The sequence below is a fragment of the Lolium perenne genome, chromosome 1 (assembly GCF_019359855.2).
Source record: "Lolium perenne isolate Kyuss_39 chromosome 1, Kyuss_2.0, whole genome shotgun sequence".
Lineage (NCBI taxonomy): Eukaryota > Viridiplantae > Streptophyta > Magnoliopsida > Poales > Poaceae > Lolium > Lolium perenne.
In genome coordinates, this window is record NC_067244.2 from 37,316,104 (window position 1) to 37,460,282 (window position 144,179).

At 43.2% G+C, this 144,179-nt stretch overlaps 5 protein-coding genes and 1 long non-coding RNA gene across 8 annotated transcripts; 3 read left to right on the forward strand and 3 right to left on the reverse strand.

Moving 5' to 3' along the window:
- Positions 1–28,035: 28,035 nt before the first annotated feature.
- Positions 28,036–36,435, reverse strand: LOC127346919 (uncharacterized). Of its 2 annotated transcripts, none has more exons than XR_007879591.2 (8): positions 35,943–36,435; positions 35,295–35,388; positions 31,708–31,797; positions 31,545–31,579; positions 31,118–31,401; positions 30,468–30,513; positions 30,327–30,382; positions 28,036–30,236 (listed from the first exon to the last, which is right to left on the reverse strand). It is a non-coding gene; the product is annotated as an uncharacterized lncRNA (long non-coding RNA). The 2 variants fall into 2 exon arrangements; XR_007879589.2 differs by having other exon boundaries at positions 31,545–31,609.
- Positions 32,038–34,405, forward strand: LOC127346908 (transcription factor MYB61). Its single transcript, XM_051373154.1, has 3 exons — positions 32,038–32,485; positions 32,620–32,749; positions 32,848–34,405. The coding sequence occupies exons 1-3, from the start codon at positions 32,353–32,355 to the stop codon at positions 33,869–33,871; spliced, it is 1,287 nt and encodes a 428-aa protein (XP_051229114.1). The 5' UTR covers positions 32,038–32,352; the 3' UTR covers positions 33,872–34,405.
- Positions 36,436–42,975: 6,540 nt separating the features above from the next.
- Positions 42,976–43,829, reverse strand: LOC127346929 (uncharacterized). Its single transcript, XM_071826879.1, has 2 exons — positions 43,648–43,829; positions 42,976–43,549 (listed from the first exon to the last, which is right to left on the reverse strand). The coding sequence occupies exons 1-2, from the start codon at positions 43,687–43,689 to the stop codon at positions 43,022–43,024; spliced, it is 570 nt and encodes a 189-aa protein (XP_071682980.1). The 5' UTR covers positions 43,690–43,829; the 3' UTR covers positions 42,976–43,021.
- Positions 43,830–59,834: 16,005 nt separating this feature from the next.
- Positions 59,835–61,783, forward strand: LOC127346937 (uncharacterized). The gene is made up of 2 exons (XM_051373178.2): positions 59,835–60,885; positions 61,385–61,783. Exons 1-2 carry the CDS (start codon positions 60,048–60,050, stop codon positions 61,468–61,470), a joined length of 924 nt encoding a protein of 307 aa, XP_051229138.1. The 5' UTR covers positions 59,835–60,047; the 3' UTR covers positions 61,471–61,783.
- Positions 61,784–121,566: 59,783 nt separating this feature from the next.
- On the forward strand, positions 121,567–125,309 carry LOC127346944 (RNA-binding protein Y14A). Its single transcript, XM_051373185.2, has 4 exons — positions 121,567–121,948; positions 122,970–123,106; positions 123,334–123,479; positions 124,947–125,309. Exons 1-4 carry the CDS (start codon positions 121,663–121,665, stop codon positions 124,993–124,995), a joined length of 618 nt encoding a protein of 205 aa, XP_051229145.1. The 5' UTR covers positions 121,567–121,662; the 3' UTR covers positions 124,996–125,309.
- A 3,418-nt stretch (positions 125,310–128,727) lies between these two features.
- Positions 128,728–137,527, reverse strand: LOC127346955 (uncharacterized). Of its 2 annotated transcripts, XM_071826880.1 has the most exons (8): positions 137,274–137,527; positions 134,555–134,686; positions 132,351–132,451; positions 131,613–131,685; positions 130,831–131,093; positions 130,365–130,481; positions 130,120–130,168; positions 128,728–129,585 (listed from the first exon to the last, which is right to left on the reverse strand). In XM_071826880.1, the coding sequence occupies exons 3-8, from the start codon at positions 132,438–132,440 to the stop codon at positions 129,236–129,238; spliced, it is 942 nt and encodes a 313-aa protein (XP_071682981.1). In that variant the 5' UTR covers positions 132,441–132,451; positions 134,555–134,686; positions 137,274–137,527; the 3' UTR covers positions 128,728–129,235. The 2 variants fall into 2 exon arrangements, with proteins under 2 accessions (XP_071682981.1, XP_051229154.1); XM_051373194.2 differs by lacking the exon at positions 134,555–134,686.
- Positions 137,528–144,179: the final 6,652 nt, after the last annotated feature.

The following is a 144,179-nucleotide window of genomic DNA, read 5'->3' on the forward strand; positions in this document are numbered from 1 at the left end:
GTGGATGATATCGGAGGGAAGTACGGCTTCGGATCCGTATACCAGGAAAAATGGGGTAAACCCTGTTGACCTGTTAGGGGTAGTTTGCAAACTCCACAAGACAGCTTCCAACTCGTCAGCCCAAGCTCCAGCTGCTCGTCGCAGCGGTTCTTCAAGGCGTGGCTTAATTCCTGATAATATTAGACCGTTAGCCCTTTCAACTTGACCATTAGATTGTGGGTGAGCCACAGATGCAAGGTCCAGTCGAATCCCTACTGTCTCACAATAATCCTTCAATTCTCCTTGTGCGAAGTTTGTGCCGTTATCTATGATTATGCTGTGTGGGATGCCGAATCTCATCACGAGGCTGCAGACAAATTTTAGTGCCGTAGCACCGTCGGCTTTTCTCACTGGCTTTGCCTCGATCCATTTGCTGAACTTGTCAACAGCGACCAAGAGGTATTCAAAACCGCCAGGAGATGATCTTTTTAACTTACCAACCATATCGAGCCCCCAGACCACAAACGGCCAGGTGATAGGTATGGTCTTCAGCTCTTGGGCTGGAGCGTTTGGTTGAGTAGCGTAGTACTGACAACCTCGGCAGGTCTTGACTATCTTGTCAGCATCTTCTTTAGCTGTGAGCCAATAGAATCCTAACCAAAAAGCTTTGGCAACGAGTGATCGGGGGCGGCATGATGCCCGCAGTCCCCTGCGTGGATCTCTCTGAGGATCTCAATGCCGTCTTGATTTGAGACGCATCTAAGAAACACTCCTGTTGTGCTTCGTTTATAGAGCTGTCCATCAACAATTGTGTAGGATCTTGCTCGTCTGATGATCTGTCGTGCGAGGACCTCGTCCTCTGGCAACTTTTGATCGATGAGGTAGTCCAGGAAAGGCTGTGTCCAAGCCGGAGTGATAACCATCACCTCTCTAGCCGGAGAAACTGCCACCTCTGGGTTTTCCGGGTTAGCGCCCTTCACCGAGGGTATCCGTAGGTGCTCCAGGAAAATGCCAGGCGGAATTGGTTTTCTGCCGGATCCGAGCTTGGATAGCATGTCTGCCGCTGCGTTATCGTCTCTCCGGACGTACTTGACTTCGTATCCTAGAAAGCAGTTGGCGATCTCGTCAACTTCGTCTCTATAAGCTTCCATGACGGAATTCCTGGCGTTCCTGGTTCCAGCTACCTGCTGTGCCACCAAGTCGGAATCGCAGCAAACGATGTGCTTGATTCCTATCTCCTTAGCGATGCGCAGTCCGTGTAGTAGAGCCTCGTATTCCGCCATATTGTTTGTAGCTTGGAAGTGGATCTGCAAAACGTATTGCAATTCTTCTCCGGTAGGGGATTTCAAGGTGACTCCGGCTCCTGAGCCTTGATGCTGCTTGGATCCATCGAAGTGCATAACCCATGTCTCTGGTTCCGGCTCCAAGCTTATGTCCGGAGCTTCTGTCCAATCTGCGACAAAATCTGCCAAGACCTGGGATTTGACCGCGGTCCTAGCTTTGTAGTTGATGTCGAAGGCGGATAATTCAATGCCTCATTTTGCTGTGCGTCCTGTTGCGTCAGCGTTGTTGAGAATCGTTGACAGCGGAGCCTTGCTCACGACTGTTACTGGATGCTCTTGGAAGTAGTGTCGCAGCTTCCTGCTGCCTAGGAATACTCCGTAGGCTAACTTCTGAAAGTGAGGGTAGCGCTGTTTGGACTCCGTAAGGACTTCGCTAATATAGTAGACTGGCCTTTGGACTCCATATTCGTGACCTTCTTCCTGTCGTTCCACCACGATGACGAGGCTGATGACCCTGTTGGTAGCTGCCAGGTAAAGGAGCATAGGCTCTGACTCTCCTGGAGCTGCTAGGATAGGTGGGGAGGTGAGTATGTCCTTCAACCCTTGAAGAGCTGCATCCGCTGCCTCGTCCCAGACGAACTTGTCTGTTTTCTTCAATAGCTTGTACAGGGGAAGTGCCTTCTCGCCAAGACGGCTAACAAACCTGCTGATTGCTGCGACACAACCGGTGAGCCGTTGCACATCTTTGAGACAAGTTGGCCTTTTATGCACAAAATTGACTTGATTTTTTCCGGGTTTACTTCAATGCCCCTGTTAGAGACAATGAAGCCAAGGAGTTTTCCAGCTGGTACGCCAAAGACGCACTTTAGCGGATTCAACATCATCTTGTACCGACGGAGATTCTCAAAGGTTTCTGTGAGATCGCTGATCAAGTCGGATCCTTTCCGAGTCATGACCGCGATATCGTCGACGTAGGCGTGTACGTTCCGGCCAATCTGGTCCTTTAAGCACCGCTGCATCGTACGTTGGTAGGTGGCACCTGCGTTTTTCAAGCCAAAGGGCATAGTAACATAGCAGTAAGTGCCAAATGGGGTGATGAATGAGGTCGCCTCTTGGTCAGACTCCTTCATCCGGATCTGGTGATACCCGGAATACGCATCAATAAAACATAGAAGTTCCGCCCCTACCGTCGAATCAATGACTTGGTCAATGCGCGGCAGGGGAAACGGATCTTTCGGGCAATGTTTGTTCATGCCAGAGAAATCGATGCACATTCTTAGTATTTGATGACCCACAAGTATAGGGGATCGCAACAGTCTTCGAGGGAAGTAAAACCCAATTTATTGATTCGACACAAGGGGAGACAAAGAACACTTGGAAGCCTTAACAACGGAGTTGTCAATTCAGTTGCACCTGGAAACAGACTTGCTCGCAAGAGTTTATCAGTAGTAACAGTTTTATAGCAGTAGCAATAGTGAAATAACAGCAGCAGAGTAACAGAGACAGCAGTAGTGATTTTAGTAAACAGCAGGATTAAAATACTGTAGGCACGGGGACGGATGACGGGCGTTGCATGGATGAGAGAAACTCATGTAACGATCATAGCAGGGCATTTGCAGATAATAATAAAACGGTGTCCAAGTACAAAGCAATCAATAGGCATGTGTTCCATATATAGTCGTGCGTGCTCGCAATGAGAAACTTGCACAACATCTTTTGTCCTACCAGCCGGTGGCAGCCGGGCCTCAAGGGAAACTACTGGATATTAAGGTACTCCTTTTAATAAAGTACCGGAGCAAAGCATTAACACTCCGTGAACACATGTGATCCTCACATCACTACCATTCCCTCCGGTTGTCCCGATTGGCCACTGGGGCCATCGGTTCCGGACAGCGACATGTGTATACAACTTATAGATAAGACCATAAACAATGATTATCTTCATGAAACAATAACATGTTCAGATCTGAGATCATGGCACTCGGGCCCTAGTGACAAGCATTAAGCATAACAAGTTGCAACAATATCATCAAAGTACCAACTACGGACACTAGGCACTATGCCCTAACAATCTTATGCTATTACATGACCAATCTCATCCAATCCCTACCATCCCCTTCGGCCTACGGGGGAATTACTCACACATGGATGGGGGAAACATGGCTGGTTGATGTAGAGGCGTTGGCGGTGATGGCGGCGATGATCTCCTCCAATTCCCCGTCCCGGCGGAGTGCCGGAACGGAGACTTCGCCCCCGCGACGGAGTTTCGCGATGTGGCGGCGTTACGGAGGGTTTCGGCGACTTCGACTTCTCCCCGGTGTTTTTAGGTCGAGGCGAATAAGTAGTCCGAAGGAGGGCGTCGGAGGCCGGCCGAGGGGGCCACACCACCGGGCCGCGCGGGCCCCCCCCTGGGCCGCGCCGCCCTATGGTGTGGGGCCCTCGGGCCTCCACTTCAATTGCCCTTCTGGCTCCGTTAGTTTCCTGGGAAAATAGGGCCTTCTGCATAAATTCCGAGGTTTTTCCCGAAAGTTGGATTTCTGCACAAAAACGAGACACCAGAGCAGCTCTGCTGAAAACAGCGTTAGTCCGTGTTAGTTGCATCCAAAATACACAAATTAGAGGCAAAACAATAGCAAAAGTGTTCGGGAAAGTAGATACGTTTGGACGTATCAACTCCCCCAAGCTTAGCTTATTTCTTGTCCTCAAGCAATTCAGTTAACAACTGAGCGATAAAAGAACTTTCACGAACACATTTGCTCATATGATGTATATATTCTCATGCAATAGCTAATACTTAAGCAGTTCATAATGAGATACATGCAAATAAGATCATCTAACAGCTATGTCAATCATGGAGAGGTACCAACAATTAATAATAAGCATCATGAATCATGTATATAAGCAGGATTGCAATGTTCATAAGAGAGTATGATAAAGTGGTATCTCGCTTTTTCGTATTTGATTGGCAAAACATAAATGCCCGGCACCTCTCGAGTTCATAGAAAGACTAGAAGTAGTGATTGTCAAAAGATAAATGCATCAAAGTTATACCACAATCAATCATATTTTGAGACAAGCATATTATACTAAGAATGACAGTTGTGCTCTCAAGATAGTGCTCAAAGAAATAATGGAGACACAACATAAAAGTAAAAGATTGACCCTTCGCAGAGGAAGACGAGGGATTAACATGCGCTAGAGCTTTTTATTTTTATAAAGACATGAGTAAAATTATTTTGAGAGGTGTTTGTTGTTGTCAACGAATGGTAATGGGTACACTAACTACCTCGCCAACCGGACTTCCAAGAGCGGCTCCCATGAATTATTGCATATTTATTTGGCACTCCTTCCAACCTTTCTTGCACAAACCATGGCTAACCGAATCCTCGGGTGCCTGCCAACAATCTCATACCATGAAGGAGTGCCTTTTTATTTTAGTTTTATTATGATGATGACACTCCCCCCAACCTTTGCTTACACAAGCCATGGCTAACCGAATCCTTCGGGTGCCGTCCAACAATCACAAACCATGGAGGAGTGTCTATTTAAGTTAATTAATTCGGGACTGGGAATCCCATTGCCAGCTCTTTTTGCAAAATTATTGGATAAGCGGATGTGCCACTAGTCCATATGAGAGTCCGTCAAAAGTAAATGACAAGGTTGAAAGCTAAACACCACATACTTCCTCATGAGCTATGAAACATAAACACAAATTGAGAAACATTTTGAAGGTTTTAAAGGTAGCGCATGAGAATTTACTTGGAATGGTTTGAAATGCCATGCATAGGTATTTATGGTGGACACTTTGGAATAACTTGGTTTTCATGTGTTTGGAAGCATGAGCAGCGTTCCCGCTCAGTACAAGTGAAGGCTAGCAATAGACTAGGGAGCGACAAATCAAGAGAGCAAAGAATCGTCATAATCATGCTTGTGGCAAAATAAATTAACGGAGGCATAAAAGTGATACAAGAACTACGAAGCAATATAGATCATCGAGGCTTAATTGACTTTTGTTCAGTCATATGCATGCGTGAGCATGTGCCAAGTCGATATAAATGAATTATTCAGAGGAGGATACCACAATGCCATACTTACTTATGAATAAAACAATGCAAACAAACATACATGACATGCTACTCATATTAATAAATTGGAGCTAAACATGAGAGATCATGAACTACTAGACTTTCTCAAATAACATATACCTCACATGAACCAACTAAGCATGCTCACATGGATGAGTATATGTACAAAAATGAAAACAAATAGAGTTCATACCAGCCTCTCACCACAATCAGATTGTCGTAGATCGTCATTATTGCCTTTTCACTTGTGCAGCTTGGATAATATGAAATGAAAACCACGCTCCAGCCACCGAAGACCATTGAACTCATAAAGAACTTTACAAACCAGAGAAGAACAGCAAATATTTTTGGTGTTTTCAAATTGCAAATAAGAACAAGAGGAAACAAACAAACAAAGCAAAATCTTTTTGGGTTTTCTTATAGCAAACTAGCAATAGCAAATAAAGTGAAACAAATGCAAGAAACCAAAGCAAACAAATGGTGAAGAGAAACAACAGAAATATTTTTGGTCTTTTTGTGTTTTGGGAAGGAAACAAAGCGAAAACAAGAAATAGCAAACTAAAAGAAACACAGAAAAGCGAGATGGCAGAAATCTGCCAAAACCTGACAGCAGTACAGAAATCGATTTTTACAAAAATCTTACGTTGCTCAGATCGAAAAGTGTTCAACTAATGAAAGTTAGATAACAACCTGGGGAACCTGCACAAAAATTTGCAGCTCAAAATGACGCTCTGGCTATTTTTGACGATTTTTACAGTAACGTTCCAGAATCTGTTTTCAGGCAGCATTTCCCCAAATATCATCCTCCTCTCATTAGAAAACCACTCAAACGAACAAAACAAGTATGTACAAGTATCCAGCAACCATAATATGCAAAGAATGAGTGATGCTGGTATACCTCCCCCCAAGCTTAGGCTTTTGACTCTTCTTGATCATATATCATCCTCCTCTCTTGACCCTTGAAAACTTCCTTCACAATAAACTTCTCATAAACTTCATTAGAGGGGTTAGTACTCAAAAAATTTGAATCCACCTTGGTCCTGTAGTGGCACATTGCAAAAACTCAATAAAACATTAGCTACAGCTCTCTATGTCTAGAAAAGCTCGCTTAAAGTCCACAAGAGACAATGCAAAAAATAGAGGCAGAATCTGCCAAAACAGAACAGCCAGTAAAGACGAATTTTAAATAAATACTTCCGTTGCTCAAATCAGAAAACTCAAAACTAATGAAAGTTGCGTACATATCTGAGGAACACACACGTAAATTGGCATAGTTTTCTGAATTACCTACAGAGAAAACAGCCCAGATTCGTGACAGATAGAAATCTGTTTCTGCGCAGAAATCCAAATCTAGTATCAACCTTCGATTAGAGACTTCACTTGGCACAACATTGCAATAAAATAAAGATAAGGAGAGGTTGCTACAGTAATTAAAACAAGTGGAGGAAGAAAGAGATGTTGTTTACCTCCTCTATGCATATAAAAAGTATTCGTTAACAAGGTTGATCAAGTCTTGCCACCAAATAAATTTTACATAGCATAAGAAGAAATAAACCTCAAATCAATCATGTTACCTTGAATTGTATTGATATGGATCCAATCACGAGAGTTTGATATTCTTCTTTAGGCTCATATATAGGACAATCAATAGTTCCCACTTTGATAGTTCTCACATTAGAAATAGTATTAACTCCACATGCTTTCTCAATCCTCTTGGGAAAATAAACGGTATGCTCCCTATCATCAACATTGAAAGTAACCTTTCCTTTGTTGCAATCAATAACAGCCCCTGCGGTGTTAAGAAAAGGTCTCCCAAGAATAATAGACATATTATCATCTTCAGGCATTTCCAACACAACAAAATCAGTTAATATCAAGCAGTTAGTAGTAACTTGAACAGGAACATTCTCACATATACCAACAGGAATAGCAGTAGATTTATCAGCCATTTGCAAAGATATATCAGTAGGTATCAACTTATCTAAGTAAAGTCTCTTATAAAGAGAAAAAGGCATAACACTAACACCGGCTCCCAAGTCACATAGAGCAGTTTTAACATAATTATTCTTGATAGAACAAGGAATAGTAGGTATACCTGGGTCGCCCAACTTCTTTGGAACTTTGCCATTGAAAGAGTAATTAGCAAGCATAGTGGAAATTTCCTCATTGGGGATTTTCCTTTTGTTAGTAACAATATCTTTCATATACTTTGAATAAGGTGGCAATTTAATAGCATCAGTCAAAGGGATTTGCAAGAATAGAGGTTTCATCCAATCACAGAATTTATTATAGTGTTCTTCTTCCTTTGATTTTAGTTTCTTAGCAGGAAAAGGCATTTGCTTTTGCACCCAAGGTTCTCTTTCATTACCATGTTTCTCAGCAATAAAGTCTTCTTTAGTGTACTTTTTATTTTTAGCATGCTTTTCAGGTTCTTCTTCAACCTCTTCTTTATCGGGAGTATCATTCTTATCATTATCATTATCATTATCATGTTCATTACCACTTTCAGTTTCAGCATCGAAATAGAAATACTATTAGGATCATTAACGAGGTTCGAGAGGATTCTACAACATTTTTATGTTTCTTCTTCTTTTTCTTCCTAGAATGAGCACTAGGTTCAATGCGTTGAGAATCTTGTTCAATTCTTTTGGGATGCCCTTCAGGATATAGAGGATCCTGGGTAGAGACACCACCTCTAGTTGTTACTTCATAAGCATGTTTCTCTTTAGAATTATTCCCTAACAAGTCATTTTGCACTTTAGTGAGTTGATCAATTTGAGTTTGAATCATTTGAAAATGTTTAACAAGCATCTTAACATCATTGGAGGTTCTCTCCACAATATCATGCAATTCACTAATAGCTTGAGAATTTTCCATTAAATGATTCTCTACTCTCATATTAAAATTTTCTTGCTTAACAATATAATTATCAAACTCATCTAAGCATTGTGCAGGAGGCTTTGAATACGGAATATCTTCCCTAGTAAAGCGTTGAAGGGAGTTTACCTCAATCATAGACGAAGGGGGAATTATCTCACATATATCTTCAATAGGAGGTAGATTCTTCACATCTTCAGATTTAATACCTTTCTCCTTAAGAGACTTCTTGGCTTCCCTCATATCTTCATCATTCAATTTAATTAAACCCCTCTTCTTCAATATTGGAGTTGGAGTCGGTTCAGGCGTAGTCCAATCATCATGATTCCGGCTTATTTTAGCCAATAATTCTTCAGCGTCATCCGGAGTTCTTTTCCTGAAAACACAACCAGCACAACTATCCAGGTATGCCCTAGACTCAATGGTTAGTCCACTATAAAATATATCAAGTAAATCATGCTTTTCCAGATCATGCTCAGGCCGAGCTCTAATAAGAGAGCAGAATCTCGACCAAGCCTCAGGCAATTTCTCTTCATCTTCCTGATTAAAATTATAAATTCTCTCGCAAAGCAATATGTTGAGCACTAGCAGGAAAGTATTTGCGGAAGAAAACATCAAGCAATTCTTTCGGACTTTTAATAGAATTTGGTGGCAAATTATTATACCAAGTTTTAGCGTCATCCTTTAATGAGAATGGAAATATTTTAGCAACAAAGTAAGTACGCATCTTGACATCATCAGAAAACAAGCTACGAAGAGTAGATAACTCAGTCATGTGTTCAACAGCACTTTCTTTTTCAGTACCACAAAAGGGTGTTTTCTCAACAATAGCTATATGAGATAGATCAAGAAAAATCATAATCTTTATCCCTAATGTTTATAGGAGATGTGGCAAACTTAGGATCAGGAGACAGTTTATATCTAACGGCATGTTCTGCAAGCAACTTTTTAATTTTTCTTGCATCTGTAGTAGCATTGCATTTTTCAATAAAATCATCATTAAGCTCCACATAATCTTCCTCAGGATCATCACTAAAATAACCAAGTTCAGGGTGAACTAACAGGTGTAGTAGCATTAGGAGTTTCAGTATTTTCAATTTGTCTAGACCTAGCAATTGTAGCATCTAGAAAAGATCCCAATGAACCACTATCATCAAGCACGGCAGAAGCATTATCAATATTATGAGAGTGTTCAGATTCAGCGAGATGTACCCACATGCGAAGCATGTGGCGGTGAAACTAAGTTTATCAATCACAGATGGTGAATCAAGTGCGGCGGAGGTATTCGTAATTGTACCTTTTCTTGTAGTGGATGGTAATATGGCGATCTTAGTATCGCGAGGTTTACCCATGATGGAGAATTTGCAGCGAACAATATTAATCCAAGTGAACTTCCAAATAAAACTATGCTCCCAAGCAACGGCGCTTTAGAAAATAGTCTTGATGACCCACAAGTATAGGGGATCGCAATGCCTTCGAGGGAAGTAAAACCCAATTTATTGATTCGACACAAGGGGAGACAAAGAACACTTGGAAGCCTTAACAACGGAGTTGTCAATTCAGTTGCACCTGGAAACAGACTTGCTCTCAAGTGTTTATCAGTAGTAACAGTTTTATAGCAGTAGAAATAGTGAAATAACAAAGCAGAGTAATGGAGACAGTAGTGATTTTAGTAAACAGCAGGATTAAAATACTGTAGGCACGGGGACGGATGACGGGCGTTGCATGGATGAGAGAAACTCATGTAACGATCATAGCAGGGCATTTGCGAGATAATAATAAAACGGTGTCCAAGTACAAAGCAATCAATAGGCATGTGTTCCATATATAGTCGTGCGTGCTCGCAATGAGAAACTTGCACAACATCTTTTGTCCTACCAGCCGGTGGCAGCCGGGCCTCAAGGGAAACTACTGGATATTAAGGTACTCCTTTTAATAAAGTACCGGAGCAAAGCATTAACACTCCGTGAACACATGTGATCCTCACATCACTACCATTCCCTCCGGTTGTCCCGATTTACTGTCCACTGGGGCCATCGGTTCCAGACGACATGTGTATACAACTTATAGATAAGACCATAAACAATGATTATCTTCATGAAACAATAACATGTTCAGATCTGAGATCATGGCACTCGGGCCCTAGTGACAAGCATTAAGCATAACAAGTTGCAACAATATCATCAAAGTACCAACTACGGACACTAGGCACTATGCCCTAACAATCTTATGCTATTACATGACCAATCTCATCCAATCCCTACCATCCCCTTCGGCCTACAGCGGGGGAATTACTCACACATGGATGGGGGAAACATGGCTGGTTGATGTAGAGGCGTTGGCGGTGATGGCGGCGATGATCTCCTCCAATTCCCCGTCCGGCGGAGTGCCGTAACGGAGACCCGGCTCCCGCGACGGAGTTTCGCGATGTGGCGGCGTTACGGAGGGTTTACGGCGACTTCGACTTCTCCCCCGGTGTTTTTAGGTCGAGGCGAATAAGTAGTCCGAAGGAGGGCGTCGGAGGCCGGCCGAGGGGGCCACACCACAGGGCCGCGCGGGCCCCCCCTGGGCCGCGCCGCCCTATGGTGTGGGGCCCTCGGGCCTCCACTTCAATTGCCCTTCTGGCTCCGTTAGTTTCCTGGGAAAATAGGGCCTTCTGCATAAATTCCGAGGTTTTTCCCGAAAGTTGGATTTCTGCACAAAAACGAGACACCAGAGCAGTTCTGCTGAAAACAGCGTTAGTCCGTGTTAGTTGTATCCAAAATACACAAATTAGAGGCAAAACAATAGCAAAAGTGTTCGGGAAAGTAGATACGTTTTGGACGTATCAGTATTTCAGAATTCTTTTTGGGTACAAGGACGGGGTTTGCGACCCAATCAGTGTGGATTACTTCTCTTACAAAACCTGCCTCTAGTAACTTTGCTAATTCCATTCCTATGGCGCGGCGCTTCTTATCTCCAAAGCGTCGCATAGCTTGCTTCACCGGTTTAGCCCCCGGGTTTATGTTGAGGTAGTGCTCGGCGAGTTCCCTTGGTACTCCGGACATGTCAGAAGGTTGCCATGCGAAGATATCCATGTTAGCGCGGAGAAACTCGACGAGCGCGTCTTCCTATTTGGGGTCCATATTGGCTCCGACTGAGACCTGCTTGGTAGCGTCATCTTCCTTGAAGTTGACTTTCTTGGTCTCTATCGCGGCCTTGAAGGAGTTTTTCTGTTCGGAGATCTGCTTCTTGGTGGTCTGCATTTCTGTCGGATCCACCGCTGCTCTGTAGCTTTTCAGCTCTTCTCCAGATATCACAGACTCTACGAAGGCGGCTTCGCCCAACTCGCACTCATGAGCCTTTTTGTAGTCTCCGGATACGGTAATCATACCCTTAGGACCCGGAATCTTGAGCTTGTTGTAGATGTAGCACGCTCTCGCGTGGAACTTGTGGTAGGTGGGCCTGCCGAAGATGACGTGGTAGGAGCTCTTGAAGGGCACAACTTCAAACGTGATTCTTTCTTCGCGGAAATTATGAACATCGCCGAAGGCCACGGGAAGTGTGATGCTGCCGAGGGAATTCGCCTTCTTACCCGGAACCACGCCATGAAACTCAGTGTTGCTGTGTTTGAGCTGTTCCTTGGTGAGGTTCATCCGCTCTAGAGTCTCCAGGTACATGATGTTCAAGCTGGCTCCACCATCCATGAGGCACTTGGAGAAGTCATACCCGTCTATGCGGGGACTTACAACCAAGGCGTAGCATTCTTTTGGCACAACGGCAGGGTGATCCTCCCTGTCAAATGTGCACGGGACTTCCGACCACCTGACATACTGCGGCACAGCCGGAACTGTGGCGTTCAGGATCCGGGTAGCTGACTTGGTAGCGCGGACTGTTGGGGTTCCGAGGAAAGTGTGGTAAGCCCCCACGCTCTTTTTCTCGAATGGGTTGGATTTACCTGCTGACCCTGCCTTGGGATCCGGCGAGTTATCATCCTCATCCATCGCCTCGGAACTGTCTTCCTCTTTGTCCTTGTTCTTGCCCTTGCCTCCTTTGCCACGTGGGCGGTGCTTCCGGGCTCGCTTGTAACCTGCTTCCGGGTCAGATTTTAGATCGTTGACCCACTTGCAGTTGCGATTGGTGTGAGTGGACTTCCCTCTAGCCGGATCCAGGTGGGCCAGGCAGGGCATGTCTCTGTACTCTTCATAGGTTTGGGGGGCGCGGGTTCCGGCTGCGGTGACTTCGTCACGCTGCTGGCCCCTGCCGGCTCCGCCTCCGCGGCCGCGTCCTCTTCCGCCTCCTTGACCTCCGCGTTGGAACGCCATGGCGACCATCTCGGATCCGCCGCTCTTCTGGTCATCAGGGGGATTTTTTTGCTTGCCGCCGCTACTGTTACCGTTGTCACGGTTCTTCTTCTGCTGGTGTAGGGGGATTGCTGTGGCTGCTAGATCTCCACCAGCGTCGTCATCGGCGGCAGTATGATCACTAGCAATGGATATCATATCATCCAGAGTCAGTTTATTTGCGTTAGCTAAGCATGTGAGCTTGTGCCGCAGCAACCCTCCTCGCTGCAATCCTCCTATAAAGGCGTGCATAGCCGTGGTGTGATCGACGTTCTCACACTCGTTCCTGCATGCCAGCCATCGGGTGAGGAAGTTTCTTGATGTTTCTCCCTTCTTCTGGATACATGCCTGTAAGTCACTTATCGTGGCTGGTCTTTTGTAGGTGCCCCTGAAGTGCTTTTCGAAGGCATTCTTCAGGTTGAACCAGCAAAAGATGGAGTTCCTCTCGAGGTCGCTGAGCCAGATCCGGGCTGGACCTACAAGGTACAACTGAAGCATGCGGCATGCGATATTAGGGGTTCCTCCGGCGAAGGTTACAGCATTGTAGTAATCCTCAACCCAGGTGTCCGGCCTTTCGGTGCCATCATATGTCTTCAGGTTTCCGGGTAGCTTGAGGTTCATCCTTGGCATTGGTTCCTCTCGGATCATCCTGCCGAAGCACTTTGGGCCGATGTAGTCAGATCTGTATTCGTTAAGACGTTCCCGTGCGTCACGCGGGCCGTTGCGGGGGGACTTTGAGCGAGAGCGAGATTTCCGACCGCCGCCTCCGCCTCCACCTCCGCCTCTGCCGCTAGGTGGTGGGGAGGGAGACCTGCGAGGGGGTCGGTTTGACCTTTTGCTTCCGCCTACAGATTCTCCGCACTCCTCGCGGTGCTGGCTCCGGCTTCGGTGGCTGCCATCACCGTGGTGCTGGCTGCCGCCGTCGTTCCGGCTCCGGCGGGGCTCCGGCTCGCGGTCGTCATTCCGGCTCCTCCTTGGCTCGGGTTCACGATCATTGTTCCGGCTGCGACGGGGTTCCGGCGTGCGCTCCCTGCTCCTGTTCCTCTCGGGTGCCACGTTGTCGCGGATATTGATTCCACCTGGCCCATGGGGTCTGGTGTTTCCGGCTGGACTACGACGACGAGGTGGCGGAGGACGCGGGTATCCCCTAGGTGGAGGTGACGGATTCCGGTACTTGTTGTTACCAAAGTACATCGCATCTTTTCCCTTGTTTGGATCTGACGGAGGTGTCTTTGATGGTACAGGGATCGGATTTGGATGCTCTCTGGTTCTCCTCCTGCGCTCCGAAGATCCGGTGCGCGACTCGTCATCAAGATGGCGATTGTCGTAGGCGTCCTTCTGTGCAGTAGAGACGCAATGCTCTGGGTTGGACTCCAACCTGCGCGAAGTATCTGCCTTGCTCTGCTGCTTCATTGCTGAGGCAACCAGCGTTCGGACGTAGTCGATATCAATCTCCTCGTCCTTCTTCTTTAAGATCTGCGCAGCTTTCTTCATGTTATCCTTTGGAGTTGCGAGTGGCTGTTGCTCAGTGGGGGTTGCGAAGGTAATCTTGCGAGGAGGTATAGCCTCCCGCCTGATTTTATCGGCCTCCTGCTGAAGCTCGGTGACCTTGTCTTTCCAGTGTTGCTGGAGCTCTTTGACCTTTACCAGTTGTTCATCAACCTCAAGCTCTCGCTGGTGGAAATTTTCCACGAAGTGCGCGGCTTCTTTCCTTTCTTCCAGCACTGCGGCTGCGGTGTCGGCTAACTTTTTGGCTGTGGCCAACATCTCCAGTCTCTTAGCTTCTAGCCTTTCTGCACTTAATGCGTCCTCGGGAGTGATAGGTTTGTTGAGGATATCAGAGCGTGCAACTGCATCCATGCCAGCTTGCTCAACCAGTTCTTCTGGGGACAAGACTTCCCTACGCGGTCGTTCCCGCGAAAGCGGAGATCCTGCGTGGGATGGCTGTGGATCAGAGTGGGTGTTATCATCAGAGTGTCGCTGGTCCAGCGCCGCCAAAGTTGCAAGAACCTGTTTAGGCTGGGCGGATTCAACTTCAGACTGTTCACCATATCCGAGCTCCGATACCTTGCGATCGAACTCTTCGGTGTTCATGGAGGGGGCATCCCCGGAAATTGGGCTTAGGTTACCCAGAATTGACTCTTCGCCCGGAGCATCGCTTTCTCCGACAGCCTCCTGCTGATCCGGAGCGATGCTATTTTCCGGTGCCTCGACCTGCTCGGGACCAGCTCCGGCTTCTTGAGGGGCGGTTCCGGCGGTATGGGCCAAGAAGTGTACAAAGTGACACCTTTGCTTCTCTAACACCTGGGAGACCCAGGCGGATCTGCATTGGTCTTCCACCTTTGTTTCCTGCTCAGGGGCGGATTGGGTGGGTTTTGATTTTTCCAGATCTAAGGCGGAATTTTCCTTGGGAAGTTCCTGCGTCTCAGATCGGGTCTTCGCGACTGCGTTCCGCTCAGCTGCGGTCGCGTCAGCGTTACTTACCACGGCGTTTCCGTCAGAATCGATGGTTTCACCGATGATGATGTGTATGCCGCCGACTGGTACGATGGAGAGCTTGACGGGGTTTGTCTTGGCCGGAATCCAGCACTCATCCGGAGGGACGATCGGAAGGTTTCCGGCGTAAAGGACGCGCCCCACAGCGATGGTGTCGTCGTAGCTTCCCATGGCGGAACCCTCTCGGTTCCGGCCTCCAGACGCCGCAGGCCCCACGGTGGGCGCCAACTGTCGTTGCCTATTCGACGGTACCTCGGAGGAGGGATCCTCACGAGGGGGAGAAGAAGTAGGGGCCATAGGGCGGAGAGCACTCGGGACGGTGGTGCGCGATTTACCCAGCTTCGGAACACCTGCTCGATGACAGGGCCTACTGCTGCTTATCTGGAATTATCTGGGCGCTTTCGCGATGTTACAATGAGTTGTTGTCCTGCCCCTAGGGCTCCCAGGATCCGGCTTATAAAGGCGCACGGATCTAGGGTTTACATGGAGAGTCCTACCCGGATACAGGTTTCCTAACTACGGTACAATGTCTTGCCGTGTACATCAAGGATCCGCCCTCCTCTCTTCATCGTACCGGATCCGGGTTCCTTAATGGGCTGTCATAGATCCGGGTTCCTCCTCAAGGTCGGTCGGATCCGGCTCCCTGTTCCTGGGCCGGACATCATCCGTCAATATCAACAGCAACTGGGCCGCCCGATGGGCCACATGCCACATCACCATCTGTGGGCCACCCGGGCTTGCCGGATCTAGGCACTGTCGATGGTACACCCATGAAGTATACCCACAACAGGTTGATGCCAGAATTGATTCTAGCATGCATTAGTAGGCTCTAGCAAGCTTCTGATGTTCTTGTGATCATCAGTTGCTTGTAAAAGCTGTTGTGCTCCATCTTGTGCCTTACTAGTGCTCAATTTGAGATGTGTGTGGGTCACAGACAAGTGCTGGTGTGTGTTGATGTTGACTCAAGCAGTTGTTGTTGCTTGCAATGATCCATTGGATCAACTGCAAGGCTCTGGGGTATCAATTATCTGTGTACATCATTTATCTGTGTAGCTTGGCAAGATTTATTTGATAAATGAGATGAACTGTTTTTGCAGTTATAATTCTTTAATTCAATTGGCTTGAGCTAGAGGGATGCCAACACTTGTTGGGGACCCTAGCTCACTATGAACCCTCTGGTTGATGATGGGTGGCTTGGTTGGTCAGTTTTGTGGTTGAGGTGGCCTCAACAGCAACTCTTTGCTGTTCAGGAAGCTCCCACCCCTTTGTTGGCTTTCTGTGGCTTAGTGAACACCTCACTGGATAATTCCTTGTTGGTTTTCCAGTGACCTTTGCTGTTGACAAACACAAATAGACACCATTTGTCTATCTGTCTGATGGTTAGTGAACCATTTAGTGCTAGGTGAGTTGGGCTGGCTACTTAGGTTCCTATCCATGCTGGATTTCTTTGGTTAAACCACCAGTTTGGTATAACCAGTGTTCCCTTGGGTTGGTTTCCTCCTGGCTTTCCCTATGTTTGCTTGCACCAAATGGCTAGACAGCCAGATGATGACACAAACAGGGTTTCTACCCTTCTGTGCTCTTGTGATGCAAAGCATGCTTATTTATGAGCAAGACATGATCTTGCTCAGGCTGTTGGGTGTATACCTCACTCCAGCTCCTAGAAAAGTTGTTGGTGTAGAGGTTTTGCTTCTGGTTGATTTCTGTGCTTGCCCTGCTCCTCCTAGTGGCTTGTGCTTGATCTACTTCATGGTTTGATGCTGTGATGATTTGAGCAGGTTGGACAGCAGTGCTGTTCTTCCTGTTCTTTGTGTTCTTGATTTGCTGGTGACTTACCCAGTGAAGCCTATCGATGGATGAGGCTAGGGTTTACTGTGGAGGCTTTTATACACTCCCTTCCTTGATCTCCAGGTCGACAGCTTGGCCTGGCAACACTTGGTGACTCACTGCTGGTGTGTGTGTGTTGTGCTGCATGCACACTGCCTTGTGAGCAGTCTTGCTGTGTGTGTGTGCAAGTGCTTGGTATCTGGCTTGGTTCTTGGTTGAGAGTGGATCAGCTCGGCAGAGCTTGATCATATCTGCTCAATTCCATTTTATTTCTGACCTGCCAAGTGGCTATGCCATTTGGCATAACTTGTGTTTGTTGTGTTTGTGTGCAGGGAATAAAATGATGATCAAATGGACATGAAGATCATCAAGCTCAAGACTAAATGAAGATTAGCTTGTAGTTTTAAGATAGATCTATATATTGTACTTTCCTTTTCTTTTCTTTTTCTATTTTTCCAATTCTTGTAATGTGTAGTATAATTCCTTTATTTCAATTGTGAATAATGTAAAGACAATGTACATTGTGTGATAATCAATAAAGCTCAAGGTTTTCTCTAATGAGCTTTACTTATTGTTTGCATTATTCATAATGTGTATTATTTATTATTTACTTAATGAATTTCCTCACAATTGAAATATAGGGTATTTATTTAATGTTTGAATTTGAAATTCAAATTCAACTTTGGTTTGAATTCAATCATGCAACTTAAATTTGAATTCAATCATGCAACTTAAGATTGTGATGCAATATCTCTTCTCTCTTCTCAAAACCCTGGTTTAGTTGAATAAGGAACAAGTTTGTCGCACTCTCGAAACCCTAACCCTGTAAGATGTCGAGAGAGAAACTTGTCCCCCTTCGATGCAGTTTTGTTTTAAAAGCGCGAAATTTCCCCAGAAATTATGATGCAGTGCACATCCCTTTCTAAAATCTACCCCTCGATCGTCTCTAAACCTGGGACATTACAGTCAAGAATTTAAAGAATGCATAATAGCTCATTGATCATGTGCCCTTGCACAAAAGATATGAGCTAAGTAATGATGTCCAATGGATCAATAGTGGAGCACTCCAACTATAGGGAGGAAACTAGGCAAGCAGGATCGACCAAGCTGAAGCTAGAATCTTGGCTTGAGTAACAGAAACATTATTAAGAACCAATGTCTTCGAACCCCTTTTCACCCACAAGATTCACCACGGTGGATGAGTAAAAAACTTGGATTAAACCGAAAGGCGTAGTCAGTGAAATACAAGATAATATTCCGATACTACCCACATTGGTATGGGATGGAGGGACTATTGGATAATTTTTTTTAATATGTCCATAATAATATTTTCTTAATATGTCATAAATATATTTTTCTAAATATTTAGTTAAAGTTAGTAAAGTTTTACTTTTGACCAGTCCTTAGACCCCTTACATTTTTGGATGGAGGGAGTACTGCATAGTAGTCCAATAGCTATGTCAACTGGTATGTGCTTGAATATGGCTAGGAGAATGAGTAGTTCACAACTATGGTAGAGTGTACCCACCAATGCTCCTGAAAGCTTCTCTATAAATTTTGTTTTGGCACGAGGCAAAAGATTTTCCTTTTCACTGATATAGAAGAAATTGGCCAATTATAAGGAAAAATGGCTAAACCTGATACAAGACAGAACACAACACGCCTACCTGAAGTCGTGCTCTACACAAGTCGACGACCAAACGCCCAAGCGATTGAAGTAGACACCCGACACACACCTCAACTCTACAAGGCGGAGGAGCCGCCGCTCCGATGTCCACACCGGCCCCAGGGCCGCGCTCCACCTAGCCGGAGTCGAGACCAAGGTCAACAATAACCACGCGAATAGGCCAAACTGACATGGCAGGTGAAGGGGCTCCACTGCCGGCAACAACTGAGTTCGATGTAAGGTTTTCACCCGGAGATCACCAAACCCAAAGCCGCGCCCACCGGTCAAACATAACCAAGGTTCAAGAAAGCGTTATGCGTAATCGGTGCGGTGGCCTTCCGGTTAGCGCTTCAGCGTGCATAAGCGGCGATTTTCCCCTCTTTTTTCTGCTTTTTTCTGCTTAAGCGCTTATGTAATCGATGCGGAAGGCCTCCGCATTGCGCTTTAGCGCGCATAAGCAACGTTTTTTTCCGCTTTCCCGAACCTTGAACATAACCAAGGTTGCCCTCCAGCTCGTCGCAGCCAACCACCAACTGACACCTTCTCTATACATGGCTTTCCGCTCATATTCTGGAAAAGGGGGTAGGGGATTATTCACAGGTTATGTGGAATCCTCTCATCTAATGAAACTCTATTCTGGAAAAGGGGGTAGGGGATTACTCTACAAGGGGATGGATAAGTGTCAACCAGACATTACCCCACAACTACATAAGACGATGGAAGCCCCAAGTGGGGATGATTCGCATCACAAAGCCACTAGTCATATTGATTTTATTTAAGTACACAATATCTACATTAGGCTGATTTATATTACTCTCCCGTCCATAAAAGGATGTCGCTGATTTGTCTAAATTTAGATGTATCTATACACTATAGAGAGTCCAGATACATCAAAATTTAGACAAACTTACGACATCATTTTATAGACAAAGGTAGTATTTATTATATATGACCCTGACTATGCTTTTCGTTGCCACGTTCATGCGTTTGTGACAATGCGTTGAACCTGCAATTTTTTTGTTGGAGAGTTCACCAAATTGAAGAGGGAAATAATAGAGCCGGTAATCTCTTCTGATTTAGGTTTAATGTGATACTCTATTACAGTACGTGGTCCACGTTGAAATATCCAGGAGGCTTCCTAAATAGCTAGTGCGCACCACTTTATTATCTTATCTACCTAGCTTCCAGTATATGACGGCTCTATAGAATCCTCACGCGGCCAGCCACATATGAAGCTACGATTCTGGACCATTCTTGTCCATGCACTCCCGTCAATTTTCTTCGTAGCTAGAATAGTTTAGTTCCTTAGACAACTTTTCAGTCAACTAAAAAATGAAAAATTTACTAAGTTGGTTAATCACTAGTAATGATCGATGAAAAGATCTCGTCCATATCGCGGGATCTGGTCTTTCTTGCAAATGATGGAGTCACGAGAATCTTGGAAGAGACTTTTTGCGTTGATTGGAGGGGGGGATATAAAAATGGAGAAGCCTTTCTTTTCTTACTTTTGGCGATTGTTTCTTGAGGAGCTTTATTAGCTTTGCCGGTTCTTCCTGTCGGTGCGCATGCATGCACACGAGCGATACATTTACATCACATTCAAATGGCTGACATACACATCTCTCTGTCGTTGGGACACCTCTCAGTGTCATTAGTCGTCCCATTATGTGTTTTATGCTCTTTCTTACATTTTGAATTGTAGGTAGTTCGCTTTTTTTTTTAATGTTCGGTTGTTGATATTCACAAGTAAGTAATCCCTCAAGATGTTGATCATATGCGGAGCGGTTTGAGTCAAAGAGGCTCCTGCAATATATATTGTGTTCAAGTGGTGTTTTGGAACATGGGAGCATATGCTCCCTTTAGTTTAAAAAGCATCTTACACATATTTTGAATTTCAAAAAAATTGAAACGAAAAATTCGCACGTACATCTTGACGTGCTACACGCTTACAAACTTGTTTCATAAAAAATCGACTTTTCATGTGAGGTGTGTAAAAAAGACAAAACTCAGTGCTAGAAATAATGCTTTTTACAAGATAAAATTTCTCTTTTTTACATAGTCCACAAAAAATGTTGGTTTTTCTTGAAACTTGACGAACACACATATATTATGAAGATGTACATGTAGAATTTTTTGTCAAATTTTTTTGACACCTCGAAATAAGATTTTTTGGTAGAGGGAGCATACGCACCCGGGAGCCGAATTGAATTTCCCACAAAACCTCTCCTAGAAAGATGCTAGTAATAAGAAACCAACGGTACAGTCTGTGTAGCCTATGTATGGTTAGACTAATTTCTGGCCATAAGGAAGTTGCTATTGTTATACTCATGAGTAGCTTGGCGGTGCAGCTATTTTAAGTAGCCTTAGCCATCGGACCGACACTAGTGGCCGAAACAATAAGCGGAGAAGATATACTATATGGTTCCATACCCAAATCTAATCATCAATTGTATATATGTGCCGGCACGTAGATCAAATCGAGAAGAAGATATGATATGGTTTTATAACGTCAACTCACCCAGCCAGTTCAGCGCCGGTGATTAGCTCCATCATTGATCGACGTTTCTCCTCCGGCCGGAGCCCCCTTTTTTCCATGACCCAAACCGCGCGCCGTGCTAATGTACTACTGGCCTTTCCCTGGCGATAAACTAACTGATCTCTATACAGATGACCCACCCCATACACAATCCTTCAAATTAGCTATGTACTGCAAGATTTTCGTTCATCGTTTCGGAAAAGTTAGAGATTTTCGTCCAAGATTCGCCACTGCACCCGAGTGATGTGTATGCCGGACACATACCGAACTAACCGTACGGCTACGTCGTCATTACTCACCTAATCCCGCAACAGTACACACACAAATATTCGATGCGTCTCAGATGCTGTACTAACCAAAAGCAACAGATTAACAAAGTTTTACAGGTGTGTCTGTTCTTGGCAGTGCGACATTCCCCACTTGCACAGAGGCTAATCGTCGGCCGTCCGTTCCATGCGTCCCTGTCCCTTAACAACAAAACAAGCTAGTGTAATCGATGGATTTGGCTAATGAAACGAATCAATCGGCAAATTAGCTACAGTGGTAGTACACATCGGACGACGATGGTGTACGACCCATTCCGGTCGTATTTGACATCATAGTACCTAGTACGAGAAAACATGCAAAAGGAGAGCATCAAAGGAAGGAGCAAAAGCAACAGGCGTTTCTGGAGGCACCTAAAATATGTTTCTACGTACTCACGTATAGTCGTACGTATACATGCATGGCGAGGATCTGTTTACTTAGATGTATTGGTGTAAACGGATCGGATCGGATCGAATTTTGCTCATACCATATTCTTTACCATATATTTTTATCGAATTCAGATCGGAGCGAATATTGATCAGTCTCGGATTTGAATGCGGATATACCGGACTACGGATTTGAATCGAAAATGGGGCGGACTCGGACCGAAACAAAATATAGTCGGATATATGCTCTCATCGGTAGATAGTTATAGTTTTTGCAAATCTTGAGAGAGATTTAAACTTTACATCTTCTGTAGTTAAGAAAAAAGAGACATATACGCCAAAATTCAAGCATTGATAGAAATCTAGAGCTAAATATGCCCCCCGAAATGAATTTGGTAACTCAATATCTACTAATCTTGCAATATTTGCCTTGGCTTTTGACTCAAAATCAGATTATCTGGTTTAAAACCTTTCAGATTATCATAATTAAATTTTAGATAATTCATATCCGCATGCTATTTTCTATAACATATCCTATACCATATCCGGGGCACCATTTCAAAATTGGATATCCTTATCCGCCGGATTCTTTAAAATCAGACATGGAGACCTTTAAACGGATTCGGCGCCGGTTTCGGTGCGAAAATTATCCTATCCATTTACACCCCTACTGAGATAACATCTACTTCAATATACAGATTTAGAGTTGTATAACATATCACTTTCAAAATGCAGTGCGCAGAATAGAGTTATACAACTGTTTTTCATGTTTCAAACAAATACATATACAAATCCAATATTGTCCGAGTTGATGTCACTCCAATACGGATATGGATTGGTATAAATATCTTACAATTTTAGAATCAAATTAGGTAAAATAAATTAGTACTGTAACTACGTGAGACGAATAAGCCAGGTATGATTAACAAATCCAATCACCTGAAATCCTATCAATACTGATCTATCTCCTTTAATTTGTGTTTTCACCCACATCCAGGTAATGATTGTTTCCACACAAAAAATGGAAGCACATGCTCATTCTGATATCTACACACCAGGTTTGTTTTGGATTTTATTTTTGTGGTTTTTAACTTAGTTTTCATTTTTTTTCTACAATAATGTGAGCATTTGAGAACACAAAATCCACTCTGCTACTTTTCTTTTTTGCTAGTAGTATTGTTATTACCTCCCAGATTTGTATCGACCTCTTTGGTCTTTCTCGTATTACTACAATGTGTTCCATAGCGTATTCTAGAAAAAAAATACTACATTCTATTTGTCATTTAGAAAGAGCATAACTAAACGGGTAATATTTGGTGGTCTTACCAAAAATTTAGTAACCAACTCCAAATGGAGTAACTGCGTATTGTCGCATGCCTATGCAATCTTAAGATAAACTGGTGGTATAAATAGCTAATGGTTCTCGATCTGTGTGTACTGCATGTCTGCATCCACTCAAGTGAGACTAGGTGATCAGTACCAAAATTAAATCTTGTTCATAATCACCACACTGTAGACTACTCCCTCCGTCCTAGAGTGTAAGTCATATTCCCAAAAACAATTTGTCCCATAACCTCCACCTCTAAGGTATAATTTTATTTAATGAGAGAGAGAAAGGGGTTGCATGCACCAATGAGGGAGAGAAAGAGAATGCATGCACCAATGAGTGAGAGAAAGGGGCTGCATGCACCAATGAGGGAGAGAAAATGAGACTCAATCAGCTAGTACATTGGGCCAAGATATTCAAAAATGAGACTCAATCAGCTAGTAGGACGGAGGGAGTAGTTGTGTTATGCATATGAACAAAGCATGCAAGACAAGAGACGGACTATACCGGATATTTGGATACTCTACCAAATTACAACCAGGTTCTCTTGGTTCAAGCAGCTACAGTGGATTGTACAAATAATTGTGTTCCCCACCTTACCAGAAATACATGAGATATATTCCCTGATCTCTGTTGCACCTCAACAGTTTCTAGCATATAAACTCTTCTGACTACTGTACATGCCACTTGGCGTATGCTCGTGCCATGTTGTGTAAAGCATATAATTTAAATCTGTTTCTGAGTATGTACTACTGGTTGTCAATCTTTTCTCACATGAGAAAAAACACTAATAGGTTAGCTTTCATGCCACAATCCCGCTGATTATAAGACCAGTTTTCAAATGAAAATTCATACTATGTACTATATGTCCTTGGTGTTATAATCAGGGTTAAACTAATTGCATGTCCCATTACTCTTGTGAATGTGCCATATTTGGTACCGCTGAATATATATGTCCATACGCATGCATGCATCCGCATGAAGGTGCCTGATGGACCCAACGTCCATACGCGTCCAAAAGCTGGCATCATTTATTTGGAAGAACTCGTCCTAGGACCCCGATGTAGATACACTTGGACAGGAAAAACGACGTCTGAACAAGACGCTGGCGTGCGTGCATGGCAGGATGATACTAAGCACATATTGATCTAACACTACGTGTACACTAGATATTAGAGGCCACACGTATACTATCTTCTTAATTCGTACTACACCAACGGACAGTTATGAGCTTAGCCAGCTTTGACGGTATATACACGAAAACGGGTGGACCATGCAAATTTGAAACGGAAATGAAGAGAATGGACCATGCATGTAGATATCATGCATGTGATCTTGATAATGAATCACGTGGACATGCGCAATACAAGTACAACAATACAGGAGCATATAAATTTGCAAAAAGTATATGCATTTAATTTTTATGGCCGGGCAGACAGCTAAGTATACATCAGTAGACGACTTTACAGTATTTGCATAAGGTTTACATATATGAAAATGAAATGTTTGGCACGACAGGCGTACGATCGAGGCAAAGAGTACACTGTTGTGATGTATATATTTTTAAAGACATTGGGTGATGTATACATGCATGACGAGATTGCAAGGATGGGTACATGGACAGACGGGCACATATGGTGTTGAAAAGAGACTAAGAAGAAAACTGTGCACTGGTACACTAGCGGCAGCTAGCTGCTAAAGTGCTACACTGCTAGCGAGTGACGCTCATGCATGGGACGGCGGGGACCATATGGAAGGTGCGGTTTCACATCTCGTAAGGACAGGATTAATTATTATGATTATTATGGATTGGACCCTCTTAATTAATCGATGGCTTGTCAACTAGGGTGGGTTAACCACAACCATAATTAATCAAGGATTGTAGCATAATTAAGATGGATACTAGAGATATTTGACAATTGTAATTTGTGTGGACAAGATGTGCATCAGATTAGACCATGAAAAACTTGGTATCATAAATGATGAAACAAGATGCTTTCAGTATATCTGAAGTTCTAAACCATATGAAGTAATATGTAATATAAGGAAGTATTGTACATATATGATGTATATGTGACTCAATTTCTTAGGCATGTCGGTTTTCGGTCGATTTGTATCGGACGGCAGGGGAAAACATGGTGATGTGGCTTTCTCGTGTACCATAGTTTGCGCTTAGCTTGATTATAGAGATAAGATAGGAGCGCTAGGAGTACAAGCTGTAGCCACGCATGCACCCGGCACAGCACTAATTAGCTTTTGTTTGCAAATTAAAAGGGGGTCATGGAAAGTGATGTTATCGTGGAAATGGAGCCCAGCCATGCTGCCTGCTGTCATGTCCTTGCTAAAAGTAGTAGGGTAATTTGAACCCCCCCCCCCCCCCCCCAACACAGATAACTAACTGAATAATAATCATGGATTTGCAGCCTTTTGCTACTCTATAATTGTTTACATGTTGACCAGAAAAGATAAGAGGAGACGAGAGAGAGAGAGAGAGAGAGAGAGAATCTGTCGGTTGGTACATATATTACGCAAAGAGAAGTTATGTATTCTCCACTCTCGAGTTACCATGCATAGCTTCATTACCTTACATCTCAATAGTTATCGTTTTCTTACTCCCTCCGTTTTAAATAACCTCGTGTTATGGGTTTGTTTGACTTTGACTAAATCAATATCATGGTGTAATTAAGAACGGAGGGAGTAAGTAGCTAAATTCCCCATATGTGCTTCTAATTTATAAGAATAACTACATTTGATGTTTAAATTTATTTTTATGATTGAAGAGTTGTATTTCTCTTAGGTTAAGATGTATCTGATCAAGAAACATATGTTCCTATGGTTTGCTCTGGTCATTACCAAGGAAATGCAAAATATGGTCACTAAAGTTGGTACAGAGGTTTAATATGGTCACTCGCTCACTTCGTTCACGAATTTGTAGCTAACTTCATGTACGTATTTGAATACCAACATTTGAAGGGTCCCACATGTCAGCTTCATCTGCCCTCCTTCATCCCCATATCTCTCTACCTTCTCTCTGCATGCTCTCGTCCCATATATGAGAGAGCCATGAAGCCATGGAGCTCATGTGGAGGCCTAACGAACGTGGCCAGCTTCACAAAGGGTGATCTATGCTACCTTGGCCAGGGCGCCACCTTAGCTATCTTCCCTATCTCCAATTCTACATCCACACTAGGCTAGCACAGTGATCCCTTCATCCGTCCATGAGCTAATCCTATCTATAAGGAGCACTTGTGTAGAAGCCTTTCTTAATGGAAATAATTGCCCCGTGGCTTGGGAAATAAGCAATGAGTACAATTTCGACTGAGTGAGCACAAACTTGTTTAAGTGCAGGAAGAAATTCAAAGGACTTGCCACGGTCCTCTTCAGACTTCAGTATTGTTAGATAATTTTATTTGACCTAGCACTTACAAATGTGCACTTGTAAAACCAAAACAAAACTAACAATATGAAATTGAAATTAATCTTTTCCTTCAAAAAAGGAAACTATCTTTTTGAGAATTCGGCAGGTGAGCTACTCGATATATTAATAGAAGAAGATTTGGCTCAGTTAATCAGGGAAACCGGGCCCAAAAACCATACGTAGTGGCCGAGTTTATGAGGGAAACCGGCCGGAAAAACCGCACAATAGTCGGGGCCTCATCGCCCACACGAAACCAGACCGCCGACGACCAAACACACACCACCAAACCCGGAGCCGCTGCTCCGACGTCCCCAACTCGGAAGCGAGCCGCAACGCCGCACGGCATGGATGTCCTGTAGCCCAAGCTACCAAGGCGACCACCCGCAGACCACGAACGCCGCGCCAAAAGATCCGGGGCCGCCGCCCCGACTTGCCAACCACACCGACCACCCCGTCGCGTAGGCCGGGCCGACGAGCTCGCTACCCACGTAGCACGAACACGCCACCCATGCCTTGCTAGACGATGACCACACCCCATGGAGTCATCGCTGCAAGACCATCCGAGGCCGCCGCCTTGGCGCACGTCAGCCGTCCGGGGCCGCCGCCCCGGCATCCACCACCCTCGACGACAAGGCAACCAAGCGCAACTACCACACATCTAACACACCACGAGGAACACGGACTCCAAAAGCGGCGCCTTCAGGAAGGTAACGGCACAGTGTGTCGCCGCCGCCCGCTCCAAGGAGCAGAGGTTTTCACCCGGAGAACGCAAGAACTCGCGACAGCAGGAGACCAAGCTCCCCGATGAAGCCCTCAACAGGGAACAACGGTACCCAAGGGCACCGCCAACATCGGCACCAATGGTGCGAGGCTTTCGCCTGGAGTGCCAACGCTGTCGTCAGGCCCAACGTAGGCCCTGGCGGAAGAAGGTGGCCCGCCGAGCAGGGTACCTTGTTTCCGTCCACCAAACAGAAAACGGAGCAGGCAGGCGCCCATCGGATCCCGCAGAGGCCCATCTAAGCCCGCAGGAGCCCATCTGAGCCCGCAGGAGCCCGCCCAACAGAGCCCCCGCGCGCAAGCGCCGGTGGCGCACTAGGCAGTCGAGCAGCGCCATGCCAGGCGGAAAAACCGCGCCCACCCCAACAGCAGGGGGCCGCGCCATGGCCGGACGACGAGCTGCAGAGCAGCGAAGGCCGAAGCCGACCAGCATCCCGCCGCCAGGCCGCGCCACGGCCGGACGGGTGAGCCGCAGAGAGAGCGGCGAAGGCCGGGTCCGGCCCCGCAAGCCCGCCGCCAGGGCCGGCGCGCGTAAGCACCATCGCGAGGACGCACGGGCGCGACGAGGGGAGGCGCGGAAGCAGCGACGAGTAGGCCGGCGGCGGGCCACAGCGCGGGCGGCGGCGACCTCCGGGACCGGCATGGACGCCTCCCTCCTAAGCAGCCATGCGGGGGGCCCGAGAGGCATAGATCCTCGCCGCCCCCGTCCTTGGCGGCGCGTGGCTTCGCCGGCGGCGGCCTCGGGAGGCGACGAGGAGGCGGGCAGGGGGCGGGGGAGGTGGCGGCGGGGATCTAGGGTTCGCTCCCCCGTCGCGTGGAGGAGACGACAGAGGAGCGGGACGAGAATAAGCGCGGAAGGAAACTATCTTGTGGCCCTAGAAATGAGTAATGTAGCTCATCCTCGTCCGAGTGCTAAGAGAGAAGATGGAAAGGGACGAATAAAATTAAGACGCGGACAACTTTCGAGCTACATGGATATACTAGGGTGGAGAAAGTGATGTCGATCGCATGAAAGCAAATTCATAGAGTCCATTTCTTTGCCAAGAAAAGGACGACGAGAGAGAGAGCATGCATGGAGCTCGTCCTTAATTACCTTCTTAATCTGCCTTCTTAATCTGAGAGAAAGGATTCCTTTGTGCCAGTTGGACTACACTAGGAAGGTAGTAATAGATATCTATGAATGCTAGATAATACTATCGATCTTTGCAATCTTGATGAGCAATTTAGCTGATCAAAAAGGCGATTCTACGTGGCCACTGGTTCGGTGGAAAAGTGTGTATGCACGTAGAAAATGGACATGTGTTGTATATCCAAAACGCATCCACTTCATACGAAAGTAGATACTGGTCCAACGCATTAGCTATGTCTTTTTCTTTCTGAGATCAAATTAGCTAGCTAACTAGCTGCTCCTTCATTTATCTTAGAGAGAAAACAAATGCAGGTAATTTGGTTGGCAGAATAGTTTAGTATTAGAGCGCTTCCTCTGGAGTGCGTGAGAGGGAAAAGTGCTACCATGCGCATTGGATCGAGCATGATCACAAACATCTAGAATTTTCACATAAACAAGGCAAAGCAGAGACAAACCACCAAGATTACCACATGATGTGTTTAAGCAGAGTCGTGTGCGTTCTGGGCCGGGTAAAGAGCGTGCCGAGACGCTCTCCGTAATATTCCCAGCATGTGTGTAGTAGACAGGCGTGCATAGTGTAGACTGTATCACTGTATGTCCCTTTGTACTTGAAAAGCAACACATAGTCTCCGCAAAACCTACGCGCACCAAGCAGGCCATGTTACCTTAGATTCTTGCCGCGCACATGCATGCTCTCCACAGAGCCATGCGTTTGGGATTTTATTGGATACACACGGAACACAAAACGGGCCACTGCAGCAATGTATACCACACACGCGCAGGGGTGCCAGCTAGCCGTGGACAGGGACGAAACACGGCTAAAGTGCCTCGGACACAGCACGTAAAATAAAGTGCGCATCCAGGCAGGTATACAGACGACAGACATGAAAATGCCTCGGACAACATCGATCGTTGAAGCTTCAGAAGTGTTTGACAAAGTTTCTCCCGTGTCATCCATGGCCCCTCGAAATTCAACCAGAAAAATCAAACGGCGGAGAGGAACTGGCGGGGGTAGCTACCCCAGGGCAGGGCAGCTGCCAACTATTTGTGATATGATCATGCTCGTTCATAGGAAGTTTGTAGCAGCTAGGTAGCTAGGTAGTATCCTAGCGCAAGTGCGCGTCGAGTTGGTTGTCACACACACACGCGCGCGGCGTGGTCCTAGGCTTGCTGAATCGTTGGCTCCATCCATGGCCACTGAGCGTCTACATGGAGGTAATGGATGGATTGGGTTGGGTCGTGGGATTGGACGCTACCCCTACCCACGACGGCCCATTGTCCTACTACGCCTCTCTCCTCTCCTCTCCTCTCCTCTCTAGAAACGAAACGAAAGGTATAGAGGCAGCACTGTAGTCTTCCAACGGGCCCGCCCTGCGTACTATGGATGCCGTCCTGTTCTGATCTCCTTCTTTTTATCCCTCTCAAATCCCGGCTGTACCCATCATCGCCAGGACGGCAGGGACCCATGCATAGCTAAATTTAACGCCTCTATTCTTCTCTCTTCTCTCTCATGCATAATGCTGATCGTAACAATATCGTCCATAAACTAAGTGTGAATGAACGGATGAATTGAATAGTGCGCGAGGAAGTAAGTTGCTCACCGTGGATTGTTGGGGTAGGGAGGGGGTGGACCTATGTTCCTTGCCCTGCTGGGGACCCCGGGAAGAAAGATGCCTCTCGCTCATTCGTCAAACTTGCCTTCCCCCTTACCCGTGATCTTCTAATGCCAGCCTTGCTAATCGCCATGCTGCTGCTGCCGTCCATTATCTCCAACCTCTTCTAGATAACACTTCTTTTTGTGGGTAATTCTACATAATACCACCTGTACAAGATACGGACAAAATTACGCGGTAATTTGCCGCTTTGAACCGCAGATTGTTGTGCGAGAGAGGTCGCAGAGTTGCATCCGTACCTAGTCAGGGTCATCTGGAGTGAGCTCCATAGCATATATTCTCCTAGCTCACAATTCTAGTAAGAGAAAAGAAAATAGTGAAGCAAACAGATTAACACGTGTAAACAGAGCAGTGCCAAGCAAAAGGCAGGTTGTTGTTACCTACAATTCCTCCTATCTTGGCCGGCTCAACTGCAAGTCCTGCATCCTGCATGGAGAAAGAACAGATGGTGACATTGATCATCCCAAGAGCGTACCGGTTACAATTGCTGCATAATACAAACAACGGAGATGTGCTAATTGCTCCAAAAACCTCCATTAAATATATGTACAAGAGTCTATCGGAGCAGACAATGCAAGCCTCCAGAACGGGTGAGATCCGTTGCATGGGGAATCAAAGGACAAAACGAGCAGCTGGAAACCGGACTATACAAAAACGTTCAATCATCAATTCTTTTAGTTTTAGTTTGATTCGTCCCGCCCCGCCCCGCGTTTTATTTAATGGAGGCCAGTATCTGCCGTCACATGGGCACACAGGAGGATGCCATTACGATCCTAATCATGGAATCATGGATTAAACTTTTTTTTCTCTGTACTATACTATCAGACATGCAAGGATGGGAACAATAATACTTGCATTGACTCGCTCATTGGGGGGGAGAATACTACTGTGCCGCGAATATTTGTCTCCCCTCCTCCTATGGACCTATTTTGTATTGGCCATTTTATAGAAAATATAAAAGATTTTTTTCCGTTCTACAATGATCGGCGTATCCATTGACGCTAGCGACAGTCAGCAGGGAAATCATTACCTCCTGTACCTGCGCAATTATCTCTGCAATTATCGGAAGCAATGCTTCTTCACGGATGACGGGCATGTTCAGCGGCAGCAACGTGCCGCTTCTTGGATTGGAGAAGCAAAGATTTCTGATTGGAATTGCTGGGTAGGAGCTGCCGGCCGGGGTAAACAAAAGGGAGATGCCCTCTGTCCTGGAATACGAACATCTGCTGCCACCTCTTTTTTCTCCCAGGACCCCAACTGTGATGATTGATTGACGATGGCTTTCCCCCACAGAGAAGTGATCGAGTGACTTACCTGAAAAGCTACGGAAATAAAGGACGATACTTGGGTCTGACACACAAAATCTTGCAGGTGCGAGAGAAAACGAGGTGCACATGCACGCAAGCACAGCTGCAAGCAGCAGCAGCTAACAAGATGAGTTTTAAGTAGCAACGTACAGAATAAAAGGCCTTCCCTAGCTGTCTGCTTTACCCTGCATGGAACACTCGTGACTTAGAAGTAGCTGCAGAAAAGAAGGACAAATGAGAAGATTTCTACTACTAGTAGTAGTAGTAAGACTGATACACTGGCTGTTACTTGCTCTGGGTCGCCGTCACTCACCATGGGAGCAAGAGAATCAGTCTCTTTCCTGATAATGCAAAGACAACTGGACCCGTTTCACTTTCACTGGCTTGTGCTCAAAGAAACACACTGGACACAGAAACTGGGTTAGAAGTTAAAGGAAGATGAGAAGAATCAGCAGTTTCTTGCACAGCGCCAGGACAATTAAAATATCGGTGGAGGCGGCTACCCCACCGGTTTTGGCACCAGACATAGATTCTTAGGAGAGATGACGAGACGTACTCCCACGCGTAGCCGGAAGCAACCAAGTGAAGAAGGGTTAAACCTCCCCTCCCCTCTCACAACCACCTCCACCACCACCACCACCTTTAAAAGAAGGTGCTAAAGGGGTGTCCTGCAAAGAAAAGGAGAGGAGTGCCCCCTAACCTTTCCCTGCTTCCCACTGAATTCTCCTATCTGCAACTATACAGTTGCTCTTGCGCGGCTCTGGCCTCAGTTGCAGCTCAATCATTTGCAGATATATAAGCCACTACTATACCCTCTGCATTTCCCACCCCTTCAGCCATGGATTCCTGAAGAAACTGCTGCGCTACCAGAGGAGGCTTTTGGCTGTGCACGATTGCAAGCTGTTCAAGTTCCACAAACCTGCGAATTTCGAGCTCTCAGCTTCTGCATTGCGCTGAAATGGGGAGGCATTCTTGCTGCTACAAGCAAAAGCTGAGAAAGGGGCTCTGGTCCCCTGAGGAGGATGAGAAGCTCATGAATCACATAACCAAGCATGGCCATGGCTGCTGGAGCTCCGTCCCTAAACTTGCAGGTGAGTAAAAACAAATCCTTTTATGCATTTCACTCTTGTCAATACAAGCTTCCAATCTTTGCTTTCTCCTCCTCCCAAGAATTCTCCCTCTTGGCCAGTCCAATTCTCTAAATTGTGCCTATAAATTTCTCAAGGGCTCCAAAGGTGTGGCAAGAGCTGCAGGCTTAGGTGGATAAACTACCTGAGGCCAGACCTTAAGAGAGGTGCATTCGCTCAGGACGAGGAAGACCTCATCATTGAACTCCATGCTGTACTCGGGAACAGGTAATTTTTAAGGCTCCTAGCAGAATTCAAGAATTAGTAACTGCAGTGCAAACTTTGATAATTCAACTAATACGACCCTTTTTCTTTTCCATGAGAAGATGGTCTCAGATTGCAGCACAGATGCCTGGGAGGACTGACAATGAGATCAAGAACCTCTGGAACTCGTCCCTCAAGAAGAAGCTGCGGCAGAAAGGCATTGATCCCAACACCCACAAGCCCCTCGCTGAGACTGATCGTAGTGGAGCAGCTCCCACCATCAGCACCGAGAGGACCTCTGGTTCCAGTGACGTCAACCCGTCAAGTGCTGGTGGTGGTCTAGGGAACTTCAGTCACCTCCTCAGCGAGACAGCCCAATCATCAATGCTGCTGCCAGTGTATGACAAGAAGCGTCCTGAAACTCCAAGCTTGGCACGGCCTAAGGTGCAAGCAAAGGAGTTATTTCTGGACCAGCTTGCTGCTGGTCACGAGAGCCCATCAAGCTGCCGTTCATCAGGTCCAACACTCTACTTCCCTTTCCAGCAGCAATTAGGCTACAACGAGTGTGGCAGTGGTGATGCTGCAAACATGAATTCGCTCTGGTTCAACCAGAATGATTTCAACTGCAGTACAATTTCCACCGTGATGCCAACAGTTTCACCATCAGCCCTCTCCACCTCAATGGGCCTGAATCTCCCACCAGACAACCACCGCCACGGTGGCACCGGCATTGGCAGTGCCCCTTTCTACTGGGATGGTGTTAACCCCAGCAGCAGCGGCAGTACAGGGAGCAGTGGAAGCAACAGCATGGGATTTGAGCCACAAAGCACAAACTCAATTCTGGAGAACAGTGTATTCTCATGGACAGATATCGGAGTTGGCCAAGAAAAAGATACCAGAGTTCAGTTAGTGGAGGAACTCAAGTGGCCGGACTTGCTTCATGGAACCTTTGGAGAGGCAACCGCGATGCAGAACCAGAGCCAATCCTTATACGATGATGTGATCAAGGCAGAGAGCCAATTCAACATGGAAGGGATATGTGCTTCTTGGTTCCAGAATCAGCAGCCACAGCAACAGCTGCAAGCAGCATCAGACATGTATGACAAAGACTTGCAAAGAATGCCCTTGTCTTTTGAGCATATCTAGGTACTATGTTCCTCCATTCATGGAACAGAGTAAATCAGCTGAAGCTGAAACCTGTCTCACAGATTCGTGAGAAGGTTATGCTGAGGTGCTTGCATAGATACATCTGTTGGTTGATACAGAAATCAACCTTCACAACTTTCATCAGCTAAAGATTATGCAGTGCCCAAGGAAAAGACAGTTCTATCCTCGGTAGTGGCATCAAAATGCATAGAAAAGTACATTCTGGAGTCCCCCTTTCTTTCTCTTGAAAATTGTTGTTTTCTTCTGTACACGACAACTCAACTTTTGGATACTTGAGTCATGGTTCACTCTCTGTTTATCAAATAAATAGACAGGCATGGGTAAAACTGCATGTGTCGGTAGCTATCACAAACCACATAAGTAGTCCCAAACTTTTCAACTGCTGCCATGCACGTAGATGGGAATTAATAATTGCAGGTTGTATTTTTATTTCTTTTCAAGAAGTTGCCGACAAACTGCAGTTGTATATTTGTAAAGGCAGAAAATGGGAATATTGACCTGGAGCTATTTTTATTTGGCTTTCCCTTTCCTGTTTCCTTCTTCCCCTTTTTGCTGTGGAGAATCTGAAGCCACTTGATCGCTATCTACTTCAATACCAGCATGGAAAAGGATTGGTTGATTTGATATGGTTGAACGAGGTAACCATCCTCAGGAGAGAGCAAGCACGTCTGAGAGAAAAAGAGGCATGTATTTATGAATATCTACCTACCGTGCTATCGCTCTGCACACTATTGTGGTGAGCACTCAGCATATGTCCAGCTATGGCTCTGAATGCTGTTTATCCGTGATTACATTCTAGCCTTGCAAAATGTACCTTAAACTTGGCAAGGAGCTCAACCTTCAGAAGTAATGGAATTGAATACATTTTGATGCTTGTTTGGTTTATCCCGAACTAATCGAGAAACGACCTAGGTAAACGTCTAAGTACTCCCTCCCCAGAAGAGATAGTCTCTACTTCAGAAGACCCAGTAGAGTATCAGAGCTTGGTCTCAACTTTCAATATCGTCACACTGAGTATGGCATGGGCTGAGCTAGATTGTTTACTAATTTGGGTCGGCCTTGGTGGGATCCTTTTCTTTATGACTCCTCCAGTTCAAACCCTCAAATATGGGTTTATTTTTTTGGATTGCAGTAGTGCTAAATAATGAAATAATCAGGCCACTAAACAATATATTATCTTTACAAGTTACATCTTATATCTTGCATCGCACAACTAATAGGGTTCGGTCATGTGCATACAAAGGCTGGCATAAAGTGATTGATACTGTCATTTTTCAAAAGTACAATGAGACCGACAATGCTCATAAGGTGACACTGTGATAAAAAAAATGCTACATGTCTACTCTAGATTCTAGTAAAGAACTCACAATGAATTGCACTGAATAAGAGCTTGGTTGCGTACCCTGCTGTTTCAACTTGTGTGGCATATACACTTCAATTTCGTTTGTGTATATCCTCTGTCTGCTTGGACGTATGAGCTGTATTGTTGGATGTATCTGCATGTTTTGATAATGACACATCAATTGAAAGAAAATCACAAAAGGTTGAAAAGGAAGTAGGGGTAACAAGAAAGAAAACTAGCAACTGTTGAAAAGGAGGATGCTAGTGCTCTTCGAGATGAAGAAGACATTTAATTTAATAGTTTCATATTCTGTATCAAGATTGCCAACGGTGCGGACTGGAATAATGACCACCTAACATCATCATTAACGATAGAAGATAACAGATGAGAAGGAATAAGATCACAAATTACTCAACAAACAGTAACTTGGCTATATTAGATACTGGATATTGCAATATGTGTGTGTTATCAGGAGGTCCAACTGGACCAAAGAATATTCAACGGCCAGTTCACCAATTCAATTTGACATGACACATAGTGCAATATTTCTATTGATTGCGATCAAGGTGCTAATTTACATAATATAGTTTTGCTTTATCAGAAACATAAATTAAGGTAAAGTAAACAGGTCACTTTTTACCAGGAAATGAACCAAAGTAAGACAGAATCTACTGCTGCATGATAATTGTGCTTGCAAGTAGTTGCTACCTCACAGCCTCTCTTTGACATCAGCATGACGATGGAAATAGGAAAACATATTGGTGCAGCTTTAAGTTCGGAATTCTGTAAAATGGAAGCTTATCCAATCTTGAGGGTGCAACTGTCAAATTTCCCCGACTTCAACACTTTCTATCTCTGCAGAATCAAGCTATATGCTCAAGATATGACTGACTACAAATAGTTCCATCCATTATCAAGCTGCAAATGAACAGACATGTGAGACAAATTTGAAACCCTGTTCTTCTTTATACTTAACTTAGCAATCTCTTCATAGTCCATAGAGCTCAAAGAACTAAAGATGAGATTATAGTTCTATAAATCACGCCAGGATCAGGTAAAAGGGGGAACATGAGCATTTCTGAAGTTAAATTTCAGCGGTATATGGCCAGCCACTACCAATAGGTCCACTCAATCAAAATGAATAGCCCAAGGCCATAAGGTAGGAGAGGCAGCAAATATGAGCAGATCAAGTAGTTGGTACAATCTTTTTGAGTTAACTGCCTAGTGATGAAGGTGTGAAGGCGGATAGAAACATCAAGCTGGAGAATAAATTAGCAACTAGATATAGCCTAATCCAGTAGCAGACTTGGGTGTTAAGGTTGGGGCTTGTGGCCAACCCAAGTGTTCGCACATTCAACAATTTAATTTGAAATCAAATGTCAAGCCACCGGGGTTCGTTTTTTATTTTGGTGCTCCTTTTCCCTCTTTGCCACACAATTTGCTGGTAAGGTTGTGTCAAGCATTGCAAGTATTGCTGCCACAACTTCTCGGCGTCACAGGCTGGCTACTATGTTCGGGATCATGAGGCCCAGCAGATCAAGGCCATATTTACATTAGCGTACCATCAGTTGAAGGATCTACTTGTGGGTCTCAGAAGTGCATCCAGGACACAGTATTCATCTTCCTCGACGAGAGAGTCTCTTCTACAGCTGAGCGAAGATCTAGAATATACCCAACAGTGTCCTATGGACTAGCATCACATCCAGCACCTATGGTGGATCTTCCGTCGAATTTTCCAACTAAAGTTAGACGTCAGTAGAAATTGAAGTGCAAGTAACGATTGCACTTTAGTTGATAAAAGGAAGAAAGATCAATGCGGTTAGTACCATAAAAGCACCTCAACAGTAAATGCCGAAGCTGAGACCATTCTAGGGTAACTTATTTGTCTAGGAATTTTCCACTCAGAGAACCTGAATTGGACTGTCCATAAATACCTAACTACAAGTCTACTACACTGCAAATTTTTATTTTGGATTATCCAAATATTTAAGAATCTTGACAACCCATCCTATGTTTCTACCTTTCTGGTAACATCAGTCTGGAGGAAACCACAGTAGCAATAACAAAAAATATGATGTTAATTCGCAGAATATGAACTTCAAAATACATGAGAAGTCCTCGTATATTGAAAGGTACTCCCAACATACGAAAAAATGCGCTTAGCCTTTCATAACTTTCCAAACACTGAACCACCACGATCTATACCAACTGCCATTGATTATATAAGAAACAGCAAAACTGTGGTTAGTGTGCAAATTTGGAAATTGTATCAATGGTTGAAACAAACTGTTACAACGATCCACAAAAAATTATCTAACACTCATTGTCAACTTAAACACACTTCATTCGAGCAGATTGCTAATTGAACAATAGTGCAAACCACAAGCTACTAGCAAAACAGTTCTACAAAAGGTAATGTTCAATATAGACATATGTCCACATATTTAGTGTTGAAGTGTGTAAGTGGATTGCAGTAGCCCTTTCAATCAGTTCGGACTTTTGGTTGTGTTGGCTAGTGCATGAAGATTGACATGGTATCAAAGCCTAAGGTCTCGAATTCGAGTCCTGAATTTCGCAATTTATCCTAAAATTGGTGTTGCCCCTTGGTGTCCACATATAGCGGTATAGGCCTCTTGAGCCATAACTCTCAGTCACCACGTACAAGGCCTCTAGACGCGTTGACTTATCTTCCCCGTCACACGTGAGTGGAGGTGTTGAAGTATATAAGTGCATTGCACTACCCCTTTCCATCAGTTCGGACTTTTGGTTGCGTTGCCTAGTGCATGAAGCTTGACATTTAGGTCATACTGTAAAAATGGGACATGATTATTTATGGATACATTAGGTTTAGCATGTACTTAATTAAACAGTCCAACAATATCATTGCGCAAACTTAACATGCTTTAAGGTTTAAAATAGCGTGCTAAAAGAAATAGCGGCAGAATCCTCTAAACGCTATGTACGCTATATCGTGCTAATGGCGTGCTATATTCCAAATAGCGTTTTGAAAAAAAAACACCAGATAAAGTTTAAAAATAAAGGATTTCAGTCCAAAAGTACCAGATTCATACATACATAATCACATACAAAAAGAGTTACTCCAATTTTTTAGAAGCCTAACATAAATATTTCACGAGGTAACAACATTGTATGAATTATTTATTAAGAACTGTCAGTATTACCGATATTATCTTCAGATTCAGAAGAGGAATCAACAGATTGACGTTCATCACCACAACAAACAAAAGGAAATTATTCTTTTCTTAATGAGGAAAACTCAAACCCTTGTATCAATAGCCTGTAAAAAATAGCAAGCTAACGCTATGATGTTTTAGCGTGACATAACATGCTATTTCGCAAATAGCGTCATAGAGAGCAAAATTATTAGAATTTAGCGTGGAGTGTCAAAATATGCTATAGCGCGCTATTAGCGAAGAAATGGCGTGCTATTTTAAACTTGGCTTTAACATAAATCCACTGAATCTGCAATATGATGTCCTCCATAACTGATTGAACAACATCACAAAATAAAGTACCCTAACGATAGTAGACCTAGTTCAATGCTTTTTTGTTGCAGAATGTTCTAGAACTGGAAAGAGCTGCATAATGCAGCTAACATGGTTTTACAGCATGGATATTAACTTCTTCTCTCGAAACCACGCCTAAGTGCACGTCACTTTCATTAGAAGAAACCACCAAGATGGCGAAAAGGTCTTAGAAGCAACAAAACTAAAACCAAAATGAACTGAAGAAAATCTAGTACTAAAAGCTACGAACAAAGAAGAAACTAAAACAAAGGAAAAAAAAACTGTACAACTATCCTACTGCACTAGTACAGCAGTAGCCATAGAAGAATCTTAGCGCCTGTACCCGTCCATCGCTTTGCTTCAGTGAGGATCATCGATCAAGGCCTGGGCGTCAGGTCTAGCGTCATAAAAAAATGCACTCATTCGCCGAAGCCTCCAGATACGCCATATTGTGAGAATGGTGAGGTACTAACTTCTGTTCTCCAGGAAAACCATACTAACAAATGCATTCAACAGAACATGGAAACTCGCTGTTTTGTATTATTTCCAAATGGTGATGCAAGAAGAATTACTGACATGTACTGCTTCACAGGAAGAGTACAAGAGAGACATTCAAAACTGAATCAGCTAGATTTATCATCGCACAATGAATTGGACCAAAGATCACTAGTAGTGGGGTATCAGCAGAAACATAGACTGATGATTTTACTGGTATACACCACCAAATTATGCTGCCATTATTGGCAAACAGGATTATACACACAATATACTGTTTAATTAAGTAAGCAATCACCGTGACTGTGCAGGGAAGCCACCATGTCCAATAGGTTTTGGGAGAAAATGTAGGTAACGCGGATTATGTTGTTTCAAACAACTAGTTGTTCACTGCAGAAATTATATTGTTTCGAAAGAAATCAACAGCAGACTAAATGCTCCATAAATTTCTATTTTTATCCAGACACAAAAGGCGAAGAGCTCTGCTTTGCTGATAGCTATAGATCAGACAACAGTACAGATGACTTGCTGCAGTCACCACCTAACAGAAGTAGGAGTACAGAACATGATTGAACGGTTGTGAACACTGATCAAGGACTTGACCGGCAATGGTTGGCACAGGCGTGCGTGAGAGCCCACGTCCACAAGTAACAATGAAGTCAGTCCAGGGCTCGAGACTGCAGGGCATCTAAGGCTGAGGAGACCGCTGAATGAGTCACAGGACGTTTATTGAACCTTACAAGTACTGAAACAAAGCCCTCCCTAGGAGGGCGATGCGGCGTGCCCCTCCTACGCTAATTGTTTCAAAATGGCTGGCTAATCAATTCCACCGGGGAAGGGCCGGGAACCAACGAGACGGATCGCGATTGAGAATGCTTACAACCACCGTAACCGGCGTCTAGAACTCGTCGACGCGAGGCGTTCAGTGCGAAGCCAATCAATTCAAAATTAACACAGCCGGTGGAGAGAGAGGCAAAGGGTGGGGAGGGGAGGGAAACCCGTACCACGATAACGCGCCTGGTTCGAGCAGGGCGGCGGCGGCGGCCCGTGGCGGAAAACTGCGGGCGACCGTGACGGCGAGGTTGTTTGGCTGCCGCGCCTCTCGTCCTCTGCGCTGCCGGTGGTACTACCTACGCCTAGGCCTGTCTCCCCGGTGAGGAGCAGGATTGCACGAGGATGCGCCGTCGCCTTCGACAGGGAGGTGCTCGTGGCAGATCATGGGCCTAACGGGCGAAAGAATTCGATGTATTGTTGGGTTGTACTGTATTGATGCAAGGATTTTATATTTGGGCCGTAGACAGAGTCGGGCCATGGAATAGGCTAGAGGGAGCGGTTGGCGTTTCATAGTTTCCTTACCGCGCAGGGAACCGAGTGGATATTTGCTGATAGAGAACGAATTAAGCACTGTAAAAATTACCCGTGCGTCGCAACGGGAAAAACACAAAGGTGCAACGACTGAGAACTCGCACCTCTAATGATGTCAATCTTTCTAATATCACATGTGCGTAATTACCGTAGCTTGACCATAACCACCCACTACATCTATTACCAGCAATATTGTAGGCAAGCTCTCCGCAGTATGACACTCAGAAAGAGGTAACTGCATTCATGTTTTGCATGATGTTGTAATATTGGTCTTTCAATTTAAGCTTAAATAACATTTATAAGTATGATTGTACTGGGTATTTTGACATAGATTTGCAAGAATTCAGAAGCATTTCAAATGTGGTAAAGTATTGTTTGTCCTCTAAGAGTTTGTCTTGTAAGTTGTGTGTTCCTTTGCAGGAGCAGGAACAGTCTAGTTAATCGCAAACCTCTATCGCTACAGCTATAGCTGCAGGAATGTCCACAATATTTTTCCATATGGTAGCAAGTGTGATCACTTAAAGAAAATATACTTAATTTTTACAGCTGCACTCACCATGCTCCAAAGGATGTGCCGGAGGCCATATAAACCATGCTGACACTGGACATCACAAGAAGAGACGATCTCGAAATATTTTAGGAAATGTTCAACTTACAAAACTGAAACCTACAAGGAAAACAAATGATTTAATAATCATTATAAAACAATTGGGATTCATTAGGAGTTGAAACAAATTTTCTGAGATAAACAATGGTTGCATGTATTTATCTACATCAATGAACGATCACAGTAGACATATATATAATTTACTAAAGAAAAAATTATGCAGCTCACATCTCTCTCTAGTGAGGTAACACACTCCTTTAGCTGACAAAAATGAGTAGGAAATACAGAGTAGCTGTCAACAGTACTGCGCGATAATAGCAGAATGAATCTTCCTGTATAATCCGGGAGAGAATTTCCTGATGTTCAGGTGCCGCGGATTCTCTTAAATTCACGAAATTGATCTCATGCTGATATCAAGCATGGTGTTTACAATGCTAAATTTTTGTCTTAAACTTAATCACGATACTCCAAGCACGAAATCGGCTGACGTGTGTGCCATCAGAATTCGCATGAAATTGCAGCTGAAATCGTTTCTGTTCCACATTCAGAAGGCTCTGCCTTGCACTGCACGCGGTGGGTGAGTTTTTCATAGATCCGATGACCGCTAGTCTCTCCTCCTCCAGCAAGAATTCAAGGAGACCGAACGGGCACATGCGACCGCCCGTGCATGTGAATACCTGTTGCCAAACGAAGCACAATTGTCGACCTCCCGATGAAAAGTAAACAGCCAAATCTGATTTGACTTCTCCATTATTTATTGCTTTGCTGCTCACACGGACATAGTAAACCTGAATTGAGGGCCCTGAACTCGCCGAGTTGGATCGACCACCTGTGTCGCAGTTGTAGTCGAGCACAAGCAGATGGCGGTCGGCAGCATATCTTCTCGTAGACTCCGTTGCCGCGTGAAAAACCGCTGCAGGACGCACCGATCAGCTGTAGAACTCAGAAGATCGAAAGTCTAGCCTTCTTCCTCAATCTTGAAATTTTAGCATCGATCTGGCCGTGAGCACCTAAAAACCTTGGCCGTGCAAAATTTCCGCCTGAGTAAGCTTCTCCGATCAACGAAGACCTGGAGTTCATATCCGCGACTTTTCGCTCTATGAGCCCATGACCTAGCTGAGCGCGTCCTTCCGTCCTGTCCTCCCGCGAAACCCGACTACAGCGAGCTCCTGCGATTTCTACCTATCTTGTTGAATCGCTGACTTGCGTATCTAATAGCTTGGAACTCTGAATTTTGATTGGATCGGTCGATTTGATTTGATGTAGGGTAACGATCGCTCTGATATTTATAATAAAGACTCAAAGAAGGAAAAAAAAAGAGAGGATAACTCTAGTCCGGCCGGGATACCCAACTTTGGGTAGGATCAGTTTCCCCACGAGCACGATCACGGGACCGATCGGTTTCCTTCATAAACACGAACAACAACCGCGAGCGAACTTGAACGGGTGGGACGACGTACAAACACGCCTTCAGCGACGGACCAAAGCGTATTTTGACGGACGAAACCACGGAAACGTTAGCTCCTTTATTATTAGGTATAGATTGACCAATTAATTATGAAAGACACAATCACACAACTAACAAAATTCTCGGCTCACCTAGATATAGTACGGATTGATTCATTAGGCAAATGACTAACATGACAAAAGGTCACAAAAGATATAGAGTTGGCCAGGGATTTGATGTTCTGTTCTGAGAGGGAATAGATGGAACCCGGCGGCATATGAACCCGCGTCAACTCGGGTGTTGATTGGTCCAACAATCATGTACAAGGTCCACTGCCGCATGTGGGTTAGTAGTATTTCGTATACGAATACATGTTTATGGACCTGCCGAAATGAATGAGCTTGCTGTCGCTACCGTTGCAGGCGCAGCGTAGCAGAGCATAAAGTTGCAGCACACCATGGCAGAGCATGTGTGTGGACCTGCGCGAAGTAAATGAACATGCTGGCCTGCACCGGCGTGAACCCGGCAGACGCGAACACGGCTCGCCACGGCCGGCAGCTTCTGCGCCATATCGACAGACGCGCGGTGGCGCCCGACGACGCACTGCTCGACGGCCGGCTGGACCAGGAACTGGCTGGAAGACGGTGGACTTGAACGCCTGGAATAGGTGCGCAACGAAGGGGAGCTCCGTGTGGTCGCAGCCGCGGTCGACGACAACGATGACCTTGGCACCGAGTCGCTTGATGAGGCGGAGGATGGCTGGCATTGCAGCCGCGTGTGCTACGCCGACGGGGATGTGGACGGCGAGGGTGTCGCCACCGGCGATGGCCACGAGGTCCGCGGGGTCAAGGGTGTCGATGTTGAAGACGGTGAACTGGAAGAAGACACTGAGGTCAGCGGCGAAGCTGGAGAGGTTCTCGTGGATGAGCTGCAGAGCGGGTGGTACGACGCCGGCGAGACGAATGCGGTGACCTTGAGTGCCGTGGCCGGGCGGAGCTGCGCGAGCTCCTGCATGAACGACGCCTACTGCTCGCCCATGGCGATGTACAAGTCGAGGATGTCGATGCAGCCGGCGCCGCGGAGGTGGTCGAGCACCGCCTGGACGCAAGTGATGTGCACGAACTGGAGCACCGGGGACATCTCCGAGAAGGCCTTGTAGGCGCCGAGCTTGAGGATGACGTCGTACGGCGTGGACGCCGGTGTCGCGGGGCATCTCTGGTGGGGGGAGCACAAGGCGCCTCTGCCCGCAGCTGCTCCTCTCCCGCGCCGCCGCCCTAGCTCGCCCGACCGCATCCTGCTGCAGCGGCGGGAGACGTCCTGACACATCGCAACGACACAGCGATGGTAAGCACCTGGCACATCACAGCCGCGCAACACTACATACGACGAACTGAACATAATCAGCGGCATGGGCGCTGAGCCACTGGGCGAGAGGAGAACTTGGGAGACAACGGTGCGAATGGCCACCGGCGGTGCCGCAGAGGCACCATGAGAGCGGACGGGGAGCAGGCGAATAGCATGTACTCCCGACCTTGCGGAAATTTCAATCCTGCACCGTGAAGGCACCTTGGGAGAGAACGAGGAGTAGACGACGAGGAGCGTGAGCATACTCTAGCACCTCCGGCGAGCCCGCGGTGGACCTTACATGCAGCAGCGGCCTGGTTCACAGTCTCGCCTGGTTCATGTCGGCAGCTGCACGAAGCACCGCATACGCCATGAACCTGTCCGGGATCTCGCTGCACACCGCACGATCGCTGGGGTTGGAAGAGGGATAGAGGAAGGCGGCGCCGACCGCAGACGAGAGGGGCGCTGTGGCGGGGCAATTCTTTCCCAACGAGTTCGCTCTCCAGTCCCCACGTGATTGTATTGATTACGGGTCCACCCTGTGGTATTCTCGTTCGTATTTGAGCTGTATGAAAAAAGATCTGTTTCTCTTGTAGGCCCCACAATCTACCTGGACCAATAGAAGAGCGATTTCCGCCGGGTGCAGATGCCGCCCGGTTCAACCATGTGTTTTCCTCTTCTGCACAACCATGTTGAGCATAAACAAGTCCTTGTGGACCGAATATACTGGCTAAGACTCGATCGGATCTAGCATACAAAGACATTTTTGACAAAAGCCTTAGCTAGATGGCTAGTATCCATGGATGATGGAATATTCATTCAATGGGAGGCGACGTTTCGGTCGACAGTGAGGCGTCTGTGGTGACTTCGTTAATTTCAAGATCCGATCCATCGGCTCAGTCTTTCGAATGTGCTCATAGGGGTAGGATGTGCGTGTGTACGTTTATAGGGGTGAGTGTATACACGTATATGTGAGCGTCTGCGTTTGTACCGTGTTTCTCAAAAAAAAAAAACAGAAGAGCCACTTTGCTTGCAGCTCCGGTGCACATAGGCGTGTGTTAGAGAGAAAGGCCAAGGCTAACTTACAGAAAGTTTATTTGAGACGTGGGTGACCGGGCCTTGGTTCGCCTTCGGGCTTCGGTTGATGGATGAAACATGGCATGCAAGTGGGAGCCAGACATTTGAGCATAGGTGTTTCTCCGAAAACAAAACTGGGCAGATGGGTGGCAATACAGATGTGTGGCACTAGTCATTGCCTGAGGTGGCTAGCAAGTAGGTTAGTAGCATGTTATTTTGGTTTGCAAAAGGAACATATTATTTTGGAATCATCGGAAATTTGTCACACACAAAATTGTATATATCCTTAAACAAAATACAATATATTCTCTATGCAATATGTTGACTTTGGCATACTAATATGTTTGTTAGTTTCTCATATATTTGCTTCATGGTTGATGGTTCTTATGGGCGTGGAGTTTTGGCTATTGGGAGCACATGCTCTCGATATGAACAGTAAATTCAAAACAAATAGAAATTAAGTCTTCTTTTTGAAAATGTGTGTAGTTGTTTAAGTCTTCTTCCTAACAGGCCGCGGGAATCGCCTGTCGGTTTTAGTTTACTGAAAAAATGAGTGACACATTGTTTTAGAGGATCTGACTAGTTCAGTTCTTTGGCCAAAACCATGAAACAACGGTTTATTTACAGCTTTGAGCCTTTCGTGGGATCTGCTAAAGATGCTCTTATACATAGATCCAGCGAGAGCTCTCAATAATGACAAGTGAGTATGATGATAATGAAGGAAGCTATGAGTACATGCTGCAAGCTTCATATGGTGTTAATTTAGCCACTATGTTATCGATGGAAGGAGTGCTAGTACATTGGGAGACGTGTTTCATCACAAGGAGGGGCGCGTCACCTATGTAGATAGTGATGACGACCTCCGTGATTTACCGGCTTATGACAATGGAACTAGATCCCTGGTTCTTGCAAGCGGTGCACAAGTTGCAGAGAGGCTTCCTCTAGGCAGGGAAATAGGATGTGTGTGGCAGTAGTTGCAGTGACGGAACTAGAGCAAAACTAATCATGGTACACTACTCATGCCTAACCTAGAATTATAGAGAAATTTGAGCCGCACTGGTGCACATATGAGTGTCTAGAGGGTTGCACACACAGATTTTGAGACTAATGTAGGGTTAATATTTTCTCTACCCGGGTGCATGTGCACCCTTGTAGCTTCAAGTAGCTCCACCACTGGGTAGCTGCCTCGTCGTGTGGCACCACGTGTGGCAGCCAAGGACCCTTGGTGGCTGGGACTGCACAACCTAAAAGATCATCAATGCTACCTTACGCTCCAAATGGATTTGGCTCTCCGAGACCGATTTTGAGCGCCCCTGGCACAGCATGAGTTTGAAGGTTTTGCCTGACGCTATTTCTCTCTTCAACTGTCAATCAAGATTTATGTGGGTGATGGATCCAACCTTCTTTTCTGGGAAGATCCCTGGATCATTGGTCTCTCCTCAACGTCGTTACAATAGCCCAAGCTATCCTCGCCCTAACCTCACTTCCGATGTCATATGGCGGCTCAGGGAAGACTGCTCGGGAACACATGTGTTTTGGTCATCGTCAGCGAACTATCGGCCGATGTCATCGTAACGTACCTCAAAATTTGGGAAGCCGTAGCTTCCTACCCGGTTAGCGATGGGCACGACGAATTCAAGTGGGAGTAGGCCAGCGATGGCATCTTCTCAGCTCGATAGGCCTACCCCCGCCTTCTTCGAGTGTTCAACCGCATTACCCGTAGGTACCCATGTTTGGAATTCTTTTACCCCCATGGCGTATAGGTTCCATGCTTGGTTAGCCGACCATTGACGCTGCTGACGGACCGAAGGTTGCGTGTGGCGTGGCCTACCGAACCATGTCACGTGCCTGTTATGCTCGGCGGCTGACGAAACCATTGATCACCTATCTATGGATTGCCCTTTTGCTCTGCGATTGTGGGATGGTGTCAACACGCGCCTTGGTGCTGGCAGTCCAACCCCAACAGCGACTCTTGTTGAATGGTGGTTGTAACAGTTTTCCAAGTGACTGTCACAATTTCGGGATCTTCATTGTCATGTCACTCCCTTTGGCTCGAAAGAAACGCTCGTGTTTTCGACACATGCGCGGCAACGCCAAACCATGTAGTTAACGATGTGGTGGACATTTGGCGCAAGGTAGAGTGACTAGTGTAAGATATGTGTGAGTCTATGACCCGCACCCCTTGTGATGGGCCGGGTCACGGTGGTTTCCCCTCCATAATGATGTTCTCCTTTCACCTTCGAGTTTAATACAAAACACTTTCCGGGGTACTCAGGAAGAAATGGTACTTGTACGTTCCGTAACCGCGGAACATGTTGGCAGTGATGCTACTACGGAGCCTGGTGTCGAGCATAACGCTGCGGACGCGCATTCCTCTCCCTTTCGGCACCTTATTTTTTCAGTCTTTCCTTCCAGGTGTCACTCAAACCATTTCCTACTTTCACCGATGACATACAGACATCATGTGATCATGCATGCCCTTTTCCCGTTTTCAGTCCATGGTACTGGTAGCTCACCATACGTGCTACAAATCGTAATGATGCACTCATGCACAACGCGCAGCAGACACGGTCAGTTCGGCGCAAAGAATCGCTGATTACGCACACGGAACTGTCGGGTTTCCAACACACAATGCAGAGGATACATCAGCTGACCTTCGAAACCAAGAGGAGTGGGCGCGATCTACCACGAACACACGGCTACTTTGGAAGCTTGCGCCTTGTCCATGCAGCGCCAAGACATGAGCAGCCGCAGATATACACCAGAAAACTGTTCAAACGACTCCCGGTGTTCCCGCGTAGACGTGTACGCCCCGGAGATCAAGCAGGAGTTGACACCTGACGGGATGCACGAAACATGACATGTCTGTCCTGTAGCACGTATTTTTTTTTCGAAATGGGGATACCCAGCCTCTGCATCAATTGATGCATACGGCCTCATTTATTTCATTATTTGGTATCGTGTCTGTTACAATTCAAGGATCACATAAGGTCGCTACATGAATCAACCATCGAAATAAAACTAAGAGATACGTGATATGTGTAATCAACATGTAACTCTAAAAACAGGTCGCCAGCTGTACTGGTTGAACAAATCCCGAGCAACCGTCTCCAAACGGCTGCACCCAATAGCCATATCGTGTCGCCGCTCCTCCGGCTGTAGCAAGGACCACGTACGGATCCAGTGTGTAGTGAGAGGAATAACCTGCAAAAAAGATATTTTGTTTGTTTTGTTAAACACATAGTCATTCCTAGTGTTCCATATAGCCCATAGTAGTTGATACGTCTCCAACGTATCGATAATTTCTTATGTTCCATGCCACATTGTTGATGTTATCTACATGTTTTATGCACACTTTATGTCATATTCGTGCATTTTCTGGAACTAACCTATTAACAAGATGCCGAAGTGCCAGTTCCTGTTTTCTGCTGTTTTTGGTTTCAGAAATCCTAGTAACGAAATATTCTCGGAATCGGACGAAATCAACGCCAAAGATCTTAGAATCCCCGGAAGCATCCAGAACACACGAGAGGGACCAGAGGGGGGCACAGGCCCACCACACCATACCCTGGCGCGGCCTAGGGGGGGCCCGCGCCCCCCTATGGTTTGGCCAGCCCTTCGACCTTCCTGCGCCGCCTCTTCGCCTATATAAAGCCCCTGGATCGAAAACCCTGATGCGTTCGACGAAAACCACAGAAACCTTCCAGAGCCGCCGCCATCGCGAGGCCAAGATCTGGGGGACAGGAGTCTCTGTTCCGGCACCCTGCCGGAGCGGGGAAGTGCCCCCGGAAGGCTTCTCCATCGACACCGCTGCCATCTCCATCGCCATCTTCATCACCGCTGCTGCTCCCATGAGGAGGGAGTAGTTCTCCATCGAGGCTCGGGGCTGTACCGGTAGCTATGTGGTTCATCTCTCTCCCATGTACCTCAATACAATAATCTCATGAGCTGCTTTACATGATTGAGATTCATATGAGTTTTGTATCACTACTATCTATGTGCTACTCTAGCAAAGTTATTAAAGTAGTTCTATTCCTCCTGCACGTGTGTACAGGTGACAGTGTGTGCACCGTGTTAGTACTTGGTTTATGCTATGATCATGATCTCTTGTAGATTGCGAAGTTAACTATTGCTATGATAATATTGATGTGATCTATTCCTCCTACATATGCATGAAGGTGACAGTGTGCATGCTATGTTAGTACTTGGTTTAGTCTGTTGATCTATCTTACACTATAAGGTTACTTAAATATGAGCATTATTGTGGAGCTTGTTAACTCCGGCATTGAGGGTTCGTGTAATCCTACGCAATGTGTTCATCATCCAACAAAAGTGTAGAGTATGCATTTATCTATTCTGTTATGTGATCAATGTTGAGAGTGTCCACTAGTGAAAGTGTAATCCCTAGGCCTTGTTCCTAAATACCGCTGCGTTACTACGCTTGTTTACCGTTTTACCGTTACTACTGCTGCAATACTACCACCATCAACTACACGCCACAAGCTATTTTTACGCACCGTTGCTACTGCTCATATATATTCATACCACCTGTATTTCACTATCTCTTCGCCGAACTAGTGCACCTATTAGGTGTGTTGGGGACACAAGAGACTTCTTGCTTTGTGGTTGCAGGGTTGCATGAGAGGGATATCTTTGACCTCTTCCTCCCTGAGTTCGATAAACCTTGGGTGATCCACTTAAGGGAAAACTTGCTGCTGTTCTACAAACCTCTGCTCTTGGAGGCCCAACACTGTCTACAGGAAAGGAGGGGGAACGTAGACATCAAGCACTTTTCTGGCGCCGTTGCCGGGGAGGAAAGGTAAAAGGCACTCATACTTCGGTTCCAGGTAAAGTACTTTTCTGGCGCCATTGTGTTTGTGCTCGAAGCTATTTCCTTTAGATCCTGCAATTGCAACTTTTTGTTTCTTGTTTACACTAGTAAGGCATAATGGAAAACATCTGTGAGCTTTTTATTCTATTTCCTGAGTCAAGACATGAATGGTTTAATGCGAAAATTAAAAAACCTATGGAATCTTATTTGCATGCTAGTAGCAATGATATTAGTATGAACGCTTTGAACACCATTGTTGCTAATGATATGGAAAATTCTAAGCTTGGGGAAGCTGGATTTGATGAGCTTGATCTTTTTAGTCCCCCAAGAATTGAGGAGAAAATTTACTTTGATGATACTTTGCCTCCCATATATGATGATTATAATGATAGTGGTCTTTTGGTGCCACCTACTATGGAGAGTAAATTTTGTTGTGATTATACTATGCCTCCAACACTTGATGAGAATAATAATGATAGCTACTTTGTTAAATTTGCTCCCACTACAACTAATAAAATTGATTATGCTCATGTGGAGAGTAATAATTTTATGCATGAGACTCATGATAAGAATGCTTTATGTGATAGTTATATTGTTGAGTTTGCTCATGATGCTACTGAAAGTTATTATGAGAGAGGAAAATATGGTTGTAGAAATTTTCATGTTACTAAAACACCTCTCTATGTGCTGAAATTTTTGAAGCTAAACTTGTTTTATCTTCCTATGCTTGTTAATTTGCTCTTCATGAACTTGTTTATTTACAAGATTCCTATGCATAGGAAGCATGTTAGACTTAAATGTGTTTTGAATTTGCCTCTTGATGCTCTCTTTCGCTTCAACTACTATTTCTTATGAGTGCATCATTAAAACTGCTGAGCCCATCTTAACGGCTATAAAGAAAGAACTTCTTGGGAGATAACCCATGTGTTATTTTGCTACAGTACTTTGTTTTATATTTGTGTCTTGGAAGTTGTTTACTACTGTAGCAACCTCTCCTTATCTTAGTTTTGTGTTTTGTTGTGCCAAGTAAAGTCTTTGATAGTAAAGTAAGTACTAGATTTGGATTACTGCGCAGTTCCAGATTTCTTTGCTGTCACGAATCTGAGTCTACCTCCCTGTAGGTAGCTCAGAAAATTAAGCCAATTTACGTGCATGATCCTCAGATATGTACGCAACTTTCATTCAATTTGAGCATTTTCATTTGAGCAAGTCTGGTGCCATTTTAAAATTCGTCAATACGAACTGTTCTGTTTTGACAGATTCTGCCTTTTATTTCGCATTGCCTCTTTCGCTATGTTGGATTAATTTCTTTGATCCATTAATGTCCAGTAGCATTATGCAATGTCCAGAAGTGTTAAGAATGATTGTGTCACCTCTGAATATGTTAATTTTTATTGTGCACTAACCCTCTAATGAGTTGTTTCGAGTTTGGTGTGGAGGAAGTTTTCAAGGGTCAAGAGAGGAGGATGATATACTATGATCAAGAAGAGTGAAGAGTTTAAGCTTGGGGATGCCCCGGTGGTTCATACCTGCATATTTCAAGAAGACTCAAGCATCTAAGCTTGGGGATGCCCAAGGCATCCCCTTCTTCATCGACAGCATTATCAGGTTCCTCCCCTGAAACTATATTTTTATTCCATCACATCTTATGTACTTTACTTGGAGCGTCTGTTTGTTTTTGTTTTTGTTTGTGTTTGAATAAATTGGATTACATCATGCTTGTGTGGGAGAGAGACACGCTCCGCTGTAGCATATGGACAAGTATGTCCTTGGTTTCTACTCATAGTATTCATGGCGAAGTTTCTCCTTCGTTAAATTGTTATATGGTTGGAATTGGAAAATGATACATGTAGTAATTGCTATAAATGTTTTGGGTAATGTGATACTTGGCAATTGTTGTGCTCATGATTAAGCTCTTGCATCATATGCTTTGCACCCATTAATGAAGAAATACATAGAGCATGCTAAAATTTGGTTTGCATATTTGGTTTCTCTAAGGTCTAGATAATTTCTAGTATTGAGTTTGAACAACAAGGAAGACGGTGTAGAGTCTTATAATGTTTTCAATATGTCTTTTATGTGAGTTTTGCTGCACCGGTTCATCCTTGTGTTTGTTTCAAATAAGCCTTGCTAGCCTAAACCTTGTATCGAGAGGGAATACTTCTCATGCATCCAAAATACTTGAGCCAACCACTATGCCATTTGTGTCCACCATACCTACCTACTACATGGTATTTCTCCGCCATTCCGAAGTAAATTGCTTGAGTGCTACCTTTAAAATTCCATCATTCACCTTTGCAATATATAGCTCATGGGACAAATAGCTTAAAAACTATTGTGGTATTGAATATGTAATTATGCACTTTATCTCTTATTAAGTTGCTTGTTGTGCGATAACCATGTTCACTGGGGACGCCATCAACTATTCATTGTTGAATTTCATGTGAGTTGCTATGCATGTCCGTCTTGTCTGAAGTAAGAGAGATCTACCACCCTATGGTTAAGCATGCATATTGTTAGAGAAGAACATTGGGCCGCTAACTAAAGCCATGATCCATGGTGGAAGTTTCAGTTTTGGACATATATCCTCAATCTCAAATGAGAAAATTATTAATTGTTGTTACATGCTTATGCATAAAAGAGGAGTCCATTATCTGTTGTCTATGTTGTCCCGGTATGGATGTCTAAGTTGAGAATAATCAATAGCGAGAAATCCAATGCGAGCTTTCTCCTTAGACCTTTGTACAAAGCATAGAGGTACCCCTTTGTGACACTTGGTAAAAACAGTGCATTGTGATGATCCGGTAGTCCAAGCTAATTAGGACAAGGTGTGGGCACTATTAGTACACTATGCATGAGGCTTGCAACTTATAAGATATAATTTACATGATGCATATGCTTTATTACTACCGTTGACAAAATTGTTTCATGTTTTCAAAATCAAAGCTCTAGCATAAATATAGCAATCGATGTTTTTCCTCTTTGAAGGACCATTATTTTACTTTCAATGTTGAGTCAGTTCACCTATTTCTCTCCACCTCAAGAAGCAAACACTTGTGTGAACTGTGCATTGATTCCTACATACTTGCTTATTGCACTTATTATAATACTCTATGTTGACAATATCCATGAGATATACATGTTACAAGTTGAAAGCAACCGCTGAAACTTAATCTTCTTTTGTGTTGCTTCAATACCTTTACTTTGAATTTATTGCTTTATGAGTTAACTCTTATGCAAGACTTATTGATGCTTGTCTTGAAGTGCTATTCATGAAAAGTCTTTGCTTTATGATTCAGTTGTTTACTCATGTCATTACCATTGTCTTGGATTGCTGCATTCACTACATATGCTTTACAAATAGTATGATCAAGATTATGATGGCATGTCACTCCAGAAATTATCTTTGTTATCGTTTTACCTGCTCGGGATGAGCAGAACTAAGCTTGGGGATGCTGATACGTCTCCAACGTATCGATAATTTCTTATGTTCCATGCCACATTGTTGATGTTATCTACATGTTTTATGCACACTTTATGTCATATTCGTGCATTTTCTGGAACTAACCTATTAACAAGATGCCGAAGTGCCAGTTCCTGTTTTCTGCTGTTTTTGGTTTCAGAAATCCTAGTAACGAAATATTCTCGGAATCGGACGAAATCAACGCCAAAGATCTTAGAATCCCCGGAAGCATCCAGAACACACGAGAGGGACCAGAGGGGGGCACAGGCCCACCACACCATACCCTGGCGCGGCCTAGGGGGGGCCCGCGCCCCCCTATGGTTTGGCCAGCCCTTCGACCTTCCTGCGCCGCCTCTTCGCCTATATAAAGCCCCTGGATCGAAAACCCTGATGCGTTCGACGAAAACCACAGAAACCTTCCAGAGCCGCCGCCATCGCGAGGCCAAGATCTGGGGGACAGGAGTCTCTGTTCCGGCACCCTGCCGGAGCGGGGAAGTGCCCCCGGAAGGCTTCTCCATCGACACCGCTGCCATCTCCATCGCCATCTTCATCACCGCTGCTGCTCCCATGAGGAGGGAGTAGTTCTCCATCGAGGCTCGGGGCTGTACCGGTAGCTATGTGGTTCATCTCTCTCCCATGTACCTCAATACAATAATCTCATGAGCTGCTTTACATGATTGAGATTCATATGAGTTTTGTATCACTACTATCTATGTGCTACTCTAGCAAAGTTATTAAAGTAGTTCTATTCCTCCTGCACGTGTGTAAAGGTGACAGTGTGTGCACCGTGTTAGTACTTGGTTTATGCTATGATCATGATCTCTTGTAGATTGCGAAGTTAACTATTGCTATGATAATATTGATGTGATCTATTCCTCCTACATATGCATGAAGGTGACAGTGTGCATGCTATGTTAGTACTTGGTTTAGTCTGTTGATCTATCTTACACTATAAGGTTACTTAAATATGAGCATTATTGTGGAGCTTGTTAACTCCGGCATTGAGGGTTCGTGTAATCCTACGCAATGTGTTCATCATCCAACAAAAGTGTAGAGTATGCATTTATCTATTCTGTTATGTGATCAATGTTGAGAGTGTCCACTAGTGAAAGTGTAATCCCTAGGCCTTGTTCCTAAATACTGCCAAGCGTTACTCTTTGCTTGTTTCTTGTTTTATCACGTTACTATCGTCGCAATACTACCACCATCAACTACACGCCAGCAAGCTATTTTCTGGCACCGTTGCTACTGCTCATATATATTCATACCACCTGTATTTCACTATCTCTTCGCCGAACTAGTGCACCTATTAGGTGTGTTGGGGACACAAGAGACTTCTTGCTTTGTGGTTGCAGGGTTGCATGAGAGGGATATCTTTGACCTCTTCCTCCCTGAGTTCGATAAACCTTGGGTGATCCACTTAAGGGAAAACTTGCTGCTGTTCTACAAACCTCTGCTCTTGGAGGCCCAACACTGTCTACAGGAAAGGAGGGGGAACGTAGACATCAGTAGTGCACAAGCTCCAACTTGGATTTGCATTTTCTCATGTTTATCAATACCCAACAGCCAGTCACCGAAGAGATGTGTAATATTGTTGGGAGGTGTGATATTCAAAGCTATGTGTATTATGCGCCACATAATTTTAACCAGCGGGCAAGATATAAAGAGATGTTCTATTGTTTCGTCTTGATTACAAAAGCAACATTTCAAACTACCGTGCCAATTACGCCTCGCTAGATTATCTTTTGTTAGAATAACTTTGCGGTGAAGAAACCACATAAAAATTCTGATTTTTAGTGGTACTTTCAACTTCCAAATATCCTTATGCAAATATTGAGTGTTGTCATTCATGAGATCTAAATATAGTGATTTTACTGTAAAAACACCATTGCTTGTCAACTTCCAAGTAAAATTATCTTCTTGATCATTTAACTGGATATGCATGAGCCGCTCAACAAGGTGTAGCCACCGTCCCCATTTATTTCCTGTAAGGCTTCTCCTAAACAGAATATTAAGGGGAGGGGTATTAGTTAGGACAGAGGCTACCGTGACATATTTGTTTTGCACTATGTTGTAAAGCGAGGGATATTGAATGGACAGAGGTTCATTACCCAACCAAGAATCTTCCCAAAATCGAGTTTCCAACCCATTTCCTACCTGAAATTGACCTCTACTGAAGAAATCATCTTTCACTTTCATTAAACCCTTCCAAAAAGGTGAGTCCGAATCTTTTGTTTGAACCTGAGATAGTGTTTTTGAATGCAAGTATTTGTTCATGATTAACTCATGCCATACCCCGTCTCCATGAAGTATTTTATATAGCCATTTAGTAAGGAGGCATTTATTCTTAATTTCTAATACCTCAATGCCTAGACCACCTTGGTCCTTGGGCCGACAAATGATATTCCACTTTGTAAGTCTGTACTTCTTCTTCAGACCATCACTATCCCAAAAAAATCTGCTACGAAAAAAGTCTAATCTCTTTCGTACTCCCTTAGGAATTTCAAAGAAAGATAACATGAACATGGGTAGGCTTGTGAGAACTGAGTTAATAAGAATCAATCTATCCCCATAAGATAAAAGTTTACCCAACCAATTCGCAAGCTTCCTTTCGAAGCGATCCTCAATCGGTTTCCATTCACTATTCTTGAGCTTAAGGTAATGAATAGGTATGCCTAGATATTTTAGTGGAAATGAGCCTGCCTCACATCCAAAAAGATTTTTATATTCATTTTCTCCTTCTTTGGCCTGACCAAAGCAATAAATTTCACTCTTGTGATAATTTATTTTCAGTCCCGATAGTTGCTCAAAAAAGCTAAGTATCAATTTCATATGCATAGCCTTATCAAAATCGTGTTCCATGAAAATAATCGTATCGTCCGCATATTGAAGAATTGAGACTCCTCCTTCAACTAAGTCTGGAATTAGGCCACCTATCTGTCCATCCTCTTTTGCTCTTGCAATTAGGATGGCCAAAATGTCCGCTACGATATTAAAAAGAATTGGTGATAAGGGATCACCCTGTCTTAATCCCTTTCTAGTTTGAAAGTAGTGGCCTAATTGATCATTAACTTTAATTCCAACACTTCCTTTACTCACATACTGGTTGATCCATTGACACCATTGTCCTGTAGCACGTATAGATGATAGGTTAACTGAACCTATAAAGATACAGCTGAAACGATCCTGAACAGAAAGATTCATCAAAAAACCCTAAACAAAAAGGATACCACTTCGCGCTAAAAATAGAAAATAGAATAGTAGATAATTTGGTATAAAAGAAAGAAAACATTCTATGAAGAATCAAGATTCATAATAATTCTTGTCTTGTTTATTGGATTATTAGGTCTAACTTTCTTGAACAAACTGCGAGCGTGAAACTTTATGAGATGAAATAGGGAAAGACAGAAGATAGAACTTAAAGGATAACTAAAGTGACTCGTCTTTGAATCCACTTTGGTTGAAGTTCGAAAAAGGAATAATTCAAAATATAAATAATTCTTTTTTCAAATTCAATTGTTTATTCATCTCTTATATTATTCTAAAATTCACCTTAAATCGAATTTTATTTTTTCAACGGGATTCTTACTCAAATTAAAAAAATTCTATAACAATCTCTTGCTTCGGAATTAACACATCCACACTAGAGCACCGCATCGCGGATGTGACAAGAGAAATGCATATGCCCCGTGCAGAGGCCATCCGGTACATGTTTGTGCCCGATATTTACTTTGTTTCATGCTTTAATGTACGTGCTGCCAGGATTCATTAAGTTTTGGAAATCCAAAACATATTTTTTTTTCGAGAGCACGCGCAAAGCGTGCCTTATCTTTATAGAAGAGAAAGCATAACAAATTACAAGATCAGCACCAAGGTACTGAGAACCCACGCACACACCACCTCATGTGTACCGGATGGGAACGTGGAAATGCAAGGGAACGTGGTGATTTCATGCACGGGAGGTCCTGTGCACGGAACAAACACCACTCTCCTCATATTATTCAGCAAAATTACTCATGTTCGCTCCGTGAAAATGTTTCTAACTACTAAGATCATGTGCATTCGTATTTTTTCGGGGCCGTACAAACTTAATCGTAAATGTGTGGAACATAATGGCTACGACGGTTCCACAGTTTACAGGACCTTCAGTTTTGGACAAGAGTTGATGTGTTGCATCCATATGGCTGCATCTTCAGGGCTTCTTTGATTCAAAGGATTTCTAAAAAAATTGTAGGATTTTTATCCATGGAAAATTTTCCTATAGATGTCATTTGATTTAAATGATTGAACCCTCCAAATTTTCTATAAATTGCTTTCTTACACTGCAATCTCATCGGATTTCTAGCAAGAGGTTAGACCTCTTAGGAAAAAAATTACGTGTCTACAACAACTATGACATGCACTATCTATATATAATTTTTCTTTGTTTTTTCTGCGGTGGAATCATACTATTCCTACGACTAATTCCGGTGTTTTTTATTATGTAGAATTTCAGATGTTATAGCACATTATTCATTCATTTTTTTCTTCTATTTCTATGCTTTTAAAATCCTTTAAATTAGCAGGCCCTCAATGGTGACCTTAGTGAGGTGTAGGATAAGTTCCAGATTTATCTCAGCATGCATGCTCAGAAGTGTGTAGCAGTAGGACGTTCGCATCTAAAGAACACTGAAACTCTTTGCAAAAAAATATGACCTTTCAATACATTGACCTAGCTTTTTCTAGTAGTACCGAATATCTTTCATATCATAACACAAATTCATTTTGGAATATGAATCTAACAACATTCATTTGATCAAAAGCCTGTCCAAACAAACCTAAATTCAAGGTATTTTAAAATGGAAATATAATACTACACTCATCTTAATTACTGATATTGTAGCACTTTGTGACTCATTCGGTATTTGTATTTCTACTTCAAGGTCATTTACTAAGGCTTGGTATGTGGTTGTTGAATTGTGATGTCTAGACTTATGGTATAGTTTTACGTGAAGAAATAGCCCCGAACAAAATAATTGTTAGCCAAGAGGCAAAATAAAGAAAGCCTTGTTGAGCAAACCAAAAAAAATTAGCCGAGTTTTTTTGTGCTAAATTGTGTTTTCTTCAGCTTGTTTGATGGAAGACGAAAATAGACATAAAATTAGGTGGAAAAGCTAACTTAACATAATGCATACCAATACCAATTGACAACAAGTCAACCTCCTTTGCACATTCCTCACTCCAATAAAAGGATGAAATAAAAGGTTATATCGACAAGTTCTAAATTTTCACAAGTATACTAAGAAGCAATATGGATCAAAGAAACCTAGAAGAATGAGAGGCACAATGCAAGAAGAACTAACCTAAAGTTGTTGAGTAGAGACTCAAATTGTTGAGTAGAGGCTGACTCGCCATAAGAGATGTCACTGGCCTTTCACCTAGATAAAATGTTGCAATAAAAGGTTGTATTCATCAATTGACGCAGAGGCCCAGAACTGTCCCCTTTTCGAAAAAATAACAAGTGACAACAAGTGAACCTCCTTTGCACACTCCTCGTGCCACGCTATGCACCAACCTCGTCATGTCACCTTCACATTGGGATTAACAAATCCACACCTAATCTAATCCCACCCATCCCTAATCAAAGTGATCTAATCCTACGTCGTTGTCTCAGGGTTGTGTTAATTAACCCATTAAACCCTCCCCTCTCTTTGCCGCAGCTTAACCGCGTCGACACCGACCCTTGTCTAGCCTTCTCCTCCAACTCCAGCACACTTGGCACGTCCCTAGTGGCGCCACCAGTCATCCTCCAGGCCCCACGCCAGCCCTGGTCTACCGGGCGCCTCTCCCTCAACATGCCACGTGCTCCCATGGAACCGGCTCTGCTCCTTCCTTCCCTCGGTCGCCTCGGTCCGTCGTGGCACTTGTGCTCATGGTTGCTTCAAGCTTTTGCTTTTTTATGACGTGGAGATCAGCTGGCTTGAGAGCTAAAGTTTTGTTCTCTCTGATCTATCTTATCTAGATATGCCACCGGTCCTTTTCAGCGTTATCGTCGATGTAGTCTGTAGAATTGCTTCTGCAGTAGCATGGCAAACAAACAGGAGTATAACTCTTGAGTGAAGAGATGATTTCGAAGACAGTGACCACGTGATATATATGCCCTAATAAATCCATTTGGAGTGCGTGATCGTCTATGGTTGATCACTGGTAAAGAATTGGTTTGTTAAGCTCAATCGACTAGCAGTAGTAGTTCATAAATTTGACGAGAAAATTGCGCAATACTGCATTGAATCCAAGCTTATCAACAGTATTTTCGTATTCATACCGACCAAGCTGCCTGATTGAACAGGTTATTGCTGATATATACTTGCCATACCCACCCGGCAACCATGCCATTACTTGTAGGCTTGTAGCTCGAGTGCTCGACAGGGTCCAACGTCACAGGCATATGATCCCGTAGCTGTTGACATATTGTGTGCACCATTGCGGCAGCTCCCCCGCGACACACGTCGCCATTGCGGCCAGCAGCTTCGCTCCGCCCGGCCTATATATACACCGGACCGTTCAACAACCCATGCTTCCCACCCAACCCCTGGTCTCCAGGTATTGTCACTCACCTGCCCTACTAGCAAGCTTGCTAAGCTAGAAGCGGAGTGATCGTTGGATTGCCGATTAGTCATGGCGTCCAGGAGGAGGGAGCCGGCGATTGGCCGCGTTTTTGGCGACGATGGGAAGGAGGATGACCTTGTCGGCGACGACGATAGCGGCGACGACGGGGAGGAGGTGATGGAGGTGAGGAGGCGCGTGTCCCGCTTCGCCGTCGACGGGGACAGCGGTGCCGGCGGGGCGAGCGAGGTGGCCAGGAGGCGGGTGTCCCGCTTCGCCGTTGAGGAAGTGGGTGGCGTGGTGCCGGACCGGCGACGCGGCACCGTCGAGGGTGTCCGGGCTCTGCCGCCGCCGCACGCGTGGCTGGCGGTGGAGGAGACGAAGCATTCGAAGGGCGGCGGGTTCGGGAGCGAGAACGAGGAGCAGTGGGCGCGGCTACTGCAGCGCGGCGGGTCGGCGCAGGCCGAGGCGGCGGAGGCGCAGCGGCAGCACCAGCCGCGGCGGAGCAGCTTCAGCGTGGTCCGGCGGGAGCGCGGGGCGCGGGAGGCGTGGCTGGACCGCGCGTGGGAGATGAAGCGGAACTGGCACGAGCGCAACGGCGGCGCCCCCGACGCCGACACCCCCGTCGTGGTCGTCGTGGGTACGAAGCAGCAGCAGCAGCACGGCGGAAGCGGGACCTCCTCGCCGTCCTGCTCGTCCCCACACCGCCACGGCCACGCGGCGGCCGGCGTGGCCATGGACATGGAGGAGGTGCGCGCATGCAGGGACCTCGGCCTCGACCTCCCCTCCGACTGCGCCGTGGAGATACAGTGCTACGGCATCTCGGCCGGCAGCAGCCCCACCCACAGCAACGCCGGCAGCAGCTCCCCTTCCACGCCCGGCAGCTGCTCCATCTCCAGCCCCAGCGCCGGTACGTCGTCACCATCAGACCTATTTCTTCTACCTTCCACGTGGTTTAATTAACTCCATGCGTCACTAGCTCCAGATATATCTGCATGCTAATTAAGTCGCCATGCATATATGCACATCACCATCCCTGCCTTGCCGGGCATGGCATCGACGACGACGAGCGACGAGCTCAGCTCACCCTGGGTCGTCTCCGACGGGTCAAAAGCAGGGCACCTCGACTGCATCAATGAGAATTAATTAGTGTTGCTATCATGCACCCCACAAGTATATTAAGCACTCGCAGGCGGTGACGCTTCCATGTCGATCTGGCTACTCACCCTTGGCCACGTACCATCTATCGCGATCCGTCTTCCTTCTGTGCTCATCATGCGAATCGTTCCACTAAGATTTTAGCCATAGTTAACTACAAGTACTGCTACTACGTCTTTGCCTACTGCCGTTTTATCCTTAATCACGAGAGGAACTGACGCGTGTTTGTTGTGATTAACGACGATTGGCAGGGGAGGATCCGGTGGACGTGAAGGCGAGGCTCAAGGTGTGGGCGCAGGCGGTGGCGCTCGCATCCACAACACAGCTCGGATCTTGAAGGCAGCTGCGACGTCGATCTACATGGCATGGATCGTGGATCGATCCGTCGTGTAAGAAGCAACGCTACGCGAGAGTTCTACCTCCTTTTTAGCGATAGTATACTGCGTGTATGTGTATGCATGTGTCATCAAAAAAATTCTCCTGATTGCGGTTATTGGAGAATGTATGTGTGCGTTACATTACCAACTAAACCCTACTTAAACTTCTCTAGTCCTGTTGATTTCCTTGTGGATCGCTGGATGTGAATGAAGGTCGATTAACTTGTAAGAAAAATAGGTAATTAATCAGTGTGAATCGCTGTTTCTTCTTTCCTTGGCAAACTTGTTTTTTAGTTCTGAACTTTTGTTCTTATATAGTCTCGGCTTTTAGTACATTCTAAGAACCAATCTTGAGTATATGAGCATTTTTTTCATTATATTTAATCTGGAAATGGACATGGTAAATACTTTATCTAGATTAAACATGTCAACTTATGACAAGGGTAAGACTAAGGATAATCTCTATCGATGGGGTAAGAAAACATGGTTGTCGACAAGCGGAATGGAGAGACGTCGCGAAGCTAAGCCTCGGAGTCTTTGTTTGCGCTTTCTTCTTGAACTCTGCATGGGTATGAGACCGGCTTGCCTCGTTCACAAAAAACGCAGAGTGTGTGTAGTCGTGTGTCAGACGATTGAGGAGGATCCCACTCCTCTTCTCAAGCTCCTAGTGGATGGTACAACACCAAACCTTATAAAAAGGTCTTAACTCTCTCCGCTAACAATGTGTGATCATACTTAGTCCCACCTCTTGCTCTCATGAACTAGCATTTGAGATTTTTCAAGATTTATTTTGTTTATGGGCCTAAGGCCCATAGTACAATCGACCAAGACATACACGATGACCATGCAAAAACTAAATATCATTTTTGTTCATATAGAGAGAGCAATGAACATACAACAAGGTGGATCAACCAATCAGATGACTCACTAGAGGCCTGGAACCAATTAACCCCTAATAATCTAAGGCTCGACAAAAATAGTGTTCAATCAAGAAATAAGCCAACACAACGAATGTAGGCGAGCGATGCCCTCAAAGTTCTAGGGTTATAGGTAGCCTAGGTTCAGCATCGGTTGAGAGAATATCCCATAATACACGAAGCTGGCCGGCATTCCCACAGTGGTGAGGAGGGCACTGCCTTTGTTGGTGACATCGAAGAAGGTGTCTAGCGTCTCAAATATTTAGGTACAATGGCGTTGCTCATTGATGAGCGCAAAAAGCAACATGTTTTACATCACATAAATGTCTAAGTAGTGTTAGGAATTTTGTATTTTACTGTGTTGGCGCGTACCAATTCTATTTGATTCACACAATCTTGGAATAATGAGGAGACTTTGCAACCAATGCATAAGGAACGATATCTGGGCGAACAAATTATGATTTGGAGCATTAAATACCTTCTAACAATAACTCACATGAAGCCAAGGCAAAAATATGCGAAGTGATAGTCACAGAAGCTTTTAGTGAGTTATGGTATTGTCAGGCCCACCCATACCACCTGACCGTATCACCTGTCGTTCATATTGCCTCATCAAATATATTCACCCCGTGAAGATGGATCTGAGAAGCGAGACACATAGCCACCAGAAAACACTGAAACCTGACCTCCGAAAGGGATTCAGAGGGGGACCTCGTTGAAGGGGATCCATCATCACCACTGGTTGGATCATTGGAGGCCAAGGCATCGATGTTCATCATCATCATCAACAACATCATTATCACTGTTGGTCATCTCGTTGTAATCCTTAACCTTGAGTGGTATCCACATGTGTATTTATTAGATCTTCCATTTTCTATCCAAATATTCATGATGATGCTATTTGCCTCCATGTGTGAGTAGATCCATTTATTATTGGGGATATGGAGAAACCCAAGCCAAATTATGAAATGAAATAAAGTTTGTTGATTGTCTAATAATTATAAAGTGTGTTGGTTCCTATCAACGATGTTATGCGTTGTTGTCCACATAATATTTTCCTAGGGGACGTTGGTAAGAATCATCGTTGCATATGATTGGTTATACGTGGGCGTACATGTGACAATTCAAATAAATATCCGATTATTATTAGTATTGAACTTTCAGAGGAAGATATAATCAAACTTATGGCAGTTCAGGAATAGCGGCAAGGAATTTAGGTATTCATTAGCCGATCTTAAGGGGATAAACCCCACTATCGCCATTCATCGAATATTCCTAGAAGATGGTGATTCATGTAAGATACTGCAACACATCTCTCTTATACTCCTCCATAAAGGAAAAAAAACTCAAAACAATCCAGTATTTAAGAATTAACAGAGTATAGCTTTAAGAACTTTGACATAATGTTTGGATCTCAAATATACTACCTTGATTTAATAAGACTACCTAGAAACTCACTAGATGAAACTATATCACATGTATCCACTTTATCCCTAGTGAGGCAACAAAAGAAAGGTGAAAACCAAAGCAGATCTTGAATCTTGTGTTACTATTCAATCACTACCCCCATGTTACTCCATCTAACACACACATTCCCCGCAAATCTTCTCTCATACACGTTGGATAAAAAAATTACTTAAGAAGGGGTACATAATGTGCATCTACTTATACATCTCATACAAAAGAGGATTCCAATATCAAATATCAACTAATAGAAAAGAGATCCACCACAAAGGGGTTACATAGATGACCATAATTATGTTGTGCAGCTCATATGGTGCTAATACAATGATAGAACAAAACAGAGATAGAGCAAGCTACTGCCACAAACCCATAGTTCAGAGGTGGACTACTCCCTTCTCATCATGGTGGTGTTGATGTAGATCTTAGAGGGGTAGGAGATCTATTCGGTGGCGGCTCCGACAGAGGTTCCCCATCCAATATTTGCTGGTGTTGACTCTATTATGGTGTTTCTGATCTACGCTCCACTTCCTTTCCGATACATGGCTGAGGTCCTTTATATATAAGTTTTTGGTTTAGAACCATCATATGGTGCTCTTGATGGATGGCTAAAGATGCTCGAGGAGGCGGAATACCTAGATGGCGCGACCAGGGGTGTGGGCCGCTCCATCCATAGGCTTTCTTCCTTCTGGGTTGCATTTGCGTGATTTCAAAGTTTCATATCATCAGTCTTTGTAAAATAACGATCCTCGAAAAATCTCAGATCCATTTGACTCTGTATAGGTCCCTGAAAGTAAAAAAAATACACAAAACACGAGATTCATGTTCTGCGGAGTTATAACCGAAATAAAGGAGACAATTGGAAAATCCCTAAAAACAATATAAAACATGTATATAGCCTTATATGATATGAAATTATGAAGGAACATGTGGCAATAAACTACAATATGAATTTTAGATGCATCAACATCCCCAAGCTTAACCCATGCTTGTCCTCGAGTATCAAGTGACAAAAACTCTGCATGGACTTTGAAGTTTGTTGCTTAGTTGAATGTAAAGTATTAATACACAAGGTTAATGATTCAAACTTCAATGAATAGAAATAAGAAAATGAGATAGTAAGGGACATTTTTTGTTCACTACAAAAATATTCAACAATAAATCACAATTTGTAAAAACAAATGAAAGCACTATGGACATTAAACATGTAAGTAATTTCAAGTGGTCAAGGAATCTTCGTTTCTTCTTATTTTTGTTTCTTTTATTTTTCATCGGAAAAGGTGGATATTGAAAGTAATCAGGGAGTATAAATGCCAAAACTTTGATAATAATATAGAGTAAAAGGAATTTTTATGGATGCAACTCATGTCAAAGCTAGTGAAAATAAGTATGGTTTTATGTGTTTGACCTCTTACAAGTTGGATGTCTCATGCCCCTTGGCGCCTCATGCTACTCAACTTTAGATTACCATATACCTTCTTCATAAGGGTACCTCCTTGCCTCTTGTACAAAGTGCCCATGGATATTTGGGGGATCTCTTATTGGGGGCCCTATATACCGAGAAGACAGGACAACCGACAAATGGATTCCTCTTGCGATACTAATTGAATAGCATTTTTTGATGAAAGGTGGTTGAGGATGTCCATGTTGAAACTTACACCATGATTATTTTGCATGGCTTCCATTAGCGTACCAATGTTCTTCTCTAACATATATGCATACTCTAGTCTTTTAGCATGATAACCTATTTATTTCGCACAAGATGGTTACCATAACCAAAAATTTAAACATGAAAACAACTTAAATAAGTGCAATGTTAAAAGTGTTCCCCATATTAGTATGGTTCCTACTTAATAACCTACTCATAATTTGTCAAATACATAATTTACATGATGAAAATCATAATAGCTTTTAGTACTACTTTCCCATGAGATTTAAGTTACGTAAAAAGAGAAGTATAATTTTGAATTCAAAATCATGGAACATATACTATACTTGGAATAGCATTTTGCTACACAGGTAGGTATGGTGGAGATTTGCTGGAGAAATTTTGGCTAAGGCATTTTGGATGCACAAGACTTTGCTTACACATTTTATTTTATTTTGAGGCTCTAAGGAGGAAGTTTTATAATCTCAGGCATGTATAAGTGTCCATAGTGCTGCACATTTCTTAATAACCAAAGTAACATATAGTTAACCATTTATGTAGGTGAATAAAAGATGTCACTAAATATGGCACTAGCAAATTAAAATTCATCAAAGCACATGAAAAATGAATTCTATGCATGACTTGTTTTACAATTTTATTTCCCTTCCTTTTGTTTTTTATTTAAGCAAATTGTAAGGTGGTGGTATCATTATTATTAATGCAAAAACAAATGAAAAACTACACGACAAGTTTAAATGATAATCTTATGTTGCTCAAAAAAATAATTTAGAGGTTTGCAAACCAACAGTTTAATAGGTCCAGTGGGGGGTGGTCATCCCCAAGCTTATGGTTTTCACCATTCTTAGATAGCTCATAGTGTGGTTCTCTGTCAAAAAAAACTTCAACACAAAACTTTCTCCCATTCCTTTTTCTATATGGTGACATTAGTGGTACAAATATAAGATGCAAGATGCCATGAAATACTTAAACAAAATTTTATATGAGATGTCCAACAAGTATATTTCGTGATCTTCATATATTCCCGAAATCTCAACCAACTCAAAAACAATTAATTTGAACTTAAAGGTATGCACAATACAAAAAGTGGTTGTCAAGAAAAACAGCAACAACTAAACGTAATTTATTCGACCACTTAGATACGTCAGGAATTTTAGCCATTTTATGCTTATAGAGGATAAAAAAGTGGAAAATGTAGGATAAAAATGAGTGCAACCGGAGCTACATAAGGAAAACTAGGATTTTTATGGTGAAAAGTGTTCCACAGAAAACTGCATCTCCATATGTTGCTATAACTTTTTTCTATATCCAAAATGTGTTAAACTTGGTACTTTAGTAAGACTTCAGGAAAAACTAAAACTAATACTAAAACTTTATTATTGTAAAAAACACTAAAAGCAAAACAAACATAAAACAACCGGGTTACCTCTGCAAAGCATTTTCTTTATAGCCATATAGCTAGACTTTTCTTATTTGACTTTTAATATGGGTGGAAATCATGTGGAAAATTGTATTTTGGTATCATTTCCTTTTTCCTAAGAAAGTGTTCATACATTTTTTTATGTGGCAATTGAAACTTAACATTCCCTTCATTTTTTTGCGAGGGAAGATGGTATATTAGATCCACGAACTTACAGATAGACCCAGAATAAATTAAAAATTACAACGAAGCCCTCTGGATCCCGATGATGATGATGAAACTGAAGATGTCCCTGACGCGCCGATGCTGAAGCTCCCCAAACGTTGGATCGTCGGAGCCCACCACGTAGCAGACGGGAAGTCACCATGCACCGCCTCCGAAGAGAATACTGCCGAAGCAGTCGGCGCCGCCGCGAAGACCTGCTGCACCATCCTCCATAGCAACCTTACCCAGATCCTCCGCACACCCGGACTTGGCCGTGCTGAGAAGAACCCAAGCAATTCAAAGATTCCTGAATTCCAGGAAGCTGCACGCATGACGGCAGAGCTCCATGGAGCAGCGCCGCCGAAGGGGATCCACACCAGCTTCAAAACCTGCACCCGCAGTACCACCACCTTTTTTTGACCAAGAACTGTAGGGCAAAACCCCCACAGCATTTTATCAAAGCTTTTGAATTGTACAAAAAAGATATTTACAACAAGAGGGGAAGAAAGAAAGACAAAATTACAACAGAGAGTCAATCCATAGCTTGAAAGAATCAGAGTGTTCATCCTTGACTCTATGCACATGCAAAGAGGCTTCATGCACAAACTGTGCTTTCCATGCTCCAAAAGAAGGCCTAATATGCTCAAATTTTTTGTTATTCCTTTGCTTCCAAATATGCCAGCAGGCCAGAATAACCACTTCAGCAAAGAAAGGCTTGGCAAACTCTTTTCTAGCTTGAAAGAACATGCCCTCAATTGTATCTCCTTGTGACTAGTACACTTGCAGATAGGACCATATTCGTCTGCTGAAATTACAATCAAAAAACAGATGGATCCAATCTTCTATTTGATTAGCATGGCACAAAACACATGTATAGTCATTAGTGACATGCCAGTTTCTTCTCCTCAGCATATCCCTTGTATTCAATCTATCACTTATCAGCAACCAAGCAAAAACCTTTATCCTTAGAACCACCTTACTCTTCCATATCTAGCAATGCAATTTACTGTTTGGTACATGTGAAAAGCAGTACTGATAATATAAATATGAAGTGAAAGCTCCCTCTTTCCAGATAGTTTTCCAGACATCTTTCCCATCATCAGAAATCTGTACTGTATCTAAAAAACCTTGCATAGCCATATATTCTCCATAAGCTTGCTGTGATAAAGGAAGATAAAATAGAGATGACCTATCTTCACATTGCTTCACTTCTTTTACCGACAACAATGGATTCAAAGCAAAAGAATGCAATCTTGGGAATTGCTTTGAGGGAACAATGCCATTCCAATTATCATTCCAGAAAAGAACAGAGTCACCACATCCAACAGTAGCAGTACAGACTTCTCTATATTTATCCACAAATTTCATAATATCCCTCCACCAAAATGATCCACATAAATTTTTTGCCTGTGGGACACCATTTGGGTAATAATTCCAGACTAAATTCACCCATGGAATTTCCTCTTTATTATAAAACTTGTGTAAGTGCTTCATAAAAAGAGCTTCATTCTGTTTCTTAAAATCCATAATCCCCAAACCACCTTTCTCCTTTGGCTTACAGATCATATCCCAGGCAGCAAGTGATTTCCCTTTTGAATCAGATTTCCTATCACTCCACAGACAATGTCTAATAATCCTGTTCAACTGCTTTATAATTCTAGGAGGTATATCCAGGGAGCACAGGAAGAAAATGGACATAGAGCTCAGGCAAGATCTTATCAACTGCAATCGCCCTCCATATGCTAGAAAAGTGGATGTGGCTACCAATCTTCTCTCTAATCTGTCAACCAAAGGCATTAAATCCTGAATCTTTGGCCTAGTTGTTCCCAAAGGGAGCCCAAGATATGTAAAAGGCATTCCCTGTACAGTGCATCCAAAAACCTCAGCCAAATTATTTGCCTGATAATCTGAGATGTTTATAGGCAGCAAGCAAGATTTATGATAATTAACATACAATCATGTTGATTTACTGAAATCATTCAAAGCCTCTTTAAGAACCAGCAACTACTCCTCATCCGCTTGCATAATTAAGAAAGTGTCATCAGCATACTGCAGAATGGGAAAATCAGGATCCCCAGTAATTATAGGAAGCTGTATCAAATTATTATGCAAGATATCATTAACCATTGATTGCAAGACATCTCCTCCCAAGACATAGAGAAGAGGAGAAAGAGGATCCCCCTGCCTCACACCCCTTTTACATTTAAACTGCTTCCTAGGCACACCATTAAGCAAAACAGAGGAAGAACCAGAGCTAAGGAAATCCTTGACCCATCTTAACCATTGTTCATTAAACCCCTTATGCCTCAGAATCTGTAATAAAGCCATATCTATAATTTTTGATGATCAATGCTTATTTTACACCAATTGCTATATGTTTTTTTTACACTTTGTGGAACTTTTATGCATTTTCCGGAACTAACCTATTGACAAGATGCCACAGTGCCAGTTCCATGTTTTCTGCAGTTTTTGTATTTCAGAAAAGTTGTACAGGAAATATTCTCGGAATTGGACGAAACAAAAACCAAAGTTCCTATTTTTCCCGGAGCAAAGACGGAGTCCAGAGGAGAGACGAAGGAGGGCCACAGGGTGTCCACACCTGCCCTAGGCGCGGCCTGGCCCGCGCCTAGGCATGGTGTGGGGCCACCAGGCTGATGACCCACAAGTATAGGGGGTGTATCGTAGTATCTTTGATAAGTAAGAATGTCGATCCCAACGAGGAGCAGAAGGTGTTGACAAGCAGTTTCGATGAAGGATTCACTGTAAATGCTCACAGACAAGTATTCAGGGGGTTTTGATATAACAGATGAATAAAGTACGAGTAAGTAAAGTGCGAGAGTAACAATTGCAGCGAGTGGCCCAATCCTTTTTAGCACAAAGGACAAGCCGGTTTGTTTACTTATAATGACCAAACGTTCTCGAGGACACACGGGATTTTAGTCTAGTGCTTTCGCTACATACGGCTAATTAATCTTCATTGTTTTGATAAGTGTTGTGTGGGTGAACCTATGCTAATGTACCGCCCTTCCTAGGACTAATACATACTTGTGATTATACCCCTTGCAAGCATCCGCAACTACAAGAAAGTAATTAAGAATAAATCTAACCATAGCCTTAAACTCTGAGATCCTGCTATCCCTCCTGCATCGATATACCAACGGGGGCTTAGGTTTCTGTCACTCCGGCAATCCCGCAATTGGCAAACGAGTACAAGATGCATTCCCCTAGGCCCATAAAGGTGAAGTGTCGTGTAGTCGACGTTCACACGGCACCACTAGAAGAATAGCACCACAACTTAAATATCATAACATTGAATATTACTCAACCATACTTCACTACTAACATTTAGACTTCACCCATGTCCTCAAGAACTAAACGAACTACTCACGAGACATCATATGGAACATGATCAGAGGTGATATGATGACAAATAACAATCTGAACATAAACCTTGGTTCAACGGTTTCACTCAATAGCATCAATAACAAGTAGAAATCAATACCGGGAGAGTTTCCCCTATCAAACAATCAAGATCAAACCCAAATTGCTACGGCGGTGACGATGTCCAGCGGTGGAGACGGCGGTGATGATGGTGGAGATGATGATGATGGTGATGGAGATGATGTTCAGCTCGATGACGGTGACGATGGCGTCGATTTCCCCCTCCCGGAGGGAATTTCCCCGGCGGATCTCAGCCCGCCGGAGAGTTCTTTTCTCTCTGGTGTTCTCCGCCCCGCAGAGGCGGCTGTAACTCTTCGTGAGGTACCCTCTGGAGCTTAGGTCTTCGGGACGAAGGATTTCGCAAAGAAAAGGAGGCGAGAGGGGCTGTGGGCCCCCCTCCTCACTGGGCGGCGCGGCCAGGCCCTGGGCCGCGCCGGCCTATGGGGTGGGCCCACCTCGGGTCCCCTCAGCTCCCCCTTCTGGCTCACTTCGTCATCTGGAAAAATAGGATTTTTGGTATAATTTCCGTCAACTGTTGATCTTCCAAAATATTGCATTCTGACGGTGCTTTTTCCAGCAGAATCCTGGCTCCGGTGCTCGATCCTCCAATAATCATGAAACATGCAAAATAGATGAAATAACATAAGTATTATGTCCAAATATGAAATATATCAATGAATAACAGCAAATTATGATATAAAATAGTGATGCAAATTGGACGTATCAACTCCCCCCAAGCTTAGACTTCGCTTGTCCCCAAGCGAAACTGAACTCGGTAAACAGGACCACATGTTTATGGAGTGAAGAGTCGATAAATAAAATATGGACAAGAAGCATCATATTCATTCGCACAAGACATTCTAGTAAACAACTTCCTCATATGACTCAACTTGAAACAAGTATAAGGTAATCACAAATAAAGGTGCATAAGAAATCATAGTTGGTGATGGCAAACTTCGTTCTTGGTCAGAGAACAATTAACAGGTTATATTTATCTATCGAGCAGCGCTCTCATGTTAAAGTTTATATTGCACAACTTGCATACTCAATCATAATAGTCTCCTCATGATCATTGATAACTTGCAGAGCTATATTCATTCAGATAAAACTTGTACTAAACAAGGAAGAATAAAAGACATGATGAAGCAAATCACAATATAATGGTTCGATCACAACTACTCAAATGCCTGCTTGAGATGGAGGGAAATAGCTTTACTGACTCAACATAAAGTAAAAGACAGGCCCTTCGCAGAGGGAAGCAGGGATTAAATCATGTGCTAGAGCTTTTTCAGTTTTGAAATCATATAAAGAGAATAAAAGTAATATTTTGAGAGGTGTTTGTTGTTGTCAACGACTGGTAGCGGGTACTCTAACCCCCTTGCCAGACAAACCTTCAAAGAGCGGCTCCCATTTTATTTTTATTTTGTGTGGCACTCCTTCCAACCTTTCTTTCACAAACCATGGCTAACCGAATCCTCGGGTGCCTGCCAACAATCTCATACCATGAAGGAGTGCCTTTTTATTTTAGTTTTATTATGATGACACTCCCCCCAACCTTTGCTTACACAAGCCATGGCTAACCGAATCCTTTGGGTGCCGTCCATCAATCACATACCATGGAGGAGTGTCTATTTAGTTTAATTAATTCGGGACTGGGAATCCCATTGCTAGCTCTTTTCGCAAAATTATTGGATAAGCGGATGAAGCCACTAGTCCATTGGTGAAAGTTGCCCAACAAGATTGAAAGATAAAACACCACATACTTCCTCATGAGCTATAAAACATTGACACAAATAAGAGATAGTAAATTTTGAATTGTTTAAAAGGTAGCACACGAAGTATTTACTTGGAATGGCAGGAAATACCATGTAGTAGGTAGATATGGTGGACACAAATGGCGTAGGTTTGGGTTAAGGTTCGGATGCACGAGAAGTATTCCCTCTCAGTACAGGTCTTTGGTTAGCAAGGTTAATTAGCAAGCATAAGAGTTGAAGGAAACAAACAAATATACATGTGATAGAAACAATCATGCATCTTCCTTGCAAGCACAAACAATTTTAACTTTAGAATAATAAGCTATGAGCTAACAAGAAAGAAAGACAATGAAACAACTACATGTATTTCTCTTTTCTACTTAAACCTCAAATTGTTGTTGCTATTGACCAATGCTAAGTTTGCCAAAACCAAATAGATTTATTCAATGCTCCCAAAGTGATACCAATACTAATGACAAGATAAATCATATAATAGAGATTGCAAACTAAAATAAGATGTGCAATATGTAAATGGTGAGACTTCTCATTAATATTCCATAACGATAACTCACACCAAGGGATACATAGACAACCAACTAAAGGAGAGATACTTCCAAACTGCAACCCATCTTATATGATAACTTCCCTACTCATGATATGACACTACTTGATAGTAAAAAGTAAACGGTAGTGATAATGTGATACCGCGGCACTCCCCAAGCTTGGAACAAACCAAGGGGATGCCAATACCGATGATGAATTACTCCTTTGGCGATGGTGGTGATGAACTCCTCCCGCGCTTCTTACAGATCTCCTTCAGCTTCAGTTTCTCAGCTTGGCAATTCTGCACTAAAACTCGAAGGGATTCATTGTTATCTGAAGTTGGCGATGATGACCTTGTGATGGGAATCGAGTAGTATTCCAGCATTCTACGGAGACGGTAATTCTCCTCCTGGAGTATCTCCACTTCTCTTCTTAGAGCCCGATATTGATCACAAAACTCATCGGTAGTCCGTAGAGCTTCTTCCAACACAGGGAAAGAGTCGAGGCTAAGAGCGGGTGGTAAGGATCCCTGCAAGTTATGAGAGAAAGAACGTCGAGTGTCAACAGATCCCACCAAGATTTGCTTACTCCCAACGGCTTGTTGCTCTTGTTTTGACAACATCCTCTTCACTTCTTCTTCCGAAAACCCCTTGCCCTTGTTGTTGGAGGCCATGGCGCTCCTAGATTGAAATCAAATCCTGGCAGAAACAGCTCGAAACAAAACACGTCGAGAAAACGATATACGGACCTCCAGGGATCCGGGGGATTATATAGCAAAAAAATTCACGACAAAAGGAAAGTACCAGGTCGAACCAGAGTCGGAAAGGGGCGATGAGGCGGCCAGCACATAGGGCGGCGCGGGCCAAGGCCAGGCCGCGCCGGCCTATGGAGTCACGCCCTCGTGCGTCTCCTCCACTCCGTTTCGATCTCGTAATTTTTCATATTTTCCAAAAACAGCAAAAATATTGTTCGGAAAGTAAATTGCGAACTTTTCATTACCAGTATTGTTACCTATTCAAAGTCGAGTTCTGGCGAACTGTCAATTTGTCCTTTGATGAAGGCCTCCGGTGTTTCCACTCGAATAATATCAACATCTACATTATATGAATCACCTGAGATATAATGCTTGAGTCTTTGTCCATTCACCACTTGCGTGGCATTGCCTTGGAGAGAGCTAATTTTAATTGCTCCTGAACGATACACCTCCTCAATAACATATGGTCCTTCCCACTTCGAGAGTAATTTCCCTGCAAAGAATCTGAGACGAGACCGATACAATAGGACTTTATCCCCAATATTAAATTCTCTTTTGATAATCCTTCTATCATGCCATTTTTTAACTTTCTCTTTAAAGAGTTTAGCATTTTCATAAGCTTCACTTCTCCATTCATCTAGAGAACTCAATTGCAACAACCTCTTATTACCGGCAAGTTTAGGATCTTTATTTAATTCTCTAACAACCCAATAAGCTTTGTGCTCTAGTTCTAAAGGTAAATGACAAGCTTTCCCATAAACCATTTTATAAGGTGACATTCCCATGGGATTTTTATAAGCAGTTCTATAAGCCCATAGTGCATCCTTCAATTTACTAGCCCAATTCTTTCTAGTTTTATTAACAGTCATTTCCAAGATAGATTTAATCTCTCTATTTGATAATTCTACTTGCCCACTAGTTTGAGGATGATAAGCGGAAGCAATTCTATGATTAATACCATATTTAGCAAGAGTTTTTCTAAAACCACCATGAATAAAATGAGAACCTCCATCAGTCATAATATATCTAGGAACTCCAAATCTAGGAAAAATAATATCTAAAAGCATTCTTAAAGAGGTCTCACCATCAGCACTTTTTGTAGGTATGGCTTCCACCCATTTAGTAACATAATCAACAGCAACAAGTATATGAGTGTTACCTTCTGAAGAGGGAAAAGGTCCCATGAAGTCAAATCCCCAACAATCGAACGGTTCAATAACAAGAGTATAATTCATAGGCATTTCATTGCGTCTGGAGATATTACCAACCCTTTGGCATTCATCACAAGATAAAATAAACTTTCTTGCATCTTTGAAGAGAGTTGGCCAATAAAAACCTGATTGCAGAACCTTTTGCGCGGTTCTTTCTCCGGCGTGATGTCCTCCATAAGCACTACCATGACATTTACTCAATATCTCTTGTTGTTCATATTCGGGAACACATCTTCGCGGAATACCATCCACTCCTTCTTTATATAAGTGTGGGTCATCCCAGAAATAATGCCTCAAGTCATAAAAGAATTTCCTCCTTTGCTGAGCTGAAAAGGTTGGAGGCAAGTACTTGGAAACAATAAAGTTAGCATAATCAGCATACCAAGGACTGTCTCGCGAGCTCACCTTTATTGCAGCCAATTGTTCATTTGGAAAACTATCATTAACAGGAACAGGATCATAAGCAATATTTTCCAATCTAGACAAATTATCAGCAACAGGATTATCAGCACCTTTCCTATCTACAATATGTAAATCAAATTCTTGCAACAGAAGTACCCATCTAATAAGCCTTGGCTTAGCATCATTCTTTTGCATAAGGTATCTAATTGCAGCATGATCAGTATGTATAGTAACTTTTGAATCAACAATATAAGATCTAAACTTATCACAAGCAAAGACTACAGCTAACAATTCCTTTTCAGTAGTAGCATAATTTCTTTGAGCAGCATCAAGAGTTTTACTAGCATAATGAATAACATTCAATTTTTTGTTTACCCGCTGTCCAAGAACAGCGCCTACAGCAAAATCACTAGCATCACACATAATTTCAAATGGCAAATTCCAATCAGGGGGTTCAACTATAGGAGCAGTTGTTAAGGCTTTCTTTAGAGTTTCAAAAGCTTCCTTACAATCATCATCAAAAACAAAAGGTACATCTTTTTGAAGAAGATTAGTAAGAGGCTTTGAAATCTTGGAGAAGTTTTTAATAAACCTCCTATAAAACCCAGCATGACCAAGAACACTACGAATACCTTTAACATCCCTAGGATAGGGCATCTTCTCAATTGCTTCAACTTTAGCTCTATCAACTTCAATACCTCTCTCGGAAATTTTATGTCCCAATACAATTCCTTCATTAACCATAAAGTGGCATTTCTCCCAATTAAGAACAAGGTTAGTTTCTTCACATCTCTGCAAAACTTTATCAAGGTTCCGCAAGCAATTATCAAAAGAATTCCCATAGACAGAAAAATCATCCATGAATACCTCTACAATACTCTCGCAAAAGCCATGAAAAATAGCAGACATGCATCTTTGAAAAGTAGCAGGAGCATTACATAAACCAAAAGGCATACGTCTATAAGCATAAGTTCCATAGGGACAAGTGAAAGTGGTTTTCTCTTGATCCTTAGTTTTAACAGCAATTTGTGAAAACCCAAAATAACCATCAAGAAAGCAAAAATGAGTATTTTTAGATAACCTTTCTAACATTTGATCATTAAAAGGCAAAGGGTAATGATCTTTTTTATTAACTTTATTAACTTTTCGATAATCAATGCACATTCTATACCCTACAACTACTCTTTGAGGTATGAGCTCATCATTATCATTAGGCACAACAGTCATTCCTCCTTTCTTAGGAACACAATGCACAGGACTAACCCATCTGCTATCAGCAATAGGATATATAATACCAGCTTCAAGAAGTCGTAATACCTCATTTCTTACCACATCCTTCATCTTAGGAATTAGACGACGCTGAGGTTCAACAACAGGCTTCGCATCATCTTCCATATTAACGGCGTGTTGGCAAATAGAGGGAGAAATCCCCTTAAAGTCATCAAGAGTGTAGCCAATAGCACCTCGGTGTTTCTTCAATATTTCCAATAGCCTTTCTTCTTCAAACTCTGAAAGCTTAGAACTAATAATAACAGGATATATTTTCTTATCATCAATATGAGCATATTTAAGATTATCAGGCAAAGGTTTTAAATCAAAGACAGGATCTTCCTTTGGTGGCGGTGTTGTTCCCAGATCTTCCACCGGTAAATCATGCTTAAGAATAGGTTGGCGAAGAAATATTTCCTCAAGCTCATCTCTTTCTTTCCTAAAAACTTCACTCTCGCTATTCTCCAAATGTTTCTGCAAAGGATTATTAGGAACAAGAACAATAGATGCACACTGTTCCATTTTAAAATCATTATTAGGCAAATCAGCTTTATAAGGAGTTTTGGTAAATTTAGAGAAGTTAAACTCATAAGATTCACCAGCAAATTTAGTCAAAATTTTCTATTTCTTGCAATCTATAATAGCTCCACAAGTATTTAGAAAAGGTCTACCAAAAATGATAGGACAATAATTACTAGCAGCAGAACCAAGTACCAAAAAGTCAGCAGGATATTTAATCTTACCACATAGAACTTCCACATCTCGAACAATACCAATTGGAGAAATAGTTTCTCTATTAGCCAGCTGAATAACCACATCAATATCTTCAAGTTCACAAGAACCAATTTCGTGCATAACCTCCGTGTAAAGCTCATAAGGAATAGCACTAATACTTGCACCAATATCACATAAACCATAATAGCAATGATCACCAATTCTAACAGATAGCATAGGAACACTAACTTGCTTGGGTTTATTAGGATGTGAAACAATATTAGAAGCATCTTCACAGAAAATAATATGACCATCCTCCACATTTTCAGTCACAAGATCTTTAACTATTGCAACAAGAGTTCAACTTTTATTTGTTCTTCAGGTTCTATAGGTTTCTTTTCACTTTTATGAACCGCACTATTTATAACAGAGTACTCCTTCATTTTAGCAGGGAAAGGAGTTTTTTCAATATAAGCTTCAGGAATAACATGATCAACAGTTTCAACTACAACGCATTTATTAATAGATGAATCAATTTTATCTTTATACGGTTCATGATACTTATCAAAATTCTTCTTAGGCAATTCATAATGAGAGGCAAAAGCTTTATAAAGATTTGCAGCAACTTGAGAATCAAGACCATAAGTAGCACTCATATTACGAAATTTATCAGTATCCATAAAAGCTTCAATGCATTTATAATCATAATTTATACCTGATTCTCTATCTTTGTCGTTCTCCCATCCTTCAGTATTTTCCTGGATCCGATTGAGAAGGTCCCTTTTAAACTCTTCTTTGTTGCGCGTAAATGATCCAGAACAAGAAGTATCCAGCAAGGTCTTGTCTTCAAAAGAAAGTCTTGCATAGACATTATCAATAATAACATTACCAGGAAGCTCATGAATGGGGCATTTGAGCATTAAAGACTTCAATCTCCCCCAAGCTTGGGCAATACTCTCTCCATCATGAGGCCAAAAATTATATATGCGATTCCGATCCTTGTGAATTTCACTTGGAGGATAGAACTTAGAATAAAACCGGGGCACAATATCATTCCATTCAAGAGAATCCCCATTATCCAGTAATTTATACCAATGCGCCGCTTTACCAGACAGCGATATAGAGAATAGTTTCTTCCTCACTTCATCCATAGCAATACCTGCACACTTGAATAAACCGCATAATTCATGCAAGAACAGTAAATGATCTCCAGGGTGGACAGTTCCATCCCCTATATAACGGTTACTCACTACGTGTTCAATAATTTTCATAGGTATTTTGTATGGTATCTCTTCCTTACCTGGCGCCTCATCCACTAACTTTGCAGTAGTAGCAGATTTCCCAAATAAACATTCAAAAGGAGATCTCTCCATAATGAATTATGGCAGCAGGCAGAAATAAAATCAGCACAAACAGTAGAAATTTCCCTTACCAATTCCACTTACCAATAGCGCTTCACTCCCCGGCAACGGCGCCAGAAAATAGTCTTGATGACCCACAAGTATAGGGGGTGTATCGTAGTATCTTCGATAAGTAAGAATGTCGATCCCAACGAGGAGCAGAAGGTGTTGACAAGCAGTTTCGATGAAGGATTCACTGTAAATGCTCACAGACAAGTATTCAGGGGGTTTTGATATAACAGATGAATAAATTACGAGTAAGTAAAGTGCGAGAGTAACAATTGCAGCGAGTGGCCCAATCCTTTTTAGCACAAAGGACAAGCCGGTTTGTTTACTTATAATGACCAAACGTTCTCGAGGACACACGGGATTTTAGTCTAGTGCTTTCGCTACATACGGCTAATTAATCTTCATTGTTTTGATAAGTGTTGTGTGGGTGAACCTATGCTAATGTACCGCCCTTCCTAGGACTAATACATACTTGTGATTATACCCCTTGCAAGCATCCGCAACTACAAGAAAGTAATTAAGAATAAATCTAACCACAGCCTTAAACTCTGAGATCCTGCTATCCCTCTTGCATCGATATACCAACGGGGGCTTAGGTTTCTGTCACTCCGGCAACCCCGCAATTGGCAAACGAGTACAAGATGCATTCCCATAGGCCCATAAAGGTGAAGTGTCGTGTAGTCGACGTTCACACGACACCACTAGAAGAATAGCACCACAACTTAAATATCATAACATTGAATATTACTCAACCATACTTCACTACTAACATTTAGACTTCACCCATGTCCTCAAGAACTAAACGAACTACTCACGAGACATCATATGGAACATGATCAGAGGTGATATGATGACAAATAACAATCTGAACATAAACCTTGGTTCAACGGTTTCACTCAATAGCATCAATAACAAGTAGAAATCAATACCGGGAGAGTTTCCCCTATCAAACAATCAAGATCAAACCCAAATTGCTGGCGGTGATGATGTCCAGCGGTGGAGACGGCGGTGATGATGGTGGAGATGATGGTGATGGTGATGAAGATGATGTCCAGCTCGATGACGGTGACGATGGCGTCGATTTCCCCCTCCCGGAGGGAATTTCCCTGGCGGATCTCAGCCCGCCGGAGAGCTCTTTTCTCTCTGGTGTTCTTCGCCCCGCAGAGGCGGCTGTAACTCTTCGTGAGGTACCCTCTGGAGCTTAGGTATTCGGGACGAAGGATTTCGCGAAGAAAAGGAGGCGAGAGGGGCTGTGGGCCCCCCTCCTCACTGGGCGGCGCGGCCAGGCCCTGGGCCACGCCGGCCTATGGGGTGGGCCCACCTCGGGTCCCCTCAGCTCCCCCTTCTGGCTCACTTCGTCATCTGGAAAAATAGGATTTTTGGTATAATTTCCGTCAACTCTTGATCTTCCGAAATATTGCATTCTGACAGTGCTTTTTCCAGCAGAATCCTGGCTCCGGTGCTCGATCCTCCAATAATCATGAAACATGCAAAATAGATGAAATAACATAAGTATTATGTCCAAATATGAAATATATCAATGAATAACAGCAAATTATGATATAAAATAGTGATGCAAATTGGACGTATCACAGGCCTCCACCGATCTCGCTGTAAGGGTATATTGCCCCTATGTGTGATTATGGTAATTAGTGACAACCCCTATGGACTAATGTTTTCATTGAGTTTATATGAAGGAATATTCCATAGGTACTACTTGTAGTCCATGTGTTGGATTCAAGTATGGATGCCATGAAAATAAAGATATACCTTGTGTATTGGCATCAAGATCATCGATTTGAGGATATATATGTGATATGATCAAGAAGAAGAAATGAAGATGAAGTTCTTATGTGGAAATCAATATTAGCCATGCTCTAGCTTATGTGATAAGCAATGAATGATCAAGATCTTGAGTGCTTGATGCCAAGTGAAGAATTCAAGTTATGGCTCTAAGTCGGTGTCATGATAGTCTCATAAGTTGAGCTATGGTTGACTAAGATTTAGAGCATGCAAACAAATTAAGAATTCTTAATACACCTCAAGATAGTATGATAGAGCATGATAAGATACAAGGTTGACCAATACAAAGAGTGAAGAATAGATTCAAGTTTGATCAACACATAAAGCATGAAGAATGTGCCACGTGAAGTCACGTGGTATGGTAAGCCTTGTCAATTATGCTTCATGAACTAACCCATCATATATGTGCTCTTGTGTTGTCTATGTGGGTTAGGTATCTTTCCATGGGCATGCATTAAAAGGGAGATCTCATATAGCCCATGAGAGGATGATATCAAGTTGTGATCGTCATCAAGGTTGAGTTGGGAAAGTTCAAGTTGAGTATCTCAAGAGGATCATATACTTGAAGCTTGCCGTCCATTTGGTGATAATGGACATGTGAAGATGTTCATCAATGGAGCTTTCCCACCATGGTGTATGGGGGAGCATTTGTGAGTCTTCACGAAGTAACAATGATCAAGTGAGGCATTCCGGCATGAGTGGAGCTTGAAGAGTTATCATCAAAATCAAGCGGGATGCGCAAGGAAAAGGTATGGTCTTGCTAGGTTTTCCTTTTACCGGTCTTAAGGTGGTTGATGGGAGACCGGATTATAGGATAGATAATCGCAATATCAAGAGGGGCTTTCGGTTGGGTAACTTGATCACATCGTCATAGGGAGCTCAATCCTTTGCATACTTTGCATATCCCTATTTCTTCTTGGTGTTTCTCTGTGAGAACTTCTTGAGCTTGTTGCTAGCTTTACAACAAGCCCAAGTTCATCGAAAACGGAATCCGCATGCATCTTCTATTGCGTTTTCGAGTTTGGACATCTTCACCGTTTCTTGACGGTGGGAGACTCCCTCTATAAAAACATCTAAAAATATCCTGTGAGGAGTCTCCGTATTTCCAGTTTTGTTGGGGTTCTATTCGTTGTTATCTTTCCAAAAAAAATTAGTTTCATGTCAATCGGGATCCGGACACAAAAGTTATCACCGTTTTTGTATAACATGTTTTCCTGCTGGCCCGGTTTCTCGCCCGGCGTGACCGGCCGTCCGACCGGATGACCCGGTTCAAACCGGCCCCTGGACTGGTGCCAACCGGGGCCATGTAGTGTAAGACACAGAAGTGTCCCGGTCATGGTTGGGTCAGAGACCCGGTTTGGACCGGCCGGGTCCGGCCTGTGGCCTGGTCTGACCAGCACCTGGACCAGACGGCCCGGTCCCAGGCCCGGTTGACCAGCCTCCTCGACTGTGTTGTGCTGAAACTCACCCAACGGTTATTTTTCTCCCTAGACTATAAATAGGCCTTCTTCCACCTTGGGCTGCACAAGTTCTTCCACTCTCTCTCCTCCATTGTTGACTTTGAAGAACTTGCCCTCTCTCTTGATTCCCCCCATGATTCTTTCTCATTCTTGAGGGATCTAAGAGAGGAGATCTAGATCTACAATACCCACCAATCCATCTCTCCTCTAAGTGAGGGAACTCTTTAGATCTAAATCTTGGAGTCATTTGTTGATTTCCTCTTTGTTCTTCCTCTCTAATCTCATCCTAGCATTTGTTGCTCGGGTGAGATTTGAGTGTGAAGGATTTGAACACCTCTAGTGTTCTTGCTTTGCATCATTGCATAGTGTTGAGCTCTCCACCACGATTAGTTAGAGTGAGAGACCGTGAGCTTGTTACTCTTGGAGGGAGACCTCCTAGTAGGCTTGGCGGTTGGTGGTCTGGTGATCTCTTCAAGGAAGATTGTGAAGAGGCCCGGGCTTCTCCTTCGTGGAGCTTGTGAAGTGGTCTTTGAGCTTGCCATCTCCGGGGTGGAGGAAAAACTAACCATAAGTAAAGGGCCATTATCCTTCATGGGTTTGGCTCGGAGAATAGGGTGAGCCTTCGTGGCGTTGGGGAATCCTTCGTGGGACCTCCACCCCTACAAACATGACGTACCTTCTTGCAAAGGAAGGGAACACGGGAATACATCCTCGTCTCCGCGTGCCTCAGTTATTTCTATACCCGAGCTTACTTTCCTTGTGATAGTCATCATGCTTGAAGTATCTATTATATCTTGCTATCACTTGTTGTTCATATATATTGTGCCTATCTTGTTTAGCTCTAGTTGTTGTTGTTGCACTTAGTTGAGCCTAGCTTATTTAGGATTTGTGCTTGTGAAATAAACGTTAGTTTAATTCCGCATTCTTAGAAGCCAAATCTGTAAGAGTTTTTAAACGCCTATTTACCCCCCCTCTAGGCGACATCTCGTCCTTTCACTCGCCCTTCCGCTTATATAAAGCTCCTAACGCAAAAACCCTAAATATACCAGCCTCCGCCCACAAAAAGTTCCGTAGCTCCACCGCCGTGGCAGATAAGATCCGGGGGATATAAGTCTCTGTTCCGGCACCCTGCCGGGATGGGGAATTGCCCCCGGAGCCATCTCCATCGACTCCACCGCCATCTCCATCGTCGTTGCTGACTCCCATGATGAGGAGGGAGTAGTTCTCCCTCGGGGTTGAGGGTTGTACCGTAGCTATGTGGTATGTCTCTCTCCCATGGTGTGATCTTTATGTGACCATGAGCTTTGTAATCTACATGTCGTTATGATATTCAAGTGAACTTTACTTATATGATCTTCGGAGACTCCTTGCCCCACGTGTGTAAAGGTGAAGTGTGTGCACAGTGTGGGTCTCTTAGGCTATATTACGCAGAATACTTGTTCAGTGAATTACGATTTGAGTTGGATGTCTCTATGAAATTGTGGTGTGTTAGTACCGCCTATGAATGCTCAAAGTGTAGCGTGATGTGTTCATTAGTACTTGGGAATACATTTTTAAGGTTTGCTTTTGCAGACCTACACAGTGGATTAGTGTTCGTTATCCAACCTGAGAGTCTTTCAGAGTAGCATAGTGAAGTTCTTATATTTATATTCCTTGATGGTATCATTGTTGAGAGTAACCACTAGTAAAAGTATGATCCTTAGGCCTTGTTTCCAAACATCAAATCACCGTTTATTTACTATTTTACTGCATGTATACTTGCTGCCATATTTATTTCAGATTGTTATTACCACTCATATTCATTCATATCACTTGCATTTTACTATCTCTTCGTCGAACTAGTGCACATATACATCTGACAAGTGTATTGGGTGTGTTGGGGACACAAGAGACTTCTTGTATCGTAATTACAGGGTTGCTTGAGAGAGATATCTTTGACCTCTACCTCCCTGAGTTCGATAAACCTTGGTTGATCCACTTAAGGGAAACTTGCTGCTATTCTACAAACCTCTGCTTTTGGAGGCCCAACACTGTCTACAAGAATAGAAGCGTCCGTAGACATCAAGCTCTTTTCTGGCGCCGTTGCCGGGGAGGTAACGTAAAAGGTACTCACATCCTCTGGCTACTAAGTCTTTTAGTTGTTGGTGAGTGCTAGAAGTTATTTCATTTAGATACTGCAATTACATCTTTTTGTTTCTTGTTTTTATTTTCATTGGTTAGGCTTAATGGAAAATGACAACAAAATTAGAGAGCTTTATAGTACTTATCTTGAGTTAGGACATGAGGTATTTGAAGAGAAAATTAAAAACCTATGAAACTTTACTTGCATGCTGGTAGCAATGTTACTAGTATGAATTCTTTGAACACCATTATTGCTAATGCTATGGAAAAATCTAAGCTTGGGGAAGCTAGTTTTTATGAAAATGATCTTTTTAGTTCTCCAGCTTTTGAGGAGGGGAAATTTGCTATGATGATACTATGCCTCCAATATATGATGATTACAATGATGATTATGTTATTTTAAGTCCACCTACTATTGAGGAGAAAATTAATTATGATTACAATATGCCTCCTATATTTGATGATTATGGTGATGAGAATAATAATGATAGCTATTTTGTTGAATTTGCTCACACTACAACTAATAAGAATGACTATACTTATGTGGGGAGTAATAATTATTTTATGCATGTGGCTCATGATAAGTGTAATATCCCAGGTTTAGAGGCAACAAAATGAGAGAACACCAAAGTGTGCATTGCATTCATGCATAGAAAATCCGGGGAATTTTCGCTCTTTCAAATAAAACTTACCACAGTAACTGAAGTATCACAAGTATAAACCGAGCCATATATACCCAAGCTTAAGTGCTATTTAAGTGAGTAAAGTGAACCAATATCCAATCCTACTTGATGTTCCAAATAATTGATTAGTTGACCAATAGGAACAATGTGTTATAGTTTGAACCATCACCTTAACAAGTGAATTGACCAATGATGAGCTGGAGAATTATCCTAAGTAATCCAAGTTACAAGTTGCTAAGCTAGATTAGAAATTATAGAGTGTATTCAATCATCTTCTCAAACCTCTAGAAATAATCACCCACATAAAATTATGAACCAACCCATTCACATTACCATTCATTTTAAACTCTAACCTTAATTAAAATATATGTGAACCTCACTATTATTAAGTAATAACAAAACTTAATGACATGTTTACTATGCACTGGTTATAAACTTCAAATCATTCAAAATAGGTTGATTCCCAAATTCAAAGAATTGAGATAAACCATTAAACCCATATCTACTTTATTTAAACTTCACCAAAGCATCCATACAATCAAATACTAAATATTTGATTGAACAGAACAAATATGCAGCAAGCAGCACTATCAAGTTCTATTAAGATTCACGTATTTAAAAAACCTGCAAAAATAAACCAGATTCAAATTCAATTCAAACAACAAATAAAAACAGAAAATAAACATTTGAAATGAGAAAGGGAGGAAAAATTTATCTTACCTGGCCGTGCAGCCTAGCAGCTGAGCCCAAGACCAACCCACACCACGGCCCAGGAGCAGTCCAGCCCGAACCAAATACTGTTTCGGTCGTTTAATATTCGTGCGAAGAGAAAATACTCATCGTCGTCGTCTCCGAGCACGACAGCGCAGCGAAGCCAGTAGGCCACGACCTCGTCGACGATAAGAACGCCGCCGGATGTTGCCAGACACTCAGAACCACGCCCAATCCCTCTCGCGTTCGAGCTTATCCGCGGACGAGGAGATCCTTGCCAGCTAGAAGCTTCCAGAGACCGCCACCTCTCCGACCATGGCCGTCACCGTGTCGAGGCCACAGGGCTTCCCTTGGCCTATAAATAGGAGGAAGACATCACTGTGCACTCCTTGTTCACCTCCACCACTCCATTGGTGCTCAGACACTCTCTATCTCTCACACCCATCCGTTCTCTGTCGCCGGAGTTGAAGACGAAGCCGACGGAGGAGGCCACCCCAGCCTCCGGCGTGTGGACCAGGAGAAGCGCCGGGACTCCAGGAGCACACTGGAGGAGCAGAGCATCAAGGGGAGCAAGAAATCGGCTCAATTTCGACGTTCCCTTCCGCAGCAGTTCGCCGGGAAATCATCAATCACCGTCGTCTCCGTCGACCCTCGCCGGAGCCGACCACACCTTGAGCTTCACGGTGAGATTCCGCGCCTGTAGAGCATACTTTCGCTTCCTGGAATCATCTGCAGCTCGCGTTCGATTCCTCGCCGGAGAGCACCGCCGCAAGCCATCGTTTCCGACGAAGCTTCGGTGAGTCCCCGCACCAACCATCACCACCAGTAGCTTTGTTTCGTCGTTCTCGTTCGATTGGTACCAACCACGCGTCCCGGGGAACCCTAAATCGGCGGCGCCACCGTGCTCTGGCCGCCGGCGTTTAAACGTCGGTGAGGTCAAGGGTCCAGGCCAACTTTGACCGGTCCTCGCTTGCGTGGCAGCCGACGTGGAGACAAGCCCCACCCGTCAGTGTCTAGGGCTAGATCTGTCCCGGTACATTTAGTATTTGTTATTTAATTTAAAAACCAGTAAATTGCTGAAACTTTGTAAAACCATATAAAATCCATTTCAACTCAGAAAAATATGAATAATATATCAAAATGCTCACAAAAATAAACTCTATTCAAATAAAATATAAAACAAAAAATGTGTGAAAAAATAAAAATCCATTTATTTTTAACTTCTTTAATTATGCCTTTTCATTTATTTAAAATGCAAATTGAATTCAATAAATAATTAAGTTACAAAATTAAATTTTAACTATTCAGTAACTAAGTAAAATGTTAGGATTAATTTTATTTACCATATTTGCATTAACTCAATTATTAGTGGTAGTTCATAAACCCTAATTTGCAAATTACTATTTTCTATTTTCTTTAAATAATAATAAATCAAGAAAATACTATAAAACCAATATTAATTTAGTAACTTAAATATTGTGAACTTAAAGAATTTTAATTTGCAAGTTGTTATTTTTAAAACCTAGTAATAATTGTTAAACTCTTATCTCTGAATTAAACCTAATTAGGAGTTACTCTAATTATTAAATCTTGTAAAAATTAATAAAATGTCAAAACATTACTAAATTTGATTCAAAGTAATTAGTAACTACAACTCTATTACTAATCAGCATTTTAGGAGTTGTACCATAATTTAGAAACCCTAGTTTTAATTTAAGTAAAACCTTGATCCCATTATTTTATGTGTTCATTCCACCTTAGTTATATTCTAAAACCCTAGTTATGTGTCACATGTGATCATGTGAGATTTACTTGACATATAGAACCCTAATAAGCAACAATTGAATGCATGCTTATGATCCACTAGCATAAAACCAAGTCACATGAGATTATCATTTCATGTCCATATTCTTAGTTAAAACCTATATGATTCACTAGTACCACCTAAGTATAAACCCTAACTTGTTAATTGAATTAGTACCATTGATCACCACTTCTATATACCATACCATTATGATCAACCTCAATCATCAAACCCTAGTAGCACCATAATGATAAACCCTAATACCAATCTTGTGTAGTAATGCACATCACATGCTCCTATTCAACTAAACCCTACTTAGGAAATGATAAGCCATTTAGCTTAGAAACCATTAGAGATTATTTAGTAAAGCAATTGTGAAACCATCGTAAACCCTAATAGCTAATTTATAGAACCATCTTGATAACCATCCTTTGATATGATGCTTAGAAGAAACCATAGCAATAAACCTGCCAATACTTGTTATATAGAAACCCATTCTATTTAAGAAACCAACTAGTTCCTATTAATGAAACTAGATGAACCCAATAGTAAACCCTAGAAAGCCATAGCTCCTATGCATAGTAGTTCATATTCTTATTTAATCTGTTCTTCAAAAGTTATTCTTTTGAAGTACAAATGTCAATCAAACCTTAGAAGTCCTAATCCTTCTTTGAAATACTCATTATTTCTAAAACAACATGTTCTTCAAAAGTTATTCTTTTGAAGTATAATATAAGTAATCATCAACCATATCATGTAGAACTTAAAAATTGACAATTGTTCTTTACATATTATTCCATCACTATTCATTATGTGTATGATTGTTATGATGTCTTATATCACTTGTTATGATGCTAATATAACCAAACCCTAATAAGAACCTTGTTTGAGAAACATTATAAAAGTATAACCAACCCTAAAGAAATCTTTACAACTCATCCATCCTAAATCATTGAGGTTAGGTTACGCTCGGGACGATTGCATCTCATACTATGCATTACAGCATCTTTGCCAGTTCTTTAAACATTGTCCTTACCGGACGATGATGGTATTTCAGAATTTGGAGTTATCACGTATCGAAGCTTTTGCCTGCATAATCTTGCAGTCAAGAAAGGCAAGTTCATCGCTTGCTCATGTCATTTGATTATTTGTATCAAACTATATGCAAAGTACTATACTTATCACTCATGCATTGAAAAGCAAAGTATTATTTTACAATTATGAATATGACTATGTGGTGGGCAATGGAACCATGGTATGTGTTGATATGGTGGAGGTTCCATTGCATGGGTACTACTCATCTAGGACTAACTACCAATGCCGTCCAGTGATTCTAGCGCCGTACATATCGCGTTATCCATAAGATCTATAATGGCTCTGGGGAAGTCAGCTGTATCTTTTCCCTTCTGCACGCCAACGGATTGGTAGAGCCGGCGGGGTGTTGGAGGCACTGCCGTAGGTTGGGATAGCCTTTTAAATCCCCATCCGTTAGTGATGATGGCTCTACGATCTATGACGGATTGTCCAAAGTACACCGTGAGTAAAGCCGTATTATCGGGAGAAGTCTACTGGGGGTGTGCGGGTGGACAAAAGGGTGGGTTTGCAGGGTCGCGAAGAAGGCAGTGATTGGCTTGGATCTTATACTGGGCCTCACACCAAAGGAAGTGTGGACGAGGACATACTCTCGGCCGGCAACAAGGTTAAGATCTCTTGTGGGGTAAAGTAACGCACCTCTGCAGAGGATCTTGACCAGATTGTCACTCCTCGTTCGGGAAGGGAACTGCGAACGCGGCAGGAAAGGAACTCCACGAAGTTCTGTTCAACCTGTGAAGACTGACGGGCATAGTTTTCAGAATAAAATAAACCTTTTGAAGAAATGTTTATGAAAACTTGCATTGGCCTATGACTTTCTGGTCTATGGCTGTAGCTAGTGCATGATACACCTATTTCCTAATATGAACTTGCTGAGTACGCTCGTACTCATTCTATCCCATTTGAACCCCCTTCTTAGATCAAAGCACCGAAGGAGAAACTACCGTGGAACTCGAAGACAAAGGCGTCAACTACAACAAGACGAAGAATCCAATCAAAGAAGTCAATGGAGTCAACTTCTGCATCAGCTATAATGAAAACCTAGACTAGTAATAGAAGGGAACCTTTCCCTAATCCTAGCACCTAAGTAGCTAGAATTCTATAGCAAGCCAAGTAGCTCTTAAACTTGAGTTAGTAATAAGATAGACTACGAGTCGTTCTTCTGAAGCTTTATTTGAAGTTTTACCTCACTGTAAAGTAGGACGCTGTGTCGATCTTATGTAAACAGTTCGTGTGTACTTCTATAGACATACCTTGGACTCGCATATGTTTCTGTTGTACCACTCTGAGAGATGTAATATGAGTGGAACGGTGTTTCACTTGTGTTATGTCAACGACTTGTGTACTACACCATGCAGTGGTACGTTGGGTCATCACAGCTGGTATCAGAGCAAATGCTTTGACCCTAGGATTAAAACCCTTTAATGGAGACCTATAGGTTTGGTAGTGTCTATAGGAAGTGTTTTAGCTAAGCTAATTATGCTAAACCAACTATTCTTTTGACTTGAGATGGGTATTCACTTGAGAATAATCCTGACACACTTGAGTCAATTTTTCTTATCTATCTTTCTTAAGTAAAGTTAGTTAGTTATCTTGCTTCATTCCAAATAATTAGAACACCATTGGAGCTTAAGATAATTGGTGGTAGTAGACCACAGTTGGTATACAACACATGGTAGTCGAAAGAGAGGATACGACCACAAGGAAGATATCCTATTGGAAGAAGTATACCAATACAAGTATGGTTAAGTAAGAGTCATTTAAAATGTCAAATGACTGATGTTAAGTAATGTAGATAAGTAATATGTGGTAGTATATACCTAGGATAAGTCAATCATAGGAGGTAAGGAAGAGTGATAGGAGTCATATAAGTCTACTTTTCATGGTAGAGTTGGTAATCATATAAGATTCACTTGAGAATCAAGATGTGATGGATTAGAACATCATAAGTACGATAACAGAAGTATGATGAGGAGTAGGATTTAGGGAATAGTTCGAAAGCTTAGGCCTTAAAATCCTAATAACTGTACCAAGTATGTTAGAACCATAGTCCTTAATTTAAAGAAGGCTTATTTAGAGCATATCACATAGAGAAATCCTAGAGTTATAGGTGGTATATTCTAAACAATCATGTGTTTAGAGTAGACATGTTAGAACTAATTGTATTATAGGAAGTAGTCCTCAATAGCACATATATATGGTATACTATTTTTTAGTACTTCCAAAGAAAACTAGGTTAACTTCAACTATCCAAGGCCATTTTGTTCCAAGTTTGTCTCATTGCAAATGTGCAATTAAGATAAATGTGGAGACAAATAGTAGAAATTCACGTATTCGTGCTAAGTATCACAACCTAAACCTATCTTATGTGGTGTTATATATTGCACATCTACGCCTGATGTTTAGGGATGTCTTACCCAACTATTATATTCAGACATATAAGGATGTGTATTATAAGCACAAAGCTGAATCTTCTTGGATTTTATTGGATTTTCATGGTTTGACTAGATCCATACATGAAGTTTGACTTTGATATGCAAATGCATGTTGCAATATCAAGCTCTTACTTGATGTTATAGGTCTAGAGGGTAAAGGTATTCGTGTGAGGAAGTGACGAATTCTGAAGATTTTGAAGACACGATGAAGGTTCACTTAAAGAAGGAAATCAAATTGTGGGAAGCAACCACAATACTCTAAAGGAAGGACCAATCAAACTCACTTTTATCCTTAATCAAGGGGTACTTCAACATGGAAGTATCATGAAAGTGAGAAAAATAGTGCATATGGAGCAGAAGAAGTAGAGCCATATTCATTATGGAAGAAGGGAATGCAAGTGAAGTCACTTACAATACTATTTTCATAGTGTCAACAAGTGGTCATCTTGCAAAACAAACCCTAGAAGAAGGAAAAATAAACAAGTGAAGTCGCAGCTGGTATCATAAGACCGCAGCTGATATAGGATAACCATGAAGAGAAAGAATGTAAAGTGAGGTATATCTTAACTAAAACTGTGTAAGTAGCCACAACTGGTAGGTAGATATTGACTAGAACCATAACATAGCCACAGCTGGTATCCAATAAGCCACATCTAGTACTAGGTAGTCTGCAGCTGGTAACAGATAGTCCACAGCTTAATCGTTCTTTCACTCTAAAGGAAAGAGGGATTTCGCAGCTGGTATCCCGTAGCTAGTAAACATTTAGTCGGAAGATTCACATCGGATACCACAACTGAGTGGATACACCACAAAGAATTCTTCGTGAGACTTTAGAAAGGTACAAAATATAAAACCAGACTTAGACCAACTACCTAACCTTGAAGTTTAATGATTAGAAGAAAGGAATTTTGAAGATCATTAGTAAACTCCAAGGGAGAGAGGAAGGCGGAAGGAGAAGTATTAAGATATTGTTTGTAGTTTGATAGATGAAGAAAAAGGTCTGAACTGAAAGGAAGTCCGATCTTATTTTTATAAGGTTGTTGGGAAGTACCCATATAATAGTACTCTCAGGGGGATGTCAGACCAGAAGCCGAGGTTCATATCTCGAGGAAGTAAGGGTTAGACCTTAACTTGAGTGGGTAATTGTAATTACTCAAAACCAAGAGAACTTAAGTAAGTATTCGAAAATGAAGTTGGATGAAGAAGTTATCGGAGGACAATCAAAGCCTAAGAAAACAAAAGACCAAAGGGTTTGACCAAATCAAAACTAATGATTATTAGAAAGATTCCTTTTATGGAACCTAAAGAAACCAAAGGGAAGATAATTAGTATAAACTAGAGACCATGATTGGATGGACTAAATGAGTCTAATCCATTTGTAGGACTAAACCACCAGAACCATGCCTATTGTAAATGCCTTACTAAGTACCATTACTTTCGTTATGGTAGTAAGGGACAACAATACCTTACTTTAAACAAATCCTTTAAACTTAAGGTTTGGGCACCGCAGCAGGATTACCGCAGCTGGTGGAACCAAGCTTTGAGTACCCAATAGGAAGATGTCACCACAATCATTAGTAAAGTCCATTAACACAATAAGATGTCCTAATCCAAGAATCTTTGGAGAGTAAACCTATAAGCTTAGAGTGTTAGAAGAAATCATAGAATTAAAGAAAGTATCAGTGCCAGACATCAGGAGACTTCAGGAAGGATCTGGACAAGGGATATATTCAACTATACCTAATGAGATCACCATGGAGTTTGAAAGGATGTGATCTATTCAAGTTCGTTCCACATTCTGAAACATGAGAGCATTCGAACTTCGGGACGAAGTTCAGTTTAAGGGGGAGAGGCGGTAATATCCCAGGTTTAGAGGCAACAAAATGAGAGAACACCAAAGTGTGCATTGCATTCATGCATAGAAAATCCGGGGAATTTTCGCGCTTTCAAATAAAACTTACCACAGTAACTGAAGTTTCACTTGACTTGCTGGACCTGAAGTAGATCATCAAGTCAAGCGCTATAAACTTCACTGTGATCTTTGTTAAAACCTTGTTTTGGGTAGAGATGATTTGATCTATGGATTAGATCAAATGGAATTATATTTACAACAACACATTCTTTAAGAATCAAACCCTAACTTATTAACACTTAAAAGTTAGCAACTACCTTTGTGTGTAAATTAATTCACTTCTAAACTTATTACCAAATAAGGTAAACCACAGGGTATAAAGTGCATAAAAGCCACACATTCTTATTTAAATCATAACTTATTAAGTATATGGAATATCATAAAACTAAATCCATTTACATTACGATTTATAGTTCAAACTATTTGAATAAAACTGACTATGAGTATTTTGAAACTCATATGATCATGCCTTGGTGAAATCAAACACCAACTATCCAAATTTGAGGAATAACCTTCAACCTTGATCTTTTGATCAATATTATAATATAAATCCAATCCAATATGATATAGTGACTCATCCACAATAATAAAACCATCCACAAGATATTTAGTAACAAATGCCACTTGGCTATCCAAAAATAAATCATATGAGAGGATAATGATCTTGCCACATAGGATGAAAATATCTACATGACTTGCTTTCCAAGCTATGCCACCTCATGCTCAAAGGAGTGCTATGGATGAGGGCATGACACCCAAGCACCTTACTCATCAAACCAACACAAGAGTCACCACCTATGTGTCATGATACTAGAGCTTGCCCAAGCCTATAAATAGAGCCACACCCTTCATCCATTTGGACATCTTGTACCATGCTACAAGGAAACCAAACACTTGAGACCTTCCATGTGAGTTAGCTAGGATCAAGATGAAGAAGCTAGGAGGTGGAGGCATACCACAAGATGAAGGTTTATCAGATTTCCTGAAGAACAAGCTACAGAATATTGCAAGGTAGAATCCCTAGGCAAACCATATATTTAGGGGATCATATCATCATATCTTGAGTAGGACCTTAGGCTATTACAAGACATTTAGAAGTGAGAGAGATTATAGATGCTAACCATAACCATGTCTATCTTAGAGAATTTTAGAATAGTATTACATCTCACTTGTTTAAACCAACCTTTAATCTTGTAGATGAGAGCCATGTTCCATTAGTGAAACATAACCAAAGCTTATGCTCATATTCTAATCCTAGTTGTGTATCACATTGGTGATCACTACTTAAACCCTAAACTACATTTGAATTCCAACCCATGGATTAACTTGGATTATAATTAGAACCCTGCCATACCTCATGCCTATTTATACTTAAATTTAGTGAAGAATATGCAAAACTCTAAACCCTTTCACATAGGATCCACACCACATAAAATATTGTTTCCTAACTTGTGTATCATGTATCACAAGTATAAACCAAGCCATATATACCCAAGCTTAAGTGCTATTTAAGTGAGTAAAGTGAACCAATATTCAATCCTACTTGATGTTCCAAATAATTGATTAGTTGACCAATAGGAACAATGTGTTATAGTTTGAACCATCACCTTAACAAGTGAATTGACCAATGATGAGCTGGAGAATTATCCTAAGTAATCCAAGTTACAAGTTGCTAAGCTAGATTAGAAATTATAGAGTGTATTCAATCATCTTCTCAAACCTCTAGAAATAATCACCCACATAAAATTATGAACCAACCCATTCACATTACCATTCATTTTAAACTCTAACCTTAATTAAAATATATGTGAACCTCACTATTATTAAGTAATAACAAAACTTAATGACATGTTTACTATGCACTGGTTATAAACTTCAAATCATTCAAAATAGGTTGATTCCCAAATTCAAAGAATTGAGATAAACCATTAAACCCATATCTACTTTATTTAAACTTCACCAAAGCATCCATACAATCAAATACTAAATATTTGATTGAACAGAACAAATATGCAGCAAGCAGCACTATCAAGTTCTATTAAGATTCAAGTATTTAAAAAACCTGCAAAAATAAACCAGATTCAAATTCAATTCAAACAACAAATAAAAACAGAAAATAAACATTTGAAATGAGAAAGGGAGGGAAAATTTATCTTACCTGGCCGTGCAGCCCAGCAGCTGAGCCCAAGACCAACCCACACCACGGCCCAGGAGCAGTCCAGCCCGAACCAAATACCGTTTCGGTCGCTTTAATATTCGTGCGAAGAGAAAATACTCGTCGTCGTCGTCTCCGTGCACGACAGCGCGGCGAAGCCAGTAGGCCACGACCTCGTGGACGATAAGAACGCCGCCGGACGTTGCCAGACACTCAGAACCACGCCCAATCCCTCTCGCGTCCGAGCTTATCCGCGGATGAGGAGATCCTTGCTAGCTAGAAGCTTCCAGAGACCGCCACCTCTCCGACCATGGTCGTCACCGTGTCGAGGCCACAGGGCTTCCCTTGGCCTATAAATAGGAGGAAGACATCGCTGTGCACTCCTTGTTCACCTCCACCACTCCATTGGTGCTCAGACACTCTCTATCTCTCACGCCCATCCGTTCTCTGTCGCCGGAGTTGAAGACGAAGCCGACGGAGGAGGCCACCCCAGCCTCCGGCGTGTGGACCAGGAGAAGCGCCGGGACTCCAGGAGCACACTGGAGGAGCAGAGCATCAAGGGGAGCAAGAAATCGGCTCAATTTCGACGTTCCCTTCCGCAGCAGTTCGCCGGGAAATCATCAATCGCCGTCGTCTCCGTCGACCCTCGCCGGAGCCGACCACACCTTGAGCTTCACGGTGAGATTCCGCGCATATAGAGCATACTTTCGCTTCCTGGAATCATCTGTAGCTCGCGTTCGATTCCTCGCCGGAGAGCACCGCCGCAAGCCATCGTTTCCGACGAAGCTTCGGTGAGTCCCCGCACCAACCATCACCACCAGTAGCTTTGTTTCGTCGTTCTCGTTCGATTGGTACCAACCACGCGTCCCGGGGAACCCTAAATCGGCGGCGCCACCGTGCTCTGGCCGCCGACGTTTAAACGTCGGTGAGGTCAAGGGTCCTGGTCAACTTTGACCGGTCCTCGCTTGCGTGGCAGCCGACGTGGAGACAAGCCCCACCCGTCAGTGTCTAGGGCTAGATCTGTCCCGGTACATTTAGTATTTGTTATTTAATTTAAAAACCAGTAAATTGCTGAAACTTTGTAAAACCATATAAAATCCATTTCAACTCAGAAAAATATGAATAATATATCAAAATGCTCACAAAAATAAACTCTATTCAAATAAAATATAAAACAAAAAATGTGCAACAAAATAAAATCCATTTATTTTTAACTTCTTTAATTATGCCTTTTCATTTATTTAAAATGCAAATTGAATTCAATAAATAATTAAGTTACAAAATTAAATTTTAACTATTCAGTAACTAAGTAAAATGTTAGGATTAATTTTATTTACCATATTTGCATTAACTCAATTATTAGTGGTCGTTCATAAACCCTAATTTGCAAATTACTATTTTCTATTTTCTTTAAATAATAATAAATCAAGAAAATACTATAAAACCAATATTAATTTAGTAACTTAAATATTGTGAACTTAAAGAATTTTAATTTTCAAGTTGTTATTTTTAAAACCTAGTAATAATTGTTAAACTCTTATCTCTGAATTAAACCTAATTAGGTGTTACTCTAATTATTAAATCTTGTAAAAATTAATAAAATGTCAAAACATTACTAAATTTGATTCAAAGTAATTAGTAACTACAACTCTATTACTAATCAGCATTTTAGGAGTTGTACCATAATTTAGAAACCCTAGTTTTAATTTAAGTAAAACCTTGATCCCATTATTTTATGTGTTCATTCCACCTTAGTTATATTCTAAAACCCTAGTTATGTGTCACATGTGATCATGTGAGATGTACTTGACATATAGAACCCTAATAAGCAACAATTGAATGCATGCTTATGATCCACTAGCATAAAACCAAGTCACATGAGATTATCATTTCATGTCCATATTCTTAGTTAAAACCTATATGATTCACTAGTACCACCTAAGTATAAACCCTAACTTGTTAATTGAATTAGTACCATTGATCACCACTTCTATATACCATACCATTATGATCAACCTCAATCATCAAACCCTAGTAGCACCATAATGATAAACCCTAATACAAATCTTGTGTAGTAATGCACATCACATGCTCCTATTCAACTAAACCCTACTTAGGAAATGATAAGCCATTTAGCTTAGAAACCATTAGAGATTATTTAGTAAAGCAATTGTGAAACCATCGTAAACCCTAATAGCTAATTTATAGAACCATCTTGATAACCATCCTTTGATATGATGCTTAGAAGAAACCATAGCAATAAACCTGCCAATACTTGTTATATAGAAACCCATTCTATTTAAGAAACCAACTAGTTCCTATTAGTGAAACTAGATGAACCCAATAGTAAACCCTAGAAAGCCATAGCTCCTATGCATAGTAGTTCATATTCTTATTTAATCTGTTCTTCAAAAGTTATTCTTTTGAAGTACAAATGTCAATCAAACCTTAGAAGTCCTAATCCTTCTTTGAAATACTCATTATTTCTAAAACAACATGTTCTTCAAAAGTTATTCTTTTGAAGTATAATATAAGTAATCATCAACCATATCATGTAGAACTTAAAAATTGACAACTGTTCTTTACATATTATTCCATCACTATTCTTTATGTGTATGATTGTTATTATGTCTTATATCACTTGTTATGATGCTAATATAACCAAACCCTAATAAGAACCTTGTTTGAGAAACATTATAAAAGTATAACCAACCCTAAAGAAATCTTTACAACTCATCCATCCTAAATCATCGAGGTTAGGTTACGCTCGGGACGATTGCATCTCATACTATGCATTACAGCATCTTTGCCAGTTCTTTAAACATTGTCCTTACCGGACGATGATGGTATTTCAGAATTTGGAGTTATCACGTATCGAAGCTTTTGCCTGCATAATCTTGCAGTCAAGAAAGGCAAGTTCATCGCTTGCTCATGTCATTTGATTATTTGTATCAAACTATATGCAAAGTACTATACTTATCACTCATGCATTGAAAAGCAAAGTATTATTTTACAATTATGAATATGACTATGTGGTGGGCAATGGAACCATGGTATGTGTTGATATGGTGGAGGTTCCATTGCATGGGTACTACTCATCTAGGACTAACTACCAATGCCGTCCAGTGATTCTAGCGCCGTACATATCGTGTTATCCATAAGATCTATAATGGCTCTGGGGAAGTCAGCTGTATCTTTTCCCTTCTGCACGCCAACGGATTGGTAGAGCCGGCGGGGTGTTGGAGGCACTGCCGTAGGTTGGGATAGCCTTTTAAATCCCCATCCGTTAGTGATGATGGCTCTACGATCTATGATGGATTGTCCAAAGTACACCGTGAGTAAAGCCGTATTATCGGGAGAAGTCTACTGGGGGTGTGCGGGTGGACAAAAGGGTGTGTCGTTGCGTAATCGACGGTACCTCGGAGGAGGGATCCTCACGAGGGGGAGAAGAAGGGGCCATAGGGCGGAGTGCACACGGGACGGTGGTACGCGATTTACCCAGCTTCGGAACACCTGCACGATTACAGGGCCTACTGCTGCTTGTCTGGAATTATCTGGGCGCTTTCGCGTTGTTACAATGAGTTGAGCTTCTGCCTCTAGGGCTCCCGGGATCCGGCTTATATAGGCGCACGGATCTAGGGTTTACATGGAGAGTCCTAGCCGGATTACAGGTTGCCTAACTAGGTACAATGTCTTGCCGTGTACGTCAAGGATCCGCCTTCCGTCTACGTCGTACTGGATCCGGGTTCCTTATGGGCCTTCACGGATCTGACTCCTGGCATAGACCTCTTCGGATCCGGGTACCTCTGTAGGTCGGTTCGGATCCGGGTACCTCTGTAGGGCGGTTCGGATCCGGCTACCTTCGTAGGGCGGTTCGGATCCGGCTACCTTCGTAGGGCGGTTCGGATCCGGCTACCTTCGTAGGGCGGTTCAGATCCGGCTCCTTGTTCCTGGGTTGGACATCTTCCATCTCGATCAACAACAACTGGGCTGCCCGGTGGGCCACTATCACCACCATCTGTGAGCCACCCGGGTTTGCCGGAATCGGACCATGTCGATGGTATACCTATGAAGTATATCTACAACAGTAGCCCCCGGAGTTCTCCAAGATTCACCGTTCTTCCATCCAGCTTAGCTTGCGCATGTATCTTCACCCTTTGGCTGGAACGTATAATAGAGAATCTTGAAGGACTCCAAACTTCATATCTCCAACCAACTATTGGTCGGAAACTTCATGATCCAATGGTCAGATTCTTCGGAGACACCATCCAACGTAATCTTCGGTATGGATCCGACTAGCCAAATGTAGGTTCGGATCTGACTAGCCAAAATATAGGGGTGGATCCGACTACCAAAATTTAGGTGCGGATCAGACTAACAAAAAATTAAGTGCGGATCCGGCTACCAAAAATTGAGGTGCGGATTCGACTACCAAAAATTAGGTGCGGATCCGGCTACCAAAAAATAGTTGCGGATCCGACTACCAAATATATAGGTGCGGATCCGGCTACCAAAAATTAGGTGCGGATCCGGCTACCAAAAATTAGGTGCGGATCCGGCTACCAAAAAATAGTTGCGGATCCGGCTACTAAATATATAGGTGCGGATCCGGCTACCAAAAATTAGGTGCGGATCCGACTAGTTAGCCAGATTTTCACCATCTTTGAAATTTTCTTGACATAACCATATGTATGTAGCCCCCGAGCATTGAGTCGGCTTGCTCCAAGGAGACTCGATGCTCAGAAACTTAGCCCCCAAGCGTCAAGGTGGAAATTTTTCGGTTAGTTGCTCCAAAGAGAACTTCATCGATGTAACCCCCGAGCGCCAAGGTGAATTTACTTGAAAATCCGGCTTGGAGCTCTTAGAGTAGCTTTATCTTTATATGTGACCAAGGAATAGTATAAATCTCAAGCATCTAGGCGGAAATTTCCAGCACTAATACTCGAAAGAAAACACACTTTTCACTTAAGATCAAAATCGCAGCCCCCGAGGGTTGGTTCCGGCTAAGCATAGCGGAATCAAGACTCAAGTTGCTTTTCCAGCTGTGCATGCTACGGATCCGCCTAACCTTATCTCATATGGATCCGGCAAGCTTCCCCTGGGCTTCTTGCGATTGCTAGGTCTGCTTGAAAACACCTTAGTTCGAGGACCGTTGAAGGTCCAAGCATCATGTACCTGATATATAAACACAAAAAGACATATTTGTATTAAATTGTTTCTTTGATCATGTTCAACGAACAAATGTAAGGCGGAACAAAAATGGCCTTTGAACAAATGTTTTGAAGCTGAAACTATGCAGCGGTTGAACAACATAAAACTGTCAAGGCGGAAAAACACTCGTCTATCTTGAACAGTTGATGCAATTTATATATTTTAAGCAAGTGCTGGTTTATCCGTTCTTCTGGTTTATATGCTTGACTTTTCGCGAGACGGCAAACTTTAAACACAGAACATCTGCTGAGGCGATAGCGCTTAATAGCGAAACAATCAAGAACCTCAGAAACAGAGGCCATCTTTAAGTACCGAAATGTCACTACTAAGGAATCCACATATAAACAACAGAAAACGTGTAGGCCAGAAAACTCAAGCTAACGCCCGAAGACAAAAATTTTGCAGCGTACTGGAGCCTTAAGCGGCAAAAACAGTACAAAGTTTTTCACGAGCGCGAGGCAAATCGTGGGAAAGATATGACCAACAGTGAAAGCGGTAAAAGACTCAGGATATGAGTGAACCAATCTTAATCTCATGATCATAAAATATTAAAATATGAAATATAAATAGGACTTAGCTGTTTGGAGCGGAGTCAACGTCGGTCGTGGCGGTTTTTCTTCGGCGTTCCGTCGAGCCGGTGCGAGATTGATTGTCGCAGTGGTCCTGTCGGTGCGGATCCACCTACCAAAATTTAGGTGTGGATCCGACTTCCAAAAATTTAGGTGCGGATCCTACCAAAATTTTGGTATGGATCCGGCTACAAAAATATAGATGCGGATCCGACTACCAAAAACGTAGGCACAGATCCGGCAACCAAAAATATAGGTGCGGATCCGACTACCAAAAACGTAGGCGCGGATCCGGCAACCAAAAATATAGGTGCAGATCCGACTACCAAAAACGTAGACGCGGATCCTGCTACTAAAACCAGAATTTGAAATTTCCAGGTCTAAGGCGGATTCTTCCGTGGAAAGCTCCAGCGACTCGGATCGGATCTTTGCAGCTGCGTCCTGCTCGGCGGCGGTCGTAGCTACATTACTTACCAGTGCGTTTCCGTCGAAATCAACGGCCTCGCAGATGAAGATGTGGAACCCGCCCGGTTCCGGCCTCCAGACGCCGCAGGCCCCACGGTGGGCGCCAACTGTCGTTGCCTAATCGACGGTACCTCGGAGGAGGGATCCTCACGAGGGGGAGAAGAAGGGGCCATAGGGCGGAGTGCACACGGGACGGTGGTACGCGATTTACCCAGCTTCGGAACACCTGCACGATGACAGGGCCTACTGCTGCTTGTCTGGAATTATCTGGGCGCTTTCGCGTTGTTACAATGAGTTGAGCTTCTGCCTCTAGGGCTCCCGGGATCCGGCTTATATAGGCGCACGGATCTAGGGTTTACATGGAGAGTCCTAGCCGGATTACAGGTTGCCTAACTAGGTACAATGTCTTGCTGTGTACGTCAAGGATCCGCCTTCCATCTACGTCGTACTGGATCCGGGTTCCTTATGGGCCTTCACGGATCTGACTCCTGGCATAGACCTCTTCGGATCCGGGTACCTCTGTAGGTCGGTTCGGATCCGAGTACCTCTGTAAGGCGGTTCGGATCCGGCTACCTTCCTAGGGCGGTTAGGATCCGGGTACCTCTGTAGGGCGGTTCGGATCCGGCTACCTTCGTAGGGCGGTTCGGATCCGGCTACTTGTTCCTGGGTTGGACATCTTCCATCTCGATCAACAACAACTGGGCTGCCCGGTGGGCCACTATCACCACCATCTGTGAGCCACCCGGTTTTGCCGGAATCGGACCATGTCGATGGTATGCCTATGAAGTATATCCACAACAGGGTGGGTTTGCAGGGTCGCGGAGAAGGCAGTGATTGGCTTGGATCTTATACTGGGCCTCACACCAAAGGAAGTGTGGACGAGGACACACTCTCGGCCGGCAACAAGGTTAAGATCTCTTGTGGGGTAAAGTAACGCACCTCTGCAGAGGATACTGAATTGTGACTGTCACTCCCTGTTCCGGGAAGGGAACTGCGAACGCGGCAGGAAAGGAACTCCACGAAGTTCTGTTCAACCTGTGAAGACTGACGGGCATAGTTTTCAGAATAAAATAAACCTTTTGAAGAAATGTTTATGAAAACTTGCATTGGCCTATGACTTTCTGGTCTATGGCTGTAGCTAGTGCATGATACACCTATTTCCTAATATGAACTTGCTGAGTACGCTCGTACTCATTCTATCCCATTTGAACCCCCTTCTTAGATCAAAGCACCGAAGGAGAAACTACCGTGGAACTCGAAGACAAAGGCGTCAACCACAACAAGACGAAGAATCCAATCAAAGAAGTCAATGGAGTCAACTTCTGCATCAGCTATAATGAAAACCTAGACTAGTAATAGAAGGGAACCTTTCCCTAATCCTAGCACCTAAGTAGCTAGAATTCTATAGCAAGCCAAGTAGCTCTTAAACTTGAGTTAGTAATAAGATAGACTACGAGTCGTTCTTCTGAAGCTTTATTTGAAGTTTTACCTCACTGTAAAGTAGGAGGCTGTGTCGATCTTATGTAAACAGTTCGTGTGTACTTCTATAGACATACCTTGGACTCGCATATGTTTCTGTTGTACCACTCTGAGAGATGTAATATGAGTGGAACGGTGTTTCACTTGTGTTATGTCAACGACTTGTGTACTACACCATGCAGTGGTACGCTGGGTCATCACAATAAGAATGTTTTATGTGATAGTTATATTGTTGAGTTTATTCATGTTGCTACTGAAAGTTATTATGTGAGAGGAAAATATGGTTGTAAAAATTTTCATGGTACTAAAACACCTCTCTACATGCTGAAAAGTTTGAAGTTGCACTTGTTTTGCTTTCCTATGCTTGTTACTATGTGCCTCTTTGATTTATTTTCTTACAAGATTCCTATGCTTAGGAAGTGAGTTAGACTTAAATTTGTTTTATATTTGCTTCTTGATGCTCTCCTTTGCTTCAATTCATATTTCTTATGTGAGCATCTTCTCAAATTACTGAGCCTAGCTGAAAGGCGTTAAAGAAAAGCGCTTATGGGAGACAACCCATGTTTTATTTACAATAATTTTTCTTTTTATTGAGTCTTGGAAGTTATTACTACTGTAATGACCTTTACTTATCATTTTTATTTTGTTTTTTTGTGCCAATAACAGCCTGTAATAGGAAAAAAGTAATGTTTGGAGAAGTTGCTATCTTGAAAACAGATTCTGTGCTGTTACCATAAAAATTCGTGAAAATAGCCAGAGCGTAATTTTGAGCTGTAATTTTTTATGCATATGCCCCAGGTTATTATCTGACTTTCGTTAGTTGAGCACTTTTCGAAATAAACAACAGAGTTAAATTTCGATCTTTACCTGATGTTCTGTTTTGACATATTTCTGCACTATTTGCATTCGCCTCTTGAATCACTTTCTTTTTGAGTTCTTTTGATCAGAGAACTATTTGAAAGGTTGCTACAGTAGATTATGCTTTAATAGATGTTTGATATATGTTAGTAATGAACATAAGTGGATTTGTTTATTTTGATTGTACTAATGTTGCTAATAAAGAATTGTGAGAAATTTTTCTATGAATGAAATTTTCAAGTGTAGGGAGAGAAGAATGATGTGATGAGATGGAGAATGGACAAAATCTCAAGCTTGGGGATGCCCCTACACCCCAATACATGTTCAAGAGGTACAAGCGTCAAATCTTGGGGATGCCCAAGGCATCCCCTCTTCATCAACAAATCAACATGTCATCTCTCTATACGCTATATTTTTATTGCTTCATACGCTATGTGTTTGATAAGGGGTTGTCCGATCTTCTCAGTAAGCTACGGTGGATGTGATGAATACACGATGAACACAGCGGAGATAACACGATGATGAAGTGGATGATAACTTGTATGACGCAACGAGTCTCTCGATTGGTCCATGTCGCCAATGCAACAACTCTCAACCCTGCAAGATATTCGCAACTCCACACACTTTGCGCACGTAGCCACTGACCACGAAGCGGTAAGTTGCAACCGTCTAACTCCCAATGGAACAGCAGATCACACAAGACTTTCAGTGGCAAAACACCAGATCGATGCGGATTGGTGTAGAGATTCAATAGAGTTGCAAAGCAATCAACTATGAACTAGGGTTTATCTTAAACGGGGTCTAAACCTAATTTGGGGGCGTCCTGGGCACTTATATAGGGGTCCAGGACGACCAGAAGTCGAGAAAATACATTAAAAACCGACTCAGATCGGGATCTGGTCGAGACCGACTCGGACACGGCCGACCTAGGGGCCGGTCGACCAGGCCAGGGACCGGCCGATACGGTTTGGATCGGGCTTGGGGCCGGGCTGGGACTGGGCCACCGGGATGTCTTACAGTACACTGATGTCTACTTCCCCCTCCTTTTCCTGTAGACAGTGTTGGGCCTCCAAGAGCAGAGGTTTGTAGAACAGCAGCAAGTTTTCCCTTAAGTGGATCACCCAAGGTTTATCGAACTCAGGGAGGAAGAGGTCAAAGATATCCCTCTCATGCAACCCTGCAACCACAAAACAAGAAGTCTCTTGTGTCCCCAACACACCCAATAGGTGCACTAGTTCGGTGAAGAGATAGTGAAATACAGGTGGTATGAATAAGTATGAGCAGTAGCAACGGTACCAGAAAATAGCTTGCTGGTGTGTAGTTGATGGTGGTAGTATTGCAGCAGTAGTAACACAGTGAAACAGTAAACAAGCAGTAGTAACGCAGCAGTATTTAGGAACAAGGCCTAGGGATTAGACTTTCACTAGTGGACACTCTCAACATTGATCACATAACAGAATAGATAAATGCATACTCTACACTCTTGTTGGATGATGAACACATTGCGTAGGATTACACGAACCCTCAATGCCGGAGTTAACAAGCTCCACAATTCAATGTTCATATTTAAGTAACCTTAGAGTGTAAGATAGATCAATTCGACTAAACCAAGTACTAACATAGCATGCACACTGTCACCTTCATGCATATGTAGGAGGAATAGATCACATCAATACTATCATAGCAATAGTTAACTTCGCAATCTACAAGAGATCATGATCATAGCATAAACCAAGTACTAACACGGATGCACACACTGTCACCATTACACCGTGTAGGAGGAATAAAACTACTTTAATAACATTGCTAGAGTAGCACATAGATAAATTGTGATACAAATACATTGCAATCATAAAGAGATATAAATAAGCACTTCACTATGCCATTCATCAGTGAATAAGTATTCTGTGAAATATAGCCTAAGAGACCCACACGGTGCACACACTGTCACCTTTACACACGTGGGACAAGGAGTCTCCGGAGATCACATAAGTAAAATTCACTTGACTAGCATATCGACATCTAGATTACAAGCATCATCATATGAATCTCAATCATGTAAGGCAGCTCATGAGATTATTGTATTGAAGCACATAGGAGAGAGATGAACCACATAGCTACCGGTACAGCCCCGAGCCTCGATGGAGAACTACTCCCTCCTCATGGGAGCAGCAGCGGTGATGAAGATGGCGGTGGAGATGGCAGCGGTGTCGATGGAGAAGCCTTCCGGGGGCACTTCCCCGTTCCGGCAGCGTGCCGGAACAGAGACTCCTGTCCCCCAGATCTTGGCGTCGCGGTGGCGGCGGCTCTGGAAGGTTTCTGTGGGTTTCGTCGAACGTATCAGGGTTTTCGCGACGGAGGCTTTAAATAGGCGAAGAGGCGGCGCCAGAGGGTCGAAGGGGTGCCCACACCATAGGGTGGCGCGGGCCCCCCCTGGCCGCGCCGGCCTAGGGTTTGGTGGGCCTGTGCCCCCTCCCTGGTGGCTCTCGGGTGTTCTGGATGCTTCCGGGCAAAATAGGAACCTGGGCGTTGATTTCGTCCAATTCCGAGAATATTTCGTTACTAGGATTTCTGAAACCAAAAACAGCAGAAAACAGGAACTGGCACTTCGGCATCTTGTTAATAGGTTAGTTCCAGAAAATGCACGAATATGACATAAAGTGTGCATAAAACATGTAGATAACATCAATAATGTGGCATGGAACACAGGAAATTATCGATACGTCGGAGACGTATCAGCATCCCCAAGCTTAGTTCTGCTCGTCCCGAGCAGGTAAAACGATAACACAGATAATTTCTGGAGTGACATGCCATCATAACCTTGATCATACTATTTGTAAAGCATATGTAATAAATGCAGCGATCAAAACAATGGTAATGACATGAGTAAACAAGTGAATCATAAAGCAAAGACTTTTCATGAATAGCACTTCAAGACAAGCATCAATAAGTCTTGTATAAGAGTTAACTCATAAAGCTATAAATCAAAGTAAAGGTATTGAAGCAACACAAAGGAAGATTAAGTTTCAGCGGTTGCTTTCAACTTATAACATGTATATCTCATGGATAATCGTCAACATAGAGTAATATAATAAGTGCAATATGCAAATATGTAGGAATCAATGCATAGTTCACACAAGTGTTTGCTTCTTGAGGTGGAGAGAAATAGGTGAACTGACTCAACAATAAAAGTAAAAGAATGGTCCTCCATAGAGGAAAAGCATCGATTGCTATATTTGTGCTAGAGCTTTGGTTTTGAAAACAAGAAACAATTTTGTCAACGGTAGTAATAAAGCATATGTATCATGTAAATTATATCTTACAAGTTGCAAGCCTCATGCATAGTATACTAATAGTGCCCGCACCTTGTCCTAATTAGCTTGGACTACCGGATCATCGCAATGCACATGTTTTAACCAAGTGTCACAAAGGGGTACCTCTATGCCGCCTGTACAAAGGTCTAAGGAGAAAGCTCGCATTGGATTTCTCGCTATTGATTATTCTCAACTTAGACATCCATACCGGGACAACATAGACAACAGATAATGGACTCCTCTTTTATGCATAAGCATGTAACAACAATTAATAATTTTCTCATATGAGATTGAGGATATATGTCCAAAACTGAAACTTCCACCATGGATCATGGCTTTAGTTAGCGGCCCAATGTTCTTCTCTAACAATATGCATGCTTAACCATAAGGTGGTAGATCTCTCTTACTTCAGACAAGACGAACATGCATAGCAACTCACATGAAATTCAACAAAGAGTAGTTGATGGCGTCCCCAGTGAACATGGTTATCGCACAACAAGCAACTTAATAAGAGATAAAGTGCATAAGTACATATTCAATACCACAATAGTTTTTAAGCTATTTGTCCCATGAGCTATATATTGTAAAGGTGAAGAGTGGAAATTTAAAGGTAGCACTCAAGCAATTTACTTTGGAATGGCTGAGAAATACCATGTAGTAGGTAGGGTATGGTGGACACAAATGGCATAGTGGTTGGCTCAAGTATTTTGGATGCATGAGAGGTATTCCCTCTCGATACAAGGTTTAGGCTAGCAAGGCTATTTGAAACAAACACAAGGCTGAAGCGGTGCAGCAAAACTCACATAAAAGACATATTGAAAACATTATAAGACTCTACACCGTCTTCCTTGTTGTTCAAACTCAATACTAGAAATTATCTAGACCTTAGAGAGACCAAATATGCAAACCAAATTTTAGCATGCTCTATGTATTTCTTCATTAATAGGTGCAAAGCATATGATGCAAGAGCTTAAACATGAGCACAACAATTGCCAAGTATCACATTACCCAAGACATTTATAGCAATTACTACATGTATCATTTTCCAATTCCAACCATATAACAATTTAATGAAGAAGAAACTTCGCTATGAATATTAAAAGCTAAGAACACATGTGTTCATATGCAACAGCGGAGTGTGTCTCTCTCCCACACAAGCATGATGTAATCCAATTTATTCAAACACAAACAAAAATAAGAAACATACAGACGCTCCAAGCAAAGCACATAAGATGTGACCGAATAAAAATATAGTTTCAAGAGAAGGAACCTGATAATTTGTCGATGAAGAAGGGGATGCCTTGGGCATCCCCAAGCTTAGATGCTTGAGTCTTCTTGAAATATGCAGGGGTGAACCACCGGGGCATCCCCAAGCTTAGATCTTTCACTCTTCTTGATCATAGTATATCATCCTCCTCTCTTGACCCTTGAAAACTTCCTTCACACCAAACTTATCATAAACTTCATTAGAGGGGTTAGTACATAATCAAAAACTCACATGTTCAGAGGTGACACAATCATTCTTAACACTTCTGGACATTGCTCAAAGCTACTGGAAGGTAATGGAACAAAGAAATCCACCCAACACAGCGAAAGAAGCAATGCGAAATAAAAGGCAGAATCTGTCAAAACAGAACAGTCCGTAAAGACGAATTTTTAATAAATACTTCCGTTGCTCAGATCAGAAAACTCAAAACTAATGAAAGTTGCGTACATATCTGAGGAACACGCACGTAAATTGGCATATTTTTCTGATTTTTCTACAGAGAAAACAGCCCAGATTCGTGACAGATAGAAATCTGTTTCTGCGCAGAAATCCAAATCTAGTATCAACCTTCGATTAGAGGCTTCACTTGGCACAACAAAACACAAAACTAAGATAAGGAGAGGTTGCTACAGTAGTAAACAACTTCCAAGACACAAATATAAAACAAAGTACTGTAGCAAAATAACACATGGGTTATCTCCCAAGAAGTTCTTTCTTTATAGCCATTAAGATGGGCTCAGCAGTTTTAATGATGCACTCGCAAGAAATAGTATTTGAAGCAAAAGAGAGCATCAAGAGGCAAGTATGAAACAAATTTAAGCCTAACATGCTTCCTATGCAGAGGAATCTTGTACACAAATGAACTCATGAAGAACAAAGTGACAAGCATAAGAGGATAAAACACGAGTAACTTCAAGATTCTCAACATAAAGAGGGGAAACTTAATATTATTAAGATGCATATAACCATATTTCCCTCTCTCATAATAACTTTCAGTAGCATCATTGATGAAATCCACAATATACCCATCACTTAAAACATTCTTATCATGGTCCATATGCATAGGAGTATCATTAATTTTGGCATAAGAAGAGTTATTCTCATTAATAGTAATTGGAGTAAGATTATTATCAAGAATTTGAACATGGTAAACAAGTTGCATATTAAGGGAATTGTTTTTGGTAATCCAATCATGACTATGACAAGTTTCATAAGGATAGTTAGAACCTATATCATAGCATTCTTTATAATAATCATCAAAGATCGGAGGCACAGTGTCATCATAAGAAATAGAATAGTTATCTTTCACAGTCAGTTTATCTATGACCATACCATCGTTGTTATTAGAAGGAGATGTATCAAACACATAATGATCAGTAGCAAAAGGATTTTCAAACACCTCTTCCCCAAGCTTAGAGCTTTCTATATCATTATGGGAGGAAGCATGGATAGCACTGACACTATGGCAATTATTATCATCATCATTTTCAGAATTAGTTTCCCAGAGATTTGCAATATCAAAAGTAGTGTGCTCATTCAAATCATGATTGCTAATGTATGTAGAGGGCATAGGAAGATCATCGTATTCAGATTCATTATCACAATAATCATTAGGAGCAACATACTTACGGTTACCTAGCGTTATCTCATTCACGCGGGGATACGCCGTTACCTCTTTCTTTTTATTCTCCTTCTTCTTCTTCTTCGTTCCCTTCTTCTTCTTCTTCTTCTTCTTCTTCTCTTCCTTCTCCTCGTTCCCTTCTTTAGGAGGAAGAGGCTTGAAGGGTAGCTTGTCCGCATAACCTGATTTACTTTCAGAAACAATAGAAGAAACTTGGGAGGATCCCTCCTTTTCATTAATTAGTTGAAAACACACAGCGGTCCTATCATATTTTGGCAAGGTGTCATCTTCTAAAATATTTTGTATGTAAGTATTTGTATGGCTATTATCAATGCAATAAGAAAAACACCCATGTAGGACATCATCAATATCAAGATCACTCATATGTAACAAAGAGATTTTTCTCGACAGTTCTTCACACCCCAAAAATAAAGTAAGTTCATCATGCTGATTAGGAGTAATTTCACCATCACAATACAAATTTGCAGCACTCATTGGGTTCAAATTATCATTGGAGGAGCATTGAAAATTAAAATGACCCACTTCATGGCAAACTTCACAAATAAAAGGATAGAGGGCACAAACTTTTTTACCAAGATCATCTAGAGCCCTAAGCCACTTTCTAGTTTTTTCAGTAGTATGATGGATACAATATTCATCTTTGACTTGATTAATTCCACAAGGTCTATGCATTCCACAAAAATTAACATGCTTATAGGAAATAGCATTCTTAGGAGTTTGAGCATGCTTATTGCAATAATTAACAACAATTTCATTCTTCATGCAAGCCTCTTTAAAAGGTTCATGATACTTATCAAAATTCTTTTTAGGCAATTCAAAATGAGAAGCAAAGGCTTTATAAAGATTTACAGCAACTTGAGAGTCAAGACCATAAGTAGCACTCATATTTCGAAATTTATCGGTATCCATAAAAGCTTCAATGCATTCATAATCATAATTTATACCTGACTCTTTACCTTCATTGTTCTCCCATCCTTCAGCGTTCTCCTTAATCCGATCAAGAAGATCCCACCTAGCTTCAACCTCCTTGCTTGTGAAAGATCCCTCCGAACACGCGTCCGTATAGTCCTTGTGTTGTCCCGAAAGCCTCGCATAAAAATTGTTAACAATAACATTACGGGGAGCTCATGAATGGGACATTTGAGCATTAGTGACTTCAGTCTCCCCCACGCTTGAGAAATACTCTCTCCATCACGAGGATAAAAGTTATAAATATAATTCCTATCAATATGCACTTCATGAGGAGGATAAAATTTAGAATAAAAGAGAGATGCAATTTCCTCCCAACCAAGAAAATGTCTATTCTCCAACAATTTATACCAATGCGCCGCTTACTGCATGCTGAAACAGAGAATAGCTTCTTCCTCACTTCATCCATAGAGATACCTGCACACTTGAATAACCCGCATAATTCGTGCAAAAACAGTAAATGATCTCTAGGATGGACAGTTCCATCCCCTTTATAGTGGTTGTCCATAACACGTTCAATAATTTTCATAGGTATTTTATACGGAATACTTTCAGCAGGTGGATTTAAAATATCAGAAGCATCATTAGAGTTATCGCATATGGGAGATAAAGCATTATCAGAGCAAAATATTTCTTCCAAAGCTGAGGAGCAAAAAAGATTATTTTTATATAAACTAGCTTCCCCAAGCTTAGACTTTTCCATAGTATTAGCAGTAATTGCATTCATACTAATAACATCGCTACTAGCATGCAAATAAGGTTCCATAGGTTTTTTAATTTTCGCATCAAACAATTCTAAATCAGGAAAAAGATTAAAAAGCTCACCAATTTTTTTGTTGTTTTCCATTATGCCTAACTAGTGTAAACAAGAAACAAAAAGATGCAATTGCAGAATCTAAAGGAAATAGCTTCGAGTACTTACAACGGCGGAAAATAGCTTGGTAGCCGAGGTCCGGAGTGTGAGTACCTTTTACCTTTCCTCCCGAGCAACGGCGCCGAGAAAATAGCTTGATGTCTACTTCCCCTCCTTTTCCTGTAGACAGTGTTGGGCCTCCAAGAGCAGATGTTTGTAGAACAGCAGCAAGTTTTCCCTTAAGTGGATCACCCAAGGTTTATCGAACTCAGGGAGGAAGAGGTCAAAGATATCCCTCTCATGCAACCCTGCAACCACAAAACAAGAAGTCTCTTGTGTCCCCAACACACCCAATAGGTGCACTAGTTCGGCGAAGAGATAGTGAAATACAGGTGGTATGAATAAGTATGAGCAGTAGCAACGGTACCAGAAAATAGCTTGCTGGCGTGTAGTTGATGGTGGTAGTATTGCAGCAGTAGTAACACAGTGAAACAGTAAACAAGCAGTAGTAACGCATCAGTATTTAGGAACAAGGCCTAGGGATTAGACTTTCACTAGTGGACACTCTCAACATTGACCACATAATGTAATAGATAAATGCATACTCTACACTCTTGTTGGATGATGAACACATTGCGTAGGATTACACGAACCCTCAATGCCGGAGTTAACAAGCTCCACAATTCAATGTTCATATTTAAGTAACCTTAGAGTGTAAGATAGATCAATTCGACTAAACCAAGTACTAACATAGCATGCACACTGTCACCTTCATGCATATGTAGGAGGAATAGATCACATCAATACTATCATAGCAATAGTTAACTTCGCAATCTACAAGAGATCATGATCATAGCATAAACCAAGTACTAACACGGATGCACACACTGTCACCATTACACCGTGTAGGAGGAATAAAACTACTTTAATAACATTGCTAGAGTAGCACATAGATAAATTGTGATACAAATACATTGCAATCATAAAGAGATATAAATAAGCACTTCACTATGCCATTCATCAGTGAATAAGTATTCTGTGAAATATAGCCTAAGAGACCCACACGGTGCACACACTGTCACCTTTACACACGTGGGACAAGGAGTCTCCGGAGATCACATAAGTAAAATTCACTTGACTAGCATAACGACATCTAGATTACAAGCATCATCATATGAATCTCAATCATGTAAGGCAGCTCATGAGATTATTGTATTGAAGCACATAGGAGAGAGATGAACCACATAGCTACCGGTACAGCCCCGAGCCTCGATGGAGAACTACTCCCTCCTCATGGGAGCAGCAGCGGTGATGAAGATGGCGGTGGAGATGGCAGCGGTGTCGATGGAGAAGCCTTCCGGGGGCACTTCCCCGTTCCGGCAGCGTGCCGGAACAGAGACTCCTGTCCCCAGATCTTGGCGTCGCGGTGGCGGCGGCTCTGGAAGGTTTCTGTGGGTTTCGTCGAACGTATCAGGGTTTTCGCGACGGAGGCTTTAAATAGGCGAAGAGGCGGCGCCAGAGGGTCGAAGGGGTGCCCACACCATAGGGTGGCGCGGCCCCCCCCCCTGGCCGCGCCGGCCTAGGGTTTGGTGGGCCTGTGCCCCCTCCCTGGTGGCTCTCGGGTGTTCTGGATGCTTCCGGGCAAAATAGGAACCTGGGCGTTGATTTCGTCCAATTCCGAGAATATTTCGTTACTAGGATTTCTGAAACCAAAAACGAAAAAACAGAACCGGCACTTCGGCATCTTGTTAATAGGCTAGTTCCAGAAAATGCACGAATATGACATAAAGTGTGCATAAAACATGTAGATAACATCAATAATGTGGCATGGAACACAAGAAATTATAGATACGTCGGAGACGTATCATACACCCACACGGATGGCACTGGCGCAGGAGCCGGCGGGTGCCGGGCTCACCCGGCGTGGGGGCCGGGCCGGCCGGCGTGGCGGCCGGGCGGACCGGGTCTGGCTCCGGCCTGGACATCTTCTTCCTTCCTCGCGCATGCCTCCCTCTCCTCCCTCGCGCGTCCATCAGATGTCTTCTTGTCTAGCTTCATGTCCAGCTCCATGTCCAGCTTCACGTCCAGCTGCTTCTCTTCTCCTCGTGTGATGCTTGCTCCATCTTCGTCAAAGGACTTAGGCAGTATAAAGTTCTCATCGATCAAAGTATCATTGATGAACAAATTCACCTGTTGTTTTAGTAGCTTCGCAGGAGCTCTTGTCATAGGTCCAATTCTAACTTCATTGGACTTGAGCTTCAGAACAACATCATCTTCATCTTGTAATGACGGAGGTAGTGGTTCGGTAGGGATGTCCTCATCATCTCCCCCCTTCAAAAGGCGTCGACCTCGACGCTCCAAGGTCTTCTCTGTCATATGGCGTTAAATCAGCAACATTGAAAGAATTACTAACACCAAACTCATGAGTTGGAAGATCTATAGAGTATGCATTATCATTGATCTTGGCAAGCACTTTGTAAGGACCAGCACTACGAGGAAGCAACTTGGACTTCCGTAGCTTCGAGAACCTGTCCTTGCGAAAATGAACCCAGACCATATCACCTTAACTTTGCAAAATGTGCACTTCTCAAGATTACCATAGAGTTTATTATCACGCAACACTTGCAAAACATGTAAAATATGTATAGTATGACCAGATTCATTGCGACTGTAGATTAATATGTCATCAAAGTACACAACCAAAAACTTGTCAATAAAATCACGCAAAACATGGTTCATCAGTCTCGTTAAAGTGCTAGGTGCATTAGTCAAACCAAAAGGCATTACTAACCACTCATATAAAGCAAATTTTGTTTTAAAGGCTGTTTTCCATTCATTCCCATGTTTCATCCTAATTTGATGATAACCACTACGCAAATCAATTTTAGAGAAGACAACAGCACCACTCAATTCATCTAACATATCCTATAAACGAGGAATAGAATGACGGTATCGAATAGTAATATTATTTATCGCTCTACAATCTACACACATGCGCCAAGTACAATCTTTCTTAGGAACTAGAATAACAGGAACGACACAAGGACTAAGGCTTATGCGGATATATCCTTTATCGAGTAGCGCTTGTACTTGTTTCTGAATTTCCTTCGTCTCTTCGGGGTTCGTCCTATATGGCGCCCTGTTGGGCAGCGAAGCACCGAGGATCAAGTCAATTTGATGCTCAATACCACGCAATGGTGGTAATCCTGCAGGCACCTCCTCCGGAAACACATCGCTGAATTCCTGCAAAACATGAGAAACACCAAGAGAAATAGGGATCATGTCGTTATAAACTAAAACCTTGTCCGGTGATCTCGGGAGACTCCTTGTCCTACGTGTGTAAAGGTAGAGTGTGTGTGCACCGTGTGGGTCTCTTAGGCTATATTTCGCAGAATACTTGTTCACTGAATTATGATTTGAGTTGGATGTCTCTATGAAATTATGGTGTGTTAGTACTGCCTATGAATGCTCAAAGTGCAGCGCAGGGTGTTCATTAGTACTCTGGGAATACATTTTTAAGGTTTGCTTTTGCAGATCTACGCAGTTGATTATTGTTTGTTATCCACCCAGAGAGTCTTTCAGAGTAGCATAGTGAAGTGCTTATATTTTTTATTCCTTTGTGATATCATTATTGAGAGTGACCACTAGTGAAAGTATGATCCCTAGGCCTTGTTTCCAAACATCGAATCACCGTTTATTTATTGTCTTATTGTATGTCTACTTGCTGTCATATTTATTTTAGATTGTTATTACCACTCATATTCATCCATATCACGTGCATTTTACTATCTCTTCACCGAACTAGTGCACCTATACATCTAACAAGTGTATTGGGTGTGTTGGGGACACAAGAGACTTCTTGTATCGTAATTGTAGGGTTGCTTGAGGGTGATATCTTTGACCTCTACCTCCCTGAGTTTGATAAACCTTGGGTGATCCACTTAAGGGAAACTTGCTGCTGTTTTACAAACCTCTGCACTTGAAGGTCCAATACTGTCTACAAGAATAGAAGCGTGCGTAGACATCACACATCCGAAGCGCCGCCGGACGGAGACCTACTGATACCTACACTATATACACTCCGTGAGACGGGCTTCCCCCACCCTCCCGCCGCCGGACCAGCCGTCGAAGAGGGAGGAACCCACACCTCAACGGCGGCGAGGTGGAATCGCCGATCGACTCTCAAAAATCGCCTCCTCTGAACTGTAGCGGAGAGAGGGGATAAGGGACGACTCCTTCACATTCCCTTCGTTTGGATCTATAATTGCTCATGCGATTCTTAAAAAGGGTCTTCCCAAAAATTATAGGACTAGAAATTTTACTCCCATATCCATGACAACAAAATCAATAGGAAGGAAAGTCATATGCAACTCAACCATAACATTTTTTTACTATGCCTAGGGCGTGTTTGGTGGAATCATCACCAAGTAAAAGTTCTATTGAGCATTTTTTTTTATTTTGTTGAGCTCCACACAAGAACTCCATATTTTTTATTTTTTTATTCTTTCAACCTTGAAACCAACATATATGGTCTTCAAGTATTTCCTTTGAATAATACCTTCAAATATAATTCAATAAAAAATTAGTCTACGAGGATTTTCATTAGTTATGAACCGTGAACTTGAAGGATGCATCTTCAAGAAGAATACACGCATGAGCATCACCACCGGCTGATTCGAGGGTCATGGTTTTTCACCCCAGAGCATGAAGGAGAACCAATAGAGACCGCGACGATGCCGTCAAGAAGGGGACAATGTCCAATATTAGTTTTAGTAGACCAGAAATTTAACGCTGAAAAAGAAAATAGTACTCCCTCCGACCCGAAAAACTGGGCGGGCTGGCGCTCTAATTCAATTTACAGAAAACCCCTTTGAATTTTAAAAACTTTTGCAATCAGGTCCTCCATCGTGTTCCTCGCATCCTGGAGACCACCACGCGCCTCTGCTCACCGGCGATCGCGCGCCTCTGCTCCCCGGCCACCGCGCGCTCCCCGGCGACCGCGCCGCTGCTCCCCGGCGACCGCGCGCTGCTGTTGTCCGGCGAGCGCGCTCCCCGGCGACCGCGCCGCTGCTCCCGGCGACCGCGCGCCTCTGCTGTCCGGCCACCGCGCGCTCCGGCGATCGCGCCGCTTGCTCCCGGCGACCGCGCGCCGCTGCTGTCCGGCGACCGCGCGCCGCCCCTGCCCAGGCGACCTCGTCGACGGAAGGGTCGAGCTCGCCGACGGAAGGCTGGAGCAAGGTCGCGCCGGTGGAGGGCACCGGAGCGGGGTAGCAAGGTCGCAAGGACACGAAGGCCGCGCCGGTGAAGGACGAGCCGCCGGAGAACTGCAGCGTTTCCAACCTCGCCGGAGTATCCTCATCGCTGCTGCCCCTAGGCAGGTGAGCTCGGCCTCTTCTTTACCTTGTGTTCCCGACTCATCCCGACGGCGAGAGACGATCGGCTTCTCAGCACGCTCCTGAAACGCAACGCCGAATGACAGCATTCTGTGTTAACATCATAGCACAAAATAACTGGCAAGCAATTATATGAACACAAAAGAAGGCTTTACGATGTAGTGGAGTGCACATCATCCTCCAATTTTGCTGGAAGCGACTCCCTGTAAGGTTTAGTAGTGTTCTCATTTGACCTGTTAAGGCATGTCAAACATTTCAGCGTAAGAAAACAACAAGACCTGCTTAAAAAAATGCCTTTATGCCACTGATCAGTTAGTCCAACACTGCAGTGGATTAAAGCCTTGATAACTGGGTACAGATTAAGCAATGACCGAAATTGCAAATCCAATGTTCAGACCTGAAGTGTGGGTTTGCAAATCCACTGATCAGTTAGTCCAACACTGCAGTAGATGACCTATAATGTGGGTTTGCAATAAGAGAACTTACTCTTGGACTTCAGAAGAAGCATCATTTGGAGTTGAGTCCACCGATTCAGGCTTCACTGGCTGTGCCAAAGAAAAATGAAACCAAGTTACTGTACATTTAGAGGATTAGATGCTGATTGTTTGAAACATAAACATGGTGGCGCTGGTTTATTGCTTCTGAAGTGTTGAAGGGTATTGTCTGGAGTAGGATTTCATGTTACCTTGTCTGGTTGTAGTTTGCAACCTTATGGAAGTAAATAACTGCAAAGGAAAATTAAAGTTTGCACTGCATATAAATTCAGACAGTGTTAACTGTCACTTGCATATAAATTCAAGTTTCAGAACTTTGAATGATTTGGAGTACTGCTTGAAAGCACATTTTCTCATTCATATTATCACAGCAATATGCAGTAAGGACAAGGTTTGAGTACCTTTTCACAAAAAATCATGATCATTCCAGTTTTAGAAATACTCCAGTAAGAAAAGTGTAAAGTAGGTTGCTCCAGTAAACTGTATATCATCATCCTACTCTACAAATACAATCTGAACCAAGCACACTCCAAGTTTTTTCTGTCAATGTAAACCATCTACAAATACAATCTGAACCATCTTCTGTCAATTATACCAAAACAATCAAAATCAAGCACCCCTAACAACAGAGACACCAGCTCTTCAAGAAATTCCCATCTCTCCAGAGTATCTATCGATCCACTGCATCTCCTAGGTCAATGGGGTACATGATAATAAAAAGGGGAGCAAGAGAAGCAGCGATCTCGCTCACCAGTTGCGCTGGCCGCCCTCCTTGAACTCGGGATCAAGCGCGCGCTTCCTTGCCTCGCCGACCCTCGTCACCCGCGACGCCGTGAAGAAGAACACCAGCAGAAGCCCCGCGAACCTGCAAACAGATAACTGAAGGAGTAAACAGAGAAAGGTTGAAAACAAGGAATTTGCTTAATTTCATCCAGATTATCATTTGTTCTTCCAAATTTTGATTTAAGACTTATGCCTTCCTTTTAGTACCATGACTGAATATATCAACATAAACACTACCATGTAATCATGGTCTGCAATGGACAGTAAGGTAACAATCAGATTAGTTGTCGTACCAGTTGCGGTGATGTTGGTGTGCTTCTCCACTAACTGCTCCTCCTCAGACCTGAAGTGGAACAAGAAGATTAGATGAGCTTACACAATAATAACCATCAGTAGTATGCTACATTCATGCTTATAATATGGAACATTGTACAGTACTGACATGGATTTCTTTTCTGCAGAAAATGGTCCTGCTCATTGATATCAACTCAACTCCTCCAGAAGAGGAGGATGATGTAGGGAGGGTTCTGGATCTGAACTTCAGTCCACATACTCCACAAGAACAAGAACAAGCTGCTCAGCCAGGTCACATTCCAGACCAACAAGAACAAGAACAAGCCACGGAGCTAGAACAGAATCCAGAACAAGAACAAGAACAAGAACAAGAACAAGAAGAACGTAATTTGCAGCGGAGCCGTAAGGATGTGCCAGAGAGAAGCAAATTTGCCTCATATATTGCATTGAAAGCTTTAGGCAAAGATAGACCTGTTGTGAAGGCAGATAAAGAAAATGTGGCTCAACTCTTGGGAATAAGTCTTTGGTCAGTCGAGAAGACATGGAAGAAGGCAATGGATCAAGAGGCCAGGAATGAAGTGGTTGATTTCTCCAATAATCGGAAGATGTGTGGAAGAAAGAGGAGAGAGCTTAATCGGAAGATGTGTGTCAAGGCTACACAAGCAAAGAAAGCATCAAAGATAAAAGGAAGATCCCAATTAATTGTGGATAATGACCTAGTTATCACAGGAAAAGAATATGCCACATGGTTGGAGGACTCATCAAGCATTGTCCGTCCAAAGCGACGAGTCAAGATTGTATGTCCATGTCTTATTGCTTGTAATTTCTGTTTTAAGATAGTATGGACAATATGAGTAACTCTACCTGTTACTATTTACAGAAAAAACTTGATCTCATCCGGGAAAGACAAGTAAGCGAATTTGAAGTTGCAATACAAGAAGAGAAGCCTGAGGAGGAGAAGCGGAAGGGAAAACAACCAATAATACAAGAGAAGCCTGAGGAGAAGAAGGTGAGCAAAACAAGAAAACAACCGATAATAGAAGATACTAGAGCAAACAAGAGGCCAAGGAAGGCATAAAACAAACACCATGTCATCCTAAACAGCAATTCACATGGGCAAGCAAGCAATAGAAAATAGGTATCCATAGTTTATCATGTATCCATAGTTTATCAGAGTTATCATGCATACAGAGTTTATCAAGCAAGCAAGCAATACAAGGAGAATCGATAAGAGTTATCATGTATCCATAGTTTATCTGAATATGTACTGACTCATATTGTCCATATATCTGAATGTAAAAATAAATCGGCAGTGACATCAGCTTATTAGAAAAGGTTGGAAGCAATTGAGTACCGTACCTAGTTTTCGTGCTTGCTCGCTTTTGGATATTTGACGATCAGGATTCTTATTCACTTACCCTGATGTGTGCATTGGATACAAGTCCTTACAAGAGCAATTGTTCACTAAGACACTGACTTTGCCTAACATATTACTCCAGCCATAAGTGCCTCAAGCCATCCACATAAATGAAGTGCATTTTTGCATTAAGAAGGAGCATTACATATGGACATTTCATAGAGAACATGGATTTGTGTCGTGTTAAGACACGGCATCCAATGCGAGTAATTACTACACTTTGTGGTACCGTGACATTTGCATCTCTAACCAAGTCAGCATGCAACACTTGGGCAATTTGCACTTCAACATAAAATTAAATCTTACTTGGCAGCATATTCTACTTGGGAGTCTGGTCATTACAACCGAGCAAAATCAGAGACCACAAGCAACTCTAACTAACCATACAAGAGTTGATCGCACATCTTGAGGCTAAAAAAAGTGGGTAGAGAAGTAATTCACCCGAAGCCTGGTTTTTATGGTGTCGATGGGGCATGAGCCGTCTCCACCACGACGCCGGCGGTCCCTCCGGCTATGACGCCCTCTGCGAGCAGATTAAGCAGTGCACGGAATCAGTCCCCTTCATCGGGTAAGAGGGGAGGAGGATTGGGGGGAGTTGGACGCACCTCCATTGTCATCCTCTTGAGGATTTTGAGCGGCAACAGCAACTGTCTGGTTCAATAGCATGCCCTCCATGGCTCTCCCATGCCAAGCAAACTTTGGACGCACCTGGAGGAAATTGAACGGCTTCTCGTCTCCGCCGCCGCCCATGGCTTGGGTGGTGTCTCTCCCCGCCGCCAAGAACGCACCACTATGCGGGGAACGAAGGCTGAGTCGGGTGAAATCTTTGCGGGCACGGGGAGGCCCGCCGAGCCGTAGCTAGAAACAAAAATCTGCCGAGAGAGAGAGGATTCGTACACGAGGATTGGACAGGAGCAGCAGCCTCCCGGTTGTGGAGGAGGCGCACTCGCGCGCGATGTAGACGTCCAGGAGGAGGCCGAGGACGAGCCTGGGGAGCGGGCCTGGGGACTATCGTGAGGAGCGGTCCTGGGGACGAGGCGGCGACCTCGAGCAGAGGAAGGAGCGGACGCTCACGCGGGCTCTGCGCAGCGCGAGAACGGAGAACCGGCATCGGGGAGGGCCGCAGCGACCGGAGCACGCATGAAGCCCGAGGCGGACGCGGGGCGGCCGGCCGGGCTCGGAGTCTTTGCTGGGCGGTGTCGGCCACGCGCGCGGCGACCGGCAGACCCTCCTCCTCCGGTGAGCTGGACGACGGCGCCGGCGAGGATTTGTGCAGCCGCCGTCGAAAAGAATCGAAATTGGATTGAAAAACATAGCCTTGATGAGCCTCGGCTAGGGTTTGTGGAGGGGCTGCGTAGCCAAGCTTCCAGGCCATGGGATCTACAGGGATCGACCGGAGATGGCCTGGGCGGTGGTCGCGCGGCGAAGTGGTGGGCGGAATCGACCGGAGTTGGCCTGGCGCCGGCGGCGGGTGAAATGGGGAATGGGAGGCGAAGCTGGCTCACGAGGGACGAACTGATTTCTTCAGGTGAAAAAGTGCGGGGGCGTTTTCGTAAAATTACCCGCCCGCCCAGTTTTTCGGGTCGGAGGGAGTAGAAAAATTACTCCTGTTTATTTACTAGCACAAATTTGTATTCTTACTGAAATCGGCGTGTTCTAGTACTACTGCTCCTACACGGCCAAGGGTGTTTCCGGAAACAAAAGAGAAGAAGATAACCCGACGTGCAAACCCCAAACCCCAGTAGTTCTCCTCCTCCCAACCCGAACCCAGATCCAAACCTAACCCCGGCGGCGGCTGCAGCGATGGCGGCGGCGACGGAAGTAGAGGCGGTGGACTTCGACTCCGACGACGATGACCTCATGGACGAGGATGGCGCCATCGAGCCCTCGCCGGCTCCCGCTCCCCGCCTCCGATCCACCATCGCAGGGGGCGGCGGCGCCGACGACGACGCGCCCCGTAAGACCAAGGGGCGCGGCTTCCGTGAGGACCCCAACTCCTCCTCCGCGCCCCGAGACTCGCGCTTAGCGGGCGTCGGCCGCTCTGGCTTCGACGCCCTCGCCTCCGATGGCGGCCCTGGCCCAGTCCGCTGTACGTCTCCATCTATCTCTCTCCCTCCCCTCCTCCCTTTTCTTGCTGGTAAGGAGATTTCAATGGTAGCGTAGTCAGGTAGGGCGGTGGGATCTGAACGCTCGTGTAGGAGGTCTACTGGCTCTGTATATTTTCTTCCTCGATGTGTTGCTTCTGCTGTTTGATGAGAAGATTTAGACGTCATGGGAGAGCAAAGATGCTGTCTTGATAGGTTTCTTCCGATGCCCATGGGCTGCTGCGCACGGCTAGGACATCTTTGTGTTCATTGGTGCGATATACGTAGTAGACTGCATTCTCTTGTGCTATGTAGATGTAAGGTGGAAATTTTGGGCGATTTTCTTGGATGGTTTCCTGGGATTAAAATTGCTGCTTACTCCTAGAGTTCCAAGATAGTTGCCTGTGATTTTTCTGTAGATGTCTGAACTGTGTTGGATGAAGAGTTTAGAAACTTCGAAACAAGTTAAATTATAATCGTGGGTCATAAATGTGGATCTTTTTGTATCTTCGACCGAGGATTGTTTTTGCTGCTTGAGTCTTAGGGTTACCAATAATTAGAATCTGTGGGTTAGCTTGTCTGGTGATATGCTCGTCATGCTTAATTTTTGTCTGGAAAAGGGTCTTTTAATATTGGTTGTGTGACTGCTGAGATTGTTATTGAAACTGCGGGTATTTAAAATCTTATGATGTGAGCAGGCTTAGTGTATACCTTCTGTTTTATTTTGACTATTTTTCTTAACTTGTTTAGTTCCTCTGATAAGTTGCTAGCGCCTTTGATTCTCATACATCTAACAACCCTCGAAGTTGTTATTTTCAAGTTTTATGGGGTTTTATTTTCAACCGTTATTATTTTTCCACTCATATTAGATCTTTTGTTGCTGCAAAATATTGAATCAATGGATGCTGTTTGTAAAAATAATGCAATAACAGTTACTACACAGATGTGTCTCTTTGCAAAAATTCCATAATATGAAGATAATGAATGTCACTAATTGGGTTCATGTATATTTTTCATTCTGTGCAGCAATTGAAGGGTGGATTGTACTGGTTACTGGAGTACACGAAGAAGCTCAGGAGGAGGACCTTCACAATATTTTCGGTGGTTTTGGGCAGGTCAAGAACCTGCATTTGAACTTGGATCGCCGGACTGGATTTGTGAAGGTATGCATTCTACTGTGTGTATGTGTTTAGTCCTTACATTTTGCAGATAGATATCAGCTTAATTTCGTTACCTAGTAACTATTCATGTGAAATTCCTCAACAAGGTTCATTTTTATTAGACCGCTGAAATCTTTATCCATAGAAAACAAAATAACTTGTGAAAAGCAGAGTTTTGCACTTTTTCTTATACGTGCTCATGTCTGTTTGGTTTTACTTCTCCTGTGCAGGGATATGCTCTGATTGAGTATGAGAACTTTGAGGAGGCCCAGCTTGCAATAAAAGAATCAGATGGAACTGATCTTCTTTCACAAATAATAAGTGTTGACTGGGCATTTAGTAATGGCCCTGTCAAACGCAGAAATACTCGGAAGAGGTATGTTCTATTTGTGTTTTCATATTTAGTTACTTTTCTGTCCAGAAGGAAGTCGTAGTAGACATGAGAGCTTATTCTTGAGAACATTTAGGCCTCCTTTGATTCACAAGGTAGGGAAAGTAAAGGAATAGGAAACGTGTAGGATTGGTTTGTCCTGTCCGGTGGAATCCTGTAGGCATAGGAACTCTCACAAATGGTTGCTTGATTGTCCCGAAGGAAAACCAGAAGTCATCAACACTGAATTGTCCTGTCCGGTGGAATCCTGTAGGCATAGGAACTCTCACAAATGGTTGCTTGATTGTCCCGAAGGAAAACCAGAAGTCGTCAACACTGAATAGTCTGTAGGACTTCTTCATGAGGTTAGACCGCTAGTTTTCCTGTGAAAATGCACTATGCAGTTCCTACGTGAATATTTCCTGCAGGATACACTCCCGTGAATCAAACACCAACCAAAGGAAAAATTCCACAGGAGCTAAATCCTCCAGAATTCCTATGAAGATCCTATGAATCAAAGGAGGCCTTAGGTTTTAGTGATAGAATTTGATACTTAGATATTCTGAACTAATTAGCTGGCATAGTGAACCATGAATTATCCATGCATGAGGCTTTTACTTGTTAAGCACTATGGCAGGAGCTGAATCTAGATTTTTGTGCAGGGACTCCTTAGATGAAATACCATATAACACGCACTTGAGACTACTAAGAGTAAATCATTATAAAGATCAGCATGATTAAAGAATTACGTTTGGAATGAAAAGTTTTAATCTAAGGTTTGCTGAACCTAGTTGGTACCTTGCTAGCAATTTGATAGATTTGGTTTCTGGTTGATTAATATGGCTACCAAGGGAATGTGTACTTGGCACCCAACTGAAAACCACTCCACATCAGATTTTGGCTTTATATTTACCTAACAAAGATACATACCTTCTGGACTTACGGTTGCTTACTACAATCTGAAGAGGGTTGTTCTGGCTGGTTTTTAAGTCCTCAAGTTGCACTCTACAGCCGATTTTAGCTAGTTATCTGATGAAGTTACCTACTTCTGGACTCTGGTTGCCCAATACAATCCTGACGAAATTTGTCCTTGGCTGGATTTAAGTCCTCAAAAGTTTCCTTTACATTTTCCCACTTTCAGTAATACATCCTTTTTTTATGAGACCTGCTGAGGTTCTTTGAATGAAGAATCTCCAGTAGCTAAATCGTTGGGAATTTGTTTTAGGCTATATAACATGGTTTTACGGATTCTGATCAATAAATTAGCTTAATACATATGATTTATTTCATCGTAGTTTATTTCTTAGTACAAATTAAATTTGTTTTTCCTAGTTTTACGTGATTTCCCAGTCATTGTTTCCTTTTTTCATAGTCTGGGGTTTGGGTCACTAACGAGCATTCATAGTTCAATGTACACAATTCTATCAACTGCATATAGAATATTTAATAGAGTTTGTACTGTGTTCAATTCAGGTCACCCAGGCCTAATCGCTCAAGGAGCCCACCGAGGAGAAGACACTGAGTGTTCCCTCACCATGAGTTGCGGTGCTTAGAAGTGACAAAGTGCGAGAATTGTGGGGATCCAGTTGTTCTATGTCTCCTCTTATCGTGGTTTGGTGATTGCCTTTGTCTTTTCGTTGCAGTTTCTGGTTCATGACTATACTAGTTGTATGGCATCTTTTAACTCTCCTTTCGGGATGGAGCTATTTTTACTGTTAAAGCTTGGCTTGCCATTTTCAGACGATTGTAACTGCTGTGCTGGATCTATATGTATTGCATTGGAATGTTTCGTTTTGCAATAACAATTGAATGAACTTGTCTTGCACAGTCTTCCAATGCTGAACCACAGTTTTTAGGGTGGTGGTCCACTTGTCAAATACTACAATCCGTTACTATGAATAAGGCGCACATGCATTTGAAAAGGTGAACTTTGGTGGAACAAATTGGACAACAATATCTCGTTGAACTTAACTGCTCTTTGTTATAATCATATTGATAAATATTTTGTAATGATATTGTAGGATATATTCTTATAATTAAGGTTTTCTCCATGACGCATTTAAGATAGGGAAACGCTCGCTTTCCTCCGGGGGATCAGGCGCTCGCGTCCTCCGGGCTTGCAGTGCGCCACGCGTATGGGCCCCACCGACCGCTTATCTCTTCCTTGACTTTATCCACCGACAGTTTCATCTTCTCCATCGTTCCCCTTTTCGCTTCGTTCCTCTTCCAAGCGTTCGATCCTCCGCCTCAGCACCCCACACCGTAGTCCACGTCCACCTCCGGGAGCTTGCCCCACCTCGCCGCTGAGATAGCCGTCTCCTACACCAGAGCTCACCTGCATCCCCGCAAGAGTTCGGCCGCCGCGCGGCTCGGCAAGGAGCTCGCCCACCTCGACGCCATGGGGACATGGTGGCGCGAGATGGTTCGGTCGGCGCGGGGGCGGTGACGGGGGAACATGTTGCTGCGGCGTTCTCCACCTCGACATCCACGTGCGCCTTCCTCGGGTACTCGCGGAAGCCGTCGCTGCCATGGGAACAGCTGCAGCTGCAGTGGCGGGCATTGCTGCCAGCGACAGACTCGGTTGCTCCCATGGGCGACGGGCGCTGCTACGTGGAGCCGGCAGTGCTGCTGCCGGCTGCCTCCGGAGTTGCTACCATAGGCGACGGGCGCTGCTACATGGAACTAGCAGTGTTGCTGCCAGCGGCAGACTCGGTTGCTCCCATGGGCGACGGGCGCTGCTACGTGGAGCCGGCGGCGCTGCTGCCGGCTGCCTCCGAAGCTGCTACCATGGGTGACAGGCGCTGCTACATGGAACTGGCGGCGTTGCTGCCAGCGGCCACCGGAGCTGCTATCATTGGCGACGGGCGCTGCTACATGGAACTGGTGGCGTTGCTGTCGGCGGCCACCGGAGTTGCTACCACCGTCGGCTCGCCTTGCTACTATGGGTGACGAGCGCTGCTACATGGAGCTGACGGCGTTGCTTCCGGCGGCCAGCGGAGTTGCTACCATCGGCGGCTGGCCTTGCTACTATGGGTGACAAGCGCTACTACATGGGAGCTGACGTCGTTGCTGCCGGCGACCACCAGAGTTGCTACCGTGGCACATCGATGCTGCTGCATCAGCAACGCCGCGTCGGTTTCTCCGGCGACGGCCGTGGCCAACGGGGGAGCAACGCCGGTGTGCACAAATGGGAGGAGGCACATCGTAGTGGACAGATGTGCAACGCAACGAAGGCTGCTGCACCGGCGACCCAACGGCGGCTTCTCCGGCAACTCCATGACAGGGTTCTCCGGCGAAGCAACCATGGGGCTCTCCGGAGACGCCACGACGGAGGATCATCGGCGGCGGTGTTGCCGCTGTGTGCGCTGCAAGAGTCATGTTAGGACGGAACTATCAGATCCTAATCATGGTTGTGTTATTTTTTTCTTCCTTCTTTTGCGGGTAAGGTTGACCGGGTTGAACGGTAGCGATGGTCAGATCCTACGGCTGGGGACCCGGGGGATCGGGCGATCTGATCCCCCGGGGGACGCTCAGTACTGCCCTTTAAGATATTGTAGGATGTTGTATTCATCTTCATTTTTATTGTAGTACTTTAGCAGGTGTGTGAAGCGATTCTTCCTCCCGTGACCATCGTGCACAAGAGTTAGTTGTTCAATTAAGTCAAAATAAATTAATATCAGAATATAACCCCATTAGAACATATAAGAGCTCGTAGATGTCTGAAGCTACCTTCTATGTTTTCTCTTTGCGGTGGAAACCACAAGCTGATGAACCTAGGTAAGAAGAAATACTACATCTAAAGATGCAGGTTCTGTGTACTGCTGAACACGCTGGCCAGCGGGGGTCTAATTTCCCAATGTCCAGGCTTGGCAAAAACATGATTTGCTGCTCTCTGTGCTCGACTGGCAGAATTTTGTTACTAGTAAAACGAGCTCTGAAGATGAATAGTTTTTCCATTCTCCACCACGGAATAACAGTCGCTCGCTCAAATAGCAGACACACCGCCGGGTCGTCGTGTTGGTGCTGCTCTACAGTCTACAGCAGGACGACGCGCCGCAGTGGCGTCAAGGTGGCCTCGCGTGCGTCCAGCGTGGGGCACTGCAGTCTGCAATACCGCGACCAGATAGTGCTGAATACACAAGACCTGGTTACAGATCTATATTCATTGAGATGAGTAAATGATAAAAAAAATAACCACAATTGTGACAGTCCTGTCACGAAACTACCAAATAAGTTCGTTTTGTCACATGACTGTCACTATTGGGACATGTTCGTGACAAAGAGCACTGATTTTGCTATTTAGACGTGTTAAACCGTTTTCTGACTATTTGACCCCACTTGTCAGGACTACGTGGCAGATAGAAACCTAACTGCTAGTTACATTTTGCAAATATAATCTTAGAATATATTTTGTGTCACTCCTAGGTCCAATTTCACACATAAAAAATAAAGAACGATAAATGAAGAAAATAGAAATCCTCAACTGCTGCCGCATGCACTCATGCCCACCGCGCGCATGCATGCCTAACCGCCGCGCGCATGCTCGCTGATGCTCGCCTGCTTCCCTGCGCGTCTCGCGCATGCCCGCCCCGCCCCCACCGCCGCGCGCCCCTCGTCGTTAGGGAGGAAGCCGAGGCCGACGAGATGGAGGAGCTCGTGCTCGGACCGTGGCCGGGAACGAGGAAGATGCTGGTTGGGAGTTGATTGCTTTTTTGAAAGGAAGTAGGGGGTCTTTTGTAAAATGAGCATAAACAAGTTATTGGTTTTTGCCACGTAGGATCTTCCAGCTGCCAGAAACTAGATTAAGACGCGCAAATTGGAAAATTAGTGCTCTTTGTCACAACCATGCCCAAAAAATAGTAGTTATGTAACAAAACGAACACATTTGGTAGTTTCGTGACACGACCATCACAATTGTGGTACTCCCTCTGATTCATATTAATTGACTTCAATATGGATGTATCTAGACACATTTTAGTTCTAGATACATTCATTTTAGAGTCAATTAATATGAACCGGAGGGAGTAGTTTTTTTTTCATTTACTCCATTGAGATGGAGCATAAGGTGGATGGGTGGCTGAGAGTACACGCATAAGTTGTGTGTGCTTGAGTCTTCATTGTGCACACGTAAGTTGCACACTGTGTGAGTGAGTGTCTCTGTCGTACACTCATAAGCTGGACAATGTTGCGTGTGCGAGAGTCTTCATTGTACACATAAGTTGGACAGTGTGTTGGGTCATAGAAACTGGAGAAGTGAGAAAAATCAAAAGTTGGTCAACTTGTTGCGCCCAAAAGATCGAGAAACACAAATGATCAGGAACTGCACAACTGTAACATCTTAACACTTGATACATATGATCCATTGATCAACAGCTGTTCATGCATCGGATGATCGTCACTTGACATTTACTGTTCATGCGTTGGACGATCATATAACCTTCGGTAGTAGTCCTTGCACCAACTTCATAACAAAATTCCAGGCGTCTTAGTTGATGCTTATCTGATGGAGTTCAGAAGTAACAACCAGCCAGACCACCAGAGCCCAGGAAATCAGAAAGGCTCATCCACTGCATTCTGCTCCGGTAATTCGTAAGGTTGCAACTTCTTCCGAACAACAGCCAATTGATGGATCATGCCCTAGACAGTCTCATCAGAAATGCTGTAACAAGAGTCTCCCTGACAATGTGCCAGATTTCTGCGAAGACAACAAACATTTCCTCGACGTTATCAAGATCCATTCCCGTAATGCAGCGTGAACCAGCTTATTTGTGCCGTACCGAAGCACCCATTGCAGACTTCCGGACTCGTAAGGAGTGCCGGCGGACATCGGTTTGATTTGAGGGCCTGTTCTCTTCTGCCATGGTAGTTTTGGTAGTGTCAGGAGGATGCAGCTGAACATGCTCTGACAGAGATATCCATCGCCTCCTCGAACTACGGGTACCTTGTTGGCTAGGATCTGATGATTTGTGCGTGGTTGGCCTCAGTTTTCTCTTAGACGTCATGATGGTGTCCCTCTGATTGCTTAGCTCAGATTCCCTGTCTGCGTCCAGTGAACGAATTTTGATTGGAGATCTCAGAGCATCCTCTTCATCTGCATCGCTCTCTTCTATATCTGCAATTAGAGAACCGCGAAGATGGTAAGTTTGCAGGGACTACATCCCCGTGAAGTCCTTTACTTCTTCACAAATGGTAGATAAAAAGCTACAAAGAAAACTAATACAGTTCATTGGATTTGATTCACTTAATATCCCAGCTTTGCTCAGGCAGCTAAGCAAAAAGAACTACTCGTACAATTCCAGTTTTCCGGATTTTTTGTGTGGCTAATGACATGGTTGATTGCTATTTTTTCAAGCGAAATATCTGGAGATCTCGCTTAGTGCGTAACAGAAACAGTAACTCTTTTGTTTTGATTTTTTGTGACTTGACTTGACTGAAAAGTTGTCCATGTGTTCCGTTCAATTTCCTCATGATACACTTGTCTTGGAGGAAAAGCCTAATGTTTTAGTGTAGATTATTTCTCTTTATTTTCTAATTGATGTGCTTGGGTCTCTAGAATTATTGAAAACCACCAAGCCATGATGAAATTTCATCTGGCCATCCTAATATGCATGGCAGCCATACAATATCAACAAAAGATCAGCAGTACCAGGTTTAGGATGGATCAGACAAGCAGCATACCAGCATTTCCCATTTGCCTGACATCATAAAAAATACACAATAAGATGTCTACAGAAATAGACAATAAATTTTGTTTACACAGTTCGGTTACAGGAATCCATTCAATTCAATAAATTAATCCAAAACTGGTCAAGAGTCACCTCAATGCCCTGTTACACACATTAATTAACCATGTGAATTTAGAAGCTAGACCCTTCACCATTTGAAACTTACCTGTGAACGAGGTACAGTCCAACCTTCAATAATCGACCAATCAAGCGCAGGTCTCAGATCCTTAAATTTAGCAGAATAGCTCCCACCTTCACCCAAGGGAGGTTCTAACAGGCTTACCTGTATAAGTGCAATATTATCTCCAGTAAAGTTGGTTATAATATTGAACAGAAAGCAAATAATCAGCATGGAAACAGTGGTTAAATGATAGGACAACTTGGGCCACTTAATATCTTTATCATGGTCCAGAGCTTGTATGTTCATGTGACGCTATCTTATCAGTGTGTCATCTGCATCATCAATATAGCTGATTGTGCATTACCAGCCTGTAACACTACTGGACCACCAGATATCAATCAAACTGAATGGAAGCATCCACGGCTTCCACAAAACATAACGGTCCAAGATACCAGTGAACAACAAAGTAACAGCTAATTTGGACTTACACAACAACTTATTAAATGTTTACCTGAACCACATCTTTAGTGAGCACCTTAATAATTTTCGCAGTCCAGTAACAATCTTCGTACAACCATTCTACCCAATCACCTACTTTCCAGGTATCACAAACAGTTACAATCAGCTCGCTCTTTGAAAAATGGTCAGGAACTTCACCCTCCCTACACCACTGAGGAAAGGAAGGACGTAACATGATTTGACAACTCGCACTTGATTTCCCATTCCCGCATTCTGGGTTGAGTTCCATTCGAAATACTTGAAGCCATTCCTTGGCTGCAAAGGAAGGGCATGAGGAGTAACAATATGATGTGTATAGAAAACAACCATTCATATTCTTCACACGATTCTAGTGCTACAAAAATTTTGATGTCTTGTGGTGGAAACACATTTGTACTTACACGCATGAGTGTGGGTGTTTCTGTCACTGTCCGTTATGCTTTGAGATTCAGATAAAAGGAAGAGAGAAAAGAATCTTTCCATCTACCAAGGCAAGAGGGAATCTCGAGGAATAAATTGACGGTCTAGAACACACCCACACCCATGTGTGTGTACAAAATCCACTCTCGTCTTGTGGTGTATACAAGGATAATGCCAAAGTTCGAGCAAAAATCATGTCTACAAAAATGGAAAAGAAGGTGCACAATATCCATGAGCGAAGTGGTTGAGAATGAATGTCTAAATTGATTTAGTGCATGTGGTTCATTCACATCTCTTCAAACGACTAAAGGTATTATTATGCGAAAGAAAAAAATGTGTAAAGAAAAAATATAGCTAGCATTAAGACATGCTCACCTTCTTCTGGATAGTCAATATACTCCAAGTAATACTCAAGGTGTCCGGATTCTGTGACACGTGTATCCTCTATCTGAAATAGAAATAATGTAATGTGTTAGTATAGCACAATACCTTACACTTTGGAATGAGTAGAAAGAGAGGTGATATGTTTGTAACCAAAAGTATGGACCTTGTTTTCCTCTTAGACTTATTTTGCCCCCCCCCCCCCCCCCCACACACACTAAGGATGTTGCCGTGTTGGTAGCAACTTATGTACCTCTTATGCTGCTCTAGCCCTTTACTTTTTCCCTCCCAACAAGGGTGATGGTGCCTTGTAAGTTCTGAATCAAGGCTGGGTCTATATAAACACGGCCTTGGCTCAGTTGTAATCTAACTCTCATCTAACCCGCTTGCACAGAAATTTCTATTCAGTGCATCAAGTAGTTCTCCGGAGTTCAGACCGTGATATCCTAAACCTTATATTCCCGCTCCAAAACCAATGTCGTTTGGACCTACTTGTTGTGAATTCCAGTACAATCACAAGTAGAGGGAAATAATCTGAGTGTGAAGCTGTCTAGAAGTGTATATTCACTATAATGAAGGAAATCAATTCTTTTAAATATTTAGATCCAATACATAAAAGAACATGTTCGCTTTAAGACCGTGTTGACGCAAAAAAAATGAAATGGTGAAAAATGTGCGTATTTCCTAATTAATTCAAAACATTAACATGCTAAAATAAATAAACTGACCCACCTTGGAGCGAAACCATGCACCATTGAAACCTTGAACAAGGGACCTTGCCTCTGCGAGATCTCCAGTTTTAAAAGGAAGAATCAGATCCATGCCCAGCCAATCTAAAGGCATATCAACACAAGAAACACAAGTTCGTTAGCACAACATTGGGTGTGTAGCCTACCATATGCACATGTAACAGTGTGTAATCTAAAACATTAATAAGAATGTTATAATGGAGCATTAACAGAACAACCATAGCCCCAGAAGATCATATGGGTTGCTGTGATAAGAAGTGGGTCTAAATATAAATAGACTAGTATAACATCCAAACGAATGAACCTCATTAAGAGAACCAAGATAACAGTAACAAAAGCACAACAAAAGAAAAAAAAGTCTAGTATGGGCAAAATGAAAATGTATTGTTGAGTGGGCAAACTGTCTTGAACTCTTGATCCAAAAATCAACTTTAAATACAATGATGGCACCCGGATTTTTTTGTGCAAGTTCCATTTTTACTAAATTGCAACTGCACACTTTTCATTAAGCTATGTTTTACTTTCCCACCTTGTTGCTGAGAAAGTGGAGATAAACTTTTCAGAATCAACCAATACTTAGAGCAACTCCAATAGCCAGTGGTAAAAATTGACATTTAGCGCGCGGGGTGGGGTGGGGGGCTGGCTCCAGCAGCGGCGGCAAAAAAAACGTGCATGCTAAAAAAATTCCCACGCGCGTGATATAGTGGCAGCGCACGTGGGATATTTAGCACGTCGCATCCAGCGCGTGCAATAAAAGCCACAGACACGTGCGCTCCTGAACGGCCAGACAGTTCCCGCCGCTTTGTCATGCTTGACGGGGACGTTCTATGTGGAGATCCGCACTGCCGGAAGCCGCATCATCCTCGGGACCTTCACCACGACGGAGGAGGCCGCGCGCGCCTACAACGCGGTGGCTCGGACGCCCACGTCGCGACATGAACTTCCGCGACTGCGAGTCACGCAAAGAAGCCAAGTTCCTGGCGGGGGAAGCGAACGTCATCACCGCCGAGCAGCGCCATCGTGAAGGCGGATGAACGCGCCATGGAAGCATGGCGCCAGGCTTTCCCGCAGGACATCGCAGACGATCATGACTTCTTCGCGCAAAAAAAGGCCAAGCGCAGGATGGAGAAGGAGGACATACGCTGGCGCAAGGCCTTCATCCAGCGCAGAGGGAAGGCCCCAGTTCTTGACCACTCTAATTTCTTGGAGGATAGCGTTATTTTAGTATTGCAATGTTTATTGCATTTAGTATTTTATTTACAATGTCGTATGTTTTATCACATTGTAATAAATATGTCTTTTAGTTTAGTTTTGCTATCTACGTTTGATCTTATTTTGAGAAATTTCATCACCGACTCATGTTTGTGGCGCACTATTTTTCGCTACTTTCCGCGCACTGCACTATACCGCCTCCAGTGGAGGACGCGCCGACGCTGCGTGCTAAATCCTATTGCAGCGAGCTGTAAACACGATTTACAACGCCGGGTTTTGGCGCGGCTGTGGAGTTGCTCTTAAGAAAATCCTAGCCCACTAAGACTTAGCAAAACCCTACAAAGAAATGGTATAGAAAATTAAGTACCAATAAAAATACAAAGAAGTTAGACAATAATGTATCGAGAACACATTTGGGCCTTTCTAATATGCAAGGTGAAAGATTCTAAAAACATAGGATTGCATGTCGAGCTCAATCAAATTCTACATGATTTCATATCCAACAAACTTTGGTTGATTCCATCACAAGAAAACCTAAGGATTTTCAAAAAGGTTTGAGTGTATGTTAGATTTTCTATGAAATCTAGTGCAAACAATCTCTTCAAAAAATCGATATGAGATTCAAACCTACAAATCAAACAATCACCATAGGAAAAATCATATGGATATGAATCTCCAAAAAAATCATATGAAAATCCTTTGAAAGTAGCCCTTAGTAACATGAAAAATCACAATTACCCCCCCCCCCCCCCAAAAAAAATAATGCACACCCCAAAGTAAAAAAAGTATAAAACAACAAAATAAAAAATAAAAAATAAAAAATGAGTTCATACCTATGTTAAATTAGATTATTATGTCTAAGGCAAGGACGATAGCTGTCGAATCTTATCGTATCTCATTCATTGATACAAAAATCTCAAGACATTGACGTTGAACAATTTAGTATATCGATTTTAGACATTTCAAAGCAGCTACCTACAAGGGTCTTGACTTTTGCGCGTGGTTCCGAGTGATCGTTGCATCGCTAGCCTCCTCACATCCTTTTCTTCCAACAACCACCTGCCCAACATAGCTAGGCCCATCCAAAAGGAGATCCAACCCACAAGTCTTTGCACAAACATCAAGCAAGCACAAGAAACAAACCAACATTTTCAATACATCTATGCTGAAAAAATAAAAATAAAATGATCTAGAGCATCCAATCTATGTATCAAAAAAAAAAACCGAGCGCAACATTTTTTGTGCGCATGTAACATCATTTGCACTAATTTTCTCAAAAGTTGTAAAAACTTGGGATGTGTACTATTTTGAACACATGCATGTCGCAAAACTAGCAACATATGCACCAAATCCAAGTTTGGTTGTAGCATAAAAGCGAAAATAGCATGTTACCCGTTCGATACATTTTCAACCCACTCATGTAGCAAAATCAAAGAAAGTGTGCAACAAATACAATTTTGGTTATATTAAATTAGCATGACACCATTTGCAACATTTTTAACACGTAGCAAAAATCATATGTCCTTGTAGCAAATCGTAGCACCGCATGCAACATCAAAAAATTCCAAAAAGTAGAATTATTGTAGCACTTTGTCTATACTTACACAACAAAAATGATGCATAGATGAAGCAATTCGCAATACCATATGTAACTTTGACAAAATTTCACAAAATTTCGATCTTTTCCAATGAACATGGAGTCACCGCCATGGCCAATTCAAGCTATCCACCCATGAACCCACCACACCGAAGCTCGATAGAAGCTAGATCTTCTGAAACCGCAACCAATCCATGCACATGTCTGTCTTCTCCGAATTCGATGGCATATGGGCATATCGTCGTCCATGGTTTACAAGGCGAGCGATCCATCTTCTAGTATGGCTAGGTGTGGGAAAATGGTCATCGTCCATGGCGTACCATCGAGCCTTCAGATAGTATGGCGTGGAATGTGGCGACATCATACGGGGGAGCAACTACCTAGCCAGCTAGATACTAGCTATAGCTAGCAATTTGCTCGCATGCATGCACGGTTGATTTCTCATGTGTGCACACGCCACACGAGCCTAGAGCATGCGTGACTAGGAATATGAAACGATGGAGAGATATACATGTTCAACGGGCGGATAGGCCAACAGCCAATTGGGGAGGTTGGCCGCGGAGGGATGTGCGCTGCTAGGAACAACTGAAGCCCAGCGTAACGTGCGATGCTAGGAACCGGCTGATGCTTTAGGCGGTTGTAAGATATACATTTTCTTTCAAAAACTAAGGAGACTTAAATTTAGTAAAACGATAAAAGGTGGTAAAATAAGAAATTTTTGGAAAAGTAAAGATTGACAAGTCTTAATATGATTAATCACAACTCCACCAAAAAAATTACATAAGTGTTAAAAAATAAAACAATAAAACAAAAAAGATGATTTATGAGTTGAATAAGATTTTTATGTGTAAGTCAATGGTGCTAACCATTGTTAGCACTTATTTTGGTCAGATAGCCAGCTAAGGCGAGGACCGGTAGACGCCTTAGGATTAGATAGATGTGTCTAGCTTTGGGCTGAATTTAAAGAGGAGCTAGAGGGGTGGACCGACTTAGATGTGGAGGAGCAAGGCACCACAATAAAAGGACGTACCCAGTGCTGAGAGCTCCCGCACTGTGCGGGGTCTGGGGAAGGTGTTAGTAGCAAGCCTTACCCTCACGAAGTGCAATGTGAGGAGACCGCGACTCGAACCTGGGACCTCTCGGTCACAGGCGGTGAGGCTCTACCGCTGCACCAGGCCCACCCTTCAGCAAGGCACCACAATCAAAGAAAATTTAGAAGCCGCACCAAGCAAGAACAAATATGGGCTGGCTTATGCCCAAAAGCCTATGAAGTAGCCAAGTCAAACATGAAGACAAGGCAAGACTAACTTCAACATGGAAGGATAAACACCATTTAGAGATGAGCTACACACACTTGGCCTGAGCACCTTTAGCTTGGTTGTGGATTTGAAAAAACGAAAGTAGGTTTTTGGGTTTAAAAAGCGCTAGCCAGATTGTCTTACATATCGCGCTTTCAGCCAACCTCTTGCGGCATGAGTAGCGGAGTACGTCCCCAGAGGCGCCACACATACATAAGGAGGTGTTCATGGGACGCTTTTCAGGTGCAACAATCATCAGATCTGATCAAATCTATTTTACTTCTACAAATCGAAGGAATCGATACATGAAGTTTAGATGTCAAACATCTGATAAACTTTAGATTTACTTAAGTCCGTAAAAAAGTCAACCGAAAAAATATTTAAAGTTTATCTAAATTTAGATGTACGAAGACTCAACTATTTCATATAAAAATACATCCAAATTTAGACAAATCTAAATCATCTTTTATAGAGAAGCAATAAAAAACGTTTGCAAAAAGTAAAAAAGAATGGGAAAGTCATACTAGAAATCATTATATAGAAAATCAGAAGTTGTAACAAATTAATCAACATAAAAATATTTGCTATAAAATCAAACCTCAGATCTACACGAATAAGAATAGTCACTTTTCTAATGACTGAGATTCGACCTTCTATTGTGGAAAATTTTCCCCATCCGTGCTGAAAGATTGACCAATAAAAAAACAAGAAAAAAGGTACACAAAGTGCTCAAAAAGCCAAGCAGGAAAGCGCACTTTCGATTTTGCAGAACTGAGCAAGATTGGAAAGGTTGACGCACCTGAGAAGAAGGTCTACAGCGAAGCCCGACCACCACCCGCTCCTAGATCTAGACGGCCGCCAGATTCATCCCCTAGTCTTCCTCTAGGGTGGCGGCAGAGCTGGGTCTACTGGAACGGAAATATGGCCGCCAGCGTCGCCTTTAACCCTCTTCTACAGCAGCGGCAGCCCTGGCGGTCCGATTTGTGTAGCCGCCGCCGGCTCGGGTGAATCTGCTCAGAGTTACTCCATAGTCCAGAAAAAAGTTGGTAGCGACTGCTTTATGTAATTAGCGTGCACCACATGATCCAAGGGTATTAGAAACAGATTCCGGCCTTCTTCGGACATGGGGTCTAGGCAGGCTGAAGGCCTCGCACAGGAAGGCCCATTCAGTAATCAATTGAAATCTATGTTTCTCATCCGGGCCGAGCGGGCCTCAACAAAAATAAAAATAACCAGGACCGAGGGACCCCTCACAAAATCCAGAAAAAAACAGGGGCCCAAGGCGAGGCAATCAACCATAGGCCAACTCACACGGGAAAATCTCTCTCTCTCTCTCTCTTCTCTACTATTTAAAAAATGAAGAATTTTCTTCTCTACTATCTATTTAAAAAGAAGATTTTCTATGTTTTATTTGATCGTTGGTTTCGTCTAATTTTTTTTTACCATTTTACCTTCCCACCAAATCACATAATAGGCACAAATGCCACAGTACCGATTTCTTTATAATGAGTGTTTCGTTTTCTGCCATCCGGTGCACTATTTTGTCGCGTTTCGTCCTTCATCGGGCATAGATCGCGCCCTAATGGGCCAAGCCCAACAAACCATCCGTCCATGACTCCATGTCGCCTCCGTCAACGCGCAGACCCTGCCCTCCTTGTCCTCTCCCTCCCCTGTACTTGATCCCGAACATAGGTCTGTTCCCCGACGCCACCTCCTCGAATCTCGCCAACACGCCCCGCGCCCTCCCGATGGAGACGGAGACGGCGATGCCTCGTCCACCGATGCTCGGGCTGGAGTTCCTCAACGGTACTGGAGGACGTTGTGGATCGAGATCTCCATAGGTTCACCTGGCCGCGTAGTCCTCCATGGAATTTGTGGACGTCGCGACGTCTCCTCCCACCGATTCCTCTTCCGTTGGTTCCACGGCCGGCACGCAGGCTTGGTGCAGCCCCACATCATCCGCGCTCGAATTCTCCATTCACGTGCCTCTCTTCAGTGCTTTGGCTCCCTCCGATCTTAGAGGTAGAGGGAGGGAGGCGTTACGTGGTTGCTACATCGTATCTCGACCTTCCTTGGGGGCGACGGGGTTTCTCCACGGCCTTCCGAGATGGCAAGACCACGCCTGCCACTACTTGTTCCATCCTCCTTGGATTCGGGATTAGAGCTGTTGCATAGGTTGCTGAAACTGGCCGTTCAACGGCACCTCGTCGCACACTGCCTATCCTCCTCAGACTATAATTGATTATGCTTTCTGATCTTCATTTTGACAGGTTGTATTCATTCTGGTTCCAATCAATTTCTACAGGCAAATCTTTGTGTCTTATGTGATACTACTGCATTGGTTTGGGAAATTCTTGAACTGACAATACCTGATGCAGCCATGTGAGTTCCCTTGTACTCTGAGACCACATCTCTCTACTCTTAAGTAATAGGGATTTCTATTTTCGTGCCCTCGGTTCCTTAGTTGTGCTCAGTTTGCCCCAGCTCCTTAGTTTTTCCTCAGTTTTCCCCAAGACCTTGTCTGAAACCATCACAGATGCTGTAACGGCCGGTTGCCCGATGGTTGACCGTTATCTTCTGACTAGTGGGGCCACGTAGAGCCCGCAAAGACACGTCAGACCATCCATCTTTGTTTGACCGTAAGCATCGCTGTATCCCTGACCAAAACACGCACGAGTGGGGCTTCGGTATATCGAATGACAAGTGGGCCATGGCGCTGATACAAGGGGCAATACACGGGTAGGAATAGATTTTGAACGGAGCTCTACAGCGATGGCACGGAGGAGGTGGCCTGCGGGGTGCCGAGATGAGATCGACATCCACAAAGAACTGCATGAGGCGAGACCAGACGCATTAGATAGATATGAACTAGACGCGTTTAACCATGCAAAGAAGAGAAGAAATGGTCGACGATATCGACGACTACCTCAAAACTTTGACTGACCGTGTCCGACACGAACGCGAGCAATGTAGAGAAAACTAGTGTCTCTCCTTTCTGGCGTGTATAGATGGGTGCTAGAAGAGTGTGGTGGCGAAGGGAAAGACCTCACGGTGGTCTGTGGCGTCCAGCATAGCAGGGCGGCGTGGCCGTGCCCACATCGGCGTGGATGCATGTTCGGCATTGGCATCAGCATGTACGTTCGGCATTGGCCTCGGCGGTATCTCTGGTGTGTCAGTGATCGAATGAGGGGACGGGATTGAGGGTGCATCCCGACGGTGACCTAGCAGTGGCGTCGAGCATAGCCGTTCTGACCATGCCGATATCGGCATCGGCAAAGTTTGGAGGCTGTGGTGCTCGAATCAAGGAGGGATTTGTTTCTTGTACGCCAAAAGTGATTTGAAACAAGTTTCCTGTTGAAGGTTAGGTAACGAAAGTTTGTAACTAAGCCCAAAATTATATTAGCGCCATGGTGAGGTTCTTTTTGATAGAGCTATACGGTTGGGCAAACTTTTTTGACACTTTTTAGATAGGGTTCCTTGTTGTTACACGTATGGCATCATGTATGGCAAATTTGGGATCATTTGGAGATGTTCGAAAAAATCACTTTGCTTAAACGCATGCCGTTTTGTCTCACTGAAACCAGCTTTTCTAACAAGGTGATTTATTCTACCTTCTCTAAATGACCTCAAATTTCATACAGCTGATCTTCTATACATAGATAGATAGATTGTTTCGTTTTTATATTTTTCGAACTTTTTATTTCCCTTTATAATATCCAATTGATTTTCAGGTCAAAACCTCGAAAAACAGCATCATGTATGGCATCATTTTCGCCATAAATTTCAAATTTTGTGAAACTTTCCCTTTTAGATATTCCTTGTTGTTATAGATATGGCATAATGTATGCCAAATTTGGTTAGGTCTCACTGAAACCAGCTTTTGTAACAAGTTAGGTTTTTTCGACCTTCTCAAAAGGGATTTTTTTCTACCTTCTCTAAATGACCTCAAAAATCATGCAGACGATCTTCTATACAAAGATAGGTGTTGTTCGTTTTTACATTTTTTTGAACTTTTATTTCCCTTTATAATACCCATTTGTTTTCAGGTCAAAACCTCGAAAGTTAACATAACTATATGGTGAACCCTTCCAAACTTCAAATACAGAGATAGATAGATTGGTTCGTTTATCTTTTTTACCGTGAATAGTAATGGCTACAAGAAATCGGTGATGGTTTATCATTTTTTGCGTGAAAAGTAATGAATACAACAAATCGGTGATGGTTTATCATTTTTTGCGTGAAAATTAATGGCTACAACAAATCGGTGATGGTTTATCATTTGGGATTTTCGTGAAAATTAATGGCTACAATAAATCGGTGATGTTTTATCATTTTTTGCGTGAAAATTTATGGCTACAACAAATCGGTGATGGTTTATTATTTTTTGCGTGAAAAGTAATGCCTAAAAGAGTTTATAATTTTTAGCGCGTGAAAATAAATACAGAAAACCGCCCTTTAGCATACTTAGAGAGTGGAAGGTAACCGCCAACAGAGAGAGAGAGGGGTTATCCTGCCCGTTAGATCATACGATCAACGGTCAGCGGGCACGATCCGCGTGACATGGGCTAGACCAATCAGGGTAATGTTGCACGTGTGAGAGAATTTGTGGAGGGAGAGGGCAAAACTGAGTAGTATCAATAAACCAAGGGCACCTATGTAATAAACAGACTAAGGGATTCAAATATGAGATTTAAAAAATGGAAAATGCGTGTTTTGTACAATAAAACCCATCTTGGCCTATCTCAAACTATTTGCAATACAAATATACATGAGTGTGAGAATTGTGGCCTCATTTAGACGAAGTATGTTTTGGGGAAAGCTGTTTTGGGAAGGGCTTATTGTGGAAAACCATGCACCTTCATAGCTACTAGGTGATTTGAGAAGGCCTTTGAGAAGTGGCAATTTGTGGTAAAACTTGATTTATCTATGACTTATCTATGTTTTGAGAACTGGCAATTTGTGGTAAAGACTCCATGAGTATGTGCCACTATTTTTCGGAATTTTTTGCACATTAAATGACTCATTTAACTAGTTAATCCCATTTGTTGACTGTCTGTTGACCAGCTAATTGAGGGTAAAACTGAGCATATTGCACTAGCCAGTATTAGCACTCAAGGGGAAAACTGAGCACACAAAAAATGCTAGTATAATACTCGAGGTTATACCTGAGTATATCTAAATTTCCAGGGTTAGACTCGAGGACGCGTGTTGCGGTGCAGAAATGAAAGACGTGCAATTGTTGAAGCGTAGACGCCGGTCGCGGTGCAGAAGTCGAAGACGTGCAATCGTGGACGCGTGGCGCATTGCAGAAGTCCAAGACGTGCAGACGTGCAGCGGTGGACGCGTAGGACGCGGGTCACATTAACCACCCCTTGCCTTTATAGACGCCTCCTCCCACTATCTCTGTCACTCTCACTCGCCTACGCAACGCCGCCTCTCTCACGTCCCATCATCTTCTCCAAAGCAAAAAACCCTCTACCTCTCCCTCTCCTATGCCAGCGAGATGGACAAGGAGAATGCCAATCCCATCGTCCACGGCGCCGTCGGCTCCAAGCGCGACGCCTCCCTCTTCGACGCCGTACCCTCAACGGACGTCGCCGCCGCCTCCGCCGGTGCATCGGAGGCTGCTGCCGCCGGTCGCGGTCAGATCCCGCCGGGATATGACCCCTACGAGCCGGTGCCGTACGTCCCGCCCCCGAACCCCTACGACACCTCCATGGAGGACCCATGGAACGAGGTAACTACGGTTTGCTTCCTTTTTGAACCCTATTTGTGCTGGTGTAGATGGATCTGTGGATGGATGAGTATTGGGCTAATATTTGCGCCGATTTTATTCCATTTTGCTTTGATCCCTCCTTGATTTCGTTTAAGATTTGGGGTTCGGCCGTTCGGTTAATTTATGCAAGTAATAATGGGATCTCAATCAGTTAATTTATGCAAGTAATCATAGGATCTCAATCAGTTATTTTATGCACGAATCAAAAGATATCAACCGTTTAATTTTGCAAATAATCTGGAATGTGTTCAAGTTCAGATGTGGAATCTGTTTCTTTGCCTATGATGAATCGGTGGGCACAGATTTTTACAGGGAGGGTTCAGCGAACCATTTCTGTGTACAAATCTGTTGTGCATGAGCTTTGGTTCGCTTACACCGTCCCTGTAGACATATAATCATGTCCACTCTAACTGAGGCTGCCTCTGATTTTCCTAACTTTGTTATCATGCACGTTAGACATCGTTGCAACTCATTCACTAATAAATTCCCGTTTGATATGGATCAACTGTCTGGCAGCGACGTCGGCAGCGACGACGAGCACCATGACGTCAAGACTTGCCAGGTGCTGCGGAGGCTGCAGGTCGGCCAGTACGTCTCCTACCTCGCCATCGCCAAGGGTGTCTACAGCTGCCCCTTCTGCACTAGGAGGCTCGGCGGCACTGACTTCAATTGCCTCCTCACGCATGCCGAGAACATCGGCCACACCAACCCCAAGGTCGGCGCGTCGGTGAACCCCAACTCCTTCCGCGCCAAGCACTTGGCGCTCGGCATGCACCTCCGCAGCATCCAGCGGGTGGAGATCTCCGGCGGGCGCATGCCTTCGCTCAAGCCCAAGGCTCCCAAGGGGAGCAACAAGTGGAGGCAGAGGCAGATGGGGTAGGCGGAGTCCTGGACGTGTGCTGCTGCTGCCTCCTCCATTTTGTTGTTGGGATCCCTTTGTTGTTAGCTAGGGATCCCTCGTTGTTATGTTGTTAGTATGATGGTGTTGTACTGCTGTGAAGAACCTCGAACCCTACTATGTTTGGCTGCTGAATGCAACTTATTATCTATATTATCTATCCCTATTCTACTATATGACCTTGTGAATTTATCGTACATTCCCTGTAGATTTGCTTCTAGATTTAACTACATACATATGAACCAGATGGAGTACTAGATTGGGCTCCCTACTAGATTTGCTGCCATATTGGGCAAACAACGAGGGCCAAAATGCACAAATAATAATTGAAGAAAGACAGAAATGCAAGCTTCTCTAGATTTGATACTAATTAGGTGAAAAAAGGCAGAGAGAAGGAGGCAGAAAAGGTACTCTTAAAAGGGAAATGCCAATGGCCGAGAGAGACAAAACCCAGCTCCTGCTCACGTGCAACCAAACGCTATCTCGTCCTGTCCCACGCGGTCCCTTTCTACCAGCCCCACGCGACGCGGGCCCACACGACGCGGCCCCACACGTCAGCACGGAGCGGTCAACTTAACGGGAATCCTGCCGTCTGAGCTGCTTCTGCGGGTTTCAAACAAGCACTTGGGGAAAACTGAGGAAAAACTAAGGAGCTGGGGAAAACTGAGCACAACTAAGGACCCGAGGGCACGAAAATAGAAATCCCTAAGTAATAATCCATGTGCTAGATGTATGTGTACCCTTGTTTTCTGAATTTATTTATGTGTATAAATGATGCCAGAACATTGTATGCGGTAGGTTATTGAGAGGAGGTTGTTTACGTGTTCATGTCTTCAACAACTAGATGATACTCCGCGTGTTGCTGCAGGAATGACGACACACCACACCAATGGAAGGGGCCATAAACCGACGTTCATGGAAATATAATAACATGTAAATTTGAATGAATTTGACAATTGTTAAGCTACAATTCAAAAGAATTACAAAGTAAAAAAAGGAACATGAATATATATAGTAAGAGAGAGAAGTAG

Coding starts and splice junctions, on each gene's coding strand:
- LOC127346908 (XM_051373154.1), top strand. CDS start 32,353: ATGGGGAGGCATTCTTGCTGCTACAAGCAAAAGCTGAGAAAGGGGCTC. Junction 32,486..32,619: donor CTCCGTCCCTAAACTTGCAG/GTGAGTAAAAAC, acceptor AAATTTCTCAAG/GGCTCCAAAGGTGTGGCAAG. Junction 32,750..32,847: donor CATGCTGTACTCGGGAACAG/GTAATTTTTAAG, acceptor TTCCATGAGAAG/ATGGTCTCAGATTGCAGCAC.
- LOC127346929 (XM_071826879.1), bottom strand. CDS start 43,689: ATGCAGGAGCTCGCGCAGCTCCGCCCGGCCACGGCACTCAAG. Junction 43,550..43,647: donor GCCCGGCCACGGCACTCAAG/GTCACCGCATTC, acceptor GTCTTCTTCCAG/TTCACCGTCTTCAACATCGA.
- LOC127346937 (XM_051373178.2), top strand. CDS start 60,048: ATGGCGTCCAGGAGGAGGGAGCCGGCGATTGGCCGCGTTTTTGGCGAC. Junction 60,886..61,384: donor CATCTCCAGCCCCAGCGCCG/GTACGTCGTCAC, acceptor GACGATTGGCAG/GGGAGGATCCGGTGGACGTG.
- LOC127346944 (XM_051373185.2), top strand. CDS start 121,663: ATGGCGGCGGCGACGGAAGTAGAGGCGGTGGACTTCGACTCCGACGAC. Junction 121,949..122,969: donor CGGCCCTGGCCCAGTCCGCT/GTACGTCTCCAT, acceptor CATTCTGTGCAG/CAATTGAAGGGTGGATTGTA. Junction 123,107..123,333: donor GCCGGACTGGATTTGTGAAG/GTATGCATTCTA, acceptor TCTCCTGTGCAG/GGATATGCTCTGATTGAGTA.
- LOC127346955 (XM_051373194.2), bottom strand. CDS start 132,440: ATGGATCTGATTCTTCCTTTTAAAACTGGAGATCTCGCAGAGGCAAGG. Junction 131,094..131,612: donor TATTGACTATCCAGAAGAAG/GTGAGCATGTCT, acceptor CTTCCTTTGCAG/CCAAGGAATGGCTTCAAGTA. Junction 129,586..130,119: donor TCTGATCCATCCTAAACCTG/GTACTGCTGATC, acceptor CTCTAATTGCAG/ATATAGAAGAGAGCGATGCA.